Source organism: Episyrphus balteatus, chromosome 2, assembly GCF_945859705.1.
Source record: "Episyrphus balteatus chromosome 2, idEpiBalt1.1, whole genome shotgun sequence".
Taxonomy (NCBI): Eukaryota; Metazoa; Arthropoda; class Insecta; order Diptera; family Syrphidae; genus Episyrphus; species Episyrphus balteatus.
In genome coordinates, this window is record NC_079135.1 from 51,955,370 (window position 1) to 52,097,681 (window position 142,312).

The 142,312-nt window shown below is 31.1% G+C and overlaps 6 protein-coding genes across 10 annotated transcripts; 1 reads left to right on the top strand and 5 right to left on the bottom strand.

The window, feature by feature from the left end:
- Positions 1 to 51,713: 51,713 nt before the first annotated feature.
- LOC129909435 (polycystin family receptor for egg jelly-like) lies at positions 51,714 to 56,238 on the bottom strand. Its single transcript, XM_055986521.1, has 5 exons — positions 55,317 to 56,238; positions 55,107 to 55,270; positions 54,835 to 55,045; positions 51,893 to 54,777; positions 51,714 to 51,746 (listed from the first exon to the last, which is right to left on the bottom strand). Exons 1-5 carry the CDS (start codon positions 56,224 to 56,226, stop codon positions 51,714 to 51,716), a joined length of 4,203 nt encoding a protein of 1,400 aa, XP_055842496.1. The 5' UTR covers positions 56,227 to 56,238.
- Positions 56,239 to 60,447: 4,209 nt separating this feature from the next.
- LOC129912271 (uncharacterized) lies at positions 60,448 to 61,208 on the bottom strand. Its single transcript, XM_055990453.1, has 3 exons — positions 61,088 to 61,208; positions 60,873 to 61,031; positions 60,448 to 60,807 (listed from the first exon to the last, which is right to left on the bottom strand). The coding sequence occupies exons 1-3, from the start codon at positions 61,125 to 61,127 to the stop codon at positions 60,581 to 60,583; spliced, it is 426 nt and encodes a 141-aa protein (XP_055846428.1). The 5' UTR covers positions 61,128 to 61,208; the 3' UTR covers positions 60,448 to 60,580.
- A 4,277-nt stretch (positions 61,209 to 65,485) lies between these two features.
- On the bottom strand, positions 65,486 to 82,669 carry LOC129908451 (turripeptide Gsp9.3-like). 4 transcript variants are annotated; one of them, XM_055984918.1, is made up of 5 exons: positions 82,355 to 82,669; positions 66,226 to 66,262; positions 65,928 to 66,144; positions 65,704 to 65,859; positions 65,486 to 65,640 (listed from the first exon to the last, which is right to left on the bottom strand). In XM_055984918.1, the coding sequence occupies exons 3-5, from the start codon at positions 65,968 to 65,970 to the stop codon at positions 65,558 to 65,560; spliced, it is 282 nt and encodes a 93-aa protein (XP_055840893.1). In that variant the 5' UTR covers positions 65,971 to 66,144; positions 66,226 to 66,262; positions 82,355 to 82,669; the 3' UTR covers positions 65,486 to 65,557. The 4 variants fall into 4 exon arrangements, 2 of the variants coding, with proteins under 2 accessions (XP_055840893.1, XP_055840892.1); XM_055984917.1 differs by having other exon boundaries at positions 65,928 to 66,262; XR_008771282.1 differs by lacking the exons at positions 65,486 to 65,640; positions 65,704 to 65,859; positions 65,928 to 66,144; positions 66,226 to 66,262 and adding exons at positions 69,567 to 69,701; positions 69,775 to 69,904 and having other exon boundaries at positions 82,379 to 82,669.
- On the top strand, positions 79,514 to 115,114 carry LOC129908448 (laminin subunit alpha). The gene is made up of 23 exons (XM_055984915.1): positions 79,514 to 80,030; positions 81,809 to 81,955; positions 98,036 to 98,272; positions 98,338 to 98,508; positions 98,571 to 98,787; positions 98,848 to 99,057; positions 99,123 to 99,395; positions 102,510 to 102,647; positions 102,709 to 102,981; positions 103,050 to 103,902; positions 103,965 to 104,103; positions 104,161 to 104,285; positions 104,348 to 104,738; positions 106,610 to 106,890; positions 106,948 to 107,173; positions 107,231 to 108,799; positions 108,856 to 108,983; positions 109,041 to 109,621; positions 109,692 to 110,962; positions 111,023 to 111,210; positions 111,274 to 113,115; positions 113,171 to 113,388; positions 113,448 to 115,114. Exons 1-23 carry the CDS (start codon positions 79,809 to 79,811, stop codon positions 114,839 to 114,841), a joined length of 11,094 nt encoding a protein of 3,697 aa, XP_055840890.1. The 5' UTR covers positions 79,514 to 79,808; the 3' UTR covers positions 114,842 to 115,114.
- LOC129908450 (vacuolar protein sorting-associated protein 18 homolog) lies at positions 87,556 to 89,500 on the bottom strand. Its single transcript, XM_055984916.1, has 2 exons — positions 88,123 to 89,500; positions 87,556 to 87,802 (listed from the first exon to the last, which is right to left on the bottom strand). The coding sequence occupies exon 1, from the start codon at positions 89,366 to 89,368 to the stop codon at positions 88,532 to 88,534; it is 837 nt and encodes a 278-aa protein (XP_055840891.1). The 5' UTR covers positions 89,369 to 89,500; the 3' UTR covers positions 87,556 to 87,802; positions 88,123 to 88,531.
- A 21,740-nt stretch (positions 115,115 to 136,854) lies between the features above and the next one.
- On the bottom strand, positions 136,855 to 137,548 carry LOC129911699 (enhancer of split M1 protein-like). Of its 2 annotated transcripts, XM_055989570.1 has the most exons (4): positions 137,446 to 137,548; positions 137,320 to 137,379; positions 137,115 to 137,258; positions 136,855 to 137,050 (listed from the first exon to the last, which is right to left on the bottom strand). In XM_055989570.1, the coding sequence occupies exons 2-4, from the start codon at positions 137,354 to 137,356 to the stop codon at positions 136,962 to 136,964; spliced, it is 270 nt and encodes an 89-aa protein (XP_055845545.1). In that variant the 5' UTR covers positions 137,357 to 137,379; positions 137,446 to 137,548; the 3' UTR covers positions 136,855 to 136,961. The 2 variants fall into 2 exon arrangements, with proteins under 2 accessions (XP_055845545.1, XP_055845544.1); XM_055989569.1 differs by lacking the exon at positions 137,446 to 137,548 and having other exon boundaries at positions 137,320 to 137,433.
- Between the last annotated feature and the right edge of the window lie 4,764 nt (positions 137,549 to 142,312).

Consider the following 142,312-nt stretch of genomic DNA (forward strand, 5'->3'; position numbering starts at 1 on the left):
TGACAAAAAAGTTGCTACTTTATAAAAATGTTAAATGCATTTTGCTTACTTTGTATATCTGCAGGATACTTTAAAGAACTTCTGATAACCCTTTAAAAAATTTGCATTCATACTCATACTCAAATTGATTTGTTTTGACACTTTTCAAGTACAACAAGCAGGTGCTTTTGTCTGCTATACAACAACTAATAGGTAAGTCTTTCCTTTTGAATTTGACTTATTAATTTTACAGCAACACCAGTAAGCAATTAACTTGTAGTGTTCATATTACGTGACAGGTCTAAATGTTCCCCCGGTTCCTTTTTTAGTTCTTTTTTTAATGACATGACGCAAATGCTTTTTACCACATTTGAATATCGAGTGATAGTTTAGCGACGAAGTTAACGGTGCAGAACATTATCTGCGCAACAACTGCATGTAAGTGTCAGTTTTTTTTTGAGATATATATAAACTGATTGACGTCATTGAAATATATAATTACAGGTCCGTGATTAAACGGAAGGATTTCTTGTTGATTTGCATGTGAACAAGTCATTTAGAGAAAATAAAAACGGTCAAAAAGTTAGGTGAGTAGTTAGGTATGTACTAAAAAAAAATGCAGTCCAACGAAATTTTAATATCACAGAAATCAAAACAGGAGTGAATTTAAATAATTATGTCCCAATTATTTTTGTTCCAACTGAAAATTTACATTTTGCTGCTCTTTTTAATTCACATAATATTGTTTAAAAATTTTGTTTATTTGTATTAATTTTTTTTTTCTTAGCTTTGGATGTCAAAACTAGGAAAAGGGCTTCCAAACGCATTTCGTTTTTATTTCGTAATAATTTTATTTCGAAAATTAAAAAAAAAAACGAAAAAATAATAAATTTTTAATTGTTTAACTTTGTTTTTGAAACACCACTTTTTGCACTCTGTTTCGATTTTAAATTGTATAGAAAAAGGAGATTTTAAAAACATTCAACTAAACTCAACAGTTTCGAAATCCTTATATATTTTTTAACAAACCAAAAACTCAGTTGCATGTTGCATCATTTTGCATCGAACTGAGCTAGAGAGAATTTATTTTGTCTTACTTTTTTTTTCATGTCAAAAAATTTAATCTTGGAAAATTACGGCATTTAAAAGTTTAATATTTTTTCTAAATAATAAAGCCATACTTAATTTTTTACAATGCGTAAAAGATAAAAGTACAAATAATTTATACAAAACAATGATTTTTAATGAAAAAAGTTAAATTAATTTTTTTTATGCTCTAGATCAAATTGAAGAAAGTGTTGAAAAATACAACTTTATTTTACCGTTTATCAAAATTGTGACTACAAAATTGATGGACATTTTGCAATAATAATATAGTCAAAAAACTTGTTTTTCCCGTTATTCGGTCAAAAATCATTTTAAAATACCAATTTGCGCGCATTCCCACGGTTGTAGACTACATATTCCATAAGTTTGAGATTTTTTGAACGCTACGAAAAATAAAAAAAAAAACCCAAAAATACCCCAAAAAAGTAGGTGTTTTTCAGAAATTCATATTTCGAACCGAAGAGACCTAAAAATAAATCCGTATCAAACCCCTTACTTTCTTTTTTATTATCTTTTGAATAACGGTTTTCAAATTGTCAAAAAAAAATGTCCCCTTTCTATAATCACTACTTTGTCAAAGGTCAACCTCATGTTCTAGTTTAAAAAAACTATTTATAACTTGGTTTTGAAATTTTTTAAAATTTTTTCAATACTATTGTCACCTAACAATAAATTCAACTTTCTACAACGTCGCGTTTAGAAAATAGCCACTTTTTTCAATTTTGTTTTACCCCTATTTACCCTATTAAATAACGAAATTTTAAAAAATCTTTCTTTTGTACTCAACTTTAAGTTATTATCTTTCAAATAAGCCATAGATAATTTTTGTATCTCTAATAGTTTATTTTTAATTTTGAATTGAAATTTTTGCCGCTCTGCTAAAAATTTCAGGTGGAACTAGAGAAAATGGCATCACTTTTTCGTGAATGCTGCCATGGTTCATAGATTTATAAGACGTTATCACGTAAATAATGTTGTTCTTTGTATCTCCGTTTAAAAAATGTTGACATATTTTTTCGTTCGTCAAATTGGTAATAATTTTTAGAAGCTTTACATTTTTTCTTCCGCATTATAAATTTGATTTTGAGTTGAATTTTCCTCAAAAGCTGTGTGATTAACATAGTGTTTTATAAATTTCTTATGAATTAGACAATAAGAAACAAAAATGAAGTCACAAGTTTAACAGGAAACTCATGCATTTTGAGATAAATGGAGAAAACCTACACTTAAGAATGGGCTTACGCTATTTCCCCCTTTGCTGCTCTTATAATGTCATTTAATTTCTAAACATTGTCAAAATTTTAAGATAATGTAGGATTTCGATCTGAGCTGATGATTTTAAAAGTGAAATCTAAGCTGGACATTGTGTTTGTCTCAAAACTCCTCAAGTGTGTCCAAAGTGTGTCACTATAATAATAGCAAAATATTTGGGACAGCACTTTCCTAAGAATCCTATAATGTCAACTATATCCACAAAAACATCTGTAATTTTCCGGTTTAAAACACACGTATCTTGTTCAAACAAAACCGTAAAACTAACAAATTCAATTTGACACTTTTATCAGCAAAGCGCCGCTATGCGGCATATCCCTTTGATAACACTTAATACAATAAAAGCAATGATTAATTTGTACCAAAGCTACCATGATAACATTACATGTACTACAACCAAAAGCATATATTGACATTTGTAAGCGTGAAATGTGCATGGTGTGTACTTATAGGAGCTCAAATACAATTAATTCAATTTTTGGCAAACCCTTTTTAGCAAAAGAATACAAAAAATAGAAAAGTAAAAAAAGAGTTTTATCGGTGCAAAATTCTCTATGCAACATTAATAAAATCAAATAAAAATTAGTTCCAATAAAAAAAAAAAAAAAAAAAAAACAAATCGATTTACACTTTATGATGTGACCTTAGTGTGTAAAGGGTTGTATCATGCGTTCAAAAATGTCAATTATTTTTTCACGCAAATTAATATTTGCAAAAAACTTGGAAATATTTTTTTATTGTTTGGCATCTCGTTACGCCCAGTGTCAGTTAGATTAACCCTAGCGAGGTACATCGGATGGAAAATTTTTTAAGAGTGTAATGTATTTTTGTGTATGCTGTATCTAAGGATCCATATTGATATGAATTCTGCAATTGCCAATTATTCAAAAAGGGACTGAATGCATATGAATGCAGAATGAAGGCAGCAATGGCATTATTTAAGTTTTCCGTACAGGTACACAACATATAACGCATAGCGATTGGTGTATTTTAACGCACAAAATAATAAAACGCATAGAACACTCATTTTTATTGTAATGTTGTAAAAAAGAGTTTTGATAGGTACAGTTAGTATCATTTAAATCGATAAATGTTTAAGATTGGTAAAATTTAAGTAAAGTTTAATTCTGAGCGATTGTTTGAACAGATTTAATTTTAATGTTTAAATTTAATGTTTTTGATAGTTTTTAAGTTTTTTTTTTATTAAAAAAAAAAAAACATTTGGTATTCATTGTTTAATTAAATCCTTCCAACTTTCCATTCTCAAGCTTAGATACAATTGAGGCAATCAAAGAAATTCAGATATTTTTAGAGATTAATAATTTCTTTTAGCTATCCAATTTTCAGATTTGCCTCTTAGTAGAAGATCCCGCCATAGGACGACCTACCCTCATCGTTATACCAGTTGAGAGTTATATTTTCTGAAAGCTAGTGTCTAAGGAAATAAATTGCACATGGGTTGCCTAGCGATATCCTGTCAAGGCATAGGGTTGCCAGGCCTTAAAGTTCATTTTTGAAAACGCGACCCTGCTTATATGGCAAGCCTAAGAGTTATAAAAAAATATAATGTCATAGGAAATTTAATGCGCAGGTTCAGAAACGTTAGGGCCTAAATATTTAGGTAATTTCTCGCTCTCTGATTGGTCAACTGTCAAAAAAAATCCTTCCAATTTAGGTAATTTTATTGGAAAACTGACTGGAAAGTTAGGCAAGAAAATTTTACCTAAACATTTAGGAAAGTTTTTTTTTGTCAACATGACAGCTGATTATTTTTAATAAATGAATTACGTTAGCAAAATTAAATCTATTTGTTTGAAAAATGAATAAAATGTGCTTTATCGGTTATAATTAATATTATTTGTTTATTAAAGAATAGTGAAATTTGGTGTCTGACCCATGCGATCTGTAAAAATCTTAAGTAAATTTCGATATTTGACAATGATGAAACATCCAAACAAATTTAGTCAATTCACCTTTATTTCCGTTTAGAAAATGACGTTGCCTAAATATCTAGTCCCTAATATTTCCTGAACGTGTCCAATTTAAAAATTTTAATTTTCAGGATTTTTTTTAAATTTGAAGTTTGAGTAGGGTAAACAAAGGTGAATTTAGAAAAAGGGCAAAAATCTATTATCTAAACAAAACGTGATAAAAATAAAAAAGAATCGACAAGAGTGTACATTAAAAAAAAAATGTCTTCCTTTAAATGACTGTTTTTTAATTGGTTCAGACAAATTTAGTAACAAATGTTACACAATTTTCTTACAGAAGTGTTCAATATATTCCTCATCTTTCAAATAGAATTTTAAACGCTCCTATAAGAAATAAAGAAAATGTTCGCATTGCTTTTAAGTCGGCAAATATCCTAAGAACTTCATTGTTTTCGAATTTAAAAGGTAAACTTTCTAAAAATGAAAAATCTAATATTGTCTATAAAATAAAATGTTTAGGAGATGGGACAAATTCTTGTCCTTCAGTTTATGTAGGTACATCAATGCAAAAACTAAAGAATCGTATAGCTGGCCATAGATCTGATATAAATAGCGGAAATTCGCAAAAAACAGCTTTAGCTTTGCATTGTATTGATGAGGGTCATAGACCAAATTTCACTGACGTAGATATTTTAGACACAGAAAAACATTATAGTAAGAGAATGTTAATTGAAATGTTACATATATTAGATACCGATAATACGGTAAATAGAAGATCTGATTGTGAAGGACTTAGTAATATTTATAGTCAGTTTGTTCAAAGGATAAATTTAGCTTAAGTATTATTTAATGGTAAATTTAAATTTAGGTTTAGTTTTTAAACTTAACTTGATTTTGTAGATTATATTTGATAAGAAATTTTGAATTTCTTTTTTTATATTTTGAAATTTCTAAGATTAAAAACGTCTTTTTCAAGACTTTTAATTTTTGAATTTTGAAATATTTAAGCAAAAAAAAACCAAAAAACAAAACAAAGATTAAGAAGATCTTAAGATTAATTTCTTTAGATTAAATAGAATGTAAGTAAATTGGATTTTTGTTGTAATAAGCATTTTTAATTGATTTTAAAAAAATTTTTAGCCCTGAAGAAGAGTGTAAACACACTCGAAACGTCGGATTTATAAATTAGATAAAGCTAAGTAAAGACCTCAAGCCCACACAGGATTAAATATTTAATTCAACAAAGGTCACGAAGTAAGAATAATTTAGTAGGTAATTAGTTTATCTAATTTAATAAAAAAATCAATCTTTCGTAAACTGTAGTTTGTTTTTTAAACCAAAAATGTATTGTTTTGAAATTTTATTTTTTATTTGTATTTAAATAATTTATTTAATTTATTTAATATTTATTTATTTTAATTATTATATTAATACTTTTTGTAAAAAAATAATGTATATGAAATTAAATTTGTGATTTTTGAGAAACTAAAAACTTAAAAAAAAAAACGATTTCGCCAGATTTCGCATATCTTCCCGAAAACCGGGACTTAGGCTTTTCGTATTCCCTTCTTTCTGATTTGATCTGCCTTCCTGTATTTCGTTGCACAAAATTCGTGTTTCTTTATAACTTTCCTGTCTTAATATCTGTTAGGTGCATTTTTGTTTGATTTTTTTTGCAGCACCCCGCCTGTTTGACTTTTATTGTAATATCTTTTGATTTGAAATCTTGTGTGCCTTTTTGAAAACGGCAATAGCAGTTTTCTAGTTTTTAGTATAGTATATATAATACCCGTGTCAAACCATGCATTTTTTCGGGGTGCTGCTCTTAAATTGTGAAAAAATTTCAAAACCAATCACGGACGGGGAAAACATTAAAAGGTAGAGATAAAAAAAACTGGATTCAATCGACCAATGTATTCAGTTGAAAGTTCATTTTGGAAAATACTGTATGCAAATTTTAAAGATTGTTGGAATCCATCCATTCCATGGTTTTGAATGCTTATTTGACTAGTTAGTGCGAGATTTAAAGATTTTTCATTGGTGGAGATATGAGTGTACACTAAAAAAAAATGTTTGAACAGATATCAAAACAAAGATAAATTTATAATGAAAGCACATAAAAAAAGTATACAAATAAAAAAAAACTCTCTTAAATATTATTCATATTCAATCAATTTTTGTTTACATTGACAAGTAAATAACAGAATTTTTACAAAATCTTTTTTTTTCAAGAACGTACATATTTCTTCTTATTAGGGTTCACATTATGCAGTACATTCAGCTTGGAGGTATGTATGTCCTTAAAATAAAAGTACATAAGTATTCATACTCACTTCATTGTTATTCAAATTATTTCTTACTTTATTTCATCCCGCTGGCGCTACTGCCTGCAAGGATAACAAATCGGTAAATTTCAGCAGGCATTCTGTTTGTTTTACTAGTGCTGCGAAGGCATCATTTCATTCTTTTATTAATGCGCATCAGTTTTTTTTTTATATTATTTTGCATAAAATAATCATTATAACTCGCCCTCTTTATGTCCTTGTTGAGTAAGGCAATTACAAATGAAATTCAGTATTTCTAGCACTTCGACGAGTATGCTAAAAAAGTGAACGGGGAAACAGTTGCCATTGTTGATGAATGAACAACAAAAAATCTAATTAATGCGGAGTCAGTTTGAAAAGGACGTTAATAATGAATGTGACATTTTCCGGTTAATTTATAGTTTGTTTGAATTTGGCGGTTTCATGGCAGCTTAGGGCTTGTATAAACAATACAAATCTTTAAATTTTTCAATTTTTGATTTAAGAAGGCGTTAGGAATGAACATTGTTTTTGTAAATATTAGTCAATTTTAGACAATATAAATCCACTGTATTAGACACATTTCATAATTTAGAAATCATAGTTCAAATTAATTAATTTAAGTATTTATAATAAATCCTTAAACACCTTTATTAACAAGATTTAAATTAGATACATAGGTAAGAAAATTATTTTATTCCAATTTTTTTCAAATGAATATCTAAATTTTTATATTTAATATAATATAAAATAAATAATTAGGATTAGCTGAAACAATAAAAATAAAATGCCACAATATTATGTGGAAAGTGAAAAATTTGTTAAAATTAAAGTGAAGTAGAACTATGTATGTAAATAATATTAAACGAATGTAGGTATTCTGATTCAACAACGCCAGCAAAACGTGGTCTTTGATAGTTTCGTCAAGATGGGTATCGAAAATCTAAAATCTGAGTATCAGAGATGAGTATTTACTTCATATGTAGTAGATCTACTTCATTAATTTATATTTGTGTATCTGCTACGTAGCAACGTATTTCTACTTCGTTTGACTAATTTTTTCTAACGAACAAAATTTCATTTAAGATGTGTTGTATTGATTCATTTTTTGTTAATCGAAAAATTCATTTAAGAAAATGCATTGTTGGTGCACTTTATTTTTGAATAAACTCACTAGGATCAGCAAAAATTTCTTATTTTATACATCCAAATCATGGAACTAAGAGCAAGTCAATCTGACTTTCCTGAAAATAGTTTTGCAATAAAAAACACTTCAAAATTTGAAATTAAAAATGATTACAGCAACTTCCGGGGATGTTTTTTTTAAGGAAAAAAATCATATTTGTTATCTACGATTGATGCGCTTTCAACCAATGTAGGTCTCATATTTTGTTTTATTTGTATATTTTTTGTTTTTCATTATCTGCTACATATTTTCCAAATCTACTTCGTTTTTTTGGGCAATATGCTTCACTTTCCGGGCTAAGCATTCTCATCCCTGCTGAGTATGCGGCGTACCCAGCTTGACGGACCTGTCCTTGTCCAAAATTCACAAACTCGCCATTTTGGAAAACTTAAAACAATGGGCAGGTTCAGAAACGTTAGGGACTAAATATTTAGGTAATTTCTCGGCCTCTGATTGGTCAACTTTCAAAAAAATATCCTTCCAATTTAGGTAATTTTATTGGAAAGCTGACTGGAAAGTTAGGCAAGAAATTTTTCCCTAAAAAATTAGGAAATGACAGCTGATTGTTTTTAATTACAGAATAAGGGTAGCAGAATTAAATTTATTTGTGTGAAAAACGAGTAAAAAGTGCATTATCGGTTATAATTAATATTATTTATTTATTAAAGTGCAGTGAAATTTGGTGTCTGCCCCATGCGATCTCTAAAATTCTCAAGTAAATTTTGGAATTTGGCTAAAAAAGAAAATCTTATCTATATGTGCACTTTAATTGGTATTAATAGATTTTTTTAGGAAAGGGAAACACTTTAAATTGATGTGAAAATCTGTTTAAAATATAAATGCTTGCCTTTTTTTGCCAGATGGATTGTTTAGTTAAGTGCAATAGTGAGCGAAAACCTCTTCAACTTATTCGATGTTTTAAATATTCAATATACTGCGAAATAAATAACAAATATTGCGCAGTGTTCTCTAATTTTTACTCGTGATGAAGTTTTCCTTTCCATAGATCATGATTCATCAATGTTGTTGTGTCCATCACTTTTTATAACAATCCTCGAAAACTATACCAACATTACATTTGTTGAGGAATTCTTTCAATTACGTATTTTCAAAATCCCTGGCAGATGATTACATATTTTGTTAAATGAATTTCATATAAAATAAATGAACTAACTTATTCAAAATTCTTAAAAAATAAATTGCACGACTGGGGTCGCACGTACTTGCTCTTATGCTTAAAGTAACTATAATGTTAAACCTATTTATTCAAGAAGTTTAAAATTTGATATTTTGAAGAAATTTTATAAGTAGTATAAAAAAATTAAATCTGTTTTTATAATTAATTAAACTCCGTTTTAAATTATCTTAAAAAAAAAAAAACAAATATGCCATTTTATATATATAAAAAGGTATTTTTAGAAAAAAATTTTTGAAAATTGTAGGAGCCGTTTTTTAAAAAAATGGTATGCCATTTTGAAGAAATAATTAATTTACACAGAAAAACTAAATTTCAAAATTTTTCATTGATCCGTTTTCAAAAAATTGATTTTTCAAAAAAAAATTTTGAAATATTTTTTAAAAATCCAAAAATGCGTTCTTTGAAAATTTTCTAAAATTTTAATGTTATCTTTACTTACACAGTTTTGTATAAAAATTTTCATTTAAATCGGGTTAATGTTGTACGAGATATTCAGAAACGAAAAAAAACCGTTCTATGACAGGTACCGTTAATAACGGTACAAAAAATATTTTTTTTATTTAAAAAGTTGGCTCTTATGTGTTGTACTACACACAAAAATTTTAATCAAAATCGTTAGAGCCGTTTTTGAAAAAAATTAACTTTTCTATTTCCGTTATATGGCAGGTACCGTTAGTTTTGGTCATAAAAAAAAATTTCAATTTCCCCTCTAGGGAATCACCAAAAACTGCTAACTACCAAGTTTGAAGAAAATCACTTCACTCGTTTAGGGTGCAGCTCCAGATAGAGACAGACACACAGACAGACAGACAGACAGACAGACAGAATTGCCGGACCCACTTTTTTGGCATTCTCCATCATCGTAATGTCATGTAAAATTGTTATCTCAAGTTCGATTTTTTTTACGAATCCTAAACTTGCCCTATAGTTCCTATACCGCAAGTAAAAACGTTGGAAGCGGTACTTCAAAATGATGTATCACTTTTCCTGGCGGTGATCATCAATCATGATTGTTTTCCAGGCAATGTCAAAGCAAACTAAATATATTTTAACATTTTGAGCGGGGAAAACCAAAAAGTTATTCCTTTTCAAAACACGTTGCTTTTCCATTTAAAATCCTTGATTTAAGTATCATGTAAAATGATAACATAAGAAAGTATGTTATATTAATATTTTCTTTTTCGAATTATTGTGCAACCAACCGTTACAAATTTCTAAATAATAAAAAAAATATTCGTTTGTTCCATTGCTCTTTCTCTACAATCTTAAAAAACCAAAAAAAAAAAACATTTATGCTTCACTACTTTGAAACAGAAAAGGGTTTCCATTTCGTCGGCCGAAAACAATAAAAAATATAAAATGCAATCCTTCAGCTATCACCTTACCTCAATGTTGATGGCAGAATAACCTGGGCTCGTTAAAAGCCAGCCATTCATCGTTGAAAATCCGTATTGTTGTTCTTGTTGTTGCAGGAATCGGAAATATAAAAATCGCATCTCATAATGAGTAAACCGAAATAGGGTAGCAAAAATTGTGCTCTTTCCATATAGGTATGTATGTTCTTAGTACAAGAAATAAAGGGGTGCTGCTCGCTAAAAGAGATGAGGGTTGTTGCGTAGCTCACTCCGAAGGATATTATTATAACTTTTGGCAAAGGTATAACAGCAGCAGGCAAGCGAAAAATAATAATAAATCACGATGAAAACTAGGTACTGCCTGGTTAAGGAAGTAGATTTTCGAGCACCACCGGTACCGGTTTAAAACGCCACCACCGCCACTGGTATCATAAAAATGCGGGGTGGTTTATCCGAAAATTCAACCCGCACATCGCAGTCAGTGCAATCACGTATTGGTATTGTCCAAGGGTTTGTTTTCAATAGATGAGGAAAATTACTTTCACTTCAGAATCTAGTTTAATTTACTTGTTGTTACTGTATCTTTGTTCGTAGGTCATTAATGTTGCACATTTGAAGAGGTGAAGAACGAGACAGCTGTACTGTATTTCAATTAACAAAAGAAAAAAAAAGACAACTCGACCTTGATTGTCAGAATATAAATTGGATTGATATTTTTCATGTTTTACCTATTCAACAAAACGTTAGAAAGAACATCTAATCTTAAACATCCAAAATTATTCCAATATTACTTTTTTGTTATTTTCGTACAATGAATGTTTTATAATTATAATGACATTCCACATTTATTTTGCGTTTCTTGAATAAACAAAATATGTATAAAATTGTATTTGTTGGATATTAAATAAAAGAGCTGATCTCCAAACTTTATTTCAATTCAAATCGTTGTGAGGGGTTTATTTATACAAAATAAATTATTTCGACCACGATCAATATAAGTATAGACAGAGAGTTTCACATTCATTTTGTCCTGAAGATGTGTAATATTTTGTTTTGTTTGTTTTCGAGGTACATAAGGAATAAGCCAAAAAAGAAAGAAGGTTTCAATTCAGTACATATAAGAAAATGTATGGAACATTTGCCTATTTATGTTTTTTTTTCATTCAACTTAATGTGTTAACAATTATTTGAAAGATCATACACAATTTAAATCCTAGACATATAAAAAACGGCACCCTTTAAAAAAAAAAGAACCAAACATGAAAAAAATTTCACCCCTTTCTAAATACATAAAAAAAAATTGTTTCAACTTTAAAAATTCGCTTTGGTTGTTGTTACATTTTCCAATTGTGATGATGAGGCGCATAATTTTCGAGCCTTATATCCTTTTGAACTATTCAACCCCTTCAAAGAACTTTGTAACAGTTTTGTTTGGTTGTGTGTTCGGATGAGTGAAAGAACATGAGCTAAGCAAACATTGCGCTGCAAATTATGTCGTGCTATCATTAGGATGATCTTTGAAAATTTTGTAAATAAAATTTTAATCCGATACAAGCGTTTAAGTCAATATTTATCGGATTAATGTCATGTTTAAGTCTTGTTTTCAAAAAAAAAAAAGAAACATAAAAAAGAGATCCATTGGTGCAAAAATAATTTTATATTTAAACGTGACGCATCATACTTTCATTATAAAATTCCAAAATTTAAATTATTATCCCAAAACAGACTTTTATTTTATCACTTTTTATTTTATGTTGTCTGGTGTCATATGTACTTTTTTTACATTCTTTTTTGTTTATTAAAGTTGATTTATTATTACAGCGCCGCTGATTGCGGTCGTGTATTTCATTTGACTTTTGATGATTAATTTTAGTTATGAAAGGAAAAATTCAACATACAACTCTATAAGCAAGTATACTTTTTCATATAAAAAAAAAATAAAAACAACATTTACTCAACATTAATAATAAAATAAACTCCCACTTTAAGTATAAACCTTAAATTGGTGGGTGCACTTGAATAATAGAAACTACATGAAAATATATGTAACTTACTTGCATCAAACATTACCTTGTTCGTGTGATAGTGACATTAGTGTCAAGCAAATATTTGTCGCTCTAAAAATAATAATTAAAATACCAAGTATGACATATGTCATGAAAAAATTTATACCACTTAACACGAGTGAGTAGTTAAACATGAAACAAGCAAACATATCCTTATACTTATTGGTTCTAAAAGGCACTTTTGTAAGTGAAATTCTACAAAATTATTTGCACTATAATAATTTTGATTTTATTTGCATTGCACTTGTGTTGCACATTTGCAACATTAAGATAAGATAACAGGTGAATTTGCATAGAAAAAAAAAAAAAAAAATAAAATGGGGTAATGGAGTTGACTTGTTTTTATATGAAGCTAAAGTAAAAGTTCTCCCTCGGGATGTAGCCTTTCATGGAAAATTTGAAACTTTTGTAAAACAAATTATTTATCTAGAGTTAGATATATAAAAGATTTATATTGTATAAAGGAAACATTAATAAGAAACCAAAAAAAAAAAATTCTTTTGTATTATACCACCCACTTTTTTTCTGAGCAAACATTTGTACCTTTAATAACTATCTTTATAAGAAACAGGAAACAGCAGCCCTTCAGTCCGAACAATGTATTCCTCTATATTTTACGTACATTCAGAAACCAAATATAAATTAATTAAAAATAATTAAAAATTTTTTAACAGGGAACATTTTTTTAATGTATTCATGCACTTATACGTATTAATATCCTAATCCGAAGCGTTTTTCGAAATCCAAAAAAAAACATTACAAAATTTTATATTCCGTAATAGCCTCGATAAACGATAAACTTGGATTATGGGCCTTACCAATAATCAAATTTAAAGCTCAGTTAAAAATTTAACTGAGCTTTAAATATTTCTCCATACCAATAACCAATTTAATAGTCAGGTTAAGGGTTAACGCCACGTTAAATTTATAGTTGGGAAACTGAACTATAAACGCACGGTTAAATGTAAACGCACGGTTTGCACTGTCATTTGGCAGAAAAAAAAACTGTTGTTAAGTCAACAAGTTGTTGAGAAAAGTTAATAATATTGGCGCAATTTATTAAATAAGTAAGGGTAAAAATTTAGTTGTTTAAATATGTATCTTTTTTATTAATAAATATACATTATTTTCAGAAAAGGCTGAAAAAGAAAACTTAAATAGACATAGATCTGCAAATTTTCATCGTCGTACCTATACCTATTTTACGATAGTTGAACTTTTTTTTTATACACTTGCTTGGGTTCTATTTTTATACTTTAACAACCAAATAAAAGTATATGTAGGTAAGTATGTGTGTTTCTGTTCATTATTGGATTAATTACAAAAAATGTTACTTCAATGCTGTCATTTTGACAGCAAATGTAATAGATCTGGTAATAGAAGGTCAATTAGTTAAACGCGTGTTTATTTTTATAATTAGTATACACACAAATTAACCCGACGGTAAAATTTAACCCGACGATACTTAAACGTGTGTTTAGCGTTTCATTATTGGCAAGGCTCTATGGCTACAAGGTTACGAAATCTGGTTGATCCATTTCTACTGGAAGTAAACTTGATTTTGTTTGACTCTTTTTCTTTCCTCAGTGCTAAAAAGAGCATTTCGATAAAACACAAATGCAAACACCTCGAAAATTTCCATTTTTTTGCTTTGGACCTTAGCAAAATACTTGAAATATATTTGTCAGTGTCTCAAAGTAATGGTTTTTGGCCACTTCACTTCAGTAATGATTTTTTTTAACCAAGTTCTATTCTCTGATCTCATCATCTATGTAATATTCTTATTAGTTTATAATATTTGAAGACTTCTGGCAATTCTTTTGCATATATGTAAGTTAAATAAAAAAATACCCTAAGCAGTGAAAAAATATTTGTTTATTCATGCCAACCAAATTATTGTTTTGTTAAGATATTCTACCTGTTGAAATATCATGAAAAATAAAATGTATGGATTTTTTTGTATCAAACTTATTTTTTTTAACTGCAGTTTCCATAAAAGGCATTATAAAATCACAAAAATTGGAACTGCGTTACCGTTTGTATGGAAATATTTGATTTATGTGTCTCCTTATAAAATACTTTCAAATGAAAACACTTACCTCCAATTTTATGACTCAAATAATGAAATTGCACAGTATAACTGAGCTCTTTTTTTTTTACACTTCAAAAATTTCCGATGTAGTGAGCTTAGAGCAAGCTACGATCTACAATCAGAGGCTCTTTTTTATTGAAAAAATTTCTAAATTGTAGCTTCTAACTTTCATTTTTTTATTTATTAGAGCGGTTGGCAGTTTGTTATTCAGCTCTTTTGTTTTCATTTGTGTTATGAAATACAAGCTTCACCAATATTGGCTACCACCCTCACACTCTTATAGAGGTCACACAAAATAAAAATTATATAGGTAAATAAAATATGCAAGCTATAAAAACAACCATACTCTACCAGCATATTAAGGGCAAAGATTTATTTTTAGAATAATTTACAAAAGAAAAAAAAAATCTATATAAAGTTATATTTGGCTATATAAAGAATCCAGTGCTTCATCAAACCCTGTTGCATGCAGAATAATTCAGAACAAAGAAGCCAAGGATGAAATATTTTTTGCCGGCATTTATATTGATAAGTTCTTATATAATTTTAATACCAGCCTATACTCGTAGAAATTGTTCAGAATCTTGCACACAAGAATTTAAACCTCTTTGTGCTTCAAATAGTTGGTGCACTAGATGGTTCAAAAATAGTTGTCTTTTAAATCTGGAAAACTGTAAACTATCACAACTTCGTAAGTTTTTTTTTTTATTATTTATTCATAGTTGTGTTTCATTTTAAAGAAATTCAAATATATGTATTTGCAGGGCGTTTCAACAAAATTCCACATCATTATTGCAAAAGAAAAAAACGTTGTCGCAAGTAAAAAGTTTATGGACATTCTATTAAATCGTAAATAAAAAATATGATTAAGAGATTTCTTTTTTTTTATGATTTTTTTTTAATTTTTTCTCTTATAAAATGCACTTCATATGATAATACTGTAACCTCCAATTTTATAACTCAAAAATGAAGCTTAGTTGTCTTTTTGCAAGAAAATTCTAGGTTGTATAAACTTCTATCTTCTATTTTATTACCTTGATGAAAGCGTTTAACAGCTTGCACATCAGCTCTTTTGTTTAAGCTGACACCCAGTTGGGTTGACATACAGTGGCGAAGCCCCAACCCAACTCAACAAACCCCACTTCTGACATCCAGATCTGAACATATCTAGACAACCTAATCAACACACTTGTTAAATTAAATTTATCCCCCGTTGTGCCTACAAAATTTTGTATCAATCAATGTTTCTTAGAAATAAGTTAATTTTAAGTCAATTGTTCAATGAACCAAAATTGATTAAATTGATTTATCTTCTGTTTTCGTTTTTTATAATTCTACACCAATATTAGCTACCATCCTCACACACTTTTGGAGGTCACACAAAATAAAATATATTTACAATAATATGCAAATATGCAACAGAGCAAATATTTATTTTTAGAAAAATTTCCAGAAAAGAAAACAAAATATCTATATAAAGCTATATTTGGTTATTCAAAGAACCCAGTACTTTACCAAAGCCTGTTGCACTCAGAATATAGAAGACAAGGATGAAATATTTTTTGCCAGCATTTATATTGATGAGTTTTATGACTTTGATACCAGCTTATAAAAATTGTTCAGAATCTTGCACGACAGAACTAAAACCCCTTTGTGCTTCAAATAATTGGTGCAGTAGATGGTTCAAAAACAGTTGTCTTTTAAATCTGGAAAACTGTAAATTGTCACAACTTCGTAAGTTTTTTTTTTTATTATTTATTATTAATCATTGCTGTGTGTCAATTGGACAAATTAAATGATATTAATTTTCAGGGCGTTTTAATCAAGTCCCACATCATTATTGCAGAAGAAAAAAACGTTGCCGCAAATAAGAAGCGGAAAAATGCTGTTTATTAAATGAAGGAAATGATTTAAAGATTTTTTTCTTCTTTAAATTCATAGTTAGTGTATTAATAAATAAAACAAAACAAAACAAATTTTAAATTAAAAAGTAAGAAATGTGTAGAGAATTAACTGATTTTGAGAAAAAAAAAATAAAGAGTTGTTTTTGGTAAACAAATGTCTGGTTTTTGTTGGTCCCTTCTTTAACCTATTTATTTATAAACATATTTGTTTATTTTTTATTTAAAATACTTGTTATATGAATGTCGACTTATTTATTGGCATGGCTTTACTTTCTTGCAATAATGAATTGAAATTTCGTTGTATTGTCCTAAAAAAATAATATAATTAATTGATTGATAAATTTGGTTATTTTAAAATTAAAAAAAAAATTAAAATTTTGTATCTGTACTTACTATTTGGAGGAGCTCTGCAGTTATGTTGTCGAAGCAAACAGATGTTATCAAATAATCTAATACAGCGATTATTGGAAGCACAAACTGGAGTATCACCTGGTGTGCAATTTGCTCTACACTTCAAATACACACGAATATCGTTTTCTGAAGCAATGTTACCAGCAGAAACTAAAATAACGCTTCCAAACAAAAGTGCAACAATTATAAATTTCATCCTGAATTGATCTTAATTAAAAAATTCAGATTATACAGAAGTATTACAAGTGAACTGCAGTTAAGTCAAACAACTGAATTTATATGTTTTTTTCCTTATTTTTATTTTCACATCGAAATAACCTTTATTTTTGAAACGGTAATGGTCATAAATATTTTAATTTCGAAGATTTAATTTTAAATGTTCATTAATGAGATGTGTGCCATCGATGAGTTTTAAAAATCATTTAAAAGAGTTTCAGAAAAAAGGAGTTTAAATGAGTTTGGCCAAGCATTTAAGGGGTAATAACACCTTGTAAACCACAAAATCGAGCGTCATTTTCATCACCGTATTAAACAAAGAAGAAATATTATTTTCTTTTGGTGTTTGTTTAGTTTAATTAAGTATATTAATAAATAACAGAATAGGCTAATGTTAAATTTTTTAATGATGTGAAATTTTTTAAATGGCGGTGTACCTAGTTCAGGATGATAGTAAAATCCTGTGCTCCCATCGGGCGACCAACTAACTCCTACAGTTTTTAACCGATTGGGCTGAAATTTTGTGTGGAGCTTAAAAATACTATTCTCTAGTGAGGTTAGGTTAGGTTAGGTAGTAGTGGCTGTCAGGCAAATTACCCGACACACTTAGACCCTTATGGATCCATTGTGATACCACAAAAGACTAGCAAGTTGGGACTCACTAGCCGAACCACTCGGTGCTTCTTATGAATGAAGATAGACTTTTAACGTCCGTTTTCACTAGATCACTAGTGTAATCGTAGAAGAATTCTCCTAGATAGAGTTTTCTTCTATTAGAGAGAGCAGGGCAGGTGCACAGAAGATGTTGAACAGTTTCCTCTTCTTCTTCATCCATGCAACTTCTGCAGAAATCGTTAGAGAACACGCCCATTCTTTTTGCGTGTCTACCTATTAGACAGTGTCCTGTAAGGACACCTATGGTGCAGCTAATATGCTTTCTGTTTAAATTTAACAAACCCTTTGAACGTTTCAAGTCTATACAAGGCCATATTTGTTTAGTAGCTAGGCAAGTATTACTCTGAGTCCATCTGAGGTTGGTTTTCTTTAAAGCGTCCTGCTTTAGCATAAGTTTGCATGTAGCGATAGGTGTTCCTATATTGTTCCTTTCTGGTTGAAGAGGAGTAATTGTTCCTAGTTTGGCAAGTTCGTCTGCCCTGCAGTTGCCTGGGATGTCTCTATGTCCCGGCACCCATACGAGGTGAATGTTAAACTGCTCAGACATCTCCCTTAGAGATGTTTGACAGTCGAGGACCGTGATTGAGTTTGTAGAGACGGAGTGAAGTACGTAGGATTTTTTTGAAATATTAATTTTTAAAGAAATGGCATTAGTTTGAAAAAATTATTTCATTCCAAAAACAAAATTCGTTGAAAAAAAGACCATCAAATCGTTAAATTTTAAAATTTCATGGTTTACAAGGTGTTATTACCCCTAATTATAAACTTGGGGCACGTGGATGATAACCTAGTTTTTGCCTTCTGATTTTGTTGCTATACAATATCCTAAAAAAAGGTCTTTGTGTGCTCTGAGCAGATGTTTAGTGTTTACTTTCAAATTTCAAACACTTTTATTTAGTAAGTACAGAACATGAGATCCAAATCAAAACAGATATTAGTATTATCCTTCACTGCAGGTTATGCGAAATAACGAAGTAATTGCTGACTCTGTGATAAATTTGAAAAAAAGTCAGCCTTAACTAGAGGATAGATAAATTATTTGGATACAGATGCTTTTTATCGAATTATACAAATGTTGTTTTTTGTTTTGCAGTCTAAAACCCTTGAAGTTATTTCTTCAAACTTTTGGGTGATGCACTAAATGGAAAAAAAAGTCGTTTCAATTGTAAACGGCTGAAACGATTTTAATTATGAAAATTATCTGTGACAAAAAAAATTTGGGATTACGAACAATAATTTTGGGATTAGGAGAAAATTAATTTTTTTTTGAAAAAATATTTTTTTCAGAACAGACTTCTGCATTTTTTATACTTTTTTTCTAAGTGTCGTCTAATATTTTCTTTTTAATGATTCTAAAAATGTTTGTACATTTATTAAAACGACTCTAATGATTTTCATTTTTTTTTCAAATTTGTTTGTTTTCAAATTCATTGTTATGCAAAAATTTAATAGAATATTTCCGTCTAAGGAAACGCGTTTGTAATTTTGTTATATCTTTTATAAAATTTTAATTCTGGACTTTCTCAAAGAAAAAAAAAACTAAAAAACTATTTTATTTCAACGATTTTATTGATGTCAAAGCTCCAATATAATTTTTATACAAATCAAAACAATTTTTTTACTAAAAAATATTTTTTAAATGCACTCTTGAAAGTACAAAAAGATTTTGTAAGGACTTGATTTTGCTCTTTCAAGCCCAAGACTGCATTTTTCTGTGACGTAAAAACAGTGAAGTACGTTCGTGTGGAATGTTACCTCCTTGCAAGCTCCATGTATGAACTCGCAATATCACCATAAAATTTAAATTACAAAATTTTCTTCTAAACTTAAATTCTCAGGCCTCATACAATCCTACAACTCCTAAAACATATGGCTGATTCAAATAAACTTTTCCAGACAATCATTTATTTTTAATTTTGATTTTTGGTTTTGCGTACACTAAAACAAATAACATATAACAGATACAATTAAAAGTATGTAGCACCATTGAATATTTATAGAAGTGACATCGTTTCTAAAAAATCCCAAAGGGAAAGGGAGCTTTTCGTTGTCCTAGATAATATTTCTTCTCTTCTCCCACTCTTTTGCAAGCAGTTTTATCAAAAAAAAAAAATTAATAAATAAAGACAAAAGTGCACGTGAACAACAGGGAAATAATGTGAATTACAACTTTTTGCCTAGGTGCCAAAACACCGAAATCGATATTTAATTAGAAATAACGCTTGAACTCAAGATTTGAAGAGCAACTTCATCTTCTTTTTCGTCAATGTTAATAAATAAAGGTAAAAACAAAATTGTTTCAATACAAATAAAAAAAATGTCACTTTGTATTTTTAGCATGAATATAATTTTGTATTATAGTTTTGGTTACTTTGTAATCAAAAAGTCCTTTTCAATAATATTTTTGCTATCGAATCAAAATCATGTAAGGCTATTGTGGCGCCAATTCTCATTCATAGAGGATTTTTTCCCAGTGTCACTTCTATTTAAAGACTTTGTTTTAAAGTACATACCTATATAATGTTTGCGTTGATTTTAATACTTATCTTTAAAAGGATTCGAAAAAAATCTTCTCATGAAAAGTAGACACTATGAATTTCATTTTTGCTGTTATGTGTTTTTACCACTTGGTTTAAAATATTTTTAAATAAAGAAACATTTTGAGTTTGATACACATTTATTCATTTTATTTTTATTTTGCTCAAATACATTATATTGGTTATGATCGTTATTGTTGTATCAATTTATTGACATGGCTTGATTTTTTTGCAATAACGAATTGAAACCTCGTTGTATCGTTCTAAAATACAAAAATTTATTTAGTTTTAGATTTCATTAAAACATTTATGTACTTACTATTTTGAGGTAATCTACAGTTATTTTGTCGAAGCAAACAGCTATTGCCAAATAATTTAATACAACGATTGTTGGAAGCACAAACTGGCCTACCACCTGCTGGACAAGGGGTTGCACACCGATCGTACCGAAGAAGGTTATTTTCAGTTTGTGGTTGGTTCAATGTATTGGCACCAACAGAAATTAATAAAATGCTTGCGAGCAAAAGTGCAACAATAAACAATTTCATCTTGAATAGGCTGGAAGATCACAAGTGAACTGATAGCGATAGGAAGTCAAACAACTTAATTTATATGGTTTTTGTTTTTCTGATTGAGAGATTCTTTCAAATAAGATCAATAAACTTTTTTATTTTCAACACTTAATTTTATATCCTTATTAGTGAGATTGTTTACCGCAACTCGTCATTAATGTGTTACAAAAATAAATTAAAAGGGCGAAAGAATAAAACAGGAAGAAAATAATTTTTTAACGAGTTTAAAACAAAAGCAGGCCAAGCTTTTTACTTTGGAACCCGCCCGTGGATACAATTTGGTTGTTATGAATATTACGATTAAGTGCTTCTTGCGTTAAAAATTTGGAACAAACAATTGTAGGTATCATTTAAAATTTTGCGCTCCTTAATTTTAGATAGAAAATTGTTTATTTGTTGACATTGTTTAGTTCCAAATCCTATGTATTTGCTACCCAACAACATCTGCTTTCCTTGGGAAAATACGATAGAGACTATTAAGGGTAACAAAGAGTTCCCAAAGTTAATAAAAAATTTTTCGGGTGGAAAAAGTCATTCAACATTTAAAATACCACTATTGATATGAAAATGATATTACAATGATCCTTTTGAATTGCTAATTTTGATAACAAATTCTGTTTCTTATTCTTAAAACATAGTTTTGGCAAGTATTACCATCATAGTTACAAAATTTTGTAGCATTTTTTCTTGTTAAATTGATATGCTATTAATGGAGTTTTGAAATGATATTGATTTATCAGATTTTGTATAACATTTCTTTTCAAGTGTACTGGTATGCGATCTTACTGCTTTGTAACAATCAAATTTTAAATTTCAGAGTGTTTGAGAGTGTAACTTTTTAATAAATGCATTTTAGGGAGAATATCCTAACTAACAATTTTACTTCCACAAGGGTCTAACGAAGCTGTGTATTATTGTTGCAGGCTTTTATTTTTATTTAGAAGCTCTGAGTAGACTTGTCGAAGGATTGTGAAAGTCTAAACGAGGTGTATCCCAAATAGAATAAAGAAAAAAAAATTTTGCTGGATTTGAACCTCGTACATCCTGATTGATAGTCCGGTAACTTACCCATCGAGCTACTCAGGTATGTATATAATAAAAGGGTTTCAAATTTGGACTAGTTGAAACCAGAGCTTCCTAAGGGCTTCGATTTAACTTCCTGATGAGTTGCACTATCTTAAAGAATATGGTGACCATTTGTGTTTTTTTTTTCAAAGTTATTATTTTTGGACTAAAGGTCATAAAAAGCTATATTAAATCGTTATTATTTTTGGTTATTTTCTGTTTTTTTTTATCTTATAAAAAATTATTTAATAAAGACTAAATAATATTATATACTGATTGTCAAACCATGCAACGGCGTATAAAAGGGGGGGGGGGGGGTCACGGGGTCATGACCCCCCCCCCAAGAACTCAGAACTTAAAAAAGAGTTTGTTATGTGATACTGAAATCTCTTGAGTAAGATTATTTTCAAAATGTTGAAGTTTTAGAACATGAACGAAAATTAAAAGTAAAAAAAATTTTTGGTATTCAAACAAACTATTTTACCATATTATTTTGGGGATGTGGTCATATTTTTAGCGAACGCTATGCTGGATTAGGATTATTTTGATTCGTTCGATAATATTAGTTGAGCTGTGCTGTAGAGTTTTGTATGGAAACAAAATCCGGATAAGTATTATATTCAAAGCTTTTTAAAAGAAATTGAATCTGGTAGGTACACAAAAATAATATCTTAAGGGCAAGACACTGCTTACCAGCAAATAAAAGAAGCAGCCATATCTTCTATTTTTTTATATGACGAAGTGAATAAAATATGTTTTAAATAGGGAAGCTTTCTGTGGCCTTGCTGTGTGGAGGTCAATTCTGTTGATAAAATTCGTCATCGGCAAAATGTTAAAGAAGGATATCATTTCTCAAATCTTTTTAGTTTTTTGCAATGTTCCAGTTCTAAATTTGCTAGATCTGTTGCATTTTTTGAAACAACTGTGGATTTGTTAATCATCAATGGCCAGCCAATTATAGAAGCAATGTAAGCAACCTTATCTAAGGCATTTTAAATATTATTATTAAATATCACTTAGGGCTAATTTTTTGAATAGTTAGATAAACCTAAGTTAGAGCTTATTCCTAGGAATAAAAGTTTTTTTTATAGTGACATTTATTCTTCTGATAGTCTATCTGACGATTGAAAAAGCAGGGCTTAATCTAATAAATACAACTGAATGTTTTTTGTAAACCGCTGATTAATACCTGAAAACGGACGAATCCCAAAATATCGCTAAAATTATTCTTTTTGTCTTTACTATTTTAATAGAGGTATTTTAAATGCCCATACAATTTTAAAACAAAATTAAAAAAAAAAATATATTTTCAAATGCAATTTTTTTTACAAAACTTTCCGATGCGTTTGCCTGAGGTTAGGAAGACTTTTAATTCAAAAGTTAAAAACTGTTATTAAGTAAAAACGATTTTTATTTTAACTTTCTGGGCTAGTGGAAAACAATGAACAGTTGTTTTAAGGCAAATTATTCAATCGAAGTACTCGTACAGTACATTTTATTTTTAGGAGAGGATAGCCTCAATTGGTCAAAATTAAAGCCTAGTACGCTGCTGATAAGAAACGAAAAATCCCATACAAAAATGAAACAACGAAATGGTAACCCGAAAATTTCGTTCAACTTTTCGTTCTGTAGTACGTTGTCCTCGTGGAGACCGACGAAAAATTTCGTTTCACATCAGCAGCGTTCTAGGCTTTAAGGCTTAACGCTAAACTTAAACGAATCTCATAACGTTTTTGTTTGGTTACTTTTAGAACTACATTCGGAACTTTTCGATTCGAAATGCAAGACGCACAAATTTTAATGTTTAATAATTCAAAAAGCCCATTTTCAGGTTTATGCCTGCTATCAAAACTTTTGAAAAAAAAAAAAATTGGCATGAAACCCCCCCCCCCCCCCCAAGAAGCAAACCTGTATACGCCCCTGAAACCATGTCATTATTGAGAAGATGAAAGAGAATAACTTGTTACTCAAGAACAATTTTTTCTGGAATATCTGAAAAATTCGGTTTTTTTAGACTTTCGAAGTTTCACCCGGATGCCGTCAAATCCCATTTTTCCGAAGCAGAAAAAAAATCTTAAATTTTTTTGGGCTTTTGGCTTTTTCTTAAAAATTAGAGAATTAACTTTGGTTTGAACTTAGATAAAAAATCTAAAATGTCCATCACTATTTTATATTTAAATAAGTGGAGAAGATTAAAATCTTGTTTTCCTTTCTTCTCCACTTACTTGAATATGAACTCCGAATTGGTCAGTAAACCATTTTTAATATCACTATTTTAAACCAATTACCGATATGAAAAGATTCACTTTTTCATTTATTTCTTTATAACAATGAATAAAAAAACCAAAAATGGTCACCATAATGGCACTTATCCAAATATTTCTTATTCTCATGAGTTTGCCTGACAGTTTAAAAAATTTAGCTTGTACTCATTTTCACAGGGCTTCTAGAAATAAAATTAGGGAGCCTAACTTCGCTTAGGCAAACTTATAAAATTTAATGCTTTTTACAATGTTTTGCTTGTACTTAAAGGACTTCTACAAATATAAATAAATATCCCCTCACTTCGCTGAGGCAAACATATAAAACTAAAAGCTTTTCGCGCATGCGCCGGAAATTGAACTTCTTTTTTTCTCACACAGAGATGCAAAACATACAATAATTATGAAAGTCGTTATATTTGAAAGTGATATTAAACATAATTTTCAATCAAAAACAATGATTCAACAATTTTTTAATTCAAATATTAGAATGGAGTAACTATAACACATTTATTTTGTGGAATATTTGTTTAAAAAGGCAAAACCGTTTAACTGCGGTTTATTTGAAATTCAACGTATTTTTTTTTAAATGAATATCACGACTCATATACTATTGACATAATTTTGGTAATATAGAACTATAATAATAAATGCATTTAAGGCAATTGTATAAGTTGTAGGTACTTCTACCATACTAAAAAACCTACCTAAGTCATTTTTGAGTCTAATAATTTTCGAATTGGATAAAAAAAATACATAGCATTCATAAAGATTTTGTAAGCAGTTCTAATACAATTTCTTTTGCAAAGCCATTTAAAAGAAGTCAGTTATTGGCTTTTATTTCTTGTGCTTCTACAATGGAATTTCATGTGGCCATATTGAAATTTAAACGAAATGTTTTCATTAATGCTTGTAGAAATTTTTAAATTCCACTTGCATCACTAGGTTTCTAGGAAGCGGTTAACGAAAGTTAAGCCTCGGAAATTTGAATTTTGGATTCACAAACTAAATACAAGCCCTGTGGAGATAATAGCTGCAAGAAATTAAAGATCCTAACCTTGTGGAAGTAAAATTGTTAGTTGGGATTAGATACACAGTACAGGGAACTGGAAAAGCAACACAATTTTAAACTTTGTTCACACGGTTTTATTGGTAACCGTGGGCTCAGGTGAGTAAGCATTTTAAAGTGTAAATAACAACAGATATTGCTCAAAGGTGTCCGTCCATATTTGAAATTGATTTTTTATGACCTAAAATTTTTGTTCTGTTTTTTTTTCTCAAAATTCTATTGATTTTTTTTGTAACAAGTAATAAGTAATAAGTCACACCCTATTTTTGGTATTGATATTGGCAGTATTGGTTTCGTGCTAAACTAATTTTCGAGATTTTCTTACGATTTTGAACTAGTATTTTGGTTTTTTTTTTTTGCGTTTATATGTTACTTTAACTAAACAGATTTTAAAAACTTTTGATAATATAGTATAATTTTTAAACCAAATTAATTTTTAAACAAAAAAAAAAAAAAAAAAATTAACAAAAATAGATAAAATATTGAATTTTTTTTACTTTTTTTTTTTAAAATAAATTTTAACAAATTCATCCATTCCAGTTTTGAGAAAATTTGGAAAACATGCGTTAAAATATTTTAGGTAACAAATTGAAATTTTAAATTTCTTTTCTAATTTATGTGAACCAGAAAAATATACTGTGGAGGACATAGAGTCAAAAACTCTGATATGTGAATGACATTGTACCACTTTACATACATATAATATATGCTTTTGATGTTTTCTTGAGTATAAACTTAAATAATTTTTTAAGACTATTTTTGATGTTTCTTGTTTCAAAATTTTCAAAATAAAAAAATTATAAAATTTTTTTTTATTTTTGTTGTGCCCATTTCTTCCTTAACTTTCAGCTTTTTTTTCAAAGTATACTAACTACACTTAACATATACTCGAAATATCAGAAATAATTAAAAAAAAAGTAAAATTATACTTATATGTTATAAATACCTGATTAGTTTTTCAAAATGTTGCTTTAATTTATTTCATGACCACCCGCAAAGTCAAGTCCAGCAGCAAGAAAAATAAAAATAATTTATCATTATGCAAATTTGTATTGTAAAGAAATATAATTTGATTCGGCTTATTTTACTTTGTTTTCATTCATTACATTTTTTGTTTCCATTTTATAAACTAAGTTTGTCCCCAAAAACAAGCCCCTAAAAAGATCCTAACCAGTTTTTTGTTTAAGAAAATAAATTCCATGCCGAATTTAATATGTATTTCCCTTTTATAAATGTTTAAAACAGTCACATCCCTCTTTGTAGAATATTTGGAAATTATGCCTTGAACAGTAACTGATACTCAAGCTTAAAAAAAACATTTACATTGATTGTTATTAACGTTATTTCAATTCATGCTTTCCAAAAATTTTGATAGCTCCTATTACCTACATAGTGTTGAAGTATCTACTTTCTTTTTTAGTTTGAAATTACAACATTTCATAAGTTCAATAATTCTAAATCAACGAAACAAAAAAGTTCACTTTTTTATACAATAAATATAATCAAAAACAACAATTTTGTGAATAATTTATTCCTTTATTACAGTTCTCTCTCATCAAGAAATTATAATAAGCATCGAGCTTACTGACACGGCTTGGCTGTGTGTGTGCAGTAATGAGTAGGAATAATATTGTACCGTTCTGGAAGTAGTAAAAATAAGAAAAATATTCAACGATTAAGATAAAAAAAAAATATAAACTTACGACTGGGGACAGATCTGCAATTCTGTTGACGTAACAAACAGATATTGCTAAAACTTCTAATGCAGCGATTATTAGATGCACAAACTGGTTGCCAAACAGCTGGACAAACAGTTGCACACCGACTATACCGAAGAATTTCGTTTTGAGAATCATCTTGTTCCAGCAATGGCTCTGCCATTGCATTGATTAAAACCAAGCTCGCGAAAAAAAGTGAAAGAAAAATGATTTTCATTTTTTTAGTTATTTTATAATATGAACTTTTCCAAGGTTAAGGAAGTACTAACGTTGAAATCCAAAGATTCAAGTCGTTTATATATTTAAGGGTGCTTGTCACAAAAAGTATTTTTCATTAAAGGGTGCTTGTCAAAAAAAGGTGACTCAATTTGAATTTATTTTTATCTGGTGATGGTCAATGATCTGCTTTGGAAAATGTGTTTGTGGATCGTTTAAATTTAGATTAAAAATTATTTAATATGACATAATAACTGTTTTAATTTAAATGGGTCTTAAATAACCGTTTTTATAAACCATGAAACCAAATGGCAATTAATACATTCAACCAAGTGGTTGGACATTTTTTTTCGGATGAAATTAAAAATGAAAAAAAAAAAAAAATAATAATTCTTCTTATTTTGTGACATTTCTTTAACAAATTATTAAAGGTCTTATATAAAAGAAAAAGATCAAAATAATTAAAAATGAAAAGAAAAAATTTTCTAAGGAATGTTTGGTATTGCCTGAAAAAAAATTACAAAATGGATTTATCTTCTTCTTAATTTCCAATTTCAAAAATATACTTTTCTGAAGGTTTTTGGTATGCTGAACTCGAATCCGAAGTCAGAAAACATTAATCAGCTCCCGTTTTTGAAATATTACCTTTTTTACTACTTCGGACCTTGTTCTTTTATATAAGGTAAATTGTTTGAAAGTATTTAGTAACGGTTTCAAAACCTGTTTAAATCTTTCCGATATCTTTTTTACTGCCCGAGATATCTTAAGAAGAAGTAAAAGAAATTGGGTTTGACTTCATATATCATAAAGGAGATAATGACGTTATAATTTCTATGCTAGATATAATACGCGGAAGAAATGAAGAATGAAAACAATTCTTATAGAAACCTTTACAAAATATGTTCAAACAATTTCCCTTTTATAAAAAAATAAAGTCTGAAGTAGTTAAAAAACGGTTTTTATTGCATTTTCTAAAGATAATATTTCAAAAACGGGAGCTGATTAATTTTTTCTGACTTCTTGAAATATTATTCAATAACGGGGCCTAATTATTTTTTTCTGATTTCGGATTCGAGTAAAGCAAACCGAAAACCTTTAAAAAAGCGTAGTTTAGTCTCGGCAACAAAAAAAAAGTTAAATTTTGCTAATTAGTGCATTATGATCAACTTTAGTACTTAGTAGGTACCTAGACCTACTTAGTTTTTTGAGAAATTCATATTAAGTAGATCAGTGCTTTTTAAAGTTTTTGAGCACGCGACCCCCTTGAGAGGAAAATATTTTGGCGACCCCCTAACACTATAATGTGTCAGTAAATATCTGCATACTACTGTACCCATTCAAAACTCGATCTAATTACATAATATTTGGTTTATTCGCAAAGAATTCTTTTTCCGATGTTGCATATTTTATTTTGTAAAGCTCTTCCTGCTTTCTGCTATAGAAGGCCTTGCAAAGTTGACTGTTTAGAATTGTATGCAATGAAATAGGTTAATAACGGGGCCTAATTATTTTTTTCTGATTTCGGATTCGAGTAAAGCAAACCAAAAACCTTTAAAAAAGCGTAGTTTAGTCTCGGCAACAAAAAAAAAGTTAAATTTTGCTAATTAGTGCATTATGATCAACTTTAGTACTTAGTAGGTACCTAGACCTACTTAGTTTTTTGAGAAATTCATATTAAGTAGATTAGTGCTTTTTAAACTTTTTGAGCACGCGACCCCCTTGAGAGGAAAATATTTTGGCGACCCCCTAACACTATAATGTGTCAGTAAATATCTGCATACTACTGTACCCATTCAAAACTCGATCTAATTACATAAGATTTGATTTATTCGCAAAGAATTCTTTTTCCGATGTTGCATATTTTATTTTGTAAAGCTCTTCCTGCTTTCTGCTATAGAAGGCCTTGCAAAGTTGACTGTTTAGAATTGTATGCGATGAAATAGGTTTACTCCACAATTATCTTTTTCACCACGCAGATGTCAGTGTAGAAAAGTATTGACACACATTTTGGAACTAATAAGAGTTGAATTATTGGTGTTTTAACAAGATTAAAAATCTGCCAATTCGAACCATGTTTCTGACCCTCCTCCGTGGCGTCTAAATTATGAATTATTAAAATATTTCTCATTTCCAAGGAAGAGAAGAAAACATTATAACTGCAAAACACAATATCAGAGGATTTCTCGGAAATGTGTTGAAAAGATTCTTGAAGAAAATTCATCGGAAGAATCAATATTTATTAGCTCCAAAATGCCTCTCATGGTGCGGAGTTTATTAAATATGGAGATGAAACTACTGAGTTATTTTCCAGAAATGGATTCTGAATGTGAAAATGGAACTAAGATGGATTTCAAATCGTTTTTTCAATAATTCGATCGAACTTGCTCATCTACCGTCTGTAAAACTGAAAGAAAATCTAGATTTAGCTACAGTGGTCCTGATCTATAATTTTACTGGTGATAACCATTTTTGAATGTCTCTAAAATCCATTTTCTTCCGTAAATAAAGCAATTTTTTTTTTTTTCAAATTAAAAATTTATGAGTTAAGAAAGTATGACTTTGAACAAAATTTCTTTTATTTTGATGAGATAGAACTCATTTTAAATTCATTCAAAAAATTCTATCGCCAGTGATAAAAGTTATAGAACAAGGGAACAAGTGGCATGCTAAAAATGGAGAGTAAGTAGGTATTCTGAGCTGGCAAACGAAGCTTTGCGGTTGTTAGTGCCTTTCGCCACTTCATACCTGTCACCTGTGTATCTATGATCTATGTGTTGTCAAATTCTCTTCAATGTTGGACATCAAAACTGTTAAGAAAAACAGACTTAATTTGGAAAACGATTTAATCGTTAAAGTATCAAATATCAATCTATCCAAGATTTTTTAATTTAAAAAACATTAGGCATTTGTCGCACTGAGAATTTTTTTTCTTTTGTTTTTATTTAGCATTATGTACCTATTTATTTTGTTTGTATCAATATTTGGCTTAAGGCCACGACCCCATTAGGAACTCTTCTCGACCCCCTGGGGCTTTGAAAACACTGAAGTAGATAAAAGACACCAGTGAGCGGCCATAAACATACCAATTTATAAATGGAGGTCTCACAGCTGAAACGGATCAAATCAAAAAAATCCAAATATATGTAGTGCCAAAATCTACGCAACGCTTATAAATACATTACATAAGTTCTTTTAAAAAAAAAACTTACCATTTGGGGATAACAGGCAATTTTGAAGAGAAACCGTGCAAGCACTACCAAATGTTTTAATACACCTATTGTTTGATGCGCAAACTGGATTCCAAATTTCTGGACACGATGTTGTTGAGCAACGACCATACCGAAGTACTTCATTGGGGTCGGCTACATTTCATACCAAAACTTTTCATACCACTACATTTCATACCACTACATTTCATACCACACATTTCATCCCAACAGAATCTGTTAAAATAACAGAGTTCATTCTTAGAAAGGGCCGCCCTTTTTTGTTCATTTTTTGTTGTTCTTGTTTTTTGCTGTTTTTGAAAATTTTTATTGGCCAATGAAATTAGTGAAACTATTTAATAAAGGATGCATATAGGTAAAGTAAGTAACGCAGCCGTAGGTGTAGTGTTTATGACATCATATGGAGTTCTTTTTAGTTTTGCATATTATGGAGTGGGAAAAAGAAGAAAAATTTTGAGATGGGAGTGATTGGTTGGTTTGACATTTGAGAGATTAGTTGAAGCTTTTTTTTTTTATTAGTTTGGCAGGTATTATATAGTTCAAGGTTTAAGTATTGTGCGCACTGCGCAGCTAAAAAAGAGGAGGAGACTTTCAAGAAAGGGTTCTTGTTGGTGGTTGTTTTTCTTTATTTTTTTTTGAGCTTAGGTTTTTTTTAAACAGATTTTTGCGTTGATTGATGGAATGATACTTATGTGCGAAGGTGTTTGGTTTTTGCAATTTGTTTGTTTTTTTTTTTATGAAGGGACTGAGAAGTAGGTAGGGACATAGAGTTTTTTTTTATCTTCTATATAGGTTGTGATTATATACCTAACGACATAATGTTTTTTTTATGAATTTAGGGTGTGTGGTCTAGGTGGTTTTCGTTGGAAGGAAAGACGTGTGGTGTATTGTGTATACCTATATAGAGCGAGGGAGAGAAAAAAAATGTGCCAAGATCTTTATTCTTGTTTTTTTTTATTCATGAACAAAATGAGCGGTAACATATATAGGTATTTTTTTTTTTGCATTGTTTTCCTTGCTGTTTGGGTTATTGCAAATATTTTTTTATGATTTTGGGGCGTGTGGTTTAGAAAAAAATCATTTGAAGACGTATGGTGTGGTGTCTATTGTGCATTTAGGCATAGAGCGAGGGGGAGAAAAATATGTGCCAAGATCTTTATTCTTGCTTTTTTTTTTGCATGAACAAAATTATATATGTACATATAGAAAGGGGTATACCTACCTGCTATTGTTTTTTTTCAATTGTGGATTATTGCAAGTATTTTTTTATGAATATACCTAGGGTGTTTGTTTATGGTTTAGGTTTTTTTTTAATTGGGTGACGTATGGGGCAAGTGTGTGGCAGGGATGGGACTTTTTGAAAAAAATGTAGAAGTAGATTTGAACAAAAAACGCAGTAGATTCATTTTTATCGCAGTAGATTTTTATATTTTTAGAATTTCATAAAAAATAACAAAAACTAAACATTCATTTCTTTTTAGAAAATATAACAAAAACGGACCAAAACAAAAATTTATGCATTTTTGTATTACATAATTATACGTAAAAACACACGTTACGTATTAGAATGAGATTGACTGCATTCAGAATAACGATCAAACAAATAAAATAAATAATATGCTGATAGTATTTTTACATGAGATTCACGTGGAAATTTTCCACACGAAACATTTTTGTTCGCATGCAATTTTAATAACGGCAAAACTAGTTTTTTGTTCGCCACTAAATTTTAACCTCGCAGAGTGTTGCCAGAATATTTATGAAGCAAGGAGTCGATTTTGAAAAATTGGTTATCTCTGTTCACATCTTTAATGGATTTTTGTTGTAAAATGCTTTGATTTCAAAGGAGCCTTAAGTCGCCAAGTTTAAAATAAAAAGGGCCAAATTCCGATAAATCGGAAATAAAAATTTTAAGTAGCGGGTGAAATGTTCAAGGAGCTTGTTTGGCGATAAATAGCCGGCTCTGGCAACACTGCCTCGCACATTACCTGAACAAAATACGAGGAGTTTTCTGAACGTCAACAACTTTCCTCATGGAACTCATAATAGAAATAAAAGTAATATTCCATTTTTTCGGGTGAAATCCTGTTCACATGAAACTCACAATAGGCTGATAATTTTTTTTTTTTTGTAAAACAAAAAGTGCAGTAGATTTTATTTAAAGGCAGTAGATTTGTTTCTTGAAGAAAATGCAGTAGATCTACTGCAATTGCAGCAAAGTCCCATCCCTGGTGTGTGGGTATGTTAGGATAATGAGGAGAGAGGTAGGGAGGGAAAGATATCTAGGCATGTGCAAAGATTTTTATTCAATTGGTTTGGTTGTTGGTAGGTATGTATAGGTAGGTAATTCTTTTCTGTCAACGCGTATTTTTCTCTTTCTTGCACACGTATTTTATTCCTTCATTCTACTTTCCAAAACTTGGAAAAAAGCTACCGCAGCGCACCCTAGTTAAAGGAAGCGGACCTAATAAATTCACTTTCATGATAGTACTATAGTTTCTATATACAAGGCACATGCCTAGATATCTTTCCCTCCCTACCTCTCTCCTCATTATCCTAACATACCCACACACTTGCCCCATACGTCACCCAATTAAAAAAAAACCTAAACCATAAACAAACACCCTAGGTATATTCATAAAAAAATACTTGCAATAATCCACAATTGAAAAAAAACAATAGCAGGTAGGTATACCCCTTTCTATATGTACATATATAATTTTGTTCATGCAAAAAAAAAAGCAAGAATAAAGATCTTGGCACATATTTTTCTCCCCCTCGCTCTATGCCTAAATGCACAATAGACACCACACCATACGTCTTCAAATGATTTTTTTCTAAACCACACGCCCCAAAATCATAAAAAAATATTTGCAATAACCCAAACAGCAAGGAAAACAATGCAAAAAAAAAAATACCTATATATGTTACCGCTCATTTTGTTCATGAATAAAAAAAAACAAGAATAAAGATCTTGGCACATTTTTTTTCTCTCCCTCGCTCTATATAGGTATACACAATACACCACACGTCTTTCCTTCCAACGAAAACCACCTAGACCACACACCCTAAATTCATAAAAAAAACATTATGTCGTTAGGTATATAATCACAACCTATATAGAAGATAAAAAAAAACTCTATGTCCCTACCTACTTCTCAGTCCCTTCATAAAAAAAAAAACAAACAAATTGCAAAAACCAAACACCTTCGCACATAAGTATCATTCCATCAATCAACGCAAAAATCTGTTTAAAAAAAACCTAAGCTCAAAAAAAAATAAAGAAAAACAACCACCAACAAGAACCCTTTCTTGAAAGTCTCCTCCTCTTTTTTAGCTGCGCAGTGCGCACAATACTTAAACCTTGAACTATATAATACCTGCCAAACTAATAAAAAAAAAAAGCTTCAACTAATCTCTCAAATGTCAAACCAACCAATCACTCCCATCTCAAAATTTTTCTTCTTTTTCCCACTCCATAATATGCAAAACTAAAAAGAACTCCATATGATGTCATAAACACTACACCTACGGCTGCGTTACTTACTTTACCTATATGCATCCTTTATTAAATAGTTTCACTAATTTCATTGGCCAATAAAAATTTTCAAAAACAGCAAAAAACAAGAACAACAAAAAATGAACAAAAAAGGGCGGCCCTTTCTAAGAATGAACTCTGTTATTTTAACAGATTCTGTTGGGATGAAATGTGTGGTATGAAATGTAGTGGTATGAAATGTAGTGGTATGAAAAGTTTTGGTATGAACTACCTCGACCCCCTTCATTGTCCGAATCTTCTTCAGCACGAGCAGATATTAAAAACATACTGACCACAAAAAGTCCAAGGAGAGAGAAATTCATTTTTAAATTTGCGTGTTTGCTAAGGACGAAATCAGGACAACTGATGACAAAAGGAAAAAAGATCTGTGTTTATATACTAAGGAATTGAAAGGAATTTAAATGTATTCCTTATAATTATTTTTATTTAAATTATTATCATAACGGAATATGATAATTTATTCTCAATTCGAAACATTGTTTTTGTTATTATGTTTTCTTATTTTATTTTTAAATTTGAAATGGAAATCAAAATACAATTTTAAGTGAGAACGTGACCACCTGAACATAAAATATGGAAAAAAATTTATTTTTATTTTTATAATTATTAAAAAAACTGCAGACGTCAAGTTGCATTTTTTTTCGGAGCTTAAATATTGGTTTTGTGTCAAAAAATCGAGGATTTTATGAAAAGCAAAACAACGATGGTGATCCAAAATAGTGGTTCGTCATACCATTCTTTGGTCTGTCCTTCGTTGGGCGCGGGCGCGGCGGGCGGTGTGGATCGATTCGTTTGCAAATCCACTTTTACATAGAGCTACACCTAAATGGCTTGAAATTTGTCTTAAATTTGATGATATTCTTTTGTTTGTAATCTCCTTTAGAACAAAATTTGTTTTAAAGAAGATATTTAATATCTCCTATATGCACTACAATGTTTCGGCAAGTTGCCTTAAAAGTTGGTGTGTTCAATTCTATTTTCAAAATGGTATAACATTGTTGGGAATATTTCATAAATAACCGAGATAAAATTTTTTTTCTTAAGAAATCCGACTTTTTTTTAGGTAATTTTTCCATATTATTTAAGTTCTTGTATTCTGAAAGGTTCTGCAAGGGTAATTTTTGTAATTTTTTTTTAAATGTTTTTTTAATTTTTTGAAATTTTATTTTGTGTTGGACAATATTTTATTTGAAACGGAATAGATATCTATAATGTTTTTTTTTGAAAAATGTTTGAACATTTGTACATGAGGGGGACCTCATGCCAGAAACATGAATGTGAAGTGAAAAATGAAATTTTTGGAAAATCGTGTCGTGTAGTTATGTAGATTGGCATAATAATGCGGTTTCGTTGCTGTCTGCATCTGCATATTTTAAATTTTGGCAAATCATAGATCACAGTTAATCTAGCAATTAAATGTACTTACTCGAAATTCAAAATTTTGCACATTCATACCTCTGGTTAATTGGCTCTGGGGATTTTGAACTTAATTTTTTTTTTATTTTAATTTTTTGTTAAAAAAAAAAAAAAAAAAAAACAAAAAAAACAAATTACATAATTCTGTTGACTTTCAAAACCATATAGAAAGATGCTTTACAGTTTATCAAAACCGATTTCATGTAATTTTCGTTTAAAAATCTATTATATATATTAAAGTTTGGTTTTGTGTACGTTCGCTAACCGGCCACACCGGCTGACTCATTTTCTTAATTTTTTTTTTAAATCAAAGAGGCATAAGAAGAGAAGATTTAAGGCAAAAAAAATTAAGATTTTATAGGGCAAATAGGGGTAATACGACATTGAAAAAAGAGGCTAAACGGTAAGTCGTAAAGAGTTGAATTCTTTTTAAAATGATTAAAATGATTGTATAGTTAAAAAAGTATTGACAAAATTTAAAAAAAATTTCAAAACCAAGTTATGAAGGTTTTCTTGCAGTTATACCCCTTCGACAAAAGACTAATTAGAGGTAGGTACTCAAAATTTTGCACAGAAATTTGAGTTACACCATTAGAAAGATATTAAAAAAAAAATTAGGGGTCTAATACGGTTTTTTTTTCATAGGCCCTGTATTTTGAAATACAAATTTTTGACAACCAATTTTTAGGGACATTTTTGAGTAGTCTTTTATTTTTTTTTCTGCAAAAAATCTCAAACTTATAGGAAATATATGTAGGTTTTAATCAAGCGCATGAATGAGTATTTGGCATAGGTCACTTTTGCTAAAAGTTTAAAAGTGAATATTTTTAAAGTCATTTTATGAACTTTTCGAGTTTTTATCCTCTTTATCATTTGAAAATTAACTAATTACAGAGTCGAAAATTAGAAATAAATACAAGAAATGGCGGAACGAAGTCCGCCGGGTCAGCTAGTGTTAGTATAATTTATTCCTAAATTTTTTTTTTCTAAGAAGAGCAAGTATTGGTTTTTATAAATAAATAACGAATCAAATTTTTATATAGTCCTTAATTAAGGCACAAAGCGAAGATATTGTAAAAAAAAGTGTGTGTACACTAGGGTGGGTCAAAATACAATTTTTTGGATTTTCAAAAAGGCTCAGCGATTAAAAGGTGCTAAATGGTTCGGTTAGCTTATAAGTAAAATTTCATTTCATTATTTTAAGCCTAAGTGCCTCCGGATTGTGGTTTCATTTTTGAAAAAAGCTGATTTTTGCCTAAAACCACATACGCTTTGCTTTATTTATTATTATCTCATTTCTTATACAAGCTAATTCAAGAGGATGTGCCAAAAAGCTTAAGCGTGTAGGTTGGGTCGGGACCAGAAAAAAATCGTTTTGGAGGGGGTTAATATTCGCCCCGGGGCAATTTTCTAAAAAAATGATTTAATTAGGAAAAAGTATTATTAAAAATCAACCGCTATACCTACAACAACATGTTATACCTTTTTGTTGAGCCCTAAATCTCTTTTTTATTTTGCTTTCAAATAAAGCTGTTTTATAAAACAATTTTTGAAAAATTAATTTTCAAAATCAAAATTTTGAAAAAAAATTTTTTTAATTTGCGAACTAACTTTTTTTCAAAATTTTATGTTGTTAAGTACTATTTAAGTTTTCAAAATTCAATGCTCTTATTTGTTTTCAAGCAGAAACAGAAAACCGGATGCAAAAATGTTTTGTCGTTTTTGAGAAATAAAAATATATGAATTCTACCAAAATAGGCGGTTACCACGCTCCCTGAATGTAAAATCTCAATTTTTCGATTTTTTTCTTTGTATGTACTTCAAGATCCAATACCATAACAAATTTCTATGAAAACTAGAAGTTTGCCATAATTTTTATCATTTGTTAGTTAGTATGTTAGTGAGTAAATCAGCTACTCTTTTTGCGATTTTTGAAAGCATTTTTCTCAGAAACTACTAATCCTACGTAGCTGAAAGTTTTTGAGGAGTTTGATTTGGACTTTGTTAACAAATAAAACGAGTTTGAAATGTTTCACATTATTGAAACAAAAGTTAGAATGGTTCGAAAACGGCCTGAGTTGTTTCCTTAGGGTGTAGGACCAAAGTTCATAGAGAACTTAGCTGAGCAACCGGAGGCAGAAGATAAAGTCTGATTATAACCAAACTTTATATTATTGTTCTATTTACAGTTTGGCACCTTTTTATTACTGTGTCCGTAAAAAAATCAGCAAAAAAAATTTCTCCATACACTTGTGACCCAGCCTAGTGTACACATGTACACGCGACTGAAGTTATACTTCTCATTCAGTATATGTAAATGAATTTCATTTGATATTTTTAATTTCTATTATTAAATTAATTAATCCACACTTTGTTTTTTACATTTTTATCAAGTGAACAATAAATTAATTCTTTCATCTTCCTTGCGTCCATGTAGTTTTCAATTTATTCTGTGAAATTTACTCATGTTGTGCGGTTCAGAACGTACGGTATATGGTTAACGAAAGTAAATGAATTGCGCATAAAATGTGCGATGTGGTAATTTTATGAGAATTGTGTGTGCTTCAGCACTAGTAGTAGCAATATGGAACTTGCAGGGTTGCTACAAAGCTCAAAAGTTAGCTGAGCTCAGCTCAAATTTTGAGCTATCTCATTTTTGAGCTATGTACCACAGCTCAGCTCATTTGAGCTGTGCTGAAAGTGAGCTGAGCTGATGGTTGAGCTGAGCTGTTGGGTGAGCTGAGCTGTCGATGAGCTGAGCTAAGCTGTTGGGTGAGCTAAGGTAAAGTGAGCTGAGCTGAGCTGTGATGGGTGAGAGGATGCATTGATTTTTATTTGGAAAGTATAATGAAATATGAAGATATTTTAAACTTTTATAAGATGTTTGGTTCTAGTTATTAATGGAATTATTTTAGCACATGGATATTTTTATAAATAAAACAGATAATTTTTCGTGATCTTTTTTCTTGGTTTTTTTAATAGTAAATATATTTCTATTTTTTTTAGTAAAATATTTCTTTTTTATCATAAAAAACATTCCGGTACAATCCGGTTTTTCGACTTTTTTCAAAATTCCGAGAAAATTGCGTTTGAAAGTTGGGGTAATTTTTTTTTTTTCTAAAAATCCCCGAATCTTTGAACGCTCCTTTAAGCTAAACCGCTTGAGAGCAATTTTTGGGAGTGATGCCAAATGATAGCTTGTGTCATGGGCCTACGCTTCGCACATTATCAGATTTTTAAAAAATAGCCTTCCATGTTAAACCGCCACATCATGACTTTTTTTTGAGAATCGTGCCTATTTTTTTTTTACTTTTAAGTTCTCCCGGTTTGAGAACGCGTGGACCTACAGGGATGGGAGTTGTACCCAAATGTAGGTTAGAGTCCCCGCTACCTTTTGGCATCAAAAATTTTATTTTCATTTTCTTCAAAATTCAGTGATATAGGCGTTGGAAGTTGGGGCGCGAAAAAGCTTCTGGGAGCTGAACGCTTTGACCTAGAGACATGGGAGTGGTTCCATATGATAGCTTATATTCTTAGCTACTCGATAGTGGTATAATCAGTTTTTTCAAAATTCCGAGAAAATCGCGTTTGAAAGTTGGGGTAAAATTTTCTCTCGAAAAATCCCCCAATATTTGAACGCTCCTCGAAGCTAAACCGCTTGAGAGCAATTTTTGGGAGCAATGCCAAAAGATAGCTTGTGTCATGGGCCTACGCCTTGCACATTGTCAGATTTTTAAAAAATCGCCTTCCATGTTAAACCGCCACATCATGCCTATTTTTTCAGAATCATGCCTATTTTTTTTTCTTTTAAGTTCTAACGGTTTGAGAACGCGTGGACCTACAGGGATGAGAGTTGTACCCAAATGTAGGTTAGAGTCCCCGCTACCTTTTGGCATCAAAAAAAATTTTTTTTTCATTTTCTTCAAAATTCCGAGATATAGGCGTTGGAACGCTTTGATCTAGAGACATGTTAGTGGTTCCATATGATAGCTTATATTCTCAGCTACCCGATAGTGGTATAATCGGGTTTTTCGAGTTTTTTCAAAATTCCGAGAAAATCGCGTTTGAAAGTTGGGGTAAAATTTTTTTTCGAAAAATCCCCCAATCTTTGAACGCTCCTGGAAGCTAAACCTCTTGAGAGCAATTTTTGGGAGTGATGCCACTTGATAGCTTGTGTCATGGGCCTACTCTTTGCACATTGTCAGATTTTTAAAAAATCGCCTTCCATGTTAAACCGCCACATCATGCCTATTTTTTCAGAATCGTGCCTATTTTTTTTTTTCTTTTAAGTTCTCCCGGTTTGAGAACGCGTGGGCCTACAGGGATGAGAGTTGTACCCAAATGTAGGTTAGAGTCAAATTTTTTTTTTCATTTCTTCAAAATTCCGAGATATAGGCGTTGGAAGTTGGAGGCGCTCACTTTCAGCTCAGCTCACTCAGCTCAAATGAGCTGAGCTATGGTACCTAGCTCAAAAGTGAGCTACCTAAACTGAAATGTGAGCTTTTTGCAACCCTGGCAACTTGCCACATGGAAATTACCACATGCAACTTGTCACATGTTGCCACATGCAGCTGCCGCATGCAACTTGCCACACGCAACTTGCCACATACAACTTGCCACATGCAACTTGCCACATGCAACTTGCCACATGCAACTTGCCACATGCAACTTGCCACATGAAACATGTAACTTGCAACGTGTTGTGTGCAGATTTTCAGTTGAAATTTTTTTTAGAGGTACCAAAAATCCATTCTCCATACTCTTCCACCTAAAATGATGAACCAAAAATACCTGCGTTAATATAATTTCAGTACAAAATCTGCACATTTCTCCCTCGAATAGACGCTCTTTTATACTCAAAATAATTGTATGGTTTGTATAATTTTTTGAATAATTAAAAAAACTAAAACCTAAATAAATCACAAAGAAATATAGAAATAAAAACAACTTATTTTATGACTTCGAATAAACAATTTTTATTTTTCGTTATTTTTGTGTCAGTTATTGGCAAGGTTTGGCATTGATGCAGTAATGGCGAGGGATAATGTTGTATCGTTCTCAAATAAAACAAAAATCGAAGTTATATAAATAAAAAAGAAGAATTAGTGGATTTTATAAAATAATTGTACTTACGACTGGCAGGAGTTCTGCAATTTTGAAGACGAACCATGCAAGGGCTATTGAATTGCCGAATGCATCTATTATTTGATGCGCAAACTGGATCCCAAATTCCTGGACACCATGTTACCGAGCAGCGACCATACCGAAGTACTTCATTGTCTGATACTAAATGTTCTCCAGCATGAACAGGAATTAAAAATAAGCCAAGGACGACCAAAAGTACTACAAAAATGACCTTCATTTTGAGTATTTGTTTGTTTGGTTATAATATAAAGACGGAAACAGAACAACTGATAATGAAGGAAGGACAAAATCCGAATATATATACTTTTTGGAGGCCAAGTTGTTTTTTGTTGCATCCTGCCAGGAATGTTATTTTTAGGTTTTTGAATATCTTAAAAGGAATCGATAGTGACTGTTCTTATTTTTGATGACCTTCAAAATGTGTGCTAATTTTATCTTGAATATAAAAGCATTTAAGTTCATTAAGCTTACATTTTGAGACAAAAATAGCAAATGAAGATCATCCCAGTAATATAAAAACACAGAAAAATCACTTTGAATTTCCGTTAAGACACATAAATTAAAATCCTTTAAATTTCTCCTTTCCACAAAAAAAGTATATAAATGCAGATTTGTCCTTCCTTCTTTATCAGTTCTGTTTCCATCTCCAAACAAACGAATCTCAAAATGAACTTCTTTCTCGTAGCACTTTTGGTAGTCGGAATGTTTTTAATTCCTGCTCGTGCCGAAGAGCTTTTAGATGCACACAATGAAGTACTTCGGTATGCTCGCTGCTCAACTACATGGTGTCCAGAAGTTTGGGAACCAGTATGTGCCTCAAACAATCGCTGTATTAGAACATTTGCTAGCGCTTGCAGAGTTCGTCTTCAAAATTGCAGATCTACTCCAAATGGTAAGAATATCTTTTTATTTAATTCACTCTACATTTATTTAATAAAATTCTTAATTTTTTTTAGAACGATACAACATTATCCCGAGCCATTACTGCGCCAATGCTAAACCATGCCAATAATTGACATAATAGTAACGGTGAAAATAACGGACAATTCTGCGATTAATAAAAATTAAACTTGAATGATAAAAAAGTTGTTTCCATTTTTATTTAGAAAGATGATCCTAGATAATACTTTTTGTATTTTTCAAATGTTAAGTAATTTACTTAAGGGCAGTTTGAAATCTATTTTCCAGCTTGAATTTACATCAGATACGTGATGCTTCACATCAATAATTATTTTTGGGAGACTTGGGATGGGCTAATGCTGACCTTTGGGCTAGTGAATATTCTATAATTTTGGTTATTCATTTTTAAAATCTCTGTTAAGAACCAAAACTAGAAAAAACAACACCCGATTTTTCGATTTTCGAAAGAAAAGGTTTTGTCAAAAAAAAAACTTTTTTAAAAATTGCATTTTGTTGCTTAAAAAGTAAGGGGTGATTTTTAAGCAGAAAACTTTTTTTTTTAACTTGTCATAAGGCAAGTATGTATCATTCGTACAAAAAATCGAAATAATGTTAATGTTTTACGAAATTCGGAATGTGAAAATGTCGGCCTTGCAATTCTGGTTGTTCTGTAAAAGGCTGTCTGTATAAGGAGCTACAGCCTAAACGGCGCGGCGGGGCACAATGGGACCAAAGGAGGTTGAGCGTCTCAAAAATGGTTTTTACGAATTTTGCAATTTAAAAAATCTAATGATGGGATTATTATAAAGAAATAGAGCTTTTAGCGATATTTTATATTTTCTAATTTTTTAAAGGAGACATTTTGAACTCAGATATTTCGTTAGTTTCTTTATAAACTATGTATATTAAAGTTATACATTTTTGTAAAGCTTGTAATCTCTTCTTTCCAAAACTATAAGCCTTTTTCTTATGTAATGGAACAATAAATTTAAAAAAAAACTGAGTGTGAAGAAGTTGGCTCCGACTGCCTCCACTGAGTCAATGGCTGTTTTGCATTCTATTTTTACTGTAGATTGAGAATCAAAAATAAAAAATTTTTCATTTTCATCCTTTTCCGTTTTACAAGCGAAATTGAATAGTGAGAGAATTTATTTTTTATTTATTTTAAGTTTTAAAAATCTATTACTTTTGCAATTTTCAACGGTAAAATAAAACTCACATGTATCAGAGCCTTCTTGAGGAAACTAATGGGTGTATACGCACCAAATTCACTCATTTTTATCTATAGACTTGATATATTTCATTTGGCAGACCAAACGGTAAAAAAATCGTAAGATTATGATCCTAATTTCCAAAGTCAGAAATTTAAAAAATACTAAAAAGGATTTTTCTTTTGTATTTTTCGTAAATGATAGCCACGAAATTTTTAAGCAGTGTGGCAATCGAGGCTCTATTAGATAATGAGAATGCTTATAGCATTCATTTCATTCTGATAAAAGCTGTTGAACGGTTCGTAGGTAGGGGAGAGTGGGGCCAAATGTAACACTTTTTTCTAAAATCGATGGTTCTCCTACAAATTTGAAAGTGGGTCAACCAGACCTTTTTTAAATTAAAGACCCATGTTTTAGCTCCAAGATCCATCATAAAAATTTAGCAAAACATAACGGTAATGTTGAAAAATATAGCTTCCAAAAAAAAAATCGTGTTGTTTCAACTTACCCCACATACGGGGCAAAGTGTAACACATACCGGGGTAGGTTGTACCAAGAACTAAAAATAAGAGAAAAATACCTTTATTTGTTTATATTTATTTGTTTTTAATTAATAACAATAAAAACAAATCTTAGTCATGAAATTTTGGTGCAAATTTGTAAAAAGTGGAGCAAATCCAAGATTTCCAGAGAAAATTTGACAGTAGTCTTAAATAAAAGTTATTCGAATTCATAAATTGTTTTATAAGCTTTATGAATTCAAATGGTGGTTCAAAAATGTGTTTCCAATTTCAAAATAAATACAAATTCAATTACAAGCATTCATATTCAGGGTTGTTAATTATATTAGGTAAACAGTTTTTCAGTATAGGTAGGTTTTTACATGGTACAACTTGCCCCGGAAAAATGTTACAACTAGCCCCAGCATGAAATTTGGCACATAAAATCAATTTAAAAAAAAAGCGAAACTGATATAGACATAACACATACACGCAATTTGAGCCAAAACACGGTTGCATATAACAAAAAAACACTTAGCACTCTATCTTTTTCGGGTAAAGAGGTAGACCAAAAATAAAATTAAAAAAAAAAGTTACAAACATGCATTTTTTGGGCACCACTAGTGTAACTTCTCACCCTGTCGTCTAATCTTCATCTGAAGAAAATGTGCCGGTAGATATTCAAAAATTGAGCATTTTTCTCCTTTACGCGTTTCTTAATATTGAAAGGAACATCGCTTTTTTTAGCTGTTAATTCTTACCCCTGTTACATTTAGCCCCACTCTCCCCTACCTTAAATTTTGCAAAGCAAAACGAAAGAATTTGCTTGCAGCCGATTCTTATAATAATGGCAATTTTTTAGTAGGTATTGTTTTTAATAGATGATTGAAGAATTCCAATTTTTGCATTCGCTGTTTGGAAATGTTCTTAAGAAAAAACAATTCCATTAATTTCCCTACTATAATTTATTTATTTTTTTTAAAATAAAATACATTTCTTTTTTGTCCATTGAATAGACTACAACTTCAAAACATAAACTACGCAATAACACAGTTTTTGAAACAATTATAATCATTTTTAGCAAAAAACAAAACCGACTTCCATGGATCAAAACTGGGTTTTATGGTTTTTAAAATAGTTCCTATGGCTGAGAGATATTTGAAGATATTTATTGTGCTTTTAAAACTAACTAACCAGAACAATACTTAAGTACATCAATTCCTTAAATATTCAAGATAATATGTTTCAAATTTCATTCAATTATTCAAAGAAACAAAAAAGTTACAGATTTTTCAGACGCTCAACCACGTTTCGTCCCATAGTGCGGCGGATGGATTCATTCGCTTAAAATTGGAATCTTTTTTAGTTATTGGAACTAATTTATTTTGAGCAACGGTTCTTATCATATTAGGCAGGGTCAATCTTTTAAAGAAAAAAATTTTTTTTTTTTAATCATTACACAGGCCCACAAAGTTTAAAACTTTAAATGCATAACAAAAATTTATAATAAGTTGACTTGCACTATTTCCTTTTCTGCTTTTTCTTAAATTGAGCCAGCTCTTAATTTAACCTTACTTCATAAGTTTAACTTTCTAGGACACAGACAAAGGAGGAGATTCTCAATTTTTCTGTGGGTTTATATACATATATATTTTTTAATTTTAGTGGAGTAACTAAAGCTAAAAAAATGGCAATATTAGGGAACCAAGCCGCTATTGCCGTATTGTTTTTTTAAATTTAATTGAAGAATTGAACAACAAAAATTTTGCTTAAATTTCATAAACAAAGTACATAAATGTATGAAGTACTGACACTTATCAGCGCAGCAACTGAGGCCATTTGGCTGAGACAACACCGGACAATGACAAAGAGAAAGACAGATAGACACAAAGAAAGAACATACATATAACATAGAACTACGTGGCACAGAGGAGGAGACATAGTTGAAAATTGACTCATATTATCGCACAGGTGGCTTCAGTTAAGCTGTCGATTTAGAAAAAAACTTCTGAGCCGACCGTTGGGCTCGAACCAACGATGTCATTTTATAAATTAAATGATACAAAAAGATTATTTAGGTAATTGAAATAAAAAACTATATGCCAAAAAAAAAAAAAATATTTAAACACAAAGGCAACACCTACAAAAAAAATTTCGTAATAGCTGCGTTCCTTTGAAAATATTTATCTACTGTTTAGTACTTAAAGCAGCTTTGAACTATTTTTTCAGTATAGCAAAAGTAGTTCAAAGTAGTTTTAAGTACTAAGCAGTAGATAAATATTTCTAAAGGAACGCAGCTAATAAAATATGAATTAATTTTTCAAAATTTTTCGGCCATATTTATTGTTATTTGTATTTAGAAAAGAAAATGGCAATAAGTATAAAGTATTACATTTTAAAAAATAATTAAAAAGTATTTCATTTTCAAAGAACTTTTATTAAGAAGTTTTTGAAAAAAAGTAACTTATATTCAACATTTAAATACAAAGTGTTTTTTTCTTCATTCAACAGTCTTTAATTTGTTGAAGGTAAAATAGATAAACTTTGCAGGTCTTATTTGTCAAAGTTTTAGAGAAAATTAATTCTTTCAATGGGAAAATTCAGTTTTTATCAAAAAATCCAATGAAATTGAAGTAATTTTTAATTTCGTTTTCAAAACCTCTGAATTCAAGTAACAACATAATATATTAATGGACAAAATATTTTTAAAGATAAATTCATATCTTATTACGAAAATCATTTAAAATTTTTGAATACAATTTTTTTTTTTTCCAAAATTCTGAGTTTAAGGACTTCTTTTTTCAAAAACTCTTCATTAAATTTATTTGATTTGATTTTAAAAGAGAGGTATGAACTTCAATGTTTAAGAGTAAGTATTGTTAGTGATGCAGTTGTGTGTTTTTTTTTTTGTTTTGGAGTCAATTTGTGAGAAAATCGCTTAACCGATGGACCTACATTGTTTTTTCCTTCAGTTACCAAGGCAATCAAAATCGGTTCCCTAATAATTTGTTTTAGTTACTTTCAAAATCTTTTTCTTTTCCACCGAATATACAAAATTGATAAGGATCTTATAGACGAAGCTAGAATACAATGCAATGTATGAAGGTCTAAAAAAACGTTTTTTGGTGTAAAAAATAAAAATTCTTCCAAAATACCCAGGAGCCAAAAACTAAGTTAAATCAAAAATTGGGCAGATAAGTGTCAAGTTAATTTTTTTCTCTCTAATAACATAAACATTATTTCAAACACCTTTCCAGCTGATTTTTGGTGAATTAATTCTCAAACCTCGAATTTTACGATTTTGACTTTTAAACGCCATATCTCGAGTTCCAGATTTTTTACATTTTTTGTTTGTACGTGTGACTTTTATATATTAACAATATCTATCGATTCCAGTATCAATCTTTTTTCTACCACTTTTTGTTAAGAAAATAGCTTTTTTACCATTTTCTATTTATTCTCAAACATCGAATTTTACGATTTAGACTTTTAAACGCCATATCTCGAGTTGCAGATTTTTTACATTTTTCGGTTGTACGTGTGACTTTTATATATTAACAATATCTATCTATTCCAATATCAATCTTTTTTCTACCACTTTTTGTTAAGAAAATAGCTTTTTTTACCATTTTCTAAATTCACCTCAGTTTACCCTACTAAAATGTCAAATATATTGAAATACGAAAATAAGTACTTTTTCAAAAAATCCCTCCGCAAAAACGGTAAGTTAAATTGCAAATTTGACAGATACGTGTCAAGTTATTTTATTTTTTCTAACTTATCAAATAAAGATTGTTTAAAAAATCTTTCATTTTTGGTGAATTATTTCTCATATATCAAATTTGATTAAAAAGACTGTATCTCGAATTGTAGATTTTTACATTTTTTATTTGTATGTGTGGCTTTCATATATTTATAATATCTATCGATTCCAATTTCAATTTTATATCTATCACGTTCTGTTTAGAAAATAGATTTTCGCCCTTTTTCTAAATTCACCTTTGTTTACCCTACTCAGACTTCAAATTTTAAAAAATCCTAAAAAGTGTAATTTTTAAATTAAATTTCCTTTGACATATTATTTTTTTTATAACTCCTTGGCTTGCCATATATAAAAATAAACTTTAAAGCCTGGCCTTGACAGGATATCCCTAGGCAGCCAGCCCATGTGCAATTTATTTCCTTTGACACTACCTTTCAGAAAATATAACTCTCAACTGGTATAACGATGAGGGTAGGTCCTATGGCGGGATCTCCTGCTATTAGACTCCTAAGCAGTGGTTTTCTAGTACAAGTAGTATAAAAGAAAACTTTTCCAATGTTATGTTATGACATATGGCCTATAACTCGTATTTGTAGTAACACGGTCTTAAATTATCAAGGCATCAAGAATCATCGAAGCACACGTAAAAAACAATGGATGTATTTTTTTTAAGATTTGCGAAAAAGAAATAGTAGATTTTAACACATGAAAATGAAAACTATTTTGTTTTATATTCAAATTATATTTTATTCATTGCAAAAGGAAATCTGTTAATCTTATTTCATTTCTTTTCTATCAGTTGCATGGTTTGGCATCGACGCAATAATGATTAGGAATAATGTTGTATCGTTCTAAGTATAAATAAATAAAAGTAATATTAGAATAAAAGTAGATTTGGTTTCAGATTGTAGACACTTACCTCTTAGAGGAGACCTGCAGTTCTGTAGACGAACCATGCAAGCGTTATCGAATCTTTTGATGCACCGATTATTGGAGGCACACACTGGTTCCCAAGTTCCTGGACACCATGTAGTTGTACAACGAGCATAACGAAGAACTTCATTGTCCGAACCTAATTGCTCCTCAGCATGAGTAGGGATTAAAAATACGCCGACGATGACAAAAAGTGTAAAGACAAAGAACTTCATTGTAAAAATTTATTTGTTTGACCGAAACAGAACAACTGATATGGTAAGGAGTAAAATATCTGCATTTATATACTTTTTGTTGGGTAAAATGATCCTGTAAGATGTAAGGGTTTAAAATACTTATTTTTTAAAAAGATGCATTCTCCTTAAGAATGGAATTATCAGTTGCATTTCTTTTTAGTCTTGTTTACACATTACTTATTGCTAATTTTATCTTGAAATGCAATATAAATGGAATTATTTAAATTTGCATTTTATTTTAAATTTGGTGAGGTCACAACTGATGAGTCAGAACTCAGCAGTAGGCCAAATGATTACTTCCAGATGTGCCCTGACATCTGACAAAGAGTATACAAAATAAGGGCAACGTTCTGTTAGTTGTCCAACTAAAACGGTAATTCTATTTTTGTTCTTCATTTATTTTAAATATTAGTGATGAAGTGAAGTGCTTACATTAATTCTTTTTTTCATAAGTATTAAAAATATATATAATTAAGCTAAATTATAAACCAAGTTACAAACAGGAAAAAAAATTAGCCACAAAATTTAACCAAAAACGAATTCAACGGCACGTTATAAAATTTTATTTATTGTAATTCTGTTTGTTTCAAAAAAAGATTAAACTTGAATAAATTGGTGTTCGTTCCTATAAAAAATTCCATTCAAATAAAAAAAAAATATACTGGGTTCTCTACCGAGAGGTTCTTTGCGTTAATATACTCGTTCATATTAAAATAAATATTAATTGATTAGAAGAACATTTTTAATTAATTTTTGGTTTCAAATGAAGTTACATATTTATTGATCTATGAAATAAAAATTCAAAGCATATGAGTGTCTTTTGTGCAAATATCTTCAGCACACGAAAAGTATATTTTTTTCCTGTTTAAATTATATTCAAGCAAATAATATTTCGTTAGAATTTTTTCAAGAATGTACAAGTTGTACAAGAACCGATAGAAAAAAAATCTTATCCATTTATTTATTTGTGCATTTAAATAAAATAAACGGTTTTAAAATTGATTTTCTTTATTTACAAGCTAAAATAGCAGTTAAACAGAAATTTTTCACAAATAAAAAGTTACCACCTAGTAAACTTGCTCAAATAAAATGCACGGCTGATGGGAAGCAAAGTACCCTTACATTAGATACCAACCATTTTAGCAACCAATTAGCAAAATAAAAAAATGTCAAAAGTAGTATTTTTTTTTTATTTACATATACTGTTTTTCCGAATCTTTTTATCTATTTATTGAAAAATTGTTGAAAAAGAAAGAGACAAATATCTTCAAATTTCGAAAATCTATCCCGCCCCTCTAAGTTTCTTATGGGAATAACTATTATTACACTGAGGGAAAAAACAATCTAAAATCAACGAAAACCACGTTGATTCAACTATTTTTTGGAATTATTTTGCGTTGAAGACTAAAATTTTAAAATCAAAGTAGAAAATAATAAGTTTAAAGTCGTTTGCAGTTATATAACATCTTTAAATCAAAGTTATTTCAACTTTGAAAAAAAAGCATCAATTTATTAAAAAAAAAATAAAAAATTAGCAGCCGCTGGGGATCGAACCTACAACTCTTGGGTCTCTAGGCGAATGCTTTACCAACGTGCTATCTCACTGTTGGAAATTAGTGTGATAAAATGCAACAAAAGCTGAAGTCCGACAAAAATAAAAAAAAAAATCATGGGTGGAATTCACACGTGGTAGAAGTGAAACCTTAAAAAATCATTTTTCTTGAAAAAAACTGCACCTACTTAAATTTTTGCAATGCACAAAAAGTATAAAAATAATTTATTCAAAACAACCATTTTCAAAAAACCAATATTTTTTTTGCTAACATCATTAAATCCATTTTTTTATGATAACTTAAAATACATTTTATATGATCTGAAAGCTTATTATTGCACCTTTTATTTGACACTTTAATCATATTTCTACGATGCCTACAAAAAAAGTAAGAATTTTTCAAAGCCAACCATGTAGAAATTTCAAACTGAGATAACGGTACTTCCTACACTGGTTGCTGGTCATCGGCAACAAATCTCCACAGGTGTTTTGTGGTAATTTTGAAGTTTTTTAAATTAAGATTGTGTTTCTTCTAGAGCACGTATCGCTATGTGTGATATATCGAATGAAAGGTGATATTATTATCATGCGTATTAAAGTTAATTCAAATTTGTAAGTGCACTAGATCAAAAGATATAACGTGTTTAGAAAAAGATCGTCTTTTCACCGTTATCTCAAGATTTTGAATATGAAATTAATTAAAATTATAGTTTATTCTATTACCTATCTACAGTATAAATTTCATTCATCTATCTTTTAAAACAAAAAAGTTATAATCAATTGATTGTTCCTGTCGCTTTTTCGTTTCATCGTGTTTCAAAACACAATTGTTTTGAAAAAAAATTGCACCATTAGAAAGCTAACAAATTTTCCTGAATAATAAAGCCATACTTAAATTTTACCAATGCGCAAAAAGTAGTTATAAAAATAATTTATTCAAAACGATCATTTTTCATGAAAAAAGAAAAGTTTCTCAATTGGCTTGAACAAATCAGAACTGCACTTTTTAAAAATAAGGATAAAAAATTACCCATAGGATCTACATAATTTCTCTTCAGTCTTATTTCAGCGGAAAATTCAAAAGCTCAAAAATCATGTGAATATGTTTGGTTTGCGCAAAAAATCAGCATTTCATAAGCAAAAATTTATAAGATTAAAATTTTGTTATTGAATTTTTTTTGACCAAATAGTTTGACATACTGTCGAATCCTGTCTCATCAGTTGTCACCTAATCTAATTTAAAATAAAATGCAAATAAAAAAAATTCATTTAAGTTACATTTCAAGTTAAAATTAAGATCAATAAATATGTAAACCATATGAAAAATAAATGTAACTGTAATTTCACTCAAAGAGAATAAAATTTCACCAAAATAAATCCCTTGCAGGATAATTTTAACCCCACAAAAAGTATCTATATAAATGCAGATATTTTTCTCCTTTCCATATCAGTTGTTGTGTTTTCGTCTTTTACAAACAAACAAACTTTACAATGAATTTCTTCCTGTTTGCACTTTTTGTCATCTTCAGTGTGTTTTCGCTCCCTTCTCGTGCTGAGGACCATTTAGATTCACACAATGAAGTTCTTCGGTCTGGTCGTTGCATAACTACATGGTGTCCAGGAACTTGGGAACCAGTATGTGCCTCAAACAATTGGTGTATAAAAGCATTCAATAACGCTTGTTTGGTTCGCCTCCAAAACTGCAGGTTACCTATAAATAGTAAGTACTTAAAATTAAAAATCAAATTTACTTTTATTCTAATACAACTCTTGTTTATTTTAATTTAGAACAATACAACATTATTCCTAACCATTATTGTGTCAATGCCAAACCATGCCAATATAATGTAATTTATAATGTATAATGAAATTTGATTGGAATAGTAAAAAAAAACTTTTTTGCGAATTTTTTAAAAATAAATAGGGTATGTTTTCTTCGTTTAGTTGCGTGAGCCTGATATCCTGATAAATAAAGTCCATTTTCTTAAAGGTCAAAACCTTGTATTTTCGGTGCCAAAAAAAGCAACATTTCACCCGTATTTAACATTTTCGCACCCCTAGATCTAGATCATCATTTCATATTAAAATTTCGCACAAAACTAAGCAAAAGAAGGTAAAACTTGTGAAGTCACTCCATTTCATGTGTTTGGCCTCCAAACCAAATATGCCATCTAATTTATAGTTTATATAAAAGATTTGCATTGGTTAAAATATAATTTAAGTAAATATTTTATTTTGTTTTTAATAATTATTATCTTAAAACTAAATTATATTTTAAATTATTTTGAGATTTTCTAAGTTTTAAAATTATATAAGCTACAGTTTCACCAGCAACAACTCCAACTATATGACAAACAAATGCAATTAAAAATAACTTTTGAAAATCCAATAACATTGAATAGTAAGTTTCACGTTCCATCTCATATGTCCAAAAAGTTGTCGGTCCAAAAACTAATAGGGTTCCCATGACAGTTATGCACAGTTTCAATATAAAAATGCTAGCTTTTTCCATGGCATTCATATGCCCATACAGCCTCACAGAAGAAAAAGATTGTTCTGCATAGAAATTTGAAAATGTATTTGCCAAGAAATTTCTAAAAATCCAACATCTTGATTGAAGTTTTTCTGCTTTGGTCAAATAAATAATGATTGGTTCTGAGTCAGCATAGATCCATCTGTTTACCATGAATATGTACTGATTTTTTCGTACTTCATCTCTTATTTGTACCATATGACAATTCCACTTTGGGTATCTACCAAAACCATCATGATTAAGTGCCACTGACTCTAAATCCCCTAAATCAGTGGATGAAAATATAGAAAAATTCGTCTGGGCATTCCGATGAAATAGTGATTTCTTAGGTCTTGAGTAAATAGTATATTTCGGACTTTCTGATAACGATCCAAAAAATTGAATTGTTACATTAGAAGAAGTTCCAGCATGAGTATGACCATTTGTATAAATGTTTACTAAATATTCATGAGCTTCTTTTCTCTTACCATAAACGTCTTCTAGAATTACAATATTCTTAGCTGCATTAAGATCTCTTTGCCAAGCAATCCACAGAAAAACAAACATTAAAAGAATGATAATACAGATTATTGCTAACATTCTATAGCTGACATAAAGGTTTTCAACAAGATTCTTCGACTCCTGAATGTATCCAAAAGTTGGATAAACTTTTGCTCCAAACATGGAAAAATGCCAACATGAACAATGTATGTGTGTTGCATTAGTTTGATTTCCTACCGAACAATACTCTGATGTCCATTCAAGCGATTGAGAATTCCATGTTGTACACATTTTGATAGTCAAAGTGAATGAAAATTCAACTTTAAAGTTTGACGAAATAGCTAAAAAGCCTTTACGCTTTTTGACACTATTATTGATGATATATAAAGTTGTATTTTCTTGGGAGCTTTGAATCTTCTTGGCATCTTTAAACATATATGTTCTTAGTTTTTGTTCCAATAAAAGAAGAACTCGTAAATCATGTTTTAGGGGCATAAATGTCACCAATAAAACAGCATTCTCTGGAAGAATCCTCTCGTAAATAACCATTTCCATACTGTTTTCAATACTTCCATGAGAAAGCACCTCTTCGGAAGAACCCTTCAGTTCCATGTAGAAACTAAAACGGCTTTTCGTAGTTTTTGAATTCAATGAGTTCAAATTTTTCGTGTAAGCTCCAATTGAAAGAATATCAGTGTTGATCTGATACTGCTCCGGATTCCACCAAAGTGGATTTGATTCAAAAATCAAAGCTTGAATAGCAATTTCGTCCCCTTCAAGGCTCTCAAGAAATTCTTTAGAAAGGTCAATAAAAGTTTTTGATTCATTCCAGGATAACGACATTGCTTCCGAAGTATCTACAACAACAGTCATACTGGTTACACCGTTTTTCTTTATCATCAAAGTAGGCTCCGCTGGCAACTGTACAAAAGACGCTACAGCACCCATTATTTGAAGACATCTGTGCAATCTTTGGAATGCCTTCAACCAGTTAGAAATATGAACAACACCTTTAATATCAAGTTCGCCATAGTCTGAATAATTTTCCAAAAATGGATCTTCCAGTGGAATTGGTTCAGCATTGTGAACTATTGGAAATTCTTCAACTTCTATTGCAGTTCTAGCCATAGTCTCAGCTAGATCATTCACCATTTTTTCATGGGTTTCGACTTGTAGCTCCATAATTTCATGGTTTTTAATTGAGTTCAATAATCCTTCGCTGATTTTGATAAACAGTTCCGAGATGAATATAGTTGTTTCGCTGGTTATATCCACTGATTGTAGAAGTTTATTTCCAATAGTTAAAAGCTGTTCGACAAGAAGCAATCGATTTGGCTTGATATTCCGAAGACATTCCACAATGTGTTTGGCAATTTCTTGACTTTCATCAGGTGGCATATGGCCAATTACAGTTTCTATCAATACAAAAGCACCAGATCTGTCACCATTTTCTATGAGTTTCTCCAGATTTGTCTCATCTTGAGAAAGTAATTCCAACCAAGTACCAAATGGATTGGTGATTGGTTGCAAGGAAACTTCAAGTCGAACTTCTGTACAAGCTCCGATATCATCACAAATATGAATTTGAATTTCACAGATATTCCCTGATGTAGGGAAGAGCCTGGTGGTAAGTACTTCGTCACCACCATGATCAAGAATATTATTTCCCAACCAAAATTTGTAATCTATTGGGTTGTCTTCGTCTATGTAACCTGAACAGGAAATAGTGAATAGAGTTTGATATTCAATTCCACCAGGAGGTGAAACTGAACAGGTTCCCTTTGCAGGTGGTTGGTTAACTATCAATTTGATTGATGTACTCCCTGAAAATTGACCCACTTTAGCTTCAGCCTTAAGGTAGACTTTTTCTTTTGATTCTTCCACCAGAACCACTCGTTGACTGTTTGAAACTTCAACACCAAATTCATTTCGAACTGAATAATCGATATTTCCTGTTGGACATTTGACACACTCAAGCTTTAAATGAATTAATTTTCCCTGTGAAAACTTTCCATTTTCACAATTTCTTAGGCAAACAAAATGTAGGAACAGTAAATCATATGAAACTACTTTTATAGTTTGGGAACTTCGATGAGTGCTATAAATATTGATAGAAGATCGTACAAGAAGACTAAAGTTATAGGTTTTATCAAGTTTAAGGCCTTCGGGAGGTATGCTAAGAGAAGACTCTGTTGAAGAAATATGACAATTTGCTTTCTTTAAACTTAGGAACGTTAAATTCTTACCACTTCCAATATTTTCAGTACAATAAGGGTTTCTAACATCATCCGATGTACAAGACCAGGAATATTGTAGATGTTGATCTTGGTTAGGAGGCCTGGCGTAGTCTCTTGAAATCGATCCATCTAAAGTAATTTCTTTATTTATGTTCACTTCGCGATATGTACCACCAAGAATAAAAGCAGCAGTTGGCTTGGAGTCCACAAAAACAAAGCACTAAATAAAGACTTAATCAATAGATGATCAAAATATCGAAAAAAAAAGTTTTGAAACCAACCCGAAGTATAGTCTGGCTGATGTGGCTTTTATTAGAATGAATCTCAAGAACATCTCCTTGAATCAGGTACGACTGAACAAAATCATCCCGATAGTTAAACCACATTGTATGGGGAGGTATTGTAAGAGCAATCCCAGAATGTTTTGGAAACTTATGGAGAACAACTTTAAAGAACGCGTTGTAAGAATTCAAAAAAGAAAATATTCCTACCTGTATTTAAATAGTTCCTTACACTCCATTTGATAGTTAAACTTGAGTGAGAATTGCATCGTTTATCCACAATAGGTTCGATAAAGTCAAAGGTTTGAATATCAAGGTGTAAAGGCTTGCGAGGATTCAAGCAGTGAGGAAGATGAATTTGTGGAAAACATTTCAATCCTGATGGATCGTAGACTAAAATATCGAATTTCATTCGGAAGAAATTCTCCCCCGATAGACCGAAGTCACTAAAGTCAAGGGTGATAGAATGAGTGCCAAGCTTCCAAAATGTTGCTTTAGATATTCTATAAAATCCACTTTTATATGGAAGACTTTCGCTATGTTCTATATGCAAACTTTTTCCAAGAGTATTTAAATCATTGGACTTTGTAAAATGGCCACTCGTTGATGTGAAAATTATTCCATCGATAATATAGTCTTCAGTGAAGAATTCCATTAGAGTTTCAATGGTTCCCAAATTTTGAATAGTTAACATGAGTGATTGTTCAGTTCCAATGGGAGCAATGTGATTGTAGTGCAAATGAGGGGATTTAAAAACATCTTGTTTTGAAGCACAAGTTTGACCAGCAAAACCTGTTGAGCATTCGCAATTGAAATGTCCAGGATAGGATTCACATTTTCCACCATTTTGACATGGATTTGAAGAACAGTGGTCGGTTGGTTTTGAACAAAATTCATCTTTGTAAAATTGTTGAATACATTCGCAAGTAGGATTGCCATTGTTGAGAATGCAAATTGCTTCATAGTTGCAGATAGAATTGTCGCATTTTTTCTGCATATTCGTTTGAAGACTTAGAAATGGAAAAATTGTCAATAATTTAAGGAAAATCAAAAACATGTCAGTCAGAAATATTTTTTTTTTGTACGAATTTGAGTGAAAAGTAAAACGTAGAATTTTCATCCGTGATTAAAAAAAAAAAAATATACAACTTCTTTAATTACAGTTCTGGATATAAAATAAAGAGTTTCTTAAACAACATAACTCATAAGGTCTTGAAAAAAGTTTTTTCAGATTAATGTCTAGAACTCTTTGATAGAACTCTTGTCAGAATTTTATTTTTATTTACAATCCATTACAAACCATTGAAGATTTGGGTGTCAGAACTTAAAACTTAAAGAACACTTATATTGTCTTAAATAACTGCAAGTCAGAATCAATAAAATAAAAAATAAAAAAATGTTACGCATACGCCCCAGTGGCCCATTTTTATTAAAAAGTAGGTAGGTATAGTACATTTGAAGTAATCATACTTCTCACACACAGAAATTGATTTTTATGAAATCTTTTTTTTTTGAAATTAAATAGAGAGAGCAATAGTCAAAATGTAAACGAACATATGCCGTAGTTTGACCCCTGGTTTCAGAAAAATTCTAGCACGTACCATTTTTTTAAAATGATTTTTGAAAAATATGAGTAAATAAAACTAATACTCGTATGAGCTCAAATTTGGAGGACTTTTTTTACATAACATGATCTATCATATGACACTAAATTTGTATTGTATTTATTTATTAAAGTTTACACACATTTTAAGATAATAATTGACAAAAACAGCAAAAATATTGAAATCCTGCAGTTTTTAAATCCCACATGAACAAAAACACCTTAATTTAGGAAAATGTAAAATCTCAACGCCCGTTATGTAAAAAAAGTCAAATATGTAATAAAAAACTATAAAAAATACATTAAAACAATTTATACGTGTTTTGTAATTTTATATAATATTTTTCTATTTAGAAATATCTTATCTCTGATAAACCATTTGATACACTGCCTTCTTAATCTTAAAATTTGTCTCTCCTAGGAACAAAAATATACTTTTCTTATGGTTTTTGATGTGCTGAGTTCGAATCCGAAGACAAAAAGAATCTAGCACGTAAGGATTTTGAGATATACACGTTAGAGAATCACAAAATCAAGTTTTTGGTTAAAAAATTTCAAAAATACTACTATATGTATCTCAAAAACAGGAGCTGATCGAAATTTTTTGAATTCGGATTGAAAATTAGCATACTTGGGAGAAAGAAATATGAATTTTTAATGATCAGTTTCTTTATGGTAAGATATGCCAAACCTACTAAACTTACTTTAATTTAGATATCTGGAATAAGAAAAGAGATATTAGGTGTGTTTTTTATTACCACCGGGCTTAACTGGAAAGTTTAACTAACTATTAAATAAATATTTAAAATTATAATTGTCATTCCAAACATTAGTTTGGATGTTTTTAAAAAAATTCTAAGCAATTTACGAACAAGTTGATTTGGTAGCACAGATTTAAATCTGTTGAAAAAGTTAAGCCCAGAGAATTCTCTGGGCTAAACAACTAATCCCAAGGGGCTAAAGTGTTGTTGTATTTAACATGTAAATTGCTTAGCCTCGACTGTGTTTTTTTTGTCCAGTTAAGACCGGTGGTAATAAAAAATACACCTTTTCAGGAGATTGAAACTGAATTTGAAATACAAGAATAAACCGTGACAAGTTTAGTTGAAAAAGTTTACACTACTGCAAAGTATTGCTTCGAAAACAGCAAAAAATGGGTTTTCGAGATTTTCTAACAATTTTGACTTCGAATTCGGAATCAGCACACACAAATCCTTTTTCCCTTTTCATTATATTTTTCTATACTAACACTATCCTTAATATGCATGCAATTTATATTTTATATTCATTTGGCTTATTTTAAGAAATTTACGTAGCATACGAAACTCCAAATATGAAGCTTCTTAACGTTAAAAATTTTCCTGGAATGTCTAGTATCTTCAAAAGCTTTTAGTACCTTTCTAGAACTTTCAAATCCATTCCAGAATTTACTAAATTAGTTTATAGATAAGTGGCTTTTTTAATCCTCGAGAAATTTCCAGATCCCCACATTTCAGTTAATTTCAGTTAATTTCAGTGAAGGTAAGGATAACGGGTCAAACATAGAAAACAATATAAGCTTGATAGGTCAAACTGCTTGGTGAACACCTTCTATGAGCTACTTCAACGTATTCTGTGAAAGGTCTGTAAGATTGCAAAAATCTTAATACTTATGGACAAAACGTATAAAAGCATCTGTATCGTTGATGTAAAATTAATTCTGTATCTTCAGTTGAAATATCTGTTTAATATAAGAAAATGAAAGTTTTAATTTTCATCCTTTTTGCTCTTGGTAAGTTTATAAAAAAGGACTTCCAATTGTAAAATTAAATAATTAATTTATTATTTTAAAGTTTGCATGTTAGCTGTATCTAATGCACAAAAGAAATGTGATCGTGTATGTTCTCAACAAATTCAGCCAATTTGTGCTACGGATAACAATGGAAGAACTTATCGTAGATTTTCGAATAGATGTTATTTTGAAATTGAACAGTGCAGAACAAGAAATGGTAACAATGATTTTAATGTTTTTTTTTTGTATTCACTAATATACTTTTTTTGTTTTGTTTTTGTTTTTAGCTTATAAAAAGGTTGATTTGAAAAAATGCAGAAGATAAACAACAAGATCACCAAAAAACTACTCTATCAAATGCTAAATAAATATAATAAAATAAAATATGATTTTATAAACATACAAAAAAAGAGTGGTTTTGTTTGCTTTTTTTTAAATTTTTGTTGGATGGGCCTAATAGTCTTGGAAAAAAGTAGTACCGAGTGGGCCAGAAAAAATATTTCAGTAATTTTAATTACAGAGGTCCCCAAAGTCTCCCAATTGGATTTTTTTTAAAGCACTACAGAAATTTATTGTGAAATCGTTAACCTAAGCGATATTCAAAAACAGATTGGCTTGATTTTCTGAGAAGGGTAAAGCAGTTTGAAGCTCGTTCAAGGCAATAAGAGCTTTTTTACTCCTCCACCTCATTTCTCCTCCCCATGAAGCCACTAAAGATGATATAGCTATTGCTGGTAACGTATGTATGTATACAGCCCTATAGAGGTATCCTTTCGGAGAATTTTTTTTTTCGATTTGTTCGAAATCGGAGAACTTTCTATCGAGGTATCCGTTCCGATTGACATATCGGAGAATCTTCCGATGAAACATGGAGACCATCGACGCATTGCTATGAATGTGTTTAGCAAAGACTTTTTGACAGTAGTTGTTCTTTAAATTTCATCGGAAATTCTCCGACATAAAATAGTTGCGGAATATTTTAAAAGAAGTGGATTCTTCACAGAAAAAAATATAAATAAAATACGCATATTACTTTTACTTTTTTAGTCCAGATTAATAAATTAACAACCGCGGCAAAGCCTCAGCAAGAATATTTGCTTGAAATGTAGAAAACTTTTAAGATAATTTTTTTTTATTTTAAGACTACAAAAAAAAAAAAAAAAATAAAAAAAAAAAATTTATTTTAAATATAAGAAAAGTCACCTAATTTGTTAAAGAAAACTTTTAAGGGTCATAAGGAATTTTACTCATTGAATAAGTCACGCTGACACTGACACATGTGTCAAATGAATGCGATTGTATATTTTATTTTTTTGGATACATTGAAAAAAAATCAAAGTTCCGTTCGGAACTGGCTATCATTTCGGAACGGATACCTCGATACTGCTGATAATGTCTTGTGGCCTTATTTGTGTGATCTGTGTGATCTCCATTCAACGCCAAAGTCACAAAGACGAAAGATAATCATTTTTATTTTGGTTTGGTATATGGTTTTTCTAATAGTTCCTATGGCCAAAACTGAACGAAATTGAAATGGGACCACACTGCAGGCACCAGCTTTCTAATACAAAAAGAATTATCAAAAATGGTTCAATCCGTCCAAAGTTATAAGGTAACAAAAAATACAGACGAATTGAATACCTCCTCCTTTTTGGAACTCGGTAAATAGCTTAATTTTAAATTGTTTTGGCAAAGTTGCCAACTTTCAAAAAACTTTTATTTCAAAAACTATTTCACCTACTGAGCTTAAATTATAGAAAATGTGGGCTTCTTGTTCTTGCCTTAAAAAAAATGTACTTTTTAAAAGTAAGGAAAGTATAAAAAAGGTATCCCTTTTTTTCGCATAGCACAGAATCTGCAAACTTGTTTTACCCTTTTGGTATTTATCACAATAGCTCCAAAAAAATAATGGGAACAATTTTTGTATGACTCATCTAAGAAAATCAAATAAAAAAAAGAAAAAAAAGTAATACAATAAAATTTAATACATAATTTAACCTATAGTTTTTTTTTTATCACAAAACTCTGGTATAACAGCAAATTGCAAACAATAAAAAGAATAATTATCATCTCTTAGCACTTTTATTAACTCATACGACTTCAACTTTTACGAATACTCTTCGTAGGTGATGAAGTAGTTGGTGTTTCTGTCGTTGGTGTTGCTGTCGTAGAAGGTGCAATTTTAGGTGGTTCAGTCTTAGCTGATGATACAGATTTAGGTGTTGTTGTCGTTAATATTAAAGTCTTAACTGGTACAATCCTAGGAACAGCAGTCGTAAAAGGTGCAGGTGTTTTATTGCACATATTTAGACCAACAACCGTATAAGCTGTAAATAAATACATAAAAAAGTTAAACATCCTTAGGTAAGAGACTGACTAAAGTTCTGCTTACTTTTGGAACTTTTGCAATTGGCCATTGACAAATAACAACTATTCGAAAATCTTTGATAATCCTCGCCATTTGATGCACAAAGGGGCTTCCACACGTCTGGGCATTTAAATTCACAAGTCTTCTGTTGGTCATTCGAAATTATAGCCATTGAACAACACACTTGAAATACAGTGTCTTTAAAAAATGGTCATAATTTTTAAATTTATATTTCCAACCAATTGATATTAATGATAGAACGAACACTAATGCTTTCATATTTTTTTATTTTTATTTTTATTTGTTTTATTTTTCAACGAGTACTCGTTTCAAAACCACGATCGACTAAATAAATGTGAACTGAAATTGCTGCTTTTATCACATTTATGCGAGAAAAATTCTGACTGTTCTGTTATTCCATTAATTAAAAGTGTTGTCTAGCTTTTTTGGCAATATGTTAAAATGTCTTAATATTTAATTTAGACTAAATCAAACAGGAGGTACATTTGCTATGTAGGTGTCATTTTAAATCCAATGAAACGTATACAACTGTACTGCGTATGCCTAGGGGAAATATGACGCGAACAAAGTGAACTCTTTGGGTAAACACGTGCGAACAATGTTTTCCTTAAAACAACTGTTCAATTAAATTTCTGGCATATTCGTAATTTATTAGTGTGTATCTTTCGATTTTCGGGCAAAAAAATTTATGAGAGATGAGATATTATTTGAAAACAGCTTTTCATCAGCCTTCTCAAAATGATGTTTGAGAGATCAATTAGTTTTGTAAACTTTGTTATGAGAAAAAAACTATTGTTTATATTTCCTTGAGCTGTTTTCAGGACACGCAAATAATATTAACAAACAAAAGAAAAAAACCGATTGAATTTAAATACGTGTCAAGAAATTTCGCGAACTTTTTGAAAAATGTAGAAATTAGCCATAAGTCACCAAATTTCTAAAACATACCGCTGTATTATAGTACCTTAATACAAACACTATTTTTTGTTTATAAATAGCGATCTGATTTTTATCTTGAAACAAACATTTGACAATAATTTTACAAAAGATTAAGTAATATTTTCGTGATTTGCTCACAGAAATCAGTAAATCAATTTTAACGTTATGTTTATTTGTCAATTTGATTTTGGGTTTCTGCAGATATGCTGGTTTATTTGCTTCAAATGACGTAGGTAGGTGTGTGTGTCGAATATGTTCTTTGTTGTTTTAATATATTGTATTTGCGCTATAAATTTGATTAAAAAACAAAAGTATTGTCAACAGTTTCAACAACTGTTTAATTAGTTTGATATTGCAAACATAATTTTTTTAAGCTTACTTAAAATATTTTTGAACTGATTCTAATTTATTATTGAAAAAATTTATTGGAAGATTTATCTAAATCATCAAGTTCTTTTAAAAAAAATCACAAAACAGCTGGTATGTTAGAAAGTTATCTCCTAAAAATTTTCTTAAATTAATCTGATAAAAAAATATGTTGCGCGTACACCACAGTGACCTTTCATATACAATTTTATAAATTGATGCAAATTTTGCTATCGTTGCATGTAACAAAAAATCTGAACCATTCTAATTTTGTTAAGTGTTTCTTTTTTAAGTTTTCAAAAAAAAAACCAAACAAATAAACTAATGAGGGTTTTTGATGTACATATTTCTAGACACAGGATAAGAAAGCGACAAAAAATGATTTTGCTGAAAAGTAAACTCCCGAAACCTTAAATATAAGTATGAAAATGATTTTTGGTCGTTTGTTTCACATAAGTGAATTTAATAGTAAGTTATGAAGCTGGCGATTTGTGGTCAAAAGCTTTCGACAACAAAATATATTGCGAGAATCTTTAACTGAATTAACATTTCCTTACTAGGAGAGTTTCATAGATGGAAAACAAAATTTATTTGAAAGTCCGTTTTAAAAATTAGAAAACTGTTGAATCGCATTAAAATTTTAAAACTTCCTCTTTTAAAAGGTTTCGTTCAATTTGGGCTTGGTAACTACATTTATTAAGAGATCCATCAAAAGACAGTTTTTGAAGTTATACTTCTTGTGGGAGGGTGGGTATGAAAATTTACTTTTTGACAAGAATGTCAAAGGGATTATGACGCAATCACCCTGGGTAGCAGGGCTGTCGTTTCACCTTTAGAGTAGGCAGTACTTTAGTATTTAAAAATGCAGTACGCCGCAGTACGGCAAACATAAAACACACAACACGTTGCAAGTAACATGTTTTATGTGGCAAGTTGCATGTGGCAAGCTGCATGTGGCAAGTTGCATGTGGCAAGTTGCGTGTGGCAAGTTGCATGTGGCAAGTTACATGTGGCAAGTTACATGTGGCAAGTTGCGTGTGGGAAGTTGCGTGTGGCAAGTTGCATGTGGCAAGTTACATGTGGCAAGTTGCGTGTGGCAAGTGGCATGTGGCAAGCTGCATGTGGCAAGTTGCATGTGGCAAGTTGCATGTGGTAATTTCCATGTGGCAAGTTGCCAGGGTTGCAAAAAGCTCACAGCTCAGCTCAGCTCAAAATTTGAGCTAGCTCACTTTTGAGCTAGGTACCATAGGTCAGCTCATTTGAGCTGAGCTGAAACTGAGCTGAGCTGAAAGTGAGCGCCCCCAACTACCAAAGCTTATATCTCGGAATTTTGAAGAAAATGAAAAAAAATTTTGTATGCCAAAAGGTAGCGGGGACTCTAACCTACATTTGGGTACAACTATCATCCCTGTAGGTCCACGCGTTCTCAAACCGGGAGAACTTAAAAGTAAAAAAAAAAAAATAGGCACGATTCTGAAAAAATAGGCATGATGTGGCGGTTTAACATGGAAGGCGATTTTTGAAAAATCTGACAATGTGCAAAGCGTAGGCCCATGACACAAGCTATCATTTGGCATCACTCCCAAAAATTGCTCTCAAGCGGTTTAGCTTCCAGGAGCGTTCAAAGATTCGGGGATTTTTCGAAAAAAAATTTTACCTCAACTTTCAAACACGATTTTCTCGGAATTTTGAAAAAAATCGAAAAACCGGATTGTATCGGAATTTTTTTTTTATGATAAAAAAAGAAATATTTTACTAAAAAAATAGAAATATATTTACTATTAAAAAAACCAAGAGGAAAGATCACGAAAAATTATCTGTTTTATTTATAAAAATATCCATGTGTTAAAATAATTAAATTAATAACTAGAACCGAACATCTTAAGCTATGGTGTTTTATAAAAGTTTAATATATCTTCATATTTCATTATACTTTCCAAATAAAAATCAATGTATCCTCTCACCCATCACAGCACAGCTCAGCTCACTTTACCTTAGCTCACCCAACAGCTCAGCTCAGCTCACTTTCAGCTCAGCTCACTTTCAGCTCAGCTCAAATGAGCTGAGCTGTGGTACAAAGCTCAAAAGTGAGCTAGCTCAAAATTTGAGCTGAGCTGTGAGCTGAGCTTAGCTCACTTTTGAGCTTTGTAGCAACCCTGCAAGTTGCATATTGCAACTACTAGTGCTGAAGCACACACAATTCTCATAAAATTACCATATCGCACATTTTATGCGCAATTCATTTACTTTCGTTAAGTATATACCGTACCTTCACAACAACGCACAACATGAGTAAATTTCACAGAATAAATTGAAAACTACATGGACGCAAGGAGGATGAAAAAATTAATTTATTGTTCACTTGATAAAAATGTAAACAACGAAGTGTGGATTAATTAATTTAATAATAGAAATTAAAAATATCAAATGAAATTCATTTATATATACTGAATGAGAAGTATAACTTCAGTCGCGTGTACATGTGTACACACACTCTTTTTTTTATTTTTTTTATGGATGAAGACATTTTCAAAAAATGGAATTTTTAAGATTTCATGCTTTTTACATGAAATCCTCAAAAATTTAGGGAATAAGTCATATATGCAAGGAAAAGTTTGGAATCTGGCATGTAGTTCTTTTAATTTATTTGTATTCATTTTCGATTTCATGTATTTTTTTGCCCGAGTTGACCCGACTTTTAAGAGCTGTTGTCCCGACATTAATAAAATTTTATCTGGCAGCCCTACTTGTATAAGAGTGCAAAAATGACCTGATGTGGTTTTTTGTTAATAACTAATGAATTAATATACTTTTTTGTTACCAGTTTTAAGTTTTTTTTTTTTTGCATTTGATTATAAACTAAAAATTATATCTAAGTAGTGAAATTCGTTTTGTTATTGTTTTATTTAGTATTTTCTCTAAAGTGCACACTCTTGCACCATATTACCCTAGCATGTGTAATTCAAAACTAATAAAACTCGACTAAATCGTAATTATGAATCCTTAAATAATAAGCAGCTACACATTTATCAACAAATTACTATATACTTCACTTTGATTTGAAACAGCATTAAAAATAGTAAACAAAATCAATCAATAGAATAAAAATTTGCAAAAATTACTAAGCAACAAGGTAACAAACTCAATTTTAAAGTTCAAGTGACCTCAACTCCAAAGCGTTTCGCTTTCCACTTAAAATAAAAATAATTTTTATTACTTTTTCTATCGAACTATCGAACAAACTATCGAATGTTTGATTGGCGATAATAACAATAAAGATATAATTTAATTCATTATAGATTACCCTTTTTTTTATATTTAAATGAAATTATAAATAAACCATGATAAAATTATGCAACACTTAAAAAATTAATAAAATCCAATTATTCCTTAGGACACGTTACAACATTTGGGTTTGTTTTTGCAAGTGCTTCCTCACAACGCTCCATACCCACAGTCTTAAGATCTGGAAAAACCAAGCATTTATTGTAATCTCTTAACTCTCACATCAGTTATTATGAAAGCTTACCCTTTTTCTTTGCGTTGGTGCATCGGTCAACCTTCAAGGTACATTCATTACCGTATTTATTATAGCAATTTCCATCGTATCCACAAACTGGCCTGTAATCAAAAGTACAAAATGTTGGGCAGTCGGATTCTTTTACTTCGGCAGAAATCGCTACAGCTAAAAAAAAAATAAATAAATAAATAAAAACTGAACGAAATTTTGATGATCAAGTCTGCGATTCTTACCCACTAAAACTGCAATCAATAGGCTTACGTAAACTGTCTTCATGGTAAGTTTTTTTAAGTTTCTGTTTATTGTTTGTTAAAATTTAAAATTAAACTCTGTCTGAGTCGTCAACGCACAAAAGTTGAATTGGAAGTGTTTGATATCGGAGTGCCACAGTGAAGTTTTATATAGGAATCCCATCGGACTAATAAGCCATCAACGAATCCATCTGAATTACTATTTTGGGACAATGGCAATGTCAATAATTATAATTGAAAGTAAGTTCATAAATGAACACAAAAAGATAAGTTCAATTACACTTTTTTTTAATCATCGTTGTCACTAGGATTTGTACCTGTGGTGGCAAGAGGAAAGATTTGTTTACATTTTTATAATTTTGTTTGCTTATTTTTTTTTCGAGCATCTGATTAATTATTCAAAAGCAGTCATAAGTTGATTTTATTTAATGATATAAACGTAAACTTTATCTGGTTGAGGAAGTTCAGAGGAATTTTGGCCGTGACTTTGATAAACAAACACTCAAGTCTAGTAGTAGTATAAAATCCAGTTTATCATCATCTGATGCACGTTTCAATACCTCATTTGGGGTTTTACGTAGGATTTTGATAAACTTGTTTGTGCTTCTTAAACAGTTTTTTTTTGTTCTTAAAGATGTTTACAAATTGGATCAGTAAACTTTTAAGGTAAAATATATTTTTAAAACATAAACGTGCTTCTGTTCTTTACATTACGGGCCTTCTATCTTCCTCTGTTAGAAGAGTTTATGATTTGCGATAAGAGATTAGAATATTATTCTTTGCTCTTTACATAAGATATAATATGTGGTTTCTTAGGCTGTAAAATCAAAATCCACTTATGTAGATCGAGTACTAATTGAAACTATTTCAAATTCTGCTTCTTATGCCAATTTTTCATGAGTCGATTTTTGTCATGTGGTCAAGCTTTTCTGCATAAGTCGATTGTCGATTCGTGTGAACATCATCCGCAGATGACTAAAGTGCCAATCTCAATGGTAGAGTTCTAGTCGACTTTAACCATGTGACATATTGGCTAAAATCGACTTAAAGAAACAATGTAATTTTTATCGCATAAGGTCAAAAATATGGTAGTGAACAAGGGTGACGTGGAATAACGCCAAAAGAAATAGGCAATATTTCGTTTTTGGCACGAAATTAATACAAATTCTCAATTTGGATTTGTTAAATTATTATTGAAATAAACACACCGAAAGGAGCTACAAAATTTTGAATAAGGGGCCCCGGGGCCCTTACGTACGCCCTACAACGTTATTTTACGCGTTCGTATAAAAATAATGTCTCGCGGGCAGGGCCGGCCGGTACAACCCAAACGAGCACCCTCTCCAATTTTAGCTTTGGCGCCCCTTGTTCATTTGATATGCCAATTCCACATTACATATGAGGTAAACCTTCGAATGTCTTTTTTTTCATAAGGTATTCACGGCTATGTGAAGTTGGCACCCCCCAAATGCTAATTTGTTTTTTCTTTATTCTTCTATTTTTTCAAAAGATACAACAAGAAACTTTTTTTCATAATTGTGTTTTTTTTCCTGTGAAAAAATCGTTAGTTTATTTTCCCAAGTTTAGCCCAGCTTTTTTTCGCTATCCTACGCTTAGTTTAAAAATTATAGAAGAGTTAGTTTTTAGTCACCACACACAAAAAAGTACGCATACACCACAGTGACCTTTTTAATTTATCATTGAGAAAAATTAAATCCATTGGTGTGGACATTCCGCCTCAAATGTTATTATTTATTTGACTTTTTACTTAAAAACCACAATATACAAATATTTTTTACCACATATGCACCTAGAAAAGCTACATCATTAGTAAAATCTATCTTAGCATTTTTCAAAAGTAACAACTAACATAAAATGGTGTGTGAGGTGATTTCTTTTTCAGTACACGAATAAATCTTGTTATACACTTCTCCACTAACCTTGGTAACTCCCATAAGTTACATCACTTTTTTCGTTAGCCCACCCTTTGTTAAAAAAATTATTACAAAAATATTTTTTTTTTTTTCAAATTACGTATCTTTAAAAAATCAAATTTTTTTTTTCGAGGTAAAAATTGTTCTTTTTACACTTTTTCCCAATTAACCATGCTAATTCCAATAAACAAATTTACAAATACAACAAACAAATCTACCCACATTAGACTTAAAGTCCATTTAAATAAATTTAAAAAAATAAGATTGAATATCTACCATTCTAAAAAGGTTTTGAATTCATACAAAAACATATTTTCACATCTGAGTCGAATTTCCTTCTAAATCGAATTTTTCACCGTTTTAATGAAAACGTTTAAAGAATCAATTTTTGGTGTACCGTGAAAATTCGACTTTGGGGGAGTCGGCTGTCATTTATTAAAAAAAAAAAAAACGATTTTACATTATGTAAATCCCAACTTTCAGATATAGCTCATTCAGATATAGTAAATGCAAATCTTATTGCAATTCCCATTTCCAGGGAGATTTGCTTAAAAAGTTAAAATAACTATTATCCACGAGACATCTCTCCGATGTAACTAATTTGATTTCGCACAGTCAAAGTTCTAACTAATGAGAATGACAATACAAAAATATTTATTTAAAGAATTTAATATATATAGAACGAGTCAAAACACAATTACTGTTACCGTTTTCACTTTAGCGAATAACCTTCTTGAATTCATTAAAAAGCAAAAATGTTCTAAAACATGTATTCATTCTCACTTTTTCCTATTATTATGAAACAAAGTTCTTTGACATCAACTCGTTTTCGTTTCATGGCCAAAACAAGTTCAAAAAATTGATTTGGAGTTCTCCCAAATAAATTATTCAAAATCATTTTCTTACTCATCAAAATCTTCAAACTAAAATGCTCATATCAACAATCAAAATTGATTGTTTTATTAGACAATTTGCCGGAAGATGATGTCTTAATAGATCGATAAAATCATAAAAATGCTAATGAAAAAACAACGTGTGGGAATTTTTTTGAAGTGCGATGACAGAAGGTATAAATAAAGGCGTTCATTTGTAGTAAACGGCCAGTTTGTTTAACAAGCAATTGAAATTTTGTTTTGAAGTAAAAAAATAAAAAATAATACAGAATGAAATTTTACATTTTATCATTTGGTAATTTTTAAGTGATTTAAAATAAAATTAGTGCTGAGTTAATTTTTTTCTACAGTGTTTTTCTTCCTGAGTGCAACACACCTTTCAAACGCTTCTAATCCTACTTTAGCTCCATTTTGTAATAATGTCTGTCCTTCGGAATACAACTCAATATGTGCAGGGAATGGATCGTGTTTAAAAGTGTTTAATAACGCATGTCTATTGGAAGCTTATAACTGTCGTGGTCCTTATGAGACAAGTAAGCCCTTACGAAATAGTTTGTTTACAAATTTCAATAAAAAAACATTTTTTTTATAGACTTCGAGGAAGTTGACTTTACCTACTGCAACGAACTGAAACACAAATTTTGTTTTTAAAATTTTAGATTTACCATAAACACAATTTTTTCATACATTATATAAATAAAATAAACAAAAATATTCATCAAATAATATTGTATTTAATATTTTTTTTGTTGACTTGTTATAAAAAAGGATAATGCAATGCCTATTTTGAAGACCTTAACACTAATTTAACACAAACTATTTCACTACTTCAAAAATATTTAATTGTGTTGATGTATGGAAACACGCTTTTGGTTGCAGATTTTGGAATCTAGGTAAATCACAGAATTTTGGTTGAACTTCTTTGTATTCTAAGGAAGAGAAATTTGTGTTATGTAAATTAATTGAAACTAATTTTTTCGAATTAGAAATAGCTACTCGTACCTTCATTATTTTGACAGTTAAAATAAATAAGTTCACATGCGTTTTCAAATTCTTTTATACAAAATCCATTAGATGTACAAACTGGTTCAGAATCGGCGAAACAAGTTGCTGGACAATCAATGAAAATTTCCTGCAATGCGATGTATTCATGAGTTGGAAAAAATAGTAACTCACAATTACAAAAGTATTTTAAACTAACAACAATCATTAATAAAATTGTTTCAGTTTTAAATTTAATAAACATTTCTTTTAAACAAATGATACAACCGAATATCACTAACTAAATTAAATGATGCTGACTGTTGGTGTGATGAAGTTTCGTTTATACTTCCTTTATTTCATACCTATTTTTCCAGTTTTTCAAAGGTGGATTTCTTAAATATAAATGTCACTTGAATAGAATCGTTAAACTAGTGTTTTTATTTTATTTAGATTAGTTTTGGTGAGAATTGATTTTGACTCAACAAATCTTTCCGTAGAGCAATTTACTTAAAATTTATTGCTATCCCAAAATGATAAGCTTTTATAAGTAAAGACAATGCAAAGTGACGAGCATTGTAAAAATTATAAATTCACATTGTCACATATAGTAAAAAAAAAATTGTATATAAAAAATTAAAGCCGAAGCATGAAACAACTGACTTCTGAAACTTTTTTGCCCTATATTTAAAAAGGTAAAAAGGGGTAATATCGGTAACGTGGAAGAGAGCCTACAGATTTTAATTGTAGCTTTAATAGTAGTTTTTGTTTTATTTAATCTGGGTTTTATACAAAGTAATTCAAATGGGAGGACATCAGTTTTGCTTAAAAGAAACTTAAGAAATATCTATGAATAGGAAAACCGTATTGTATTTAAAGTTTAATGCTTTGATGGTATTTTTAATGTTAAACCTTAAAAAGCTAAATTTCTAAAACTCGGCCTCCCCTATATTTTCAAGAATAACAAAAGAGTCAAACTTCTGATATAAAAGGTTCAACATTATGGTGAATACCTATTTTGTGTCTCAAACCTTTTCCATAGAAATATTCTTGATGTAACTAAAGCAAATTACACTGGTCAACAAAATTAAACTTTTTTTTTGTTACAGAAACCAAGGTATACTTTTCTATAGGATTTTGGTGTGCTGAGCTCAAATCCGAAGTCAAAAAAATTCTATCACATCACGTTTTTGAGATAATCCCGTTAAAAAATCGAAAATGCCGTTTTTTTTTACCAGTTTTCGAGATTATTTCTTAGCTTTTGGTTATTTGTTTTAAATAAATTTGTAACGGTTTCTAATAGAACTAAATGTTGTCTTTCTAAATCCGTTTAAATCTTTTAAAAATCTCTTATCTTCTTTGAGAAATCTGAAATTGAAATCAACGTGTTTGGTATATCTCATGTTTATTTACTTTTAATAGCGAATCTCGAAAAGTTCTTTGCCAATCGCTTTCAAATTTTGACACAACGTTCCATTTAGAATCTTGCAAGTTTTTATATTTGCGAAGGTGGTGAATCGCAGTGAGATACATCAAAGCGTGACCGTGTCAGATACTTATACTAAATAATTACTAGTGAGAAAAATATAATTTTTTTTCTTGTTAAAAACAAGATAAGAACTTACTGGAATGTAAATGAAACGTTGTGTCAAAATTTGAAAGCGATTGGCAAAGAACATTTCGGGATTTACTATTAAAAGCAAATAAATATGAGATATACCAAACACGTTGATTTCAATTTCAGATTTCTCAAAGAAGATAAGAGATTTTTAAAAGATTTAAACGGATTTAGAAAGACAAGATTTAGTTCTATTAGAAACCGGTACCAATTTATTTAAAACAAATAACAAAAACCTATAGAAAAGTATATCTTGGTGTCTGTAACAAACACCTTGTTGACCAGTGTTATTAAGGAGCAGCTCGGATGTTCAACTTTGCATCGTTTGGGTGATAATATCATTTTCTCACAATTTGACCTCAAAAAAAAAAAAAAAAATATTTGAATATTAACTTCTTCATTTAATTTATTGAATAATTGATTTTTGGAAAAAAATTGGAATTTTAAAAGAAAAAGAAAAACACAACCGAAAATCATTCTATACTTATGTTTTTTTTTTCAAAATTGTTCGTATTCAGTAATTTTTCTTTCAAAATTCTTTAATTTATTTATTGTTTGCTGAATTTTAAAGTGTAGAGTATCTTAGGTATTGCAATTAAAAATTAGTTCAGAAAATTCAGATTCAATAATTCAATTCAATAATTTGGAATACATTTGTTTGATGCTAGATACTTTAAATTGAAAAATCTTCTAAACAATTTCAAGGTTGTGATTTGTGAATGCAATTTTTTCAGTGTAATTTGAGGTAGGAATGATGCGCATCAGAAAAAAATCTTTGGCCAGCTTTTGGGCGAATATTATAAGGACACCTCTGAAAGTATGCAACATATTATTTCCTAAAAGTATACCTCATTAATTTAAAATGTATAATTGTTCCGAATCGTTACTTTTCGGAACATAAGCGACGGGTAAATTATTCAAAAATCGATATAATGAACTGAAACAGTAGGTACCTTGAGAAATCGAAACTGGTTGTTTTTGATAAATGAATGAATTATAGTGATTACGAAGAAGAAACCACTTCTACTCAGAATTTTATTCAGTCAAATTATCTCTTTTTGAAATATACATACATAGGTACTTTGCTTATTTTATACTTAGATAAGTTTTTTTTTTAATTTTGTTTGTTTATCTACCCCACTCCAATATTTCTCGTCAGAATCTGCTTTAATAAATTTAAACAAAGAACGTTGATCTTCTTCATATTAAAACTTCTATAAAACCAGATTGATGTTATTTATAATGTTTTTTATTTTGTACTCTTTTCGAGCGAAAGGTTGTTCTCACAAAAATATTATTTGTTAAAGAATGATTAAATTTCAAATTCAAGCAATAAAAGTGTTGTTTTTCGTTTTAACAGGTAGGCTTTAATTAAATAATTTGAAAAATGATAAAATAAATAAACTCAAAACGATTAATATTTATTTAAGCTACTTGCATGATACTTAATACTACACTCGGCCTTCCCCTTGAAATGTGCTGGGAGGTTTGTGCCTTAAATATAACTTTAAATTGTGCCACAAATGAAAAATGCTTAAAGGCTTTTAGCAGTTCCTGTGATTTAGATTTTCACAATTGCATAAATGATGAAAGTAAGAGAAATAACTATACAAAAACGTGATATTTATTGACGTTTACAATTTAATTTTGAATGTGTTTTTTTTTCAGATTTCAGATCTGTGGATGTGGAGTACTGTAAGTCACCAGATTATCTATTCTGCAGTGAAGATGATCGATACATCGTTTCTTTGTTTGTGTAGGCATTAAAATGAAGCAATAACTTTATTGTGTTAGCCATTAATTTCAAATTTACTGTGATATTTAGAAGCAATATGTTTAAAAACAATTTTGATAATTCAAGAAAATAATTAGTACCTACACTAGTTTATTAAAATTTAGTATCCTATTGTAAAACGTACATTATTCAAATTAAATAAAAATATTTTCGTAAGTGTTGAAAAAGAAGTATTTTTTTGTTGGAATAACTCTATTGAAAAACTTTAATTTGAGCTTAAACTATTTTTGTGTGTTTGCATTTGTAAAGGATTTTTTGTATAAAGTTATCCATTTATTATACAATTTTTATTAGCGTTATCTACGGAAGGAATTTCAAAACATAGTTATTTTTTTTTTAAATTTTATTAAAGAGCTTACACTAGAAAAAATTGTAAAATATGAACTTTTTCTATCTATTTTTTCCGAGTATAAAATAGAGTATATACTTGTCAATTCTCTATTAACAGTATGCCAGTATGCGGATATTGCGTTAACTAAAGCGGTAAAAATTAGTTACGGATTCTTGTTGAAGATCAAATACAAGCATTTTTTGACTTTGAGAGGTGGGTCTATCTCCCCCCGTTTAGGAGGGAGGGGCAATTAAAAAAAAATTACTCAAAATAAAAAAAAATATTTAAAAACGACGGCAACACTTACAGTTATAAATGATACCTTTGTCAATAACCAGAATTTCACACATTAGCCCTGTTCCTTTGGGAGGTGGCAAAGTGCTACTAGTAGTTTACTAGCGATTTTCAATGGAACGCACTTTCAACGAATTCAATACAAATCGTATCTACTCGGGAAGAAGAGCATGAAAAGATGATAGTACCTACTAGATTACCCAAAACATCTACTATTAGTATAGCCCAGTCGGGATGTACCAAAAATTAAGCTGAAATGGAAAAAATTATATCGTGCAATTTTTTTTCATAGAACGGTAGAGGGGATCACTGAGAGCTCAAAACCAGTTTTTCGGGAAAATCGACCTTGAGCCAAAGCTGTCATCTTGGCTCAAAGGTAAAACACGTTTTAGTGAATAACTCGGCCAATTTTGATTTTTGACAAAAATTATAGGTACAAATAAAACTTGTAGAAAATTTTACTTTCTATAACTTTTATCTTAATACATTTTGAAAATTCCTAATATTTTATAAACAAAAGGAAGAGATATGACCTATTGTTTATAATAAAAGCTTAAAAAAGAGAGTGAGTTATAAACAATTGGCCATATCTCAAGCATTCATGAAGCGATTTGAAAAATTCAAAGACTTTATTGCCTTGCTAGACATCAATTATAATATTTATTCATTTTCTTTAAAATGACACTTATCAATTTTGAGATAGTTCCTTTTGTTTATAAAATTTCAAGAATTTTCAAAAACTAACATTGCAGCTATATTTCTCATCCCCAAAAACATATAAAAACAATCCCATATTGCGTTGATTTTAAAATCTATAATCAAAGCGGGTATGAAGTTTAAGCTGAGTAGGGGTATAGTTTTTTCAAATTAACTCGAAAAACATGGGTCATATAGAAAAATTTATTAAGATAAAAGTTATAGAAAAAAAAATTTCTACAAGTTTTATTTGTATAATTTTTGTCAAAAATCAAAATTGGCCGAGTTATTCACTAAAACGTGTTTTACCTTTGATCCAAGATGGCGGCTTTGGCTCAAGGTCGATTTTCCCGAAAAACTGGTTTTAAGCTCTCAGTGATCCCCTCTACCGTCCTATGGGAAAAAAATGTATCATCTAATTTTTTCCATTTGAAATGTTTAATTCGACTGGGCTAGTAGACTACCACCTCCAATGGAACAGGGCTATTGTGTACACACCAAAAACTTACCTCCCACAATAAACAAGAAACTGTTCATCAAAAAACGTATGTACCTAACGCAAAATTGTTAAGAACTTTTTCAATTGTTTTATATAAAATTTTAATGTAGCTCATGAATGTAAAAAGAGATAAACATTAGCTCCCAAGCAAATTCTATGCAAAATCTTAGATCAATTATATTATTTTGAGAGAATTTTGTATGGGAGCTATTTAGCTTCATCTGCATACTATGCTCAAGTTTTTATATTCTTAAGAGTTAAGAACTTGATTTATTTTATAATATGAATCATTTTAGAAATGAACATTTGGAATTTGGAAATTTTTGAAATTTGAAAAAGAAATGTCAAAGGGATTAGCAAGTATATTTGTGTACACACACTCTTTTTTTTCAAAATCACCAGAGTCATTTTCTAAAAACTTAAAAAAAATCGATTCAAAATATAGTTGGTATGCACAGCACGCATAAAAAGGAGGAGAGTGAAGTGCTATTCTAAACTACATATCGGGAACTATTTCGTTTCCGCTGGAGGCTTGAGAAGTTTCCAGCTGTTGGAGAAGAAGTTCTTCCAATACTTTTCTAAGTTTACAAAGGTAAGGAATCGGTTTTGCCAACAGTGTTTCAGGTCCTGTTGACTCCTTCTGATGGGTTCTGTAAATAAAGTCTTGGAATGTTTTAGAAATGGCAAACTCCGTTGTTAGCGGAATCACTTTGGCTGAAACTAACATTCCCCTATTACGATTGCACTCACTGGCGGATCCAGGGGGGGGGGGGGGGGGGGGGGGGGGCATGGGGGAACGTGCCCCCCCCAGAACTGGGGTCGAATTACAGCACACGATTACGATCATACGTTAACGTTTTGATTATTTCTCTCTCTATTTATTTAGTAGAAAAAGATAGGGACACATAGCAACGATACGATAACGAACGTATGCCGTAATTCGACCCCTGGTTCATACTTAAAGCAAATCAAATTATAAGAGTTGTTAAAATATATGAATAATAACAGAAAGAACTTGGGTGAAACTCTTGTCTATTTCTGGCTGAAAATGCGAATTTTATTGTTTTTTGCATCCCTTTCCCATGAAAAGCTCCACCTCACAAATAAATAAACGACTATTTGTTGATGGGTAAACACGAATGTTTTTTCGATTTAAAAAAAAGTGAATTTTATAAGTGTTTTTTTTTTTAACTTCAAAGTGATTTTGGTGAAAGATTTTGATATGGACATCAACAATCAAGGTATGAATGGTATTCTAAAAAAAAAAATTAAATATACATACAGGGTGTCCCAAAAGTTAACCTCGAAACGAAAACGGTAGATAGGGTAGGTGGTGACAGTTATCAGAAAAATAATTAAAAAAATCGCAGCCATATATTTTGGGAGTTATGGGCATTTGAAAAAAAGTCGAAAAAATGATCACCCTGTGACGGTTTTTCATGTGCCGTGACTACAAATCTTAATTTTTCTCACTTTTTTCTTTTGTTACGGAACCTTGAATAACCCTGCTATCAAATGCATTCAAAAATTTTAACTCAGCTGCATCAGTTTTAAAGAAAATATTACTTTTTTACCCAACTTAGTACTAAAAAATTTTACATGACTCTAATTCAATGAGCCGTAGTGTAAAAAAAATGCACTACGATGATGTTTCGGCAAGTTGCCTTAAAAGTTGGTGTGTTCAATTCTCTTTTCAAAATGGTACAACGTTGTTGGGAAAATTCCATAAATAACCGAGATAAATTTTTTTTTCTTAAGAAATCCGACTTTTTTATGAGGTAATTTTTCCATATTATTTAAGTTTTTGTATTCTGAAAGGTTCTGAAAGGGTACAAAACTTGAATAATATGGAAAAATTACCTCATAAAAAAGTCGGATTTCTTAAGAAAAAAAAATGTATCTCGGTTATTTATGGAATTTTCCCAACAATGTTGTACCATTTTGAAAAGAGAATTGAACACACCAACTTTTAAGGCAACTTGCCGAAACATCGTAGTGCGTTTTTTTTACACTACGGCTCATTGAATTAGAGTCATGTAAAATTTTTTAGTACTAAGTTGGGTAAAAAAGTAATATTTTCTTTAAAACTGATGCAGCTGATTAAAAATTTTTTAATGCATTTGATAGCAGGGTTATTCAAGGTTCCGTAACAAAAGAAAAAAGTGAGAAAAATTAAGATTTGTAGTCACGGCACATGAAAAACCGTCACAGGGTGATCATTTTTTCGACTTTTTTTCAAATGCCCATAACTCCCAAAATATATGGCTGTGATTTTTTTTATTATTTTTATGATAACTGTCACCACCTACCCTATCTACCGTTTTCGTTTCGACGTAAACTTTTGGGACACCCTGTATATGCAACTCTATTTTTTCATACGGAGGGATTGAAGTTCACACCTAAAAAATTTGCACTTTTTTCGTTGTTTTTTTTTTTTTTTAACATTAGTGTTTTTAAAATAGCGCAACACTCCACAACATTGCCTATATATTATTGAACTGCTGGATATGTAGAACAAACTTGCATTTCAGAAGTTTGCCCAAAATTGCACCCCGAAAATAAAGACCCCTTGAGAAAAACTCCTCAAAAGCGACCCTTACATATAGATTTTTATAAACATTATGTTATTGAGAAAATTTCTCCAGGGATTCCTTTAAAAATATGTAAAAAAAATAGTGTTCCAAATTTCAAAAGAATCGGTGCATTAGTTTTGAAGTTATGAGGGGCACCGGCTTTGAAAACATTAGTTGTGGGGAGAACGATTTAAAGTTATGAACTCTGGACTAAAACGTTCGTAAGCGAAGTATTTAAATACCCATAACTTGGTAAATTTGGCTCTAATATACCTACAATTTGAACACAATATTCTTGAGATATAAAAAAATTTTAATGCAAATAAAAAAAAAAAAAACAAAACTGGGTTTCCCGGGGAAAAAGTATGTTTCTGTTTTTTTTTGTTTTTCTTTTAGAACTTTAATATTTATTAGAATGAAGATTTGAGTATTTGACTAAAAACTACTAGGTCATTAAATAATGGTATAAATATGTCCATGATATTGCAAAATTTTATACAAAATCAATTAAAAAACGTAAACATTTTTTTTCTAAATTTTATCTTTAAAACTCAATTTCTCAAAAACTATTTAATGAAACAACTTAAGTCAAAAAATAAAATAAGGAATAGATTAGGTACTAACTTTAATATAGCACAGGATTGTACATGCATTTTATGATTTTTTATATTTTTTTTCAGGAGATAAGTAGGTAAGCACTTAAGTGGCTTTTACTGTAACAAGAAAATGAAAATTTTTCCTTCCGAATAACTTTTTTGTCATTTGGTACTTATTTGATGCAGAAAATGTGCCAAAATATTTTTAGCCAGGTTTTCGACCAAAATACCGCACTGTGCGTCGTTAGAATACGCTGCTTGTCAGTCAGTCGTCATTTTATTTCTAACTGTTATTGCTGATTTTTTTTGCCAATCCATCCCTTGTGCCCCCCAGAAAAAAATCCTGGATCCGCCCCTGATTGCACTTGCTGAATAGATAAGTCTAATTTATTGAGGAATCCTGGGTGGATATGGTGGGAAAGTAGTCAATTATGCAGTATATCGATTCGACTAAGGAATGGTATAAAATTTTGTGCATTTTTTAAACACATATTTTGATATTCCAAAAAGTATCTAGAATTAATATATATGAAATTCTTTTTTTCCACGCTATGGCATCCCTGTAACCTGACCTAGCTACAAGACTTTCCCCTGTTCCCCATTCGAAAAAACATTTCAAGTCATCCATCTGATCTCCACAAACCATCCGCCCCAGATAATAATATGCAAGCGATCGTTTACCCATGGTATCGTCTGGTCGTGAGCTGCACATCAAAATAAATAAACAAAACATAGAACAACGTGGTATAAATTTCAAAAGAGAATTTAAAAATAAAAAAAAAAATAAACAAAAATAAAACAAAAGCAAAAAAGAAATAAGAAAACAAAGCACAAAAAAACTGGATTTACTGAATGAATTTTTTTACGATAAAAGACTCTTTAGTTGCACCTCCCTCGTTGTGTGTTTCAACTTCTACAGAAATTTTTATCTCACCAAAACCCTGGAAAGAAACATTCGAAGCAGAAGATACGAACAAAAGAAACTAAAAAAAAAATCAGCTGGATCACTAGGCCACTGATCCACACACATGTCAACTCACATGATACCACTTTACCTAATGTGTGTGAGTGTTATCGGGGTTCGGTTCTTAAAGCCTGAGCGGGTGTCATAAAACTCCGATCCGAGACCAGTTTAAAGAATCCAAAGGAATGAGAGTGGTCTGTTAGTGTTTACGCCGGCTTTAGTTGGGTTTCCCTGAGTTTTCTTTTATATTTTTTTCCAATTGTATCTTTCAGATACTTTGGAAAGAATTTCAGAATTTTTTTTTCTTGCTTGCTTGGTAGTCTTCGTTGCGGGCGTTTTCGTGTTGTTTGACGCATGGGCAGCTAGCGATAGCACTTCTCTGGATCTCTGGACTTTTTCTTAAGATTTTTTTTTTCAATGGAGATAGTGAACAACAACAACAACAACGAAATCAACGATTAAAATAAGAATCTTTTTCGTCTTGGGGTTGAGCTCGCGGATACTTTTGTAGAACCAAATTCAGTTGTTTGAAAAGAGCCGTCCAGTTCGGTTGGATTGGCCCAAAGATCGGGAATACAAAAAAGTGTTAAAAAAAAAAATAAAATAATAAAAAGAGTTCCATGACAAAATAAAAGTGAAATAAAAAATATAATCTGAAAAAAGTGTTAAAAAGTTCATTTTTGAAAAAAATGGGGTACCATTTAGTGGGCCTCTATGGACTGTTACTATGTAGCCTTATCGTGCTAGTGAACTCAGAGTTGACCCCACCATATTTTAATTTGGCTACTGGAAGGAAAATCTATGCTACAGCAACTTGTGGTGAGGACGTTGATGGTCCTGAATTATATTGTAAGCTGGTTGGTGCCAATACAGAAAATGATCATCTTGACTATTCTGTAATTCAGGGACAGGTATGTTTAGTTTTTTTATGAATTTCAGCAAAATTTAATGAGATAAATGCCTGCATTCAGTAATGTGGTCATATCTTCAACACACATGTGGTTGTTGAATTTAAATATTTGTCTGCCTTAAGTGGATGAAATCACTTTTTGTTTGCTTTTCATTTATTACCTCTTATGTAGATACGTTTTAGGTACGAACGTTTCAAAGTGAAGAAGTTTTTTTTTTTTGTTGATTCTATCTATTTTCGGGATTATTTGTAGATTAATCTGAGAGGTGGTAAAAACATATAAGTACACAGTGAAAAAACTTAAGATTTTTAAAGAAATTTTAAAAAAAATTTTTAAAATTCATAAATAGAACTTAAAAAAATTAAATTAAATTTTTCAAACGTCGGTAATTGAAAATACTTTAAAGTCTATAGGTTAAAAATTGCCGATGTTGCCGTATTATTTTTTTTAATTAAAATTAAATTTTTTTTTTTAACAAAACCATTTTTTGGTATAAATTTCATAAAATAAATTATACCAAAAGATTCTCTAGGTAATTGAAGGAAAAAAAATGGAAGCAAAAGACAATCTTACACCGTTTAAGCGATAAATGCAATTTTCTCACAAACTGACTTCAAATACAAAGAAAATATTTTGAACGCAACGGCAACACCTACAATATTTCCATATACGTTTTTAAAAAGCCAGAATCTCATTTCTATCAGTAAAATTTATATCCACTAAATTTAATTAAGAGTTTTTGAAAGAATGGTCCTCAACTCAGAATTTTGAAAAAAAAATGACTTTTTTTCAAACATTTTCGTAGTTAAATATGAAGTTATTTTGAATGAATTCCGAAGAAGAAAAGGTAATATTTATTACAGTTTTGAAAAAAAAAAATTAAAAATTACTTTTGGATTTTTTGACAAAAAAACTGAATTTTCAATGCAACAATTGATTTTCTCAAAGACTTTGGCAAATTAAAACTTTAAACTTTAGCTATTTAACTTTCAATAATAAGGTCAAAAAAAAAAAATTACTTTAAATTAAAATATTGAACTTAAAAAGAAATTATTTTTTTTTTGTTTTCAAAACTTCTATTAAAAAAAGTTCTTCAAAAATGAAATACTTTTTAATTTTTTTCATAAACTGACATTTCCTTTTATAATTTTAAATTATAATAAATGTGTTTGAAGTCAATTTGTGAGAATTGAAACGATAGAAGTTTGATCATCAAAATCAGAGCATTTCCCTAATATTGCCATTTTTTTAGCTTTAGTTAGGCTTTATTTTCAGAAAGTAGGTACTTAAAAATAAATATATTTGATAGATTGTTACATTTTTGCATTTATATACGAGAAAATCTAATTTAAAGCTCATTTAATACTTAATATATTTCTATACAAATGCGTATGTATATAAAAAAATCATTATTGTAATTTATTAAAGGCAAGTCCTTATAAATTAATAATTTTAAAATTGAGGATCTTGGGTTACAAAATCCATCTAGAATTTTTTTTAAATAGTTCAATATAGGTAGTGATAATGATAATTAATATAAGAAATAATTTTCCTAAAATTGTATTCCGGATTAAACAGTAACATAATAAGAAATGTTATATTTTTTCACAAGTCGGTTGAATGTTTTTTAAAATATTATGAACTAGTCAAATTAAACAATTTCAGCTAAATAAACTTAAAATAAAAACTGAAAACATTTTTAATTTAACTACACAAAATAAAATAAACTTAATAAATTTTGTATTAATAAATTAATAATAAAAAAATTTATTTCTTAGGTTTGCGATGTGTGTGATCCAAATAATCCTGAAAAGTATCATGGTCCTGAATATGCTATTGATGGTACTGAATTATGGTGGCAGAGTCCTCCACTATCCAGAGGCATGAAGTACAATGAGGTTAATTTAACCATTGATTTTGGACAGGTGAGTTGTTATTAAAAAAAAAAAAAAAATGAACGGACATAACATCCGTTCTTTTTATAATTTCATCAATTACCTTCAAACCATATTTCTCAAAAAGATACCTACACAATTAAAAAACAACTATAGTATGAGAGGTACTGTTATCAACTAGACTTTTTGTTGCTTATTTGATACTTTCTGAACCTTTATGAACTAAAAAAGTATAAAAGCAATTATATTTTTTTAATCGTTACCTACAACAATGCAAATATTTATCGGATTCCAATGCTAACTTGAAGATCAAATCCTTCCAAAGAATTTAACCTACTTAATTTCTTGAAATAATTATTAACCAACAAATTTTGGAATATTATATCAATAAATGTATAAATTTGAAACTCTACATCTCGGAGTATTTACCTTAAAAAAGAAACAGAAAGAAACCTTTTAAAAATGTATGTATCTCCAGATTTTGGAAGTAACCATATATCTTCCCACGTGAAGGATTCAAGATCTCATGTGCGTTCGGTCTTCGTTTGCAAAGAATACCTTCGTAAAACCTTTTTGGATTTGTTATGCTGTCTGATTTTAAAATGTTTCCATTTTGCTTCGGTATTCTTGATTACTTAGCATTAATTTTTTTTGTCCAGAGTGTATGTTTTGTTGTTTGCATTTGTACCACGTTTCACCTTACGGATACTTAATCGTTTTTTATTGGATCACTACTTTCTGTTTGTCAGGCAAGGGAATGTGCCTATCTGGACAGTTTACGATTTAAATGCTGGAATTTTGCATGTTTTTGTTCGTCTTTTTCTTTAATTCTTTCAATTTGGTGATAATTTGTTTTCTTTTATCTTATTTCTAACAATGTATTTAAGCTCTTTTGGAGAAGCCAAGTACACAAAAGATACAGATTCTTGTATGCAATGTATGATATGAGATCACCAAACCAAATGCTAAACATGAAAATAATTTCGAATAGCTATTCATTTATTTGTTAAAGAAGAATATGAATGGGAAATGTATTATTTTTTCTCAGCGAAATTTTTAATTATTAATTAAAAATGCCAAATGTTTGATAGTTTCAGAATTGTTCTTCAAGTAAAATCATGTTTCGGATGGATACAACAATGAAAAAGTAAAATTATTTATAAATCTGTACCTAACCAAGAATTCTTCATTTCATACACATCAGAATCGCTAGTTAGCACTCCCGCGATGAAAAATTATATTTTATTAAAAACATTTTCCCATTTCCGCTGGAAACGATAAAGATACCCATACCGAAGCTAAGTCTTCTGAGGTCATAGTGTTATCAAAAGCGACATTAATTAAAAAAAACTGGCAGATATTAGAGTTACACAAGCCACACAATTTTATTGAAGAACAAAAAAAAAAACTTATCTCATTTATAAAGACTCGGAGCATATATCTACAGTCGATTCCACTTAACTAGGATGCAAGTTTTTTTTTTTCAATTATTGCTACCGGTTGAGGCAAGAACTAGGTACCTATGCATGGTGTCCGGTAAAAAAATTATTATCCTAAATTCTCTATATAGCTGATCTTATAACCGCTCTAAAAAACATTAATAATCTAGGTATCGCTTTTTCTTATACAGAAGAGCTTAGAGTTTTTCAAAAACAATTTTAATTTTTTTTTTAGAAAAAGTGAAACAACTATGACCATTTTTAACTATAGAAAATTATATAAAAAATTGTGCAACTTCATTAATTTGTGGTTATGGGTGAAGAAAAAACAATGTTTGCGATATATTTGTTAAATAAGGGTACGGTTTGTTTCGCTTTTCTTATTTCGGTTTTTGGTTGTTTCGTCTAAGTCGATTCGCTATTTTATTGTTTCGTATTTTTGTTGATTAGTTTTTTATTTATTTCGTTTTTCCTTATTTCGACTAACTTATACTCCGTTTTCTTATGACTTCGTTTTTGGTTTATTTTTTTATTGATTACTTCGTTTTTTCATTATTTCGTTTTGGAATTAAGTCGCCTTTAGTTCACTTGGACTTTAATTATTTCGCCACTATTTGTTTCGCCATTTTTTTGTGGATGTTAATAGCCTAAGGGCGTTAAAATTCGCGCGAATTTTAACGCCCTTAGGCTATTAACATCCACAAAAAAATGGCGAAACAAATAGTGGCGAATAATTCGCGTCATTTTGAGTGCCTGCTTATTTTAAAAATGCCCAAAAAAGAAAAAACAACGAATTCGTTACAATTTAAGGTAACAGATCTCTTATATTATAAGGATTTGCTTAATTTTAATCCAAAAGTCTTCAAAACCCAAAACAATCCACAAAACTGAAGACGGAATAACCAGATGCCAAAACAAACTAAAAGCGAAATGAACCTTGGCGAAACAACTCATTAGACTTGTAATGAAAATGCGAAATAAATAAAAATCAAGAAGACACAAGGCGAAGTTATAGTTGGGCGAAATGATCGAAATACGAAGTAAACGAAAACCCAAATAAAGGATGGCGAACTAATAAAAAAAAAATTGTGTCAAAAACGAAATAACAGAAATCGAAGTAAAAAAGGCGAAACAATAGGCACCCGTTAAATAACCCTGTTGAAAAAGGTTTTTTTTTTATTAAATTTGATGAACTTTGCTTTTTTGGGCGACATTCCCGTTACTAAATCTCAAACATCAATTTTTTGCTACTTTTCAAGCACTTTCCTAGCTTACAGTAGTTTTGTTTCAAGAAGAAAAAAGAATATTTTATAATAGGTTTTTCTACGCATAAAGTATTTGTATTTGATAAGAGTGATGTTGTCATTTGTTTAACATTCGGAATTAAAGAAAATTGTAGTGCAAATAAGCAGGTTCGACTGCATACGTATCAGAAGCTGGACCATACATAAATTAATCAACACGATTTCAATTAAAAGTCTAAAAAAAAAAAACTATAATCATTTTGTTGAACAAACAAAATTCGAATTTCTCTCTTTTTGTGAAATGTTTTGACAGACTTTAATTTGACCAATTGGATATAAAAGACATTTCTATTCAAAAGGCATCAATGAAAAGCGTCAATTTAATTTGTCATATTATTTTTTGTCATTTTTTTTTTTTAATTTTTTTTAAAGAAATTAATTGAATGAATTGAATAAAAAATAAAAAAACTTTGTGTGAGAAAACTTCAAACTTTTTGTAGGGGTTATTGAATGAAATAAAAACTTAGGAGCAAAATCCGGTAGAATGATAAATGATAGCGCAAGGAAAATTATTTTACATATTCGCCGTTTTTATCGCAATTTCCAAATTTTAACGAATAACTTGGACTATAACTACTTGTCCAACAACGCACTGTGTTGATACCATATTAAGGGGGGAAATCCCTCCAGACGACACCATTTTCACTATTTTTTTATGAAAAACTAAAAGCACTTATTGAAATTTGGAAAAAGACAAGATATTACTGACATTATCAAGAATTGAAAAAAAATTTTTTGAAATGAAAAAATAACAAAATGGCGGCTCTGGAGCCTTTCAAAGTTGACGCCTCTAGTTTGCGCCGTGCAATGTACAGGTCCAGAAAATCATCTTAAATCAAAAAGGAAATTTTCCGTTAGATGATATTAGTACGCATTGCATGAACCTAAATTTATTTTTTTTGAATGAAAAATGAAAATTAGAAATAAAAAAAAAACGAAAAAAAACATGTTTTTTTTTACAAAGAAGTAGTTAAAAAAAATATTTACTGTACAAATTTTATTCAACTTTTAGGTTCATGTTGTGACCAATGATTTAAGGAGTAATTTGCTTCAAATTTCAAGTCGATAGCTTCATTAGTTTTTGAGTTACATTGCACGGCGCGGAAAAAAACTAGTTTCGAAAAAAATGCGTTTAAAGTTTTCGTTTTCGTACTATGGTAGGTTCGGAGCGCATTGGTTTCGGGACTATCTAGGCACTTTTGAGGCTTCATTTAAGGCTAAGACCACTGAAAATAGTTTCTTCGGTTGATAAATAAATTTACTACTCTGCTATTTGGGGGGCTTTTAAAAATTCAAATATTTTATTTGGACATTTTTTTTTTTAATTTAAGAGAAGAATTTAAGATGCCAAGATTCTGTCTATCAAAACGGTTTTAATTTTCGCTACTATGCATAGCATATTTCAAAGCTCAAAATCATCCATCAAGTTCAGCTTAAATTAGACTCATAGTAGTTCAACTTCCATCAACAAAAAATTTGTTTCTTAAAGTATGAAAAATGAATTGGGTTAACATAAATGCTTTGAAAAAGTTTGAACCATGGGAACATGCTAACAAAAAGTGCTTCTAAATCAAATTGACTTTGAAGCATTATCGTGAAAAAAAAAAATTGCTTTACATAATTCTCACAATGAAGCAATAGCAATAAAAGTTCGGAAAAGTTTTTCTGATCAAACATTACAAATATTTGAATCATTTTTTAAACATGAACATTTTTAATAACAATCGTTTGTTGCTCTTTTAAATAATTTTTCTTATTTTTGTTGCACTTTCATAATTTCCTCGAAATCAAGAGATGCATATTGCATAGTCTAATATTCTGTTCTAAGAATATGCTAATGCAAAAATGAACTGCTTCACAATTATTTCATACCTACTTAAATTTAAAATTAACTCATTCTTCTCAACTAAACTCAGCTTCATATAATTTTTGTTAGGTACATAAATGAGGTCATGAAATTATAAACAGAACGAAATCAACCAACACAATAATTGTTCTTTGGTAGTGCTACAAAAATGTAAATATACTCACTTAATTTTTTTTTTGTTAATTTTTCCAGCTCATTCGTTTCGTGTTCCAAAATAGAATTTATTCCATTCCACAGATGGAAGAATTAGAAAAGCAATTATGTTTGTATGAAATACTCATATACACCATCGTATTCACATGTGTCTTGCATATGGGTTTTAGAGGCGGATTTTATTTCGCGGTAGAAATGTATCTTTGACAAAAAAAAAAAAAAAATAATACAATCATAGTGCGACCATCAAGTAAATAAAAAAACGTGTGTGTACTATGTACACGCGACTGAAGTTATAACTCTCACTCAATCTCGGAGATGGCGATCGCGTCACGCCGCAAAAGAAGTATATGGAATATGTTACTTTAAAAAACTATTTGACAGTTCGCCATTTGTTTTACAAAAAAAAAATTTTAGAAGGTAGGTGTGTCATTTTGAAAGAGAGCAAAATAATTCTGTGGAACAAGTTTCTCACATGAATCCAATTTTTTTTTTCAACTGCAACATCACACAATTGCAACTTTTCTTCAAATATTAAATTGTGATACAAAATTATTTCAAAATAAGTTATTTCGTGAAGTGAGCTCGAAATAATAACATTTTCTTTAAATTTTCATGTTTTTAGCACTTTTATAACTACACACCACCAAAAACTAAACATCAAAACAATAACAAATAAAATTAAAGAAAGAGAAAGAAAACTGAGAAATTGAATCCAAAAAATTTTCGTCTCAAAAATCTCAGAAAAAAAAGTCAGCGCTCAGCTGAGATTTTTTGCCTTACTTAAAAAATCTCTGAGCGCTCAGAGATCTCACTTGGTGGAATACACCTATTGTTATATGTGAACTATCAAATTTTTTGGTCTAAAAAACAAACAAAAGTCGAGACTTTTATTCAAAAAGAAATAAACAAACAACAGTCGAGAAAATGTGTTTATTTTTCTTTGTTATTTTTCTCTGAAAAGCCCTGTTTTGTTACATTTAAATTGTAATATCTTTCGTTCTAATTTCAACTTTGGAAATTTTTATACATTTTTGAAAACTGCAATAAAACGGCAAGTTTTAAAAATAATAAACCAGTATCACACCATGCAAATTTTTTTCGGGATGCTGCTCTGAAATAAAAGTAAGAAATTGAGTTTTTATAAAACATGGAACTGTTAATTAATTTGCAGCAAAATGGCGTATGAAATAAAAAATATTTTGATTAATTAATTATTTCCTATTATTAGGCAACGTTTTAGTGGAAGAATTGTAAAAAACAAAAATCAATTATGAGCGTAGGAAGCAAAATACTGATGCAAAGTCGGAATTTTTCGAAATTTCACAAAAACTGCATTAAATCGAAAACCGTAAGGAATAGTAAAAAGGAATGTTAACAATGAAAAGGGAAATAAAACCTCAATGCTTTTAGTAAATAATTAATTTATATTACCAATCTCCTTGTCTCCTCATCTCCAGGTTTCGAAGCCGTTAACTTAGCTTGTTGAATATTAAATGTCAATGCCAATTCAACAGCTGCCTCCCACATCTCCAACAAACATTGTAAAAATACACAAGCAGTTTTTGCTTCATGTTCAAGACAAACTCGCAAAGCATACTTCACTTCATAGTGTACCAATGTGATATCAGTTCCTTCATTTTCCAAATACTTATCCAGCTTCTCCGGTTTACATACAAACGTAATAAATAATTATGTAATGCCTGTTTTTGTTCACCCAACGAATAAACAGCATATTCAAGATATTTGATAATTTCTTCAATATGCAATTGACTATCCAAACATATCAAAGTCGGTATCAATCTTTCCACATTGAGTTTCTATCCTTGAGTCATTAATGCCGCTACAGTTTCTGGAGGAATTTTTCCATTAAAATTGGTGCGTATTTATAAAACATCTCAGGACTTCGTTGGGTTTTAAGAACTCCCAATGCTTGGGAGAATTTCTGCTGATTTATATGCTGGTTCATAACTGATTCATAGTCATGATTAACAGCAGCCAACATTGACAAATTATGACTATCACCGTGTGATGCCATCAAATCATAAATAACCGATCTATTATTTCGAATAGATTTGTCCACTCGTGGTGATTGTAAAAAACTATCAAACTCCGATTGCCAGTCTTGTCTTTTTTGCTCATCCAAACCTGGCCAAGAGATTTCAGTCAGATACAATTCCACCAACCACACAACTAACATGGTTATTTGAGTTAGATCTTCGTTTCGTAATTTATCTAAACGATTCTTCACATAAGTCATCAAAGGACGCTTATCTTCCAGCGACAGAAATTTCAGACAAATCTGCTCGAAATTGATTTTAGTGTTTGAATATATTTCCGCACTACGAAGGTATTCCTTTTGGTCAAATGAGACTTCAGCTTTTCGTGCCAGAATAATATCCATTTGGGCAGGATTTTCCGCATTCTGTTCAGCTAAATCATACATTCCTTTTTTCAAATACAATTGCCAAAGATTTCGATTTTCATGAGTCACTCGATAGTGGAAAATCTGTTTGGGAGTGTAAACATAGATGGATCCATTAAATGGATCCATAACAATGTCAAGTAGTTTGCCAAATTGTTCCGAGAAATATTCTTCATACACAGATTCTTGATTGAGGAGGCAAATTCCAGTTATATGATCAAGATAGAGAAGCAAAGTATGGAACTGAGTGAGCATAATAGTCTTGGGAACTAATTGTTTACGTTCTTCTACCGAAAGTGGCTTTAAATCTTGAGAGAAGGGAATATTTTCTTTGCCAAGAATGAAATTCTCTTGTGCGGACGGTATCTATCACTCGACTCGAATGACAGCTTTTGCTGTCATTCTTGTCCTTCATGGGTCGGTGCAAACTGTATTATCGACGCACGACAGGGTGACTCTAATTTTTTTTGATTCTGTTTAATTTTTTTAATTGTGGTTGGTTTATTTAAAATTTTTTTTGGAGCTTGTGATTAACAATAATTTTGTTAGTTTTTCATACTTCAACGCTGCAAAAGAAGTAAAGCGGTCATTTTTATAAGTCTTTTACTCATCTCAATTTTTATTTGGCACGTAGACATTGGGTTTGTTTTCTTTATATCCCAATATTAAATAAATTCTTTTTTTTACCCATTTGACTCCTTTTGTCAGTTATTAGTGTTTTTCTTTTTTAATTCAGAAATGAAACCCTGTAGTCAAACTACGGCATACGTTCGTTAACGTTTTGACTTTTGCTCTCTCTATTTAATCAGAAGAAAATGATAGAGACATAAAATGTCAATACGTTAACGTACGTATGCCGCATTTCGACCCCTGAGCTGTCAAAAAATTGTGTTCCTTTTTATCTCATTTTTCGTTCTTTTTCGAATTTATCACATTTTAGCTAAAGTGAAAACAGCCTATTAAAATAATGCAATGGAACATGACTGGAATATTGAACAATAGGTGTGTTTTTTATTACAACCGGTCTTAACTGGATAAAAAAAACGCAGTCTGGGCTAAGCAATTTACATGTTAAATACAACAACACCTTAGCCCCTTGGGCTTAGTTGTTTAGCCCGGAGATTTCTCTGGGCTTAACTTTTTGAAGAGTTTTAAATCTGTGCTACCAAACTAATTTTTTCATAAATTGTTTAGAATTTGTTTAAAAACGTGAAAACTCACGTTTGGAAGGACAAAATGTATTAAAATAGTTTTGCTAGCATACATTTTTGTATCTCTTTGTAAAACATACATGAAAAATACAAGAAAATGACGAAAGCGAAAAATATGACAACTCTAAATTTTTGTTGTGTCTGCTGTTTTCGGAACATTCAATATACAGTGCTGCCAAGATTTCAGGTTAAGCCCCGAGGCGTTTTTTTTGTCCAGTTAAGACCGGTGGTAATAAAAAACACACCTAATGTAAACCAAGTTAAACGTTTCATATGTCATCCCTGTGATATTACTTCGACTGTCACTCATTCGATTGTCAATTGCCATGTACTGCTTGCCGTTTGCGCACCGCAAACAAGAGAAAACCTACCATGTTTGTTTAAAAAGTATTTTTCGTGAAAGAAAAAGTGTGTGTTATGCAGGGTTGCTACAAAGCTCAAAAGTGAGCTGAGCTCAGTTCACAGCTCAGCTCACATTTTGAGCTAGCTCATTTTGAGCTAGGTACCATAGCTCAGCTCATTTGAGCTGAGCTGAAAGTGAGCTGAGCTGATGGTTGAGCTGAGCTGCCCGATTAACATTTCAGCTTCGGTTAAGGTATTACAAAAGCTACATTTCAGCTTCTTTTAAACTTTAGTAAGGTTGTTGGCCATGGAAAAAGGAGAACGTTATAAAAGTTTGATCTTCTATAAGAAGTTTAAACGAAGCTTTACCGAAGCTCTACCGAAGCTTTGAGATTTGACAGATAGTTTCGGAAGAGCATGTATAGCTCTTAAATACATGTCTTATCGAAATTTAAAAAAAAAACAACTATAAAAACAAAAACTGGTTTTTATTTGATTTTAAATCATGAATTTTATCTTTTGACCTGAAATTCTATATATTAGGTGTGTTTTTTTGTTTATATAGATTTTGTGCAAAAAAACGACATCGAGATTTTTGAGATCCATGCAAAAATTTGGCACCACTGTACATATACTTTGGCAGCTGTCTGTCAAAAATGTTGCTTTTGTTTTTTTTTTTAATTTTAACTCCGAAGTGGGAAGGCCATTACATCCATGTTGGATGCAAACAAAAATTTTCATATGGCCATGGCATCCATGTTGGATTCAAAAAAATTGTTTTTTTACAAAAAACTAAAAATTATCTGTATAGTCTTAGCTACATTTTAAGACCATGACCATTAACATTAGGTGTGTTTTTTTGTTTATCTATATAGATTTTGTTCAAAAAAACGACATCGAGATTTTTGAAATCAAAACAATTTACGTGTTAAAAACAACAAAAACTTTATCTGTATAGATTTTTGAAAAATCCAGATAATTATCCAGATTTTACTTTCTCTCGATAAAAACAGTAGTGCCAAGGTACTTTATTTGTTGTGTTCATACAAAAATATCTGAAAATATTAACAAAAAAAAAAAGCGGAGAAAAAGAGGTTTTAAAAAAACTCTCATAGAAAAAAATAATTAAAAATTTGTTTGACATGGTTGCATTGAAATGTTAATATCTCGAGATATACGCAATGCACTTTTCAGATAAAAGTCTTAAATGGATCCTTATAAGATTGTTGAACAGATATGTATAAAAAATTACCAAAGTTTTTTCGAAAAATTAGAAATAAAAATAAAAAAGTTTTCACATTTGATTTTTAAAAAATCGAAAAAAAATTCAATATGGCTACCTTCAAACGCTTATAACACAAGAACGACGCAACTAATGTTAATGGTCATGGTCTTAAAATGTAGCTAAGAATATACAGATAATTTTTGGTTTTTTGTGAAAAAACAATTTTTTTGAATCCAACATGGATGCCATGGCCATATGAAAATTTTTGTTTGCATCCAACATGGATGTAATGGTCTTCCCACTTCAGAGTTAAAATAAAAAAAAAACAAAAGCAACATTTTTGACAGACAGCTGCCAAAGTATATGTACAGTGGTGCCAAATGTTTGCATGGATTTCAAAAATCCCGATGTCGTTTTTTTGCACAAAATCTATATAGATAAACAAAAAAACACACCTATTAGTTGCGTCGTTCTTGTGTTATAAGCGTTTGAAGGTAGCCATATTGAATTTTTTTTCGATTTTTTAAAAATCAAATGTGAAAACTTTTTTATTTTTATTTCTAATTTTTCGTAAAAACTTTGGTAATTTTAAATACATATCTGTTCAACAATCTTATCAGGATCCATTTAAGACTTTTATCTGAAAAGTGCATTGCGTATATCTCGAGGTATTAACATTTCAATGCAACCATGTCAAACAAATTTTTTATTATTTTTTTCTATGAGAGTTTTTTTCAAACCTCGTTTTCTCCGCTTTTTTTTTTGTTAATATTTTCAGATATTTCTGTATGAACACAACAATTAAACTACCTTGGCACTACTGTTTTTATCGAGAGAAAGTAAAATCTGGATAATTATCTGGATTTTTCAAAAATCTATACAGATAAAGTTTTTGTTGTTTTTAACACGTAAATTGTTTTGATTTCAAAAATCTCGATGTCGTTTTTTTGCACAAAATCTATATAGATAAACAAAAAAACACATCTATTATTCCATTAGTTTTTAGTATATCTATTGATAATAATCTTAAAAGTATATAATTTTTTTACCAAACCCAGGAATCGAACTTCGTACCTACTTGGTGGGAGTCCGCCACTCAACCCACTCGGCCATCCTAGTATATTCATTAATGAAATCAAGAACTTATTCAGTTCAAATAGCAGAAATGTCAAAACAAAAAATGTCCGAGCTAAATTATTCCATGTCAAAACCAAAAAGTGTCCCAGCTAGATTATTCAATATCAAAACCAAAAACCAAATACTAAACTTGGTAATTTCTGTAAAGCTTCCATAAATTCATTAAGCAGACTTTTCCAAAAACAAGCTTTTTTCGTTTAAGTTTCTTTAACAGTATTTAAACAACTTATTAGAAGTTGTTAAACAAGTTCGAACTTCTATAAGCAATTAAATTCCGAAGCAAGCTCAATACAAGCTGTATAAAAAGTAGTACCTGAGAGATCTCAATTTATAGAAGCTGTTGTGCTAGTTGGGTGTCGTGTCGGTGAGCTGAGCTGTTGGGTGAGCAGAGCTGTCGGTGAGCTGAGCTGTTGGGTAAGAGTGAGAGGTGAGGTGTAAAATGTTTATAACGCGTTTGGTCCATATCGTGCAAAATGGATAGGATGGGATATGAAAGGGTATGCATTTATTTTTTATTTTATTACTGTCACGCGTTTATTTTTGATTTTTGAATGAGTTTTGTGGTTTCTCAAACAGGTAGTTCGATAGTTTATTTTGTATTAGGGGTTGAAATATTAAAATATTATGTTATTTATTATTATCATAAACAAATATATTTTGTGGTTTCTGAAAACAGGTAGTTTTAAGTATGTGGTGGACCCAATACCAAAAATATATTTGTCTTAATATCTAGAAGTTTTTTCGCGCCCCCAACTTCCAACGCCTATATCTCGGAATTTTGAAAAAAAATGAAAAAAAAAATTTTGATGCCAAAAGGTAGCAAGGACTCTAACCTATATTTGGGTACAATTCCCATCACTGTAGGTCCACGCGTTCTCAAACCGGGAGAACTTAAAGGTTAAAAAAAATTTAAGTCCGATTCTGAAAAAATAGGCATGATGTGGCGGTTTAACATGGAAGATTATCTTTAAAAATCTGATAATGTGCAAAGCGTAGGCCCATGACACAAGCTATCATTTGGCATCACTTCCAAAAATTGCTCTCAAGCGGTTTAGCTTCCAGGAGCGTTCAAAGATTCGAAGATTTTTCGAAAACAAATTTTACCCCAACTTTCAAACGCGATTTTCTCGGAATTGTGAAAAGATCCAAAAACCGGATTATACCACTATCGGGTAGCTGAGAATATAAACTTTCATATGAAACCACTCCCATGTCTCTAGGACAAAGCGTTCAGCTCCTAGAAGCTTTTTCGCGCCCCCAACTTCCAACGCCTATATCTCGGAATTTTTTTTATGATAAAAAAAGAAATATTTTACTAAAAAAATAGAAATAGTTTTACTATTAAAAAAAAACCAAGAAAAAGATCACGAAAAATTATCTGTTTTATTTATAAAAATATCCATGTGTTAAAATAATTCCATTAATAACTAGAACCAAACATCTTAAGCAATGGTGTTTTATAAAAGTTTAAAATATCTTCATATTTCATTATACTTTCCAAATAAAAATCAATGTAACCTGTCACCCATCACAGCTCAGCTCACTTTATCTTAGCTCACCCAACAGCTCAGCTCATTTTCAGCTCAGCTCACTTTCAGCTCATTTTTAGCTCACTTTCAGCTCACTTTTAACTCACTTTCAGCTCAGCTCACTTTCAGCTCAGCCCACTTTCAGTTCACTTTCCTGTGCTTTTAATTTAAAGAGAATTTGGTGTGTAAAGTTATATTTCCAAAATAAATAGTAAAATATTTTGTTTTATTATTTTACAATTGAAATTTTTGTCGTAAAAAAATAATAACAAACAAAATTTTGTAGTAGGTACCATCTAATAAGCTAGATGACAGTTAATCCTTGTGAAAGTTCTTTACAGAAGAGTATATTTTCATCCGTCGCCGCTAAATAAGTGTAAAGGCTTGGCCACACCGAAGGATGCGGTAGCGGTACGGGTAATTGTATGAACAAAATTCCAAACTGACACATCAACGTTCAGATGTGGAATTTTTTTCAAACAATTACCCGTACCGGTACCGCAAGTACCCTTCGGTGTGGCCAAGCCTTAAAGGCTGTAAAGGCTTGACCGCATCGGAAGGTATTTGGTAGCGGTACGGGTAGCGGCAAAGATATTTTTGTATTAAAAAAATTCCATATCTGAACGTTGATGTGTCAGTTTGGATTGGAATTTTTTTCATACAAAGTATCCGTACCGGCATGCTGACTTTTCACGAGTCGATTTTAGCCGCACGATATGTCGGTCGAATAGGATTTTTCTATGAGGAATGTCACTTTATTCGCCTAAGACTTACGTTCACACGAGTCGAAAAGCTTCGCCGCACGGCAAAAATCAAGTCGTGAAAAGTCCCCATTACCCGTACCGCTACCGCGTACCTTCTGGTGTGGCCAAGCCTTAATTTCAAAAAGATTATTTGAATCCACAGTACACATAATAAGGTAATATATTCCGAACGTTGTCAAAATTTGTTTGTCAAAAATGGGCACCAATCTGTCAGGTCGGCCTTTAATTTTTATATTTCAATCGCAGTAAACAGGAAATTTGTTTTCGTTTTAATTTATAAAATGTCATTTAAAAATATTATAAATTGAAAAATAACAAATTTTCTTCGTGTTTCATCGCGGAAAATGGTAAATAATTGTTTAAAAATTAGTGGTGTGCGTGGTTTATCGGTTTTTGTGCGTTTTTCGTCGGTATTTTAAACAAATAAGAATTCGGTAGCTGACATTGGTCGCCAAAGTGTCATGTTTTGACAATCTGGCGACCAATGTCAGTTCGGAATATATTACCTTTTTATGTGTACTGTGATTTGAATCACCCTATGTTACTACCTTGCCGACAATTTTTTGTTTTGATTTCATGTGATTAGGAGCACCGTTAATCCCTTTGACATTCTTGTCAAAAAAGAAATTTTTACTCCATCGCCGCTAAAGAAGTTATAACTTCAAAAAAAATATTAAAAACTGAACCCACTTTAAGTTAAAACTGAGAACAAATTAAATTTAAATTTATCAATTTAAAATGTTAAACGCTTATCAAACTCTAACCGTTTCCGGAATGCTTATTTTATGTATATTCTTATCTCTTAAATTTCTTGGAGCTCTAATAATATTTTATGTTCATTTCATGTCAATGGCCTGGGTTCTTTTTGTTCAGATGAATATTTCTTTAAAAATGTCGATAAGTAGAAGGAAAGAAGAAGTTTTTTTTTTGTTTGAATGAGTTTTTCGTTAGATCATATTTGACTTTTAATGAAACCCTTGTGCTCGTTTTGTAGCCAATAAACGATTGATAGTGAAAATGTTTTTAATAGTAGTAATAGCCTGAGAAAATAATGAAATAATGAAAGATTTATAGAAATTGATAAAAAATTCAGCATGGTCTGGTCATTCTCATTAGAATCTGATGGAATAAAAGATCATGAGCATCAGCATTATCGTGGTGAATGGATGTTATTGAATACTAAACCAACTTTTAGTTTTAGCACAGGTAAAATAGTACATAAAATCAAGAAATAAAAAAAAAAAATTGTTACACTTATGAAACTTGGCGAAAAGTTGCCTTTTGGGATAAGAATTCATATTAAATTAATTTCTTTAGGGTACCATTTATACCACTGATTTTATCGGACTTATCGCGGATTTTTCCCTATTTCCCAGAAAAACACACTTTAACCCAAAATATTTTTATAGACTTTTTAGGTTCTTGGTTTCTGTTATAAATGAATAATTTTTACCAATTTTCATTGGTGTAACAATTTTTTCCCAGTTTTCGTGGTACTAATTCCAAATTCCACCATTTCTTAAAAAAAAAACCCTTTCACTAGAGATAATTTTGTACACTTTATAGATTCTTAATTCTTATACCAACAAAAACTTTTTCACCAAGTTTTAAAAATTAATAAAATGTAAGTCGGCTGTTATGATACCTTTCTCACACACAACTTAACCCATCAAAAAAACACCCTTTCACCAAAAATTATTTTAAGAACTTTATGAATCCTTTGTCCCTGCTTTATCTTAAACCTACATCCCGAATTTCATCAGTGTAGCATGTTTTTCACATGGGTTTCCGTTATATTTTACCTGTTGAAGTAAAAAAACAAGCAACCTTGTTTTTAATCGGCAATTACTTTTCTTAGAGCAATCGTATTGACTTTATTTTTATGTCATTAGATTCAGCATCAAAAAATACCTTGAAAACATGTGTAATATGATGATATTCGACTAACAATTTTTTTTAGTATAAATTTGAATTTCACCCACTCCCTCTTGTCCGCGAAAAAAACCCTTCCACCCAAATTTTTTTTTATAGACTTTTTTTGTCCTTGGTTTTTATACTGAAAGCAAACTTTTTGCCAAGTTTCATGAGTGTAACAATTTTGTTTTTATTTCTTGATTTTATGTACTATTTTACCTGTGCTATCAACTTAATTTTTAATTCTTATTTAGTAAAAATAATAATTTTTCAAATAATATGTAGTTTATAAAAAAGAAAGAAATATCGTAAAAATATGATGATAGGAAGATATGAACTGATTTTGATGATTTTTTTAACCCTTATAAGTCTTCACTATTCGCAACTTTTCCACGCTATTACGATTTGAAATTCGAAAAAAAGTGTTTTTCGGCCCACTCTACTGTATAGTACCTACCTACCTATATTGCAAGTAAGTACATTAAACATTACATCAACGACTTTAGACTTCGATATCTCAGTCTTATCGAGCCTCAATGTCAAAATTTTAATATTTTTGAAGTATTCTGCTAAGGTTCCTACTAGTTTTTAGGGTCGTCGATGTAGAAAATGTAGCAGCTGATGTAGTTGATGTAATTAGATAACAAATAGGACCAGGTCGTAAGACAGAACAGCGGACAACCATTTATTTTAAATTATAATATAATTAAATTCTAATGTATTAGCTCCTTCCCATGAGTGTATTGTTTAGTATTCCCCATATCCTCTTAATTTCTTGAGTATCTTTTATTATTTTTTAGGAATTCCATGTCGCTTATCTCTTCATTCGTATGGGTAATTCACCCCGTCCTGGTTTATGGACTTTGGAAAAATCTAGTGACTACGGTAAGACCTGGACGCCATGGCAACATTTCTCCGATACACCCAACGATTGTGAGACCTATTTTGGAAAGGACACTTATAAGCCAATCACAAAAGACGATGATGTTGTTTGTACGACTGAGTATTCAAAAATTGTGCCTTTGGAAAATGGAGAGGTTTGCAAAGCTTCACTACTCTTTTAAGTAAAAAAAATAAATAATAATGCAAACCTTTTAAACAGATTCCAGTTATGTTGCTTAATGACAGACCTTCAGCAAACAACTATTTCAACTCAACAGTCCTTCAAGAATGGACTCGTGCAACGAACATTCGTATTCGATTATTACGAACGAAAAATCTTTTGGGTCATTTGATGTCAGTTGCTCGACAAGATCCAACTGTAACGAGACGAGTAAGTCTGAAACATTGAGTTACAAAATATTGGATTTCATAGTCTAATTCTTCTTCTTGTAGTACTTTTACTCGATCAAGGATATCTCGATTGGTGGTCGTTGTATGTGTAATGGTCACGCTGACACTTGTGATGTCTTAGATCCAAAAAGTCCTGTGAGAATTTTGGCCTGCAGATGTCAACATAGAACTTGTGGAATTCAGTGTAATCAATGTTGTCCCGGTTTTGAGCAAAAGAAATGGCGTCAAAATACCAATGCTAGTCCATTTTTCTGTGAACGTAAGTACTTTCGAAAATCATTTTGACCTCATTTTAATTTTGATCCTTATTTTGAAAAAGCTTGCAACTGTCACGGTCACTCAAACGAGTGTGTTTACGACGAAGATATAGATCGGAAAGGACTTTCGCTAGATATTCACGGATTGTACGATGGTGGTGGTGTTTGTCAGAATTGTCAACACAATACTGAGGGTGTCAATTGTAACAAATGCAAACCCAAGTATTACCGTCCCTATGGAAAGTATTGGAATGAAACAGATGTTTGTCAGCGTAAGTACCTTTTTTGAAGATTGTTATTTTTGGTGTTTGACTAAATTTTGTTCCCCTTTTTTTAGATTGTCAATGTGATCATTTCTACTCGACTGGTAATTGTGCTGAAGAGACTGGACGCTGTGAATGCCGAAAGGAATTTGAACCACCAAATTGTGATACATGTGCCTATGGTTATTATGGCTATCCTAATTGTAGAGAGTGTCAGTGCTTCCTAAATGGAACTGAAGGCTATCATTGTGAGGCAGTTGATGGCGAATGTCCATGTAAAATTAATTTCGCTGGACATCATTGTAAGCAGTGTGCTGAGGGATATTTTGCTTTCCCAGATTGTAAAGGTAAGAACAAAAAAAGTAATACACGCCAGTGTTGCCAGAATATTTTTGAGGCAAGGATCCGATTATGAAAAATCTTGGAGCCAAAAATAGCCGCTTTCAAAAATGGTCCAAAAAACGCTAACAATTTTTGCGGAATGAGATTTTATTTTTTTTTTAAATTTCCAAATAGCTTTTGCTTATCAGACTTCAATTATAATTATTTTTTTCATTTTGTTGATATATTCTGGTTTTCATGCACATTTGAGTAATATAAAATTTTAAATTAAAATCAAATGAAAAATGTATGCAAATTTGTTGTCTGTTCACATTTTTGGTGGATTTTGCTGTTAAATGCTTTGATTTTAAAGGAGCCAGAAATCGCCTAGTTCAAACTTAAGAGAGCCATAATCCGATAAATCGAAAATCAAAATTTTGAGGAGCGAGTTAAAAGTTGAAGGAGCCTGTTTAGTGATATATAGCCGGCTCTGACAACACTGATACACGCTACTATCTGGAATTCATCTCAAGGGCAAATGGCTGCCAAGTATTGGTTTCTTTGTTGTTTTTTTTCAATTTCCTTGCCTGAAATTTGGGAAAATATGAGAAATTTCGATTCGAGAATGATACACTGATTTGTGATTAAAGTTCATAACAGGCGTGTTTTTTCTACAACTCAGTAGTTACTCATTTTATTATTTTATTCGGAAAAAAATAAAAACAAATACTTGTGTAATTTTTATTATTGTTTTGCGAATAAAATAAAAAATGATTAGCTACTGAGTATAGGGTTGCCAACCGTACTCTAAAAAAGAGTATTGTACTCTATTTCACGTATGTGTACTCTATAATCTATAACTCTGATAGAGTACGTCAAAATACTCTTTTTTTTTACATAAGGCTGAGTGTACCACCACATAACCATAGTCATCTTAACCTTTACAAATTGGTGGATAACTTTCATATCTCTAAAGATCGAATTGAATGAAAAAAAACGAGGCTTAAAATATTCGACCTTATAATTTAGAAATTTGAACAATTGTTTTAGTACGACCTATTTGTTTTGTGTTTAGTCAAGCTTAAAATTAAATTTTGTCACTAAATTTTTTTTTTTTTTTTAATTCAAATTTTGTTCTCTATTTTACTTTGTTTTGTTTAAAAATATTAGATTTTATCTTGGTAAATATCAAGGTATTTAAAATTGAGTTAAATTTCTTATATATTTTTATTTCGATGAATTATATTGACAACTGCAAAAATTGTAAGCCATATTCTATCTGTTCTTGCCACTTCAGCATTCACTGAGGGAGTAGTTTCGGTCTTGAATATGAAATGGCGCGAGGAATAGGGCTTCGTTGAAATTGATCAAAAATGAGCTCTTAATGTATATGAATTTTGAATTTGAACGTTTAATCATACACGATACACATATTTTAAAAAACAACAAAAAATTGTTATGTACTGAAAGAAGCAAAAAAAATTCGTTTTCAGGACTTGAAATAAATGGTACTCTTCTTTTTTCAAATGTACTCTGTTTTTTCGTCTCTGAAATCAAATATACTCTATTCCTTCTTAAAAAAGTTGGCAACCCTAACTGAGTATTAGAAAAAAACACGCCTAACATAAACTTTGTTACAGCAGTTTTAATAAACTGATTCGTAATCAAGAAAAAGAAGAGGTGCTAAAATTGTGAAATATCGGAAACACAAATGCATCCATCAGGTGGAACATTTCAGGTTTTCAATGATTTGATCAAACAAAACTTCTTAAAAAAACTTAGCTAAAAAACAGCAAGAAGCTTGTTTTCCTTTATTAAGATGCATTTAAAAAAAAATTTAAAAAAAACCTTATTGCAAAATATTTGTATTTACAAAATATTTGTTTACAAAATATTTCTTCAATAATATATGTACATTATCTATGTATTTCTTCAAAGCCATTTTGAAAAATGCGAATTGGTCTATATCTCTCAAACTATTGGCTTGATCGAATAAGTTACTTAACCAAAGCTGTAGCTAATATAGATATCCTTTTTTATGCATTCACTGTTTTACAGCGAGACAGCGAGAACAACACTTTTGAGGTTATATCGTCTTAGTTTTTCGGTTTTTTAATTTTTCTCAGTCTCTATGATAATTTATAGTTACATAATTTTGTATCATCATAAAAGTTGTAGAGCATCAAATTTGATTTGATCTTGTCCTTCCCATACCTATAATTTTTTTCTGTAAAAATTCTAAACAATCTTTTGAAAATATTTTAATTTATGAAATAAAAAAAAATTGTTTTAAAATATAAAACGGCAACATCGGCAATTTTGAACCCATAGAGGTTTAAGTAGTTTTCATTACCGACATTTAAGAAATTGGATCTGTAGTTTTCTTTAATTACTCCACTAATAATATCTAATAAAACGATAGCAATGAAAAAAGATCAAAATTTCTTGAATTTAAAAAAATCTCTAAATTGCTTGAATGGGGCAGAATACGGCCCAATTTATTCACTCTCCATTGTATTTAAAGGCTCCATTAAAAATTATAAAATTGTCGAATCGCATACAAATTTTAAAATTTCTCTTTTTTAATGGCGACTTTAAATTTAATGGAGAGTGAATAAATTCGGTATAAATGAGGTGGTCAGCGCCAAAACGGCCTAACCCTCATTTTCAAACAAATTTAAATGAGGAGGTACACAGATTGAATCGGAATAAAACAAAAATATGATTTCCTTTAAACCCGTTTTTATCAAAACAAAATTTTTGGGGTTAGGCCGTTTTGGCGCTGAGCGCCTGAAATGGCAATATAAAACAGAAAAATTACTATAAACCAGGCAAAATGCTTAAAACTATTGAAAAACACTTCCGAAAGATATCAGTGATACTGATACCACAACTATCTTCTTCAAATTACTAATTGACTGAACTTAACGTAATGTATACTTAACTTTTAAGAAATTCTGATAGTCGTCCGTTGCCAAAAATTGCCAAAAATATTTCACAGATTTTAGATCTAATCAATGTAGTTTTTATGTTCATGGTAGAAGAAAGATCATTTTGATGGGGTTTTAAGCTACTAAACTACCGTACATAACCATTTATCAATATACTACAAACTTTACATTACATTTTTCCTCAAACAGCTTGTCAATGTAACCGAATCGGTTCAATCAGCAATGATTGCGATATGGAATCAGGACAGTGCAAATGTTTGAGCAACTTTGGAGGTGATAACTGCGAGCGTTGTAAACACGGATACTATTCATATCCAGGATGCAAATGTAAGTCATATCTATTGATTACTTCTCACATTCCCATTAATGACAATCTTGTACTTTTCAGACTGCGATTGTGATATTTTAGGAACCGAGTCCGAAATCTGTAACAAAGAATCTGGACAATGTATCTGCCGAGAAGGCTTTGGTGGACCTCGTTGTGATCAATGTTTACCAGGATTTTATAACTACCCTGAGTGTCAACCTTGCAACTGTTCAACGACTGGCAGTACAGCAATCACATGCGATAACTCTGGAAAATGTAATTGCCTCTCGAACTTTGCTGGAAAACAATGTAATCTTTGCAGTGCTGGTTATTATAACTATCCGGAATGTTTACGTAAGTGATTCTTACTTTTTACACTTTCGATTGGAATAAATAATTCTCAATGAATTCATTTTTTTCAGCTTGCAACTGCGATTTACACGGATCGGAGGGTGTCACATGCAATTTGGAAGGTCAGTGTTCATGTTTGTCGAACTTTGACGGAAAAATCTGCGACTCTTGCAAGGAAGGTTTCTATAATTTCCCCATTTGTGAGGAATGTAATTGTGATCCAGCTGGAGTTATTGACAAATTTGCTGGTTGTGGTTCTGTGCCAGTTGGTGAGCTTTGCAAATGCAAAGAGCGTGTTTCGGGACGCATTTGTAACGACTGTAAGCCATTGTATTGGAATTTGAACATAAGCAATCCTGATGGTTGCGAAGTTTGTGATTGCTTTGTCGACGGTACTATCGCTTCGCTAGACACTTGCTCTTCTAAGACTGGTCAATGTACTTGCAAGCCACACGTACAAGGAAGACAGTGTGCCGATTGTAAAGATGGAACTTTTGAGTTATTCGGTGGAAGCTTATTCGGTTGCAAAGATTGTGGTTGTGATGTTGGTGGATCATGGGGATCTGATTGTGACAAAATCAGTGGCCAGTGCAAATGTCATCCAAGAATTACTGGCAGAACATGTACACAACCGTTGACAACTCATTACTTCCCGACACTGTATCAATTCCAATTTGAATATGAAGATGGCTACACTCCTGCAGGAGCTCAAGTCCGTTATCAATATGATGATCAAGTATTTCCAGGATTCAGTGGAAAGGGTTATGCAGTTTTCTCTGATATCCAAAGTGAAGTTATTAATGATGTGACCATATTCAAGTCATCTATGTATCGAATGGTTATTCGATATGTAAATCCTAGCAGTGACAATATTACCGCTAGCATCTTAATTCAGTCAGACAATCCTTTGGAACTTGATCAAAAGTTAGTTTGAGTTGAATATTTTAGAGGAATTATGGAGACTTATTTGAGTTTAATTTTTTTAGCGCGAAAGTCTTGCTTAGACCCACAACAAGTCCCCAGTTTGTAACGGTTTCCGGAGCAAAGGGCAACAAACCATCGCCAATTGTCTTGGACCCTGGACGGTACACAATCACCATGAAGAACAACAAACATGTTATGCTGGTAGGTCCTTTGTTAGTTTCTGGTCTGATCACTTCTTTAAAATTGGATTTGTTTTAGGACTACTTCGTTCTTCTACCAGCTGCATATTATGAAGCCTCAATCCTCACTCAAAAAATCGAGAATCCATGTGAATTAGGAGACATGGAGCTCTGCCGACACTACAAATATGCATCAGTTTCAGAGTAAGTACACATTTGAAGCTCTTAATTTTAATGAAAGATATTAAAAAGCCTAATTTTTACAGCTTCAAACCTGCTTTCGTACCATTTATTGTCAAAGATGGAGATGTTGCTGCTAAACCAACAGAATACTATAGTGATCCTGATCATTTAACAATCATCAATCACGTTGGCGAAATCCCAACTATCTCGCAAACACAAAATGATCTCAAGTACATCGTTGAGGTTCCTCACAGTGGAAAATATGTTTTCGTCATTGATTACATTACCGAGAAGAACTTTGCAGACACATATTTCATTAAAGTAGCTGTTGGTAACGATAAGGAGAACTTTGGATCAGCTACTTTGTATCCATGTTTGTATTCAATGTCCTGTCGTCAGCCAGTGATCGATGATGAGTCTCGAGAGAAATCTTTCTATATGTCAGCTACTGAACTTCAACCGGTTGTGATATATGTAAGTGGAGACTTTTAATTTCGTGAAATAATCTCCAAAAGAAATAGGTAACAAGTCTCCAATTTTTGAATTTTGGTCAATGCTGATTGAGAGAGTAGGTCAGGTTTTAATGGCTATGTGAAGTTCGCACCCCTAAATGCTATTTTTTTTTTTCAAACCTGCCTGATTCAATTGCCCAATGTTAGCTAAGTAAAGCCCAAGATTTTTTTTCGCTAGTCCACCCTTAGTTCTAAAATTATAAGGGAATTATTTTTTTTCACCTCAAAAACTACAAAAATATTTTTTTTTTATTCAGTGTAAGAATTGTTGGTTTTGCACAGTGGTTCGTTTGCCTAACGTTAGCACAGGATAGGCCCAACTTTTTTTCTTTATTCCACCATTTTTCAAAAGATACAAAAAAAAACTTTTTTTTCAGATCAGATAACGAAAAAATTGTTAATTTTTTTTCCTGTGAAAAAATTCGTTAGTTTAAACCCTTGGTTTGTTTGCCCAAGGTTAGCCCAGGATATTTATTTTCGCTATCCTACGCTTACTTTAAAAATTATAGAAGAATTTGTTTTTATTCATAACACCAAAAAAGTACGCATACACAAGAGTGAGCTTTTTTAAATTTATAATTAGGAACAATTAAATACACTGGTGTATTGCGCCTCAAATATTATTTATTTAACTTAGAATTTTTACTTCTTGATTGAATGTAGCCCATAAAACATTCCTGTTAAGAAGCTTTAGTTGACATTTCACTTAAAAACAACAATATACAATATAAGCACCTAGAAAAGCTAAATGCATAGTAAAATATATCCAAACATTTTTCAAAAGTAACAATTAATATAAAATGGTTTCAAGTGATTTCTGTTTCAGTACACGAAAAGAACTTTTAAGACCTTTCTGAACTAAACTTGGTAATTCCAACAAATTACATCACTGTTTTTTTTTTTGTTAGCCCACCCTTAGTTCAAAAATTATGACAAAAAACCTTTTTCACATTACCAACCTCTTAAAAATCAAAATTTGTTTTTTTCAGTGTAAAAACTGTCTTTTTTCCACTTTTTCTCAATTCACCATGTTTATTCCAACAAATTACATCACTTTTTTCGTTAGCCCACCCTATTTTCAAAGTTAATTTATTTTTTGTAATCTAAATGCATAGTATTTCAAGAGTATTGTGTCAAAATTTGAAGTCGATTGGAGCAAAATTGACGAAAAAAAGAGAATCTATAGGGAATAAAAAAAGGACCCGATTCAGTTTTTTGGGTTTTCCCAACCGTTTTCCGAAATGGACTTATTCCGTTCTTAAAACTGACGATTCAATTATAAATTAAAAAAGGTCACTGTGGTGTATGAGTCCTTTTTTTGGTGTGGTGAATAAAAACTATTCTCCTATAATTTTTAAACTAAGCGTGACCACGCAAACGGAGTTAAAACACTTTGCATTTGCAAATCCAGCCACATATAGGGCTATTTATATTAGGAATTAGAATTACTGCCATCTCCTCGGCGACTGTAAATTAAAGAAAAAATTTGTTGGGTATATGTAAAAGATCTTAAAAGTTAAAAAAGTTCAAAACAGCTTATACTGCTCAAGTGTTAAGGTACGTTACTGTTAGTCAAACGAATTATTAACATAGATGTCTGTTTGGCGACTGAAATTTTGCTACAGTGATCGAGGGGCCCATAGATCATAAACTTAAAATATGTCTCCAAAACTTAAGAAATGAATTCCAAGTTTTAGGATCTATTCAATTCAAGAAAAAAGCTCTCCAATTATTAACAAATTCTGGAGACTTTAAAAACTGTTTTATTTGGAAATTGAAACTTTTCTTAAAAATAAGATTTATTGATTCCAATCATCTCTGTTTTATTTCAAGACTGATTTCGACGATTTCGTTGGTCGAGTAGCAATTATTTCAATCACAGCTATTCCATTGGAGAACTGGTCAATAGACTACATCATGCCAACACCAGTTTGTGTTATTCACGACGGAAAATGTTCCACACCGAAATTCGGCTCCGTTCCAGATTCCAAGAAAATCGAATTTGAGTCAGATCATGAAGATCGAGTTGCTACCAATAAACCACCTTATGCTGCATTTGATGAGAAAGTTCGTCTTGTCCATTTGGATCAGCAAAACTCGACAATTGTTATTGAGTAAGTAAAAAAAGACATTTCAAAGCATACAAGAACGTCATATATGTTTTTGTACAGATCTAAGGTATTGGAACCAGGTCGTTATGTGATCCTTGTCAAGTACTACCAACCATATCATCCCAAATACCGAGTTCTGTACACATTGGAAACTGGTAAGCAGTTCTATGATGGAAAATTCGACATCAAACACTGTCCTGCTAGTTCAGGATGTCGAGGAGCTATTCAGCCAATGGGTGACAATGTTTGGTTTGACATTGAAGATGAATTCAAATTCACCATAACGGTAAGTGAAACGGTACTTTTACAGACATGGTATTGACAAAAACTCTACTTTTTATAGAACAACCGTCCTCAAGGCCTTTGGTTGGATTATCTTGTCTTCGTTCCAATTGCCAAGTACAATGATGATCTTCTTGTTGAAGAAACCTTCGATCAAACCAAGGAATTCATTCGAAACTGTGGACAAGATCACTTTTACATAACCTACAATGCCAGTGAATTCTGTAAAAAGGCTGTATTCTCGTTAACAGCTGATTATAATGGTGGAGCTCTACCATGTAACTGTGACTATGACGGATCAACAAGTTTCGAATGTGATCCATTCGGTGGACAATGTCAGTGCAAACCGAATGTAATTGGACGCAAGTGTACTGCCTGTAAAACTGGTTTCTATGGCTTCCCAGATTGTAAGCCTTGCGATTGTCCCGTAACTGCTATGTGTGAAGCTCGCACTGGAGAATGTATCTGTCCACCAAATGTTAGTGGAGATAAATGCGACCAATGTATGCCATACACTTATGGATTCCATCAGATAATTGGATGTGAAGAATGTAACTGTAACTATCTTGGAGTCGAGGGTGGCAATATGCAATGTGACCTCCATAATGGGTCTTGCGCCTGTCGTCACAATATCGAAGGCCGTGCTTGTGACACCTGTTTGAATGGATACTTTGGATTCCCACGTTGCGATCTTTGCAGCTGTAGCATTGCTGGAACAGAATTTGAAGTTTGCGACAAAGTTGACGGAAATTGCTTCTGCAAGAAGAATGTTGAAGGAAGAAGCTGTGAGCATTGTAAAGACGGAACTTATAACCTGCAAGCTTCGAACCCCGAAGGTTGTACTACATGTTTCTGCTTCGGAAAGACTTCACGTTGTGAAAGTGCCTATCTAAGAGTCTTCAATGTGAGTCTTTTGAGAAATGTCTCCCTGAGTATTGTCAACTTTGACAATAATACTGTCGACGTAGAATCTTGGGAAGTGCCTTCCGAACAAATTTTCGTAAACGAAACAACCTTACAAGCTGATTTCTCCCTTAAAGACAATGACAACAATTTCGTTTACTTTGGAGTCTTGGATTATCTTCTTGGTCAAAACAGTCACATAACATCGTATGGTGGGGAACTTGTCTACAATATTTACTATACTACCGGTCTTTTTGGAAAAGCTCTAGTAGCCCCGGATGTGATTTTGATTGGCAAAAAAGATATGCTCGTTCATCAAAGCTACGAACAACCAGCTCATGATATACTCTTCAAAAACCGCGTTCAAATGGTTGAGAATAATTTCCAGAGAATGAACGGAAAGCCGGTGACTCGTGGAGAGTTCATGATGGTATTGCGTGATTTGAAAGCAATCTTCATTCGGGCGAACTATTGGGAACAAACTGTTGTAAGCCAACTGTCCGACGTGTATCTTACACTTGCTGATGAGGATGAAGAAAACTTTAACTTGTATCAAATGCTGCCAGTCGAGAGGTGCTATTGTCCACCAGGTTATTCGGGTCTATCTTGTGAAGATTGTGCTCCAGGATACTACAGAGATCCTGAAGGTCCTTATGGTGGATATTGTATTCCGTGCAACTGTAATGGACATTCTGAAAACTGTGATTGTGCTACTGGTATTTGTAAGGTAAGTTGTGGACCGTTTTTGGTGTTTGAATAAGCTTGATAACTTTGTTCCCATAGAACTGTGAACATTCTACAACTGGAGACCATTGCGAGATGTGTATTGAAGGATACTATGGAAACGCAACTTTTGGCTCACCACATGATTGTATGATCTGTGCCTGTCCATTGCCATATGACTCAAATAAGTAAGAAAAGAATTCTTAAGACTGTTACCGGATCTTATTTCTTAAACTTTTTTCTAGCTTCGCTTATGGTTGTGAGATCTCTGAGTCTGGTCAAAAGATTCACTGTGAGTGCAAGCCAGGCTACATTGGAGCCCGTTGCGAGAGTTGTGCCCCTGGCTACTACGGAGAGCCTGAGAAACAAGGTGACTACTGTAAGCCTTGTGAGTGCTCTGGAAACATTAACGCCGATGTACCTGGTTCATGTGACACTATTACCGGAGAGTGTTTGATGTGTTTGAACAATACCTCAGGACCAGCGTGTAATCTTTGCGCTCCAGGTTTCTATGGAGATGCTATCAAGTTGAAAGATTGCAAGAGTTGTGATTGTGTTGAACTTGGCACAATGGAGTGTGATCCTTTCGTCGGAGTATGCAAGTGTCACGAAAATGTTATTGGAGAACGTTGTGATCAGTGCAAACCTGATCATTATGGTTTTGACTCAGGATTGGGTTGCAGGTCTTGTGATTGTGGTGTGGCTTCAAACAGCACTCAGTGTGATGGTTATACTGGAAACTGTGCTTGTAAGCCGGGTGTTACCGGAAGACAGTGTGATCGTTGTGGAGTTGATTTCTGGAATTATACTTATGAAGGATGCACACGTAAGTTCAAAAAACTTGTTTTCTAACATCTTAAAGGGCTTTATCAATGTTTTATATATTTTCCTTCCAGCTTGTAACTGTAATCGGGGTTATTCACGAGGCTTTGGTTGCAATCCACTGACCGGACAGTGTGAGTGTTTGCCTGGAGTTATCGGTGAAAAATGTGATCATTGTCCATATCGATGGGTTCTTCTCAAGGACGAAGGCTGTGCTGAGTGTGATGGTTGCCATCATGCTTTGCTCGATGTTACCGATGAGCTACAAAAACGTATCGCACCAGTAATGGAAGACTTCCAATCGGTTGCTCTAGCTTTCTTCACAAGTCAGAAACTTATCTATTACGATGAATTGGGTGAAAAAATCCGACCCGAAGTTGAGGCTTTGGATCCGAAGGGAGTGAATCTCAATCCGGCACGTTCAGCTATCGATGAGCTAGAAAGTATGACAAAGATCCATGGAAAGAGTGTAAACTATACCGACTTTAATGCTCTGGAAAGCTTAGGGACTTCTCAGTTATTATTGGCTAATGTATCAGCGGTGTTTAATCAAACAAAAATGGATAAAATTGAAGCAAGGGAAGCATTGCAAACAGTTGAAAATTTGGCAAAGAGCTTTGATACCGCTGCCAGTACTAAGATAGAAAATGCTCTCTCAGAAGCTGAACGAATTCTTGAAAAGATTACAGTGGTAACCATTGATTTGGATCCATCAACTAAACTTCTTGAAAAGACTACCGAACTTTTGGGTCAAATTGATGGATTGATTGAACCTGTAAAAATGCAAAATAGGTCTTTGGAAAGTCTTAAGAACGATATTGGAGGATTTAATGACAAACTGCAAGATCTCTACACATGGAGCAAAGAGTCTGTCAATAGGTCATATGAAGTTGAAAAATTAAACGCCTTAAATAAGGAGTCTTTTGATAATTCCAAATTCGATACAGTTGCTGATCAAGAGAATGAAGCTGAAAAGAATATTGTTGACGCAGCGAAATTCTTCGAAGACAGTTCGACAACTTTGAACTCAATTGATCAGAATTTGCAAGATTTGCGGGATGTCTTTGATCGTCTGAAAGATGTTGATAATCATATTGAAGAAATGTTACCGGTAATTGATGATGAGTTCCGACAAGCTCAAGGAGTAGTTTTGCAGGCTGAACAACGTGCTAACGAATTGAAACATAAAGCAAATTCTTTGTCGGATCAGTACTCAAATATCACTGCTAACTCTGAGCAGGCTATAAAGGCTTCCAGAGCTTATGGTGACATATTTGATGTTGTTGCTGGAGCAAAGGAATCTGCTCAGGCTGCTAAATATGCAGCTGGTAATGCAACTGAATTGGTAAGTTCTAAAAGGTTTTTAAACTTTTGTCCCCTGATTGACAGTGTTATCATCTTTCAGAGCAATGGGATAGAAGATCGTGCTGGAAATGCTGACGTAGACTCTGGAGAACTTCTTCAGAATGCTAGGGCCGCCCTTGTCAAGGTCCAAAGTGAACTTGAACCTCATTTGAATCGTTCATCTGACGCTGTTGGAGCGATTTCGCAGACCAATGCCAAAACTTTGAAAAAGCTCGATGAAATCAACTTGTAAGTTTACTGATCTTCGTTTTCAACCTTCACCCCTTTTTAAAACAACATTTTTTGTTATAGAATCCTCGAACAGCTACCTCAATCGCAAATGGACATTTGGGATGATTCTAATGTTCAAGCAACTTCAGCCTTACAAGTGACCAAAGAAGCTCTTGAAAATCTCATTCCAGTAGCCGACTACACACCAAAAGACTTGGAGAAAGCTCGTAACATTTCCAAAGACATCGATGCTGCTTCTAAAGATATGTCTCAAATTAAATCCCAAATTGATAATGTCAATTCTCAAGTTCCCATTCTTAACGAACTTGCTGACGATGTTAGCAGAAAACAACAAGAAACCGAAGTTCTTGGGCAAGAACTAGCCGATCAAATTGAAGATTTGAAACGACAAATCGAAACAGCTCGACAATTGGCCAATGATATAGCTGTAGGTGTTAAATTTGAACCAAGTACTATTCTTGAACTGAAAGCTCCAGAAACCTTGCCACTACTTGCAACCAAGTCAAAGGTTTCAGCATTCTTTAACACTGAAAACAAATATGGTTTCCTTATGTACCTTGGAAATGACAATAAGAGCGCTGCAGCAACTGGTACTGGTTCGGGACCAAAGAATAATGATTTCATGGCTCTTGAGGTTGTCAATGGTTATCCAGTTTTGACTCTTGATTTAGGAAACGGTCCAGAACGTATCACGAATCCTAAATATGTTGCCGATGGAAATTGGTATCAAGTGATAGTTGATCGTGTTGGAAGCAATGCCAAACTAATCATCAAAGAAGAACTCGAAGATGGAACGGTTAAGGATCATGTCACTGAACAAGGATTGGAAGGATCAAATAACGTGTTTAATGTTGATCGTAACAGTCGTCTATTTGTTGGTGGATATCCACCAGCTTCAGACTTTACCATCCCAGAAGATATTGAAACAAGCTCATTTGTTGGAGAAGTTGAAGATCTTCGTATTGGTGAAGAACACGTTGGTTTATGGAACTTTGTTGATGCTCAAGACAATAACAAGGGCATTCCACCACGTGATAAGCTAGTAAGCTCAGAAGCACCACCAACTGGATACCGTTTCAATGGTAATGGATATGTTGTTCTATCAGCTGCTCAATACAACTTCAAGACCCGCTCGAGTGTACAATTCAGCTTCAAGGCATCGAAGGACAGCAAAGATGGTCTTATGTTCTTCTACGGACGTAACCAACATTTCATGACAGTTGAATTATTGAATGGTGCAGTGTTCTTCCGCTATAAGCTTGGCGAGTACATGGTGTCACAAGGTACCAGCGATCGATACAATGACGATCAATGGCATCGTGTTGTTGCTGAGCGTGACGGTCGTCGTGGTATATTGAAGGTCGATGAAAAATTGATCTTCCAAGAACAAACTCCTCCTGATACTGAAGAAAACTTGCAACCATTGAAGAAAATGTTCTTCGGAGGTCATCCTAATAAACGTACACATCCAGAAATTGTCAGGAGCAACTTTGATGGTTGCATCGATGATGTTATGGTATCGAGCGTAAAAGTTGATCTTGGATCGAATTTGAATGCAACAGGAGTACGTCCCGGATGTCCAGCGAAATATTCAACTACGTTATCATTCGCTCCGACTGAAGTTGGTTTCTTACGGAAGACCAACATTACTTCGAATAACAACTTCAATATCAAATTGAAGTTCAAGACCATTCAGAAGGATGGAATTATATTCTACGGCACGAATTATGACCAAAGTGCCACGATTGGTTTGACATTGGATGATGGACTTCTAAGATTGAGAAGTTCAAATCAAGATCTTGTGAGCGATAAGACTTTCAATGATGGAGAATGGCATAGTGTGACAGTTGTTCATGATAATATTCGTTTGCGTTTAGCTGTTGATGATGAATATGATTATCAGTAAGTAATAATGACCTATTTTCTAGACTCTTCCCTCATTTATCCTTTTATTTAGATCTTACAATGCTCCACCAAGACTGGACATAGCTATGGGAGATATTTTCTTCGGAGGCTTACCTCACAATTATAAGTCTAGCAAGGGAGCTTTGTCAACTCTTGCATACTTTATTGGGTGTATCAGTGATGCAACGATCAATGATGAAGTCTTGAACTTTGGTAACAGTGCTGAGAAGGAAGCGGGCAACATAAATGGATGTCCATCAGATATCTTAGGTAAGATCATCAGTGACTTCTGATGCTTTGAAAATATTGAACAATTTTATTCTTTGTAGATTATGACGTCACGAAAGTACAAACATACTTCCCATCTTACGAGTCGCCTGAATCAGAATTAATTCCTATTGCTGTACAGCCAACTTCAACAAGCACGACTACTACAACAACAACTACTACTACAACGACTACAACCGAAGCTCCAGTTATTACAGAAGAGCCTACAACAGTAACTGTACCTACAACAAGTACAACAACGACCACCACTACCACAACAACCAAACGACCACCACCAATAGAAGAACCTACTGACAAACCTGCTTGTGCATTACCAATTGATCCAGCATACGATGTAGAATATGCTGATGCTGGGTACCGTTTCCGAGGTATTCGTGAGCAACGTCTTGAGATTGATTCACTGCCAATAAGAATGCGAAAGCATTACGATATAAGTCTGAGATTCCGATCATCTCTAGATAGCGGTTTGCTGTTCTATGCAGCCGACAAACGGCATACCGACTTTGTAGCGGTCTACCTGCACGATGGTAAGATCTACCATCAGCTACGAGTTGGGCAAATTGTTGCTAATCTTTCAACTGCGAAACTCTATGATGACTATGAATGGCATACAGTAGAGTTCTTGCGTCAGCCGAAAAAGGTTAGCCTGATAGTTGATAAGGATGAAGAACAAAGTCTTGATATGGAAGAACAAAATGTAAGACCATTTGCATTGAATTTCCCAATTTATATGGGTGGCATTGCAAGTCAAGTGGATGATGATTTGAACAGTAATACGCTCTTGGTTAAGGGATCATTATTCAAGGGTTGTATCAAGGAAATACTTTTCGATAAAAGGGAGCTGGAAAATCCTCCAACTGATATTGGAGTGATTCCATGTTCGGATGAAGTAGAGAGAGGTTTCTTCTTTGGTCGAACTCCTGGATTTGTGAAAGTCTTTGAACACTTTTCAGTTGGTTCTGAAATGAGTATAAGTTTCGATTTCAAACCTAGGACACAAGATGGTCTGCTGTTTTCAGTGCATGGCCGAAATGCTTGGATGATTTTGGAATTGGTCAATGATACTTTGGTGTTTAGTGTGAAAACTGATGAAAAGAACACAATTGAAGCTACATACACTTTGAGTAATAGTGAGAGCTTCTGTGATGGCAAATGGCGTACTGTGCATGCAGTCAAGTCTAAGTTTGTTATTACTTTGACTGTGGATTCTATAAGTTCGATGCCAGCAATTGGAACTGAGGGATCGACTAGTACACGAACAAACAGACCGTTGTTTATGGGTGGTCATCCGAACTTGCACAAGGTGCCTGGTTTTAAGACCAAGAACATATACAAGGGCTGCATTAGAAACATTAGTGTGAAAGGCAACCCTGTACGTATTAAGCCGGATATGATTCGTGGCGATGTGTGGCCAGATATCTGTCCTCTTAATTAGTAAGTTTTAGTTAAAGACAATATGAAAAGAATTTTTTAAGTGTTAAAAACTTGGATAATGTTGACGGATTTGGCTTTTTGTATGACTATATCTATGAAATATTGTTTTATATATCTATGATTTTTAATTTTTTTACTACCTATTATTACTTTTTTACTTGATTATTCTTTCTTTTGATTTTGCCAGTAATAGATTTAATACAAAAATAATGTAAGCTCTTAGTTTCTGCCATTGAATTTTTTATTAAATACATTTTTTATTTTATCACTGAAATGATTTTTTTAAGACTTTTTTATTTGTTGAATTAAAAATGAGTTTGCACGAGATTTTTAATGTGTTTTGCGGAAGTCAAAAAATACTGAAATTGTAAATTAGTATAAACTGTGGGACATTTGTAAAAAAAGACTTGAAGACTCAAAGCAAATTTTCTTCCATAATTGAATATTGGGAAAAGGTTCTGAAATATCTTGAGACTTTTCTTGACATACTCAAATGCGTTGGCCCAGACCAGTATCCCTTCCGTCGTTCTCGAGAATTCTTGCCTAAACTTTTAAATCTGACCTATACTCTGCCGTGCTAAGCAAAAAGGGCGCATATCCATTTTTGTAGTTTTGAGATAAATGCATTTTACTGACATGGGAAAAGGTTGAGAATTGTAAGTGCGCTCAATTTCAAAAATGATTTTAAGCATCTTGTAGTAGGAAAATTATAATTTTTAGTTTGCACATAAATTATATATTGTTCAAGCTTCCCAAATGTGTATTAGTACAGGAATGTTAGTAAAAAAACAGGCATATTGTGGAACGAAATATAGGACGGCTGAATTTTTCAAATCTGAAAGAGGGGTATTAGAAAAGCTTAAGTCCTGGTTTTCGGGACGCCACCCCCTGGCGAACCCCGCCATTTTGGAAAACGCGAATCGCTCTATATCTCCAAAACTATTTGTCCTAGAGAAATGGTTATCAGACCAAGGTTTTTGGAAATTTAATTATCTTTTTCTTTGTAATATTGTATATTTTTGGACTGTAATTTCAACAAATAACGAAATAAAACACGGACACTTTTAGAGTCGGGAAAGCAAGATGGAAAAAACCCGACTATTGCAAGGATTTTATTTATAAAGAATTTTGTTTCAATATGATTCTATACTCTGTACATTAAGTTAATTACATCACAACAAAAACATTACTGTTAAAAAAAGAGCCAAGTTCTCCTATGTTGAAGTTATGCTGGCACAAAAAGTACTGAAATGTAAAAGTGTACCAAGTTCTAAAGCTTGGCTTTAAATTTGTATACATAAAATGTTTATTGTTTGCTTGGCAATTTTTCAATTAGCTTTAAAAATCGGTAATTTTAAGAAAAATTGTCAAGAGCACAATCAACATTTTATGTATACAAATTTAAAGCCATGCTTTAGAACTTGGTACACTTTTACATTTCAGTACTTTTTGTGCCAGCATAACTTCAACATAAGAAATGTACTTGGCTCTTTTTTTAACAGTAATGTTTTTGTTGTGATTTCACTACTTTTTGCAAGGTATTGCTATAGAACTTAAAATCTCTATAACTGATGAACACTCAGATAAAATGGGCGGTTACCACGTCTAAAATTCTCAAATTTAAAATTTTTTATTTGTTTAAACTACCAGGTCTACCATTCTACCAAATTTTAAGGTTCTACGACAGTTAGAAATGTTCTATAATACACTAGAGCATTTCATTTCGTCATTTTTTTAGTGATTTTCGATAGGCTGTATCTCAGTAAAAAATGATCGCATCATGACAAAATAAAAAGCATGTGAAAGCTCTATTCTTCTAGTTTTAGGATTTAAATATTTTCTTTCTAACGGTAAAATAGCTAAACTGTTGAAAATGTTCAAAAACCAACATTTTCCATTTTTTTTTTCGTTTTTACTGTTGTCCTAAGAAAGTGGTAAAATTTTTTCTGATAAAATGATTATTATTTTTGGAAAGGCTATTTATTTGGCTTTAAGATTCATTTTGTTTCAAACTTCTACGATTTGTTTTAGACTGCAATATCAGTCATTGAACCAAAAACCATACTTTTGACTTTGACTATCAATATCTCAATAACGGATCACTGTACAGAACATTCAAGGACACATTTAAAAACTTCATTCAATTCTCTACAAAGAAATTAAGTTTACTTTGTTAAACATAATGTTTTCTTATTTTTGAGATTAATTTAGAAAAGCTATCAAAATAGGCATTTTTACGGTTTTTTAGAAAATTTACCGCTATTTTATTTCTATGGGCGATAAGATTAAACTGAGGCTTAATTATTGAAGCCTAATATACCTGTAATTAGTATGCAAAGTTTCAGACTTATTCATCAAGCAGTTTTTCTGTTGTGAGGGTTTGAACTTTTGAGATGAAATAAAACACCATATTTCTGCAGGTCTAAATGACTTACTTCTTGTAACTTTTTTATGAGAAAAATCAAATTCTTTTGAGTTTATTTGATAATATTATTGAAAAATATCGTTTAAATTTAAGATAAACCAAGAAAAAATATTTAAAGTTAAAAAAAAATTAAATTTTCAAAAAAAAAAAGCTTTTTATACCATTTTTGGATACTGTTCCTAACTGTTCGATTTAATGCAGTTTTTGTAAAATTTCGATAAATCCCGACTTTGCAACAGTATTTTACTTCCTTCGGTGTGTTGCTTTGAAGTAAATGTTAGAACTGCAATTTTGAGAAAACTTGGAACTGTTAATTAACTTGCAGCAAAATCGCGTATGAAATAAAAAAAGTTTCATTGTTTTAATTCATTGTTTCTTATTAATGGACAATGTTTTAGTGAAAGAATAATAAAAAACAAAAATCTATTGGGGCGGAGGTAGCAAAATACTGTTGCAAAGTAGGAATTTTTCGAAATTTCACAAAAAATGCATTAAATCGAAAACCGTAAGGATTTGGGATGAACAAGTTACCAAATTCTGAGAGCCCTTAAGTTGGCCTATCAGCATATTTTGTTTGATCCATTAATTTCGGGACACCTTGTATATATTATTATATTTCTGTACTCTGTACGTTAAGATTAATTCTACTAACTTTATACAACTTTTTATTTAATAATAAAAACTCGACCGACATGCTTAATACGTCTAGTCTGTACCGGGCTATAGAGAGAACTGAACTGAATTATATAAAAGTAAGAAAAGGTAGATTTACTAATACTATCACAAACAAAAATGGTAGACATTATTTAATACAGATACAAATACGTTTACATTCTTTTGTATTGCATGTCGGTTCGATACAAATATATTTCTATTCTGAGCGGGCAATAGTTTTGAGGTTATGTTGTTTTATTTTTTCGGTTTTTTTAATTTTTCTCAGTCTCTATGATAGAAACATAATTTTTTAGCATGAATAAAGTTGTAGAACATCAAATTTATATTAATTTGGTATAATTTTGAAGATTATATGACTTTTCAAACCAAAGATACGAAATTTTAAGAGCAATCCCTTTCAATATTTTAAAAAAATATACTATCTAATATGTTTTTGCATAAGTTTTCAGATCAATAACTTTCGAATCATACATTGCATGACTTTCAAAAATATATCACATTATTGGACATTTGATGGTCTATAACTTTAACTGTTTAAAAAATTATGTAACTAATACCTGGAATGATTAAATCTTAAAAAAAACGAAAAAAATTAAATTAAAACAACATAACCTCAAAACTATTGCCCGCTCAGAATAACAATGTATTACAAAGAAAAAGACAATTTAAATTCCAAGAACTTTGGTCTGATAACCATTTCTCTAGGACAAATAGTTTTGGAGATATAGAGCGATTCGCGTTTTCCAAAATGGCGGGGTTCGCCAGGGGGTGGCGTCCCGAAAACCAGGACTTAAGCTTTTCTAATACCCCTCTTTCAGATTTGAAAAATTCAGCCTTCCTATATTTCTTTATGTACATATGTACCTTACGAGTAGCAATATTTTTTTACGTAGAGTAAAATATACCTTCATCCAAAAAAGTGTATGACCCTTTGCACTTTAAGATTCTAGTAAAACATATTTTACAAATTTAACTATTCTATAAATAAGTTTTACCTTACACTGAGGTAATAATAATACCGAATTCTAGGAGTTTTCCCCAATAGAGATCAGTGCCTAGAAAAAACTCTTAATGTTTTCACTGAAAAGTGTGCCATTTTGTTTTCCATATGTTTTGGATTTTTAAAGCTTTAAGGTGTCGGGTGCGGAATTAATTTCTTAAGAAACGGCACGTGCAAAAATGTCCTTTCCCATTTTTTTTTTTTTTTTTTTTTTTGAAGTGAGTTTTTTCATTACTTTTTGTATTCTCATATGCGTTACTATCTCTTAATCTATTATATATATTAAAGTTTGGTTTTGTGTACGTTCGCTAACCGGCCACACCGACTGACTTATTTTCTTAACTTTTTTTTTAAATCAAAGAGGCATAAGAGGAGAAGGTTTAAGGCAAACAAAAATTAAGATTTTGTAGGGTAAATAGGGGTAACACGACATTGAAAAAAGAGGCTATTTTCTAAACGGTAAGTCGTAAGGAGTTGACTTTTTTTTCAATGATAGACAAATTTATTCAATAGTTAAAAAAGGTATTGAAAAAATTCAAAAAAATTTCAAAACCAAGTTATGAAGGTTTTTTTGCAGTCATAGACCTTCGACAAAAGACTAATTACAGGTACCTACGCAAAATTTTGCACAGAAATTTGAGTTACACCATGAGAAAGATATTAAAAAAAAAATTAGGGGTCTAAAACGGATTTTTTTCATAGGCCCTGTATTTTGAAATAAAAATTTTTGAAAAACAACCTAATTTTTAGGGACATTTTTGAGTAGTCTTTTATTTTTTTGGAATTTTTAAAAGTCTGCAAAAAATCTCAAACTTATCGGAAATATAGGTTTTAGTCATTCGCATGCATGAGTATTTTGCATAGGCCACTTTTGCTAAAAGTTTAAAAGTTAATAGGTATTTTTAAACTCATTTTATGAACTTTTCAAGTTTTGATCCTCTTTTTCATTTGAAAATTAACTAATTACAGAGTCGAAAATTAGAAATAAAAACAAGAAATGGCGGAACGAAGTCCGCCGGGTCAGCTAGTAGTTTAATAACGGATTTCAAATCTTTTTCTTGTGCTAGAATAATAAAGGTAAGCATTAACATCATTCAATCTAATTAATTAATAAAGAATTAGCAAACAATTGGGAGCCAATTTCATTTTTATTGATGATAGCTATTTTCCAAAATAAAATTGCATGTTTGTATCTTACAAAAATTATAATTAAAGTCTGGTACGCAGATCGAGCTAAATTTTAGCGAAGATAAAATTCCCATACAAGTTATCGATAATTTGCATGGGATAGTTTTTATCTCAGCAAAAATGTTTCGATAACTTGTATGGGAGATATAATTTATCTCGATCAGCGTACCAGGCTAAACTAGGTAATTTATGTAATTATTGAAACATAAAAGGGTCATAAGTATTGGGAAGTGGTCACCCTTCGTATACACGGTCACCCTTCGTACAGTGAGCTTAAAACAAAAACTAAACGGTATTCAAACACGTGCTTACTAGTGTGCATAGACATAGTAGGCGCCGAGTTGCTAGATAAATTTTGAATCCTAAGTGCAACGGATTCGGTCGCCACAAGACTTTTAGTGTTTTTTAGTGCTCTGAGTAATTTTTTTATGTACATTTGATGTCATGTTGTGTTTAAGTTAAGTATGTTTTTGGCTAAACAGTAGTGAAGAATTGTTGTTTAAAGTGTTAAATTTGTGTTTTAATTATAAATATTGCAAAATCTCAGTACATTTTTTCAAAAATCGATTTTTCTGCATTATGTACAGCTTGGGGAGCATTCGTCCAGTCAAACATGGGGCACATTCGTACGCATACGTATGCCCGGCAGTAAATTTTCTTGAGCAGATAACAATCAAAACACGGAGTTACAGTTTTATTGAAATGAAATTTAAACCTCTATAATAAGTTTTTCGCATTCTATAGTAAATTAAGGTTGGTATTTTTATATATGTAAATAATAATTTGTTTCAGAATCGTCGAATCGCGAAAAATTAAGTTTTTTATTTGTTTTTGTTTTTTTCTGAGTCAAGTTCAATTAATTAATAAATTAATAAGTAATTAAATGTTTTAAAACTCAAATTTGGCATTTGACAAATCAAAAGTTAGTCAAATTAACGTTTTAAATATCCTGTACGAATGTACCCCATGTGCTGTACGAAGGTACCCCACGGGTGGGGAGGATTCGTACAAAAATCTAATCCCAGTAAAATGGCTATAACTATTTAAGCCTTTGACTTAGAAGTGTCAAATTTTTTTGTAAAGTGTAATAATATACATATTACAAATAAAGTCCATTTTCTCGAAATTGGAGTGAGTAAATAAATAACTAAAAAAAAATAAGTAAAAACTGTACGAAGGGTGACCACTTCCCCCTACTAACTCCTTAATGGCGGATTAAGTACGTGATGTTACCCAGTTATGTTTTTCAATAATTACAAAAATCACCTTTTTTTATTTTAATTTTTGTAAGATAAATGCCTTCAATGAAAATGAAATTGACTTTATTCGATCCAATCTGCAACTTTATTATATACCTTCCATAGAGAAGTTCAATTTACTTTAAAAATCAGTAATTTCAGCCTTATAGTAAGGTAAAATATGTACCTAACTTTCTATTAATTTCTATTACAAATTCATACAAAAAAAGGCTTTACTGTAAATTTAATCTTAAGCTATAAATTTACTAGAAAAGTAGGGTAAATTTCATTTTATTGCGGAGTCAACCCTATTTTAACTTTACATTATAGTTAAATGTACCAGAAATATGGTGGTTCACACCTTATTTTTTCTCCGTGTAGATACCGTTAATAACGGGTCAAAATATATTTTTCTTATTTCAAAAGATCGATCTTATTTGTAAAAATTTTATCCAATATTTATTTGGCAGGAACTGTTAATTTTGATCTTAAAAAATAAATTTCATTTTACCATCTAGGAAACCTTGTAAGACTCATGATAACTTTCATAAATGCATGGTTGCTTTGTTTATATTCGAATGATGAATACGTCTTCTGATCTGCAGCATTCTTGAGCCGTTTTGCCTTAACAATAGGTTTTGATGTTTTTGTTCTATAAGTCGAAAACTTGTCGAAAAAAATCGTATGTCAATTTATTTTAAGTGATTTATAAGAGATATTTTTTGATGTATTTATCAATTCAATTGCATTGAGTACGCGTATGCCGACAGTTTAGTCGGTCTCTTAATCAGAATGAAAATGTATGAGAGTGCGCACACTACAACGATTAAGTATTGGCTGATCAAAAAGTTTGTTTGATCGAAAAAAAAGTTTGTTTTCCTACACAATTGCCTTCAAACTAAAATATTTCCTAGCAACCGACTGTTTAGTCGGTTACCTGTGCGCACACTATGAGCCCAACCCGACTAAACTATCGGCCGATAGAAAGTTTGTAGTATGCGGGGGCTCTAAATCGACAAGAAAAAACTCAAAACATAACACCGGCACACAAAAAAAAAAAGTGTCATGAACCAGAAACCAGACCTATCTTTCTATATGTTTTTGGGACCGCTGAATCCGAATTTCAAGTCCGTTTGGCCCTGTCACCCTTTTTTAAAACGAAAAATCAAAATAAAAAAAAAAAACTTCAACAAAACTCTGGTGAACCAAGAAAAATGATCGGTATGGTAAAATGTAAGTGGCGAGTAAAAACTCCCCAAAAAACCTAGTACAGGTAAGAGTTTGGTTTGCCAAGGACGTGTTGGCTGAACCGAAATGAAATTTTTTTCTAAAGCCTAATACGCTGCTGACGCGGAACGAAATTTTTCGGCGGTCTCAACCAGGACAACAAAATCCTTGCGAAATCTCAACTGAAAAATATTCTCAAATTGCAAAACATAAATAATAAAAAAAAAGCAAAAACACATCTCAGAAAAGCATGCAATGACAAATGACAAACTGAACAGCAAACAATAAAACTCAAATGCCATTTTTCCCGGCACAATTAATTAAGCCTATATGTGAGGTTGGCACCCCCAAATGCTATTTTTTTTTTTCAAACCTCCTTGGTTCGATTGCTCAAGGTTATCCCAGGTGTAAAAACGGCTGGTGGTTCGTTTGCCCAACGTTAGCCCAGGATGACCAAACTTTTTTTCTCTATTCCAAAACCAAAAACTTTTTTTCAAATCAGAAACCGAAAAAATTGTGGTTTTTATCCTGTGAACAAATGTTTAGTTTAAAATCGTGGTTTGATTGCCCAAGGCTAGCCCAGAATATCCCAATTTTAAAAGTACTCATACACCACAGTGTACTTTTTAATTCATACATAATTTAGAAAAAGTAAATTAACAAGTGTGGATGTATTTGACTTAGAAAACTTAGTTGATTGAATGAAGTCCATATAACATTTCTGCTAAGAAGCTTAAGTTGATTTGTTTCATTTTACCTTAAAAACCACAAAATACAAATATTTTTTCAAGTGAAAGAATCATTGATTATTTGGCTTGCCATATAAAAACCAAGAAAAGCTGCATGCTTAGTAACCCAACTAACAATTTTTCTTCCATAAGGTTAGGATCTTTAATTTCTCGCAGTTATTATCTCTACAGGGCTTGTATTTAGTTTGTGAATCGAAAATTAAAACTTTCGAGGCTAAACTTTCGTTAAACGCTTCCTAGAAACCTAGTGCAAGTGGAATTTAAAAATTTGTACAAGCATTAATGTAAACATTTTGTTTAAATTTCAATACGGCCACATGAAATTCCATTGTAGAAGCACAAGAAATAAAAGCCATTAAATGACTTCCTTTAAATGGCTTTGACAATGAAATTGTATTAGAACTGCTTACAAAATCCTTATGAATGCTATGTATTTTTTTTTAATCCAGTCCGAAAATTATCAGATTCAAAATGACTTAGATAGGTATTTAAGTATGGTTGAACTACAAATTATACAATTGCTTTAAATGCATTTATTTTTATAATTGTATATAACCGAAACTATCTCAATAATATGTGAGCCGTTAAACATATTCATAAAAAAAAAACATTAGGTACGTTAAATTTCAAATAAACCGCAGTTAAACAGTTTTGTCTTTAGATGTGTTATAGTTACAACATTTTAATATTTGATCGAAATAAATTGTTTTTTTGTCTTTGTTTTGTCTTTGATTGAAAATAATACAAAATATGATTTATATCACTTTCAAATATATAAAGGAAATTCAATTTCAGGCGCATGCCCGAAAAGCTTTTAGTTTTATATGTTTGCCTTAGAGAAGTTATGGGTTATCTATTTATATTTGTACATAGAAGCCCTTTAATCACAAGCAAAACATTGGAAAAAGAATTTAGTTTTATGAGTTTGCCTAAGCGAAGTTAGGTTCGCTAATTTTATTTGTAGAAGCCCTGTGAAAGTGAGTACAAGCTAAATTTTGTAAACTGTCAGACAAACACATGAGAATAAGAAATATTTGGATAAGCGCGATTATGGTGACCATTTTTGGTTTTCTTATTCATTGTTATAAATAAATAAATGAAAAAGTGAATCTTTTTATATCGGTAATTGGTTTAAAATAGTGATATTAAAGATGATTTATTTACCAATTTGGAGTATATAAGTGGAGAAGAAAGGAAAACAAGATTTTAATCTTCTCTACTTATTCGAAAATAAAAAGGACATTTTAGATTTTTAATCTAAGGTCAAAACAAAGCTAATTCTCTAATTTTTAAGAAAAATGCGGTTTGACGGCATTTTACTACTTTGACTGGATGGGAAAAAAATAAAATGAAAAAAAATATTTTTTTCTTTATTCTATTTGGAATATACCTCGTTTAGACTTTCACAAGCCTTCGACAAGTCTGCTCAGAGCTTCTAAATAAAATTAAAAGCCTGCAAAAATAATACAGATTTTCAAATTTTGAATGTTGCTTGTTTCTATAAGGCATTAAACACATGTTTTGAGTCTCTCCAATCAACTTGCATATGACTCTTCTAAAACCTATCAAGCTTCTCGGGTGGGCCCAATGGGCTTCTCTATGGTCGTATACAAGCAACATTTCTAAAATCGAAACAGCTTCGTTAGACCCTTGTGGAAGTAAAATTGTTAGTTGGGAAAATCTCTCCAAAACATTTTTCAAAAGTAACAAAAAATATAAAATGGTGTGTGAGATGATTTATTTTTCAGTACAGGAATAGAATTTTTAGACATTTCTCTACTAATCTTGGTAATTTTAACAAATTACATCAAACATCACTGTTTTTCATTAATCCACCCTTAGTTCAAAATTTAATCTTTTTTCAAATTACCAACCTCTTAAAATCAAAATTTGTTTTTTTTTTCAGTGTAAAAATTGTCCTTTTTTCACTTTTTTTCAGTTAACCATACTATTTCCAACAAATTCCTTCGCTGGAAGAAGGATAAAATCCTTCTTAGTTTAAAAGTTTTAGGACGTAGGTAGGTAAACGATATTGCCGTTTTATATTTTGTATGAAAGCCCGACTAACAATTTTGCTTCTAAAAAGATGTAACTGTTGCTTCTGTAAGGCTTTTTACCACCAACATTGTTAGCTGGGAGTTAATATAAAAAAATTGTTTTTAAAATAAATCAGGGGGGATTTTGGGAATGTATGAGAAACTCGAGCTTTAAACTCGAGTTGGGCTATCCTGGGCTAACGAACCACAGTGCAAAAATAACAATTTTTACACTGAATAAATAAATTTAAGTGCACAAATACACATTTATAACCTCTTATAACATCCTTGATTAGATCATACTCTTTCGTCTTCAGTCTAGCACATGTACAAATTTAATTAATAGGTCTATGCTCTGAAAGGTTAATCTAATCCCATTATACGTTTGTATCAATGCTCAAAGATTTAAAATCATTTGACCTCAGATCTTATTTGTGGATGACGCCGACCGGGTTAATATTGAAAGAAAAAAACAAAAAAACTTGGGGACTCCCCCTTTTGGAAGACAATAAACAAATTAGTTGCAAATTGCTGTTTCTTGTCGTCATCCATCCTGAGATGTTCTCGTGCATCTTCTTTCTCTTGACGATATCGAATGTATGTGAAATGTGCTTTTGTATGTTTATGCACTTCTATATAAACAATAAAATCATAATAACCAACAATAACAACAACAAAAATAAGGAAGCAAAATATACAACAAAACTATATTGTGACTCCCCCATATCAAGCCAAAAAGCCATGAGGGAAAGACAGCCATCGCGAGCCGCGAAATTGTATCTGTTTTTTTTTTCGCGTTCAGATATATAAATTTGTGAATCGCTGCAGGCAAAGGAAGTTGACTCTCCTCATCGCATCGAGATTACAATAATCGGCCGCAGTGATCTTACAGCGCTGCTTAAATGGATATCTCTCTCTCTCGAAAAGGACCCACCGCAATGATGAAGCGGCCTTAGCCATTGCTGCAGCGGCAGGAGATCATATTCGTCAGATATAGTCGTCCATCTCTTTGTAGAAGATACACACGTTTGTTTTGCATTGGCATGCATATGGAAAAATAAGAAATGAAACATTCCGAAAAGGAATCTCTCTCCGCTCGTTCCCTCCTTTGATATACGAAGAGAAAAAGTCATAAAAAATCGGATAAACGGGGCGTTCACTCGATGAAAATACGGATAGAAACAATCCGTTGGTAGATATAAACGTCGCCGTCGAACAAGACTTGAGTGAGACCTAAAATTTTAAACATTTTCTTATTCAAATACTATAAGTTTAGGGCGGTAAGTCCGCCCGTTCGACCAGCCAGCCGTCCGACCGATCATACAGGTGGAAGGATGCACATGATTTCCTGGTTGTTACAATCTAATGTGGCATATTAGTCCGGAGTCGATAATAATGGTAATAGACTTGGTCGATGGTACATAGCAATCCTAACTAATGACCAATTGAATTTGTGCGGTCAGTAGTTGATCAATAATAATCATTTAAACGAGGAAATTACTTTGAGAAATAATAGAGATTTACGTCAAATGATTGGGCTTTTAAGTTGGGTCTAAAATGTATGGGTGGTCAAAAGAGGACTTGAGTAGATTTTATTATTTTAATATTGTCTTTGGGAAAACTTTTTATTGAATTTAAGTATCTAACTTGTGCATTAGGTACATTAAATTACACTTCGCATTCTCACAGTTCCTTATCCTCTGACCTTGATTGTATTACTAAATCTTATCAGTCATCGATCATCGGTTTTTCGGATTAGGCCATATCGGTCCTATACTGTTCAACCTGTTCATTGATTTTATTCAAGACATTTTTGTGTTTTCTAAAAGTAATTATATTCAAAACTATAAAATCTTCAATTAATTGTTTTTTCTTCTTCTTGCAAGAAGATTTATCTAATGAAGGTATCTCTTAAAAAAAGTTTCAGGAGATTCTCATTACTTACCACTTTAATTATATGCACTGAGAAAAAAGACCACCTAAAAATAAGCGGATTCCACATTAAATTAAGCGGATTTCTGCATTTTTGTTGCCAAGATGAATTAAGTCTTAAATTAAGCGGATAAATCATAATTTCTTGAATGCGCAAATTTAAAAGAAACCCACTTTATTTAAGCGGAAAATCATCTGATTTTATGTGGATACATTCTAATAAAAAAATGAAATGAAGTTGACCTTAAATTTACCAGAATTTAAGCGTTTTCCACTTATATTAAGTGTACGTCGTATTGTTTAAGGTGCCCTTTTTTCTCAGTGTGACCTTACCGCCAAGAATAAAAATCCAATTTTACCTAATTCACGTACCCAGAGTGTATAAAAAAACGTAACAATCCGTCGAACCGAAGTGTGTCGTCCAAACAACCGATCCACACCACCACCAATCATCACCACCAAGCAGCATTTAAACCGATTTTTTATACATTTTTATCTTTTGATTCTTATAATTCACATTTTGTTTTCATAAGAAAATAACCTAAGCAGAAGGAAGAAATGTGTACGAAAAGAGAAGCTCGATAGCCTTACTAAATAATTTGTTCTTGAAGTTATTATATTTACTACAAGTTTTTCCCTTTACGTGAGACTTAGGGGTATAGGTAAGGTACTCGTTTTTCCCTGTCCCTTTTAATTTTTAATTTGCTTTTTTAGAAAACTTTGGATCCGTTTCAAAATCTTCTTCCAAATCCAAATTTTATTGACTTCAGTACGTAACGTACCCAAACTGTATGAACCATATTCGAAGTCATTGGTATTCATTGTTTCTGATTCAACTAAAATCTATTCGGATATTATCTCTACTGTCTCTTCTTCATAGAAAACCGACTTGCCAAAATTAATCTACAACCACCACCTACATGAACTCATATTTACCTCTAGACAGTGAGCGAACCTGTAATCAATTGTTTTTGACTCTCATAAGCCGGGCACATCACAGTCCACAACAGCAGTCCAGAAATTCAATATTAAAGATCTTATCAACCAAACAACAGATCAGTTCAACATTTCCGGTTGCGCGTCCTTCTATTACTCAACAACTGCTTTATATGCCATGTTCGCTGCAGTAGTCTCTGGAGGTCTTTTTGCACGGATTCGATATATAGTGTTTCGCTGTATCATGGTTCCTTGGGTTACCTTTACTGAACAATCTTTGATGACGACCTGTGCGCTCCACGATGGTCTCTTCTGATGACCATGGTGCGATTCAGTATAAGATGACGACAAAATCATAGAGAAAAATTCCGCTTTGGTGGATATCTTATTTGCCCGATCACTTGGGCTTCCAATTGCATCATCATACAAAACACAAGGTGTCGGTTGCCGTCGTCGTCGTGGTCGAAGTGGTCGTCTTCTTGCAATGACCATATCGAATTGCGGTTATATCCATTGTGGTGTCGCTTCCAAAGCAAACGAACCATAGAGCATATAGCTACATATGTTAAACATTCAATTGTCGAAGGAAGAGACCAAAATGGCAAGAGCATACTCTGCCCGAAAGAGGTGTAAATCGAAGCCAGATCCGATGTAATGCGATTGGAAATAAAATCACCCAGGTGGTAGAGAAGAGTATAAGAGGTATGGTGGAGATGGTATAATGCTCTTTGTTCATGCAGATTGAACCCTGGAGGTCCGGCAAAGCGATGAGTTTAGAGTGTTAAGCGTGTGAAAGGTAAATACGATTGCTCGTCCGATTAGGCAATTTAAATAAATTATTACTTACCACTGAGCAAATACTGTTGCCCAAGAATTTCTGTGTTATAATTAAACCATTCTGGGAAATGGAAAACATAAGATTAAATTACACTGGCCAACAAAATTGAACTTTTTTAACGGTAATATTTCAAAAACGGAGGCCAATACAAATTTTCTGACTTCAGATTCAAGTTCAGCACATCAAAAACCTATAGAAAAGTATATTGGTTCTTGTGGAAAAAACCTTGTTGACCAGTGTTATTATTCTTTAGTCTTCACTGTGTAGGAAAATGTATGTATGTATGAACTTTTTAACTTCATCCAGCAACATTGACGAAAACAGTGATGTAGTTACATATGTGATACATACCCATTTATGTAGTTTTAGTAATCATATTGAAAACACTAAGAGGATTTGTCCGCTTAATTTAAGACGGAATCTCATCTTGGCAAAAAAAAAAACTATGCATAAATCCGTTTAATTTAATACAGAATCCGCTTGTTTTTAGGAGGTCTCTTTTCTCTGTGAAGGATCAAAAGATAATCGTAGAAAACATGATGATCCGTGGTAAACAAGGAAGAGACTCTAGAAGAGTTCGTTGGATTTGGAAATTATATTCGCAAGTGCGTCAAATCTGGTAGTCTTAAGCTTCTGAAATCTGACTCGTGTGTGAAATGCAAAAAAACTTTAAAAAAAACTCATAATTTTCAGTGTCTGTCAACTGTACGTATAGCTTTTTACAACTTTATTTTGGGACATAAACGATGCATATGAATCTTAAATATTATACATTTTTAGAAATTAGAGCTCTAAAACATCTCTGTAGTGAAACCAGAAGTTGTAGGATCGATCTCCTGAGGCTGCCATAATTTTTTTTAAGTAAATGTCTCAACGAAAAAATAAGGCGATTTTCATCTAAAATTAAGTGGGTTACATTTAAATTAGCCCATTCCGGATCTTAAGAAGATCTGCCCACTTAAATTAAGACGGAAGTCGTCTTGGCACAAAACCATGATAAAAACTGATGCTTTCTGGTAAAATAGCCATTTTGTGCTCTTAGAAAACAGTTGAAAACATGATGACACAGACGCACATAGGAGTATTTCGATCAAAAACCTGGACAAAATTATTTTTTGAAGTAAAACAATTTATTTTTGCTAGAAATTATTATTTATGCAATGAAAGGCGGTTTTATGTAAATAAGTTGAAAAACTTTAAAAACGCTTGTGATAAGAAAAACTAAAAAAATATAGTATGAAATTTCATACACCCAAAATGTGAAAAATTAAAAAATCTAAAATATTAGAGCTTCTCAAAAGGAACTATTATGATTTTTAGGCTTAGTGAATCAAAATGCATCAAGTTAACAACCAATAAAAAAAAACGTAGGGCGTATGAGTGTTTTTTACTCAAAGTGAAAATTTCATTCCCAAATTATTTTGTTAATCGCAAAAATTCGCACCCAAATTAGTAGTAGTAGGGTGGGTATACTTCAACAAAGCACTTAGACTTAAAAAAAAAAAGGAAATAAAAATATCTATATGTGGCAGACTTTTTTCCTACTGTTATTTAATTGAACAAAAAACATTTACGGCCAATTTCTTCACATGAGTCCTAAGTCAGCCTAGTACCCGACCTAGCTAGACCAGGTCCTAGCACTAGTACTCGGTCCTAACGAAAAGTTAGTACCTGAGCATTTCTTCACATTTATAGGACCTGATCTAAGTTCACAACGCAGTCCTAAAAATTAATTCGTATAAAACTGGTCTAACTGTCATTTTGACAATATTTTGATGTTTTAAATATATTATTTTGATAATTCAGCAAATTAAACAAAACAAAATAGACAAAAAGCGTTTAAATTTAGTGAAATCACCATTTAGAAAATAATTTAAAAACATTATAATGACGCTTAAGAAGACCTAACAAGAAAAATGAAAATAAAAAAAAAAACAAAATTCAAGTTCTATCAAGAAGTGTCACCATCAAAAATAAGATGTCATGATCTATTAACTACGAGGGTCGCCTGCCGGAAGAAGAATCATATTAAGTTAGCAAATAAAAAAAGATAGTTTGCGTATAAGACGTTTGTACCTACATATATACATAATTTCAATAAAAATAACAGTTTTTAAAAGTACAGTATTTTTTTGTGTGATTATGTCTGATAGAAATAATCCGTGAGAGTCGCGTTATTAACTATAACTTGAAGAAGTAAAAGGCGTCGACTTTTTATTAAAACGTCTATCCACAACTGTTTTTAATTGCTGGAAAGATGTCGTTTTCCAATTGTGCATACAAAATTAAATCCATTTTCTTCAAACAAAAATTACAAAGTGCACAATTTCGACAACAAATAAAATGCCAAAATCAAAATAAAAATCAATAAAAGCAAAGAGTATCTATTTAAAAAGACATCAAATCTCCAAATAGCTAATTAAATTTTCGATGAATGCAAAAAATCCCACCAATTCAAGTTTTATCGTCGCTAGACTGCCGATTTTTAGGTTCTAACTTTTAGGACGTCCTAAGCAAAAATCGGTACCAATTTGACAGTACTAGGGCTTAGAACTTGTGTGAAGAAATCACTTGGTACCGATTTGAGTACTAACGATTGGTATAATAACCAGGTACTAGCAGATTTTGAGGAGCTAGCTAGTACCGAGTCCTAACTAGTACTCGGTCCTAAATTGACAGTTCTAGGGCTTAGTACTTGAGTGAAGAAATGAGTTGATACCGATTTGAGTACTAACTTTAGGACTAGGACCGGTACTAGCGCTAGGACTCTGTGAAGAAATCGGCCGTTAATATTTCCAAAACTACTCTTTAATTATTATTCAATACCTGCAATTGTATTTTTCATTTGAAAAAGTATAAGACAGTAAATTCTATATGAAAATATGTGTATGTATCATATATGATTCATAGGACTCTGGCGGCAAGGGAAAAAATAAATTATATGAATCCAATGTGCTTCATGGGACGTATAGAGTTGATAATGAGAATAATGATGGACGTAGGAGAGTTTTATAAGTTTCTATGTTGACAGTTAAGTTGTTAAAAGCACACTTGCTCACAATCAATCTCCTAACAATACTCACCAAATCACCAAAAATTCCAAAAAAAAAAAATTCCAGAAAATAAACAGCTGGCTTTGAACTTGTTTTGTCACACCAAACACTTTACCACAAAAAAATAAGAAGTGCATCATATGAGCCCATGTATATTTACCATCCGCTTTGTAAAAAATTGAATTCAAAATTTTGATTTTTAGAAAATCGACTATTGCCCAGCTTTTCGACCAGAATACTCCTATGTGAGACGCTGTGCTGGAAGAGTTCGTTGCATTTGGAAACTATTTTACTCTTTTGTTGATTTACAGAATCTTTCTCCGGAATTTGGTTCTTGCAGTCCAAGTAGCCATGACAATATGTAGTTCTGATTTTTGATACAGTTGTTTATACTTACGGCCCAGTGAAGTGGAATGTCAAATGCAAAAAATGTAAATTGTATACCTACATAGCTTTTTAAAACTATATTTTGACATAAATGATGCATCTCAAACTTAAATGTTATACAATTTTAGAAACTATAGAGCTCTGTCATCTCTGTAGGTCTATAACGGTTTTCAAGACATTTTTTTTTAAACGTCAATTTTGGCACTGGAAAAAATATTATATACAGAACCTTCATTAATCTAAATATTTGGTTGGGATAAACTGAAAATAAAATTGAAAATTGGCAGCTAAAATCTTATTTTTGGAGATATTTTACAACTGGTTTAATAAAACGAATAATTTGATTGACTGATCTGACTGGTTTTTATTACTATGACTGGCTTTTATTACCATTCCATAAATAACGCTCGGTTCACCATCACCATAAGCTTAGATTCTTAGTTTTCTCAAGTACCTACTTACGTTTCGAACTTTTCAAAGTTATAGGATTTTCATTCTCAGTCCATATTCAACGCGAAACAAGAAAAATCTGAAGAAATCAAAAATTTTCTCACAATTATCTAAAAAATAACAAATACTGAAACTATTGTACCTACAAAATATTTTAATTAAAAAAAATTATAATAGTATCGTTTTTTTTTCCCTCCACCCTCTTCTTATCTATAATTTTATAAGTGTCAGCTATTTGCGAATAGAATATATGTCGAATAATAATGCCGTTCTTTGTGAGTAAAATGCAAATCCATCGACTTTATTTACATCGCTAATGACCCATGTCAAATCCACTGAACCAATAGTCAACAAAACGCGACACAAGTATTGGCAATTTTCAGCATTCCAACGTCAGCACCGTACAGCAGAGAACTCAGCTCAGTATAATATTCATCGAGATCTTTGGCATATTTAGCCAACACGCTCCATTGACGTAGACTTTATAATACACCAGGTGTGCGAAGGTATATGTGAGTAATGATTCATTTCATATGCAAATGAAGCCGCTGCCGCCGCCGCCAACGAAAGCTACGACGACAACAACGATGGCTACATAACTATAATACAGCGACGACAACGATGACGATGAATTTACGATGATCAGCACCGAGACACAAACGTTTTAAATTAAAACAAATCTTTTCCCACCGCTGCTGATGCTGACTTTCGATGGATCAGCGAGTTTCTTTAAAGTTATTCCAAACTTATATAGTTTTGTAGCAATAATTACATTTTACGTTTATACATCTGGGGCTATCGCGAGCCGACCACAGGGGGTGAGCTGAGCTGAGCGTGGGTTCATGATTGCAATCATCACAAGATGCCACTACGCTACATTTTTTTTTTTTATGATTGACGCGCAATAAAAAAATAGGTAAACCGATTTGTATGGCATGGAAAAAATATTGCAAGCAAGCAAAAAAACGTTGCTAGCGCAAAATTATTTTAGAAGCGGTATCAACCAATTTTTGTTGTGTTTAATTAATTACTAGGAGAGGTTAGGTAAGAAGAAGAGCATTGATGGCGGTTCAAGTGGGTGATCTATGTTTGGTAGAATCTGTTTATGGACTCATGACTCCTAGAGAGCGGCAAATCAAATTCACGACAGATCGATAAAGAAGAGAATTGCATTGGATGGTCTACTGATGGATTTATTGAGACCACCTGAAGGCAGCATTGAGTATCTAGATAATTTAGGTATTCTATGGATTTTTTTTTTATTGATTGGTAATAGTGGAAATCTTTGACCTGGTGGTCTTTTGTTTGAGATTGAAGTAAAATGACAATGAGTTTTTAAATTTTTAAAAATATGTAACCTGAAAACATTGTTTTTATTTTGCAATGATATGACAAAATATTATGTTTTATTGTGAACCTAAATAAAACATTTCAACATGTAAAAAGAAACGTCATATTGGTCTTTAACCATGTTTAGTTTGTAAAGTTGTCAAATCTAAGAGGCATGGTTATAATTACTTTGTTATTCAATTACAACTCCTGGCATCAAATTTCTTGCATCCACAGTTTAAAATATTTATGAGTATTTCACATATCTCTACTCTGTGACCTGTGAGGTAAACGCCCATCGGATATTCTATGCAAGACAACGAAATCTACTATAGATAAACAATTGCATATGCTGAGGTGCAAAAGAACATCCCTTATAAGGTTATAAGTTGTAACTAATACATAGGCAAGCTTTTATCATAATTTTGTTTGCCAATGCACGGACAAAATCTCTGAAACTTTCTGAACCGTACAACCATTCTGAAGAAATGGTCCAAATCCAGGGAAAAATTGCCAAGCTCCCACAAATGTTCGATAATTAAAACAAATTGGAATGTCATTTTTAACGTGTAAACATCGGCGTATACCAGTCCGTAGAGTTTTCGCATCCAAACCCGATGGGCAAGGGGCAACGTGGAAATATTAATTTGAAAATCGTGAAAAATTATATTGACACATAATTAAGGTATCAAAAATTGAAAAAAAAAACACAAAGAAAAGCTGATTTTATTTTGATAAAGATGAAAGGATCAATTTCGAAATTGTGATATCTGGCTGGTTTGCAGTTTAAATTGAACGAAAAAAATAGGTCTGCTTTTATACTTTTGAGCAAAGTTCTATTCTGATTAATTCTTATCGCTTTTGTCTTATTCATTTAATCGGGGATTTTAACAGCAGAATTGACAAAATCATAAAATGATGTTTGTTTCCATTTGAAAACAAAAGTTAATTGTTTTACAAAATTTACAACACTCGTGACATATCCTTCGTTTGTTTTATTTTTAATGACATCGTAAAGTGAATTTCTATTACTTAACAAATTATTTACTTTTTTTCAGAAATCAACTACAAAATTTATATAGGTATTCGAAGAACATGATTGAACCAATCTTGCTTTGTTTATTAAAAATATGAATTTTCAAAACTTGATACAGTGAACTTTAATTTTGTATTTGTTTTTTTTTTTTTAATTTTGATTTATTTTTTATCGAATTGCTATTTCCACATCTTCTTATTTTTTATCAAACGGATTTTTCAGTCGAGAAAAGACATCAGAACAAATCCCTGAGCCCAAAATATAAGAAAAAGAATAATTTTATCATCATTATTTTTTAAAGTCTAGAAAACTATCAACTTTAATCTTTAGCAATTAAATAAATTATTTAGTAAAATTTAAACTTTCACGTGGTCACTGTGGTGTATGTGTAACATTAAAAAATCCAATGTTAAAAGTTGTTTCTGATCGTTGACCAAATATAGATAACAGTAGATGTATTTTGGGATAGGTTCTGGGATATATTTTTAAATTAAATTTTTGAGTAAGCAAAACAGCAGCTTAAAAGATGTTATGTTAAATTTTTTTTGAAATAGATCGAATTATAAAAAGTCAATTGTTTCCAAAATAACTTGGAGCTTATTCCTTTTGCAAAACAAATCAACTCAATATAAATTAAAATTGAAATCACTTAAAAATTACGATATGTGACAAAAAAAATTGTTAAAAAGATATGCGGGCGGACCTCTATCATGTCTTGTACGTAGAGATTTTTCCACAGATTACAAAAATTCTGTAACACTCGTTTGTTACCTCTAAAACTAAAACCTATAAAACTAAAACTTAAAATCTAGGTATATTGAAAAACAAAGTATGCAGTTTTAACGTATTCAATATGACGGTCACGAGAAAATATTTTAAAATTTATGTTTTTTGTCAAACAGTCTAGGTATTGAAATGTAAAAATCTGTAATTTTTCTAAAAAAAAACACGGAAGCCAAAAAACTAAGCTAAATCCAATATTTGGCAGACCCGTGGCAAGTTATTTGTATTTCCTCTATATAATAGCACACAAATTATTTCAAATACTTCCTATGATGGTTTTGGGTGATTTATTTCTCAACCATCTAATTTCACGGTTTTGACTTTTAAACGTCCATGCAGATTTTTACATTGTTTGTTTGTATGTGTGACTTTCATATAATTCCAATATGAATTTTGTTTTTATTAGTTTTTGTAACCTTTTTGACCACTTTCTATAAATTCACCTCTGTTTACCCTTCTAAAATTTCAAATTTCTAAAAATCAAGTATTCAAATTTTGAATAAAATGTTCTCTGACAAAACATTTTTCTTCCCCTCTAAGGCTTACCATGTAAGCAAGGTGGATGGCGTAGTAAAAAAACTCAAAAAATGAACGTTAAAGCGTGGCAACCCTATGCAAACTTTTTCTTTATAGACTCCTTTAAGAAAATATTACTCTCAACTGGTAACAATGGGGGTACGTCATCCTATGGTGTGATGCTAGACCAATACCGTGGTAAAGTAAAAAGCAATGTTGAATATTTGGAGGAACACTTTAATCAGCGATTTTTTAATTGTTAAATGAAGTTTTAAAATAATTTTATTTTTTTTTTTTCACTGGATATACAAATACATATTTATTTAAAAACCGTTAATGTGTCGACAGTATTGGTACAAATTTCCTCCATTTTTAGCCGATTGGCACTGATAGGAGTCTGCATTACGGAAATCTATAATAAAAATACAAGATGATGTGTATAAAGAACTTTAAAATAAGTTAAAAAAAAAACTTACGTCCTCCTCTTTGACAATTGTATCTGATCATTTCACATCCATTGTTGAAATTGTAAAGACACATTCCATCAAATCCACAAACTGGATTTTTGTGTGGAGGACAACTTCCAGGACATGCCGCATTTACAGAAGAAGCAATGATTGCTACAAGAAGTTTATTAATTTAAATATCAAGAAAAATTATATTGACATTTAATTAAGTTACCAAAAATAACAAAAACACAAAGAACGGCTGGTTTCATGTTGATAAAAATGAGGTAGGTATCTAGAAGCAGGTATGAAGTTAAAATTAACTTTAAATTGAACGAAAAAAATAGATTTGCTTTTATACTTCTGAGTAATCTTATTGCAACGTGTTATTCTGATTATTCTTATCGCTTTTGTCTAATTTATTTAATCGGGGATTCCAACAGTAGAACTGAAAACATGATGTTCGCTTCCGTTTGAAAACAAAAGTTAATTAAAGTAGGTTTACATACATTTATATTATTGTTTACAATTTAGGGGATTTTGTTAAACATCTTGCAATACTCGTGGCATATTCTTTGTGTATTTTTTATTTTTATTTTATATTGACATCTATTTCGTAAAAAAAATAAGTATTTTTAGGTAAATATTGCCAGATAGGAATAATGTATTAAAAAATATGAATATTACAAAAAAAAAAAAAATGGGTTTCTTATCAGGGAATCAGATTTAATTTAAATAATCAAATTGTTTGCCTCTTTTTAAAGAAAACAAAAGATAAATATTTTGTTGATTAGCTATGCAGAAAAAGAAGAAAACAGATATATCAGTAAAAGTAGCTTAAGTGTATTTAACTTAATGATTAATATTACCTATAATTGGAAATTCAAATATGATTACGAAGAATAAAAAAAAAATAGTTTAAATCAAAAAAATTGAAAAAACTGAGTAGGGTTATAGTGTAATATGAATATCGTTCCACGTAAAAAAAGTGAATAAAGCACGTTTGAGAAGTTTTCTTTTTAGTAAAATTTGAAAAAAAAAAAAAAACTTTTAAAATCGTACCTAAAATATTCGAAGAACATAATATTTAATTTTTCTCAACATTTTTAGAACCAATTTTGCTTTAGTAATTTAATATGAATTTTAAAAATCTTGGTATGATGAGTTTTAATTTAATAAATTCGAGGAAAGACATCAGACCCGTAAAATTTTGTTTTAACTGTTCAAATCACTTCAGCCTCAATTCCTGAGCTTGGAATAGGTACCTAAATAAAATAATTAACCAAAGCTAATTATTTCATTAAAGTTCAGGAAACTATCAACATTGATTAACATATAGGTGTTTCATTACTTCAGCAACAAAATACAAATTTTAATCAAATTTTTAACTTAAATTTGCACGTGGTCAATTTGGAGTAGGTATGTGTAACATTAAAAAATCAAATCTTAAAGAATTATTTATTATCGCTGATTAAATATGAGTTATTAGTGACCTACATATTTCAATCACAGATCCTATTTTCCGAATACTAAAGCGATATAGTTTCTGGGACATATTTTTGTTTTATTATGTGAAATTTTTATTTAATAATAGATATAAATGTAAAAGATCGTGCAGCTATTTAAATAAAATGCACGACTGGGGTCGCACGTACTTGCTCTTGCAGCTCAAAGCACTTTTATGTTAGTCTACTTGTAGATTTTAAAAGCTGGATCTATATTTAAAAAAAAATTGATATTGGGGAAGAGCCGACATTTAGGGCAAAATTATGTTAAATGAAAAAAAATTTTTTTTGTTATTTGACTTTTTTGAGAAAAAATAAAAATGCAGTTTTATTGCCACTGCTTTAAATATTACGTATACAAAGTTTAATTAAAATCGTTAGAGCCGTTTTCGAGAAATTCGTAATATCGTATTTTTTTGTATGGGAGGTATACGTTCTAAACGAGATATAAAAAAACAAAAAAAAACCAACTTTCAGAATTCCATAAAAATCATCTGTACCAAATTTGAAGAAAATCCATCCACCCGTTTAGGCTGTGGAAATGTGTACAGATGGACGCACAACCGCACAGACGCACAGACGTACAGACGCACGGACGGAATTGCGAGACCCACTTTTTTGGAATTCTCCATCATCGTAATGTTGGTTTTAATTAAAACCTCAATTTTTTTTTTCGACACGAAACCAATACTTGCCCTATTGAGCAAGTAAAAAAAAACATAATAATTTTTTTTTTTATACTTGCGATATAGGTACTATAGGTCAAGTTTAGGATTCGTAAAAAAAATCAAACTCGAGATAACAATTTTACATGACATTACGATGATAGAGAATGCCAAAAAAGTGGGTCCGGCAATTCTGTCTGTCTGTCTGTCTGTCTGTTTGTCTGTCTCTATCTGGAGCTGCAGCCTAAACGAGTGAAGTGATTTTCTTCAAACTTGGTAGTTAGCAGTTTTTGGTGATTCCCTAGAGGGGAAATTGAAATTTTTTTTTTTGTGACCAAAACTAACGGTACCTGCCATATAACGGAAATGGAAAAGTTAATTTTATTCAAAAACGGCTCTAATGATTTTGATTAAAATTTTTGTGTGTAATACTACACATAAGAGCCAACTTTTGAAATAAAAAAAATATTTTTTGTACCGTTATAAACAGTACCTGTCATAGAACGTTTTTTTTCGTTTCTGAATATCTCGTACAACATTAACCCGATTTAAATGACAATTTTTTACAGAAGTGTTTAAGTAAAGGTAATATTAAAATTTAAGAAAATTTTCAAAAAACCAATTTTTGCATTTTTAAAAAATATTTCAAATTTTTTTTTTGAAAAATCAATTTTTTGAAAACGGATCGATGAAAAATTTTGAAATTTAGTTTTTATATGTAAATTAATTATTTCTTCAAAATGGCATACCAAATATTTTTTTTAAAAATGTTAAAAAATTTTTATATATACAAAATTATTTTTTAAAAAACGGCTCCAACGATTTTCGAAATTTTTTTTTCTAAAAATATCTTTTTATACAAGTAATAAAATGGCATACTTAGTTTTTTGTAAGAGATGATTTACCTAAAGCGGTATTTAATTATTTATTTTTTTTGCACCACTTATGAAATTCCGTACAAATATCAAATTTTAAATTTTCCCTTATTTTGTTCAATGAAAAGCTTTAACATTAGCGTAACTTTTACCATAAGAGCAAGCAGTGGCGTATTGAGAGGGGGGGCTCAGGGGGCTCAAGCCCCCCCCCCCCCCCAAGCCTTGAAAATCATGTTACTATTTAGCTGATTTCATCACATGATTAACTGAAACTTCTTCGTAAATCGTAGAGATTTAGAGGCAGCTCAAATGATCGAGCCCCCTCCAAATTCTAAAATGGTTGTTTGAGTTTGTTTGAGTAAGTGCCTTAGTTGACGTTGAGGTTTGGGATTTTCAGGATTTTAGTTTGTTGTTTTGACGTCGAATAACATCAGAGTTAAATTTTGCAAAGCTTCTTATGCAATCACGTCGTACTTTATTGTCTTGAGTATATTACTTTTTTTCAAAAATAATATTTTTCTCAAAGATATTGGAAATACAAATTTTTTATATCTCAATATCTTTGTGGTCAACATAACTAATGGTTTATTTAAGCAAATTAAAGTTTGTGCTTCTGATTTGTATTAAAAAAGGAACATATTATTAAAAAATATATATTTCGGATTAAACATCAAAAGAATATTTCATTGAAAACTAGTTTTTGAGACTTTTACGTTTTGCATTTCACTTTTTGAGCATTCACTTGCGTTGCCGATAGTGAAATTAGGTGTTCTACATTTTTTCGCTCATTTCGATTTTCTGATCGAATTCAATTCGCTTTGTTTCTGCTCGTGAACTTGGTATCTTTTTCAATGAATCTCCAATTTTTGGACAAAATATTATCAAAATTTATATTTTTATTGTTTTGTAATGTTTATTTGTTGTTAATTTAATACAAAATACATAAAACACATGATTCATGAAATATCATGCCTCTGTGTTTGCAATCTCATTCGCTTTACACTTTATCTAATTCATTTTTCTTTGAAAATTTGCAATAATATCGCCCATGTTCTGCATTTCACTTACATATTTCATATGTCTCGCAAAATGTGACTTCTTATTTTTTCTCTTAAATTCTGCTTGTTTCCAATAAAATTGCATCCAATAAAATTGCATCCATGTTCAAAGTAGCAGTAATTTAACTTTAGAAACAATATTAAAATGGTTGATCCTTCAATTTTGACAGTTCGAAGCATTTTTGAAGTTTTCGAAATCGATCGAAGATTAATTTCACATGAAATTGAAAAGTGATGCCAGTTCACTTTCGGTCGAATTGCGCAAATATGGGCATTTATACCTACCGAGAAAAGGGATGAGTATAGCTCAAAAACTAGACGTGATAGGAATAAATCTGTAAACAGTTTTGAATTCAGCACATGAAAAAGTTAGAACGAAAAAGTGTTTTTTTTTTTTTAAAGATTACTAAACACCTTGCTGTTTGTGTAAAATGTTTGGGATACAAGAACTTGGAAAAATAGCTACTTTGAATGTGAAAGAAGACAGTAGTACGAAGTTGTCGGGAGCAGTAAAATGCTACTATACGACTTTCAGTACCGCAGCACAGCGCTTTTCTCTCGACCAAAGATGAATAAAAAAGGAGACAAATTTGTAGTACATTTACTTTATCAAAAATTTTAAAAAAATTTTTCAGCCCCCCCCCCCCAAATTTTTTTCTGGATACGCCACTGAGAGCAAGTACGTGCGACCCCAGTCGTGCAATTTATTAAATTTGTATGAATATATAAAAAATTATTAAAAAAATAATAATATTGATATTGATTAAAAAGAAGCTTACCTATAAATAACTCCTTAAAAAGTTTAGAACACAAAAAGTTTTTTAGTTTAAGTTTATTTTTATCTTAAAATTCAGAATCTAACATATTTCAGTAAACTTTACAAAAATAAGATTAAGAAATGCAAGTGACGATGTTATTTTAATAAATAATAACAATATAGTTCTTATCACAATTAGACAAATAATAGTTACATTAGACGTGTTTTTTTGGCATTTCTATCCGCAGTAGGATTTTCAAAAAATCAACACTGAACAAAAATGTATATGCACGAACCAAGCGAAAGGAAAACGTAAATTTATACACCTTGTCAAAATTCTATCTTCAATATAATTTAGCTTCTATTCC

What these genes read in the sequence shown, in the direction of transcription:
- LOC129909435 (XM_055986521.1), bottom strand. Translation starts at nt 56,226, where the DNA reads ATGAAAATTCTACGTTTTACTTTTCACTCAAATTCGTACAAAAAAAAA. An exon ending in AAGGAACTATTTAAATACAG is followed by an intron (nt 55,271 to 55,316) that starts GTAGGAATATTT and finishes CGTTCTTTAAAG; the next exon opens with TTGTTCTCCATAAGTTTCCA. An exon ending in TTGTTGCTGGTGAAACTGTA is followed by an intron (nt 51,747 to 51,892) that starts GCTTATATAATT and finishes ACTATAAATTAG; the next exon opens with ATGGCATATTTGGTTTGGAG.
- LOC129912271 (XM_055990453.1), bottom strand. Translation starts at nt 61,127, where the DNA reads ATGAAAGCATTAGTGTTCGTTCTATCATTAATATCAATTG. An exon ending in TCTATCATTAATATCAATTG is followed by an intron (nt 61,032 to 61,087) that starts GTTGGAAATATA and finishes CTGTATTTCAAG; the next exon opens with TGTGTTGTTCAATGGCTATA. An exon ending in CAATTGCAAAAGTTCCAAAA is followed by an intron (nt 60,808 to 60,872) that starts GTAAGCAGAACT and finishes ATTTATTTACAG; the next exon opens with CTTATACGGTTGTTGGTCTA.
- LOC129908451 (XM_055984918.1), bottom strand. Translation starts at nt 65,970, where the DNA reads ATGAAGACAGTTTACGTAAGCCTATTGATTGCAGTTTTAGTGG. An exon ending in ATTGATTGCAGTTTTAGTGG is followed by an intron (nt 65,860 to 65,927) that starts GTAAGAATCGCA and finishes TTTTTTTTTTAG; the next exon opens with CTGTAGCGATTTCTGCCGAA. An exon ending in CACCAACGCAAAGAAAAAGG is followed by an intron (nt 65,641 to 65,703) that starts GTAAGCTTTCAT and finishes TGGTTTTTCCAG; the next exon opens with ATCTTAAGACTGTGGGTATG.
- LOC129908448 (XM_055984915.1), top strand. Translation starts at nt 79,809, where the DNA reads ATGGGGTACCATTTAGTGGGCCTCTATGGACTGTTACTATGTAGCCTT. An exon ending in TAGTCCATTTTTCTGTGAAC is followed by an intron (nt 98,788 to 98,847) that starts GTAAGTACTTTC and finishes ATTTTGAAAAAG; the next exon opens with CTTGCAACTGTCACGGTCAC. An exon ending in TTCATATCCAGGATGCAAAT is followed by an intron (nt 102,648 to 102,708) that starts GTAAGTCATATC and finishes TGTACTTTTCAG; the next exon opens with ACTGCGATTGTGATATTTTA.
- LOC129908450 (XM_055984916.1), bottom strand. Translation starts at nt 89,368, where the DNA reads ATGCTCACTCAGTTCCATACTTTGCTTCTCTATCTTGATCATATAACT.
- LOC129911699 (XM_055989570.1), bottom strand. Translation starts at nt 137,356, where the DNA reads ATGAAACCAGCCGTTCTTTGTGTTTTTGTTATTTTTG. An exon ending in TTGTGTTTTTGTTATTTTTG is followed by an intron (nt 137,259 to 137,319) that starts GTAACTTAATTA and finishes AACTTCTTGTAG; the next exon opens with CAATCATTGCTTCTTCTGTA. An exon ending in CAATTGTCAAAGAGGAGGAC is followed by an intron (nt 137,051 to 137,114) that starts GTAAGTTTTTTT and finishes TTTTTATTATAG; the next exon opens with ATTTCCGTAATGCAGACTCC.